Raw genomic sequence first — 142220 nt, forward strand, 5'->3', positions numbered from 1 at the left:
ACAAAGTATCGCCCAACAAAGCAATGAATTAAAAAGTCAACCACAACCAACACCACAAGCAAAGTCAATGGTTTCAACGTACAATATAGTTTTTCCTTCAACCTTTTTGCCAGGAATATCAACTGGGGTACGGTAAACAAGTTCACACTGAACACCACAAAAACATAAGGGATCATTCTGACTTCAGGAAAGGTGGCACTGAGCCAGCCCCGTGCCTCATAAACGGGAATGCGCCGGAAAGTGTTGGCACTCAGATTCCTGAGGGGTGTCCATCTCCGACAACCACACGTATCATTGTTGTGTACACACAAAATGGGCCCTGAAAGAACATCCCGCACAAAGTATGCGACCTATCAAAATAAACTTGATGTGAACTCTGACACATGCGTACATACATTTAGGAGGCAGGGGAATTAAGCAACGCAGTTAGTGAGGCGGTGAAATAAAGCCAGATTGTATAAGCGTTTAGTTTCACCCAATACAGGTTTGTAATATTGTACAAGGTGACTTTTATTTTTACCACAGTTATTTTCTATTAAGATAGTTATACTTTTATCCAAGTACTACTTCAGTTGGCATTTTGGTTTACAAACCGACTCTCGGAATGAATTAAGTTCCATTGACTAAATTATTCCTTCATTCGTCCCCGAATTGGGTTCCCAGTGATTAATTTAATTAATCGAAAACCTGTTCGGCAAAGACAGAATATCAGTAACAAAGGCTCTTTTTTGTTTATTTTATTTTATTTTTTTGTCTGGTTGCATGACTTGTTTTTGTGATGTGGGACTTGATGTGTCACGTGACTTTGGTATGATTTGACACATTCAACATTACAAGACAGCCAACCCGACATATAAAAGGAATCATCGTCGTCGTCTTTCTCAGCATCAAGCCTCGCGACTGCTAAAGTAACTTTGTGCAACTTTACATCCTACTTTTCAACCTCAATAGCTTCACGTTTATTGCATTTTCGTTGAACATGGTGAGATGTAAATGTAATGCTAATACTTATTGTCATTTATCATTGGGCAGATGACGCTTGCTCTCAGCTCGTTGTTCCTCCTTTGTGGGATCAGTGGACTGTTGACTGGAGTCGTAAGTCAAAATCTTACACGCTAACTTCCATCCATCCATCCATCCATTGTCTGAGCCGCTTCTCCTCACGAGGGTCGCGGGCGTGCTGGAGCCTATCCCAGCTATCATCGGGGAGGAGCCAGGGGACACCCTGAACTGGTTGCAGCCAATCACAGGGCACACACAAACAAACAACCATTCGCACTCACATTCATACCTACGGGTAATTTAGAGTTGACAATTAACCTACCATGCATGTTTTTGCGATGTGGGAGGAAACCGGAGTGCCCGGAGAAAACCCACGCAGGCACGGGGAGAACATGCAAACTCCACACAGGCGGGGCCGGGGATTGAACTGTGAGGCTGACGCTCTAACCAGTCGCCCACCGTGCCGCAACACAGAACACCACACACATAAAGATTCTGTTCCACCGCTGGTCTCAAAATGCGTGATCACACGTGATCTCACAAAACCAAAGACGAAACTCTTCCAGATATGCACAGGTTGCTGCAGCCGAGAGCTTTGTAAAATGGCGTTGTCCTAAAAAAAACAACTTGATTTGGAAAATACTTCTTTCTGTCTGAGAAACCAACTTTTGCATTTTTTACCCCTTTTGCTGAGTCAGTGCGCTTCTTGATGGGATATATTTTGTTCCACGTCACAATTCAATTTGTCCTGATTCGGGAGAAGTCGGCGTTTCCCACACTCATGAAAGGTTTGGTTGTAAATATTGAACACGTTCATTATTTAAGATTGCTGGCCTCGACCTGTTTCAAACTCTAAAATCAGGACGAATCCGCTCTTAACACACACCAGACTGAAAGACAATCGTATAGGATAATCTTATCAAACATCAGACTGTCTGGCGTTTTACGTGCTTGGTCAGGAAGGTGGCAGAATCGGTACAAAAACAGGCTGATTGTCTTTATGTGCTTGCTTAAAGTAACATTTGAATTAAAATAAATAAATAAATAAATGCAGTGCAACATAAACCAACAATAAATATGGCCGTTCAAAAAGGTATACATTCAACAAACTACTGGTAACATACACGGAAACGACAATGACAATTAACGTAGTAATAAGAATGTTCATTGTGGCAAAAGAAATCAACATTGCATTGTGTGAATCCTGGAGTTTGTTTACGCTAGCTATAGCAGCTAGTTTTGGAGCGATCATGCAAATACTTTCACAGCTTGTCGGTTGTGCGCTGACTGGGCTTTCTGTTCATTACCGTCTGGTTTAGTGTGTGCGGTCTCAAGAATCAGTCTTGTGTTACTTTTTTATCCACTTTATTTACCGTACAATACCATCTATTCAAGACGAGGCTACATTCTTCTTTGTGTCTTTTTCTTCTTTGCCTCTTATTGATGTCATATTTTTCATGTGATGGTTCCTCGTGTTCCGACTGTGATACCACAGTTGGATAAAATGGCTTTAATTAATGCCTTATGTTTTTGATACAAGAAGTTTAAACTGAAATCTTCCTAATTGCCATAAACAACTCTTATGACTGAAAACTTCTTGGGAGGTCCCCTCACTTGTACGCCGCTTCGAGAGATGTTTAGAATTTACACAGCCACTCCCACTGCACACCAGTTGTCCGGCTCTCTACCCCTCCTGTCCTGTCCTGTCCTGTCCTACATTGTCCTGTTCTTCCTTCACAGGGCGTAGCACTACTTTCCCGGATAAAACTCGACTCTAATGTGGCAGCTTCGTATTCATATAATGTATTGCCGTGTTTGTTTTTCTTACAGCAAGTGTCCTGTCTTTTCTTGTTTATTTTTCTCTCTGTCTTCTCCCTCTTTCTTTCTGTCACTCCATTCTCCAACCTGGTTCTGTCCGACTGACATTTTCAATAAATATCCATCCAAGAACCACAGTGGCAATATAAAAAACTCCACTGTTGCATAGAAAAATTATTCTGACATAAAAGGGATACGGATCCTCTATTCTGCATGACCAAGCAGCCGAATAGGACAGGTTTAAAACTGAAAGATGAAAAGATTGACTTTCTTTCCCCACAAGCAATAACATGAACATGAACATCTCAGAACCTGTTTTCATAGACTCGTTAAAAAATATATATATAAAATAAAAAAATAAAAAATAAAAAAAAGGGAGCGTGATCCATCCATCCATTTGTTGAGCCACTTCTCCTCACTAGGGTCGGAGGTGTGCTGGAGCCTATCCCAGCTGTCATCGGGCAGGAGGCGGGGTACACCCTGAACTGGTTGCCAGCCAATCGCAGGGCACATAGAAACAAACAACCATTCGCACTCTCAGTCATGCCTACGGGCAATTTAGAGTCTCCAATTCATGCATGTTTTTGGGATGTGGGAGGAAACCGGAGTGCCCGGAGAAAACCCACGCAGGCACTGGGAGAACATGCAAACTCAACACAGGCGGGGCCGGGGATTGAACCCGGGACCACAGAACTGTGAGGCTGACGCTCTAACCAGTCGCCCACCGTGCCGCCGGAGTGAAATCCAGAACTATAAATTACGTCTGCATTTAGATGACAAAGTTTCACAGGATCCTATGATGACATTTGACTCCATACAAGGTAAAATGAAAAAAACAAACCTCCCCATATAAATAAACAGCCCTACATTTACACTGACGATTTTCAGTTTTGTTTTTTGTTTTTTCATGGATCTGAAGCAGAAAACCTGCACAGCCACTTTCCTTGTCTGTCTTTATTTGACACTAATAATGCAAAATACAGATGGGACAGACTTCAGCATGCCCACCACCCTAGTGAGGAGAAGCGCAATGGGAAATGGATGGATGGATAATCATAATAATGATAATAATAATAATATGAATGACATTTATCTAATGCTTTTCATGAAACCCAAAGATTGGGATTCCCCATTCATTCATTTGCATTTGTTTTAAACACACACACACACACGCACTTGCAGGTGGAGTGAAAGCAGCATCATGTGACTTGTTTCACTTTGCGTTTGTGTGTAGGTGTTCATTGACCACAGCACACATTTGTCATAAAGGCTGCCATGGAGGAATGTTCTTCGGAGTGTGTGTCCAACCAAACATGACTTTCGCATTGACTGATTTATCAAGCATGGATTTCAACAGTACGCTTACTGCTTATCAGGTAAGACCTTTTGGCCACCATTTTGTAGGCAAATAGAAATGAAGAGCCAGACATGGAAAAAATTATCAAATGTCTATTTTTTTGTTTTCCAGATTGATATTCTCTCTACTGTGTATTTGCTCTCATTAACACCCAGGTAATAAATGTCATCATCCTTTTCCAATCACATGTACTTTATAGTATAGAACAAATCTCATCACAAATAAGATGTTAAAGTCAAATGTGATGCCACCAATGAAGGGTACCAGTGATGGTGGATTCGTGTATCGATAACCATCGAACCAGGAACAGTATTGGGTCTGGCTGGTCAGTACAATATTACAATATGACGAATACATGTAATGACATATTAATTAGGCTGGATCGACACCGCATGGATCACGTGACACATGGATACGGGATATGTGTAATGGTAGCGTAAGTAGAAATAAAACACAATTGATTATTTTGATTACTTTTCTTTATTTCAAATAAATGCATCAACAGGACTTTCCTCTGAAACAAAAAGTTCATTAAAAGAATAGATCATTATTTTGGAATTACCCACATAGAGAATTTGTTCTTTACACAAATAATAAACTAACAACAAAACATGATGAAATGTAACTAGATAATAAAAAATGTGTTATTAAATGTGTACAGCATGTGAACCATACCATGTTGACCACATGACAAATGTGCACAATTTAGACTATATTGCTTGATATGTCAACACAGATAAGTGAATGTTCCATTAAAAAAGCCCAAAATTATAAAAATGACACTGTTCAAAAGTCAATGTTCTTTTATGGTTTCAAAAGTGTAACTACGCGGCGCTACTGACTGGCGGTAGTCACGAAAATAGAGCCTAACCTGTTCAAAATATCAGACAAACTAATAAATTGCACCACAAGGTGGAAAAGTATGTAATGTTTGAGACTATGGTAGAGTGACACATGACCAGAGGGAGCCAATCACAGGTGTTGGCTTTAGAAGGAGGAAGTGACATGAAAAAAAGTCCCATTTTGTGATTTTCAATGTGTTTATTTCTTCGCCTCTATCGACAAATTCATTGTTCTATACAAATAACTTTCATTGCCTTGTCTCGCCTTAAAACATTTAATGATGGCAACTAGTTAATTCACTTTACCTTCATTCCTACGGGGAATTTTTTGTGGGGTGGAATGAGAACATCTTGGACATCCAGCGTCCCGCAACGGATTGTTCAACTTTGGTGCTCCCACTGTATGATTATGACCAATCAAAAATGTCAATCAAATCCCTGTAATTACTCAACTCAACTTTATTTATATGATGCCCAAGTGAGGCTGCAACAAAGTGCTGTACATAACAAAGATCCAGTATAAAACCCAAAACAATAAATAACCAATGATTGAAATTTGCACCACTTGCCAGACTGCCACCGTTAAATGTATGATTTTGCTTTTACGACACCAATTTTTTCTTCAGCGCAATTGAAGCATGTGGAAAAGCAACACGTGTAGGGAAACGATATCTCCCACCTGCTATTTCTTTACATTTTTTTTATGTCATCTCTCTTGACTCAGCTTTTTTACGAGGAGCGGGTGCTAAAGTACTGTCGACTTAACATGCAAATTTCATACATACACACGGTTATGAAAACGTGCTCTCTCTCTCTTATGTCTGCAGCGTGATTGGCAGCTGTTCTGTGCTGGTGGTTTCCATGGTGAGATGGAGACATCTCAAAGAACAGGTCTGATTGTGTGATAGCGAGATAGGTGATAGATAGATGGATAGATGGACAGATAGAAAGCATGGTGTTTGTGTGTGCAGGTGCACCTCCTGGTCCAGCTGTCCCTAGCAGACCTTGCGGCTGCTCTGATCCTGATGTTCACCAGTGCCATGAACAAAGTCCCCGACAACAACAACAACGTGACAGTCTGCCAATACTGCCTGCCTCTGTCATTGGTGAGCAACAATATCCTTTTACCTTAAAAAATCGCTGTGATTTGTTTTTTATGGCAATGAGGCATAAATGTTTGTCAACGATTATGTGATGAAAGTCGAGTCGATGACTTCACTGATATTTGTTCGCCGCAGTACAGGCATCCGTCATGAATTCAGTTATTTAAATTATGGCCTATTTATTTCAGCGACACAATTCATTCAGATCAACTTTTCAGCGGTAAAAGGGAATGTTGCAGGGATCGTGGATGCTTTCATTGTTATAGATAAGCAAAAGTGAGACTGGAATGCGTGAGTCCATTCAGCCTGTTTCTAAATGTAAATATGGAAAATATTCAGACTATCAGGTTGGATTATTTGGCCAACGCAAAAGGAACACGCGCCAGTTCACTTGACTAAGGATCACATCCTGTTCGTGTAGGAGGTGTATTTGACACGCAACAAAACATATGTAGAGCTGCTATTTAGAGTAGTGAAAACATTTATTTCTCTTTAAAGCAGAAGTGGGAATAGCTGTTTTCTGTTGCTCCCAGGTTTCCCCGAAAGCTGTGAAATATCATTTCGTATTAATGGCACTAGAGTAAATGACAGTGGTATACATTTTTTAAAATTGATTTACATGTCTTAAAAACACACCGTTAACTTGCAACATTCACACATACAAATACAAAAGAAAGTTTTTTTGTGGAAGTTTCCACCGTTCTCAACATTTCTGGCCTTTTTGTAACATCTGAATCCATTCGTGTATTGTAATTGTTATCATTAGTGTTACAAAACAATCTTTCATTTATTACATGCACATGAAGTAGAGTCTAAATGTCATCATGATGTAAAACACGTGTTGTAAATCTGAGGAATGTGAGTGTACCAAAGGGTCACTTGTAAAAAAATAAAAAATAAAATTACATCATTGTCACGAGAACTGTACTTGAACTTCATGTATTACATAATATCATAGACAGTCAGTGAACAATCATTACCCAAAGAGGCACTGTCGGAATATGACATTGAAATAAAATTACATCACACTTTGCACCCGCTATTTGCCCAAACCTCAGAACTTTGCGGCAGACGTGCTAACCACAATTCCACCACGCTGCCGATTTGCCATATCAATTACAGTTGCACCACCTCGTGATTTTAACCTGTTGTTTTATGCTATCGGGAAAACTAAATATGTAACACACAAATATCTAATACATTAGCCTCACTGTGGAAAATTTGAATGCAAATTAATACGGTGGAACCTCGATTTAGTAGATTAATAGTGGAGGGTCGTCTGTTATAGCCAATTGTCCGTTATATTGAAGCACTTTTTTTGTGGCCATATGCACTCATATTACTATACAGTACTTTTTTTTTTCCCCTGCCATCATGGCCACCACGTCAATGCATGGCCTGGAAAAGTGCCATATTCAACATGGCCGCCTAACGAACAATACATTGCCTTTGATGGAATGTCGCCACATTCATTATTGCCGCTATGTAGGCACGGGATGAACGTTTGTTTGTTGGATTTAGTCATATTGTTATGTCTGTGACACGGAAATACATATCCAGTCTCTGCTAATGTTAAGTCATGGTCCGGTAAATCGAGGTTCTACTGTACATTATATATTATACTGATGACATCATATACCTCCGCATCTCCATGTAATTGCTACTTTAAATGAACATTATGTGCATAACAAACATCTGAGGCAAAACATGTAAGACATGGATAAAGACATTTATGTTTCTTATTATTTTATTTTAAAAATACAACTTTACAGCTGACAATGAAAAAGGGACAAAAGGATGAGGTTATTTAGTCAGACTCCCATTCGCCTAGATTGGCCTGATGAATGTTTGTTTTCACTAGGAAGCAAACTAAATGCTAGTTACTTTAACATTACCTTCGGACTATATGCATTTATGTGTTTATTTCGCTGATAGAGAACGAGATATCGTGGGCCAGACGTGAACTTTTTTGCTTTGTTTTGTGTTTTCCTTGTCTTTTTGGCCTGCAGACATTTTATCTGATCTCATTCCTGCTGGTGGCAGTGTACGCATGGAAGTCCAAAAACCCCATCAAAGGATGGAGAGCGATGCCAGCTGAGGAGGAGGGAAGGCAGGTGAGACATTAACATGTAAACTGTTGGCCACATTTGAAATAAGATGCATAAATAATCCACATTTGTCTCACAGAATCCCCGCAGAAGTCAACTATTATCTTTACCAGTCTACGTATACGTGTGGTGAGTGTCTCTTTTGAATCTTTCTGGACTTGAGCGTAAACGATGCGGCTAACGTAATTGAAATCTTGATCAGGTTGATCCCTGCTGCTGTGTACTTAGCGTATGTGCTCACGCCTTTCATCAAATCCACTCCGCTGATTCCTGACCCCCGAAGTGTCACCATCCAGGACCAAGCTAAATATTGCACCAGGTCAGCACTTTCAACGTTAAAACTCATTCACTGCCAGCCCTCCCAGTTAACATGGATGTTTGACTTCTAAAGCCGTCAATGGCAGTGAATGTGTTTTAAATGGAAAAGACGTGACAATGTTTACTGACCACTTTTGTTGACTTTTTTTTTTTTGTCATCCTCAGTTGTGTTTTGTTTTTACACATCTGGATTGATTCCTGCTCGGATGCGGTGAGTTTCAAAACATTGTTTTGTGTCTTTGTTGTCATTTACTTAAATCGACATTTTGATGAAACGCAAAACTCAACTTCACAAGGTCTGAACCAGACTAGATGTTTCACTTGGCAACATGAAATTTGGTAGGCATGTCTATCATGAGTAGGCACACACACACAAAGTCTAAGAAGCCAAGGCCAAAAATACACAGGAAGTCTGCCATTTTGGTTTCAAGCAGCCATTTTTAGCCCAATTTGGCTATTTCCGGAAGCCCAAGGAACTTGCCCAAGAGATTTTGCCTGATTGCCACCAAATTTGCACCATGTATACAAGACAGATGGGTGACCGTAAACTGTAAAGGATTTTAGTTTTTGTTGTTGTGTGTGGGGAAAAAGCACTGCAACAACATTTGATGTCCCAAAATAAAACATAAAACTAACAATACATTGCCCCCTGGAAATCTTGAGAATCCAACACGTGAAGCCAGTTTCACTTGGGAACATGAATTTTGGTACACATGTCTTTCATGAGGCAGCACGGTGGCCGACTGGTTAGAGCATCAGCCTCACAGTTCTGAGGACCCGGGTTCAATCCCCGGCCTCGCCTGTGTGGAGTTTGCATGTTCTCCCCGTGTCTGCGTGGGTTTTCTCCGGGCACTCCGGTTTCCTCCTACATCCCAAAAACATGCATTAATTGGAGACTCTAAATTGCCCGTAGGCATGACTGTGAGTGCGAATGGTTGTTTGTATCTATGTGCCCCGCGATTGGCTGGCAACCAGTTCAGGGCGCACCCCGCCTCCAGCCCGATGACAGCTGGGATAGGCTCCAGCACGCCCGCGACCCTAGTGAGAAAAAGCGGCTCAGAAAATTAATGAATGAATGAATGTCTTTCATGAGTTGTCTTACCAAAAAGTCTCAAGAAGCTATGCCTGAAAAAATACAGGAAGTCTTCCATTTTGGTAATAAGCGGCCATTTTAGAGTCATTTTGGCCATTTCCAAGCGTCCTTCAAAATAAATTCGTCCAAGAGATTTTGTCTTTCCGTGACCAAATTTGAACCACGTATTTTACACAGATGGATAATGCTAAATTGAAAAACTTGCCCGAAAGGCAGAAGTATTGACGCAATAACTACATTCCTGACGTTACAATTGTTTTAAAATTGAATTTCATAATTGATCCCATTTCTTTCAAATAAATCATCAACCTCTTTGTTTTTCTTCCCAGGAGATAATCCATGACACTTTTTTGCGAGTCTTTCTGTTCCTGGTGGTGATTCCTGTGATGTTGTCTTGCTCCGTAAGTCGCCACCAGCAGCAGAAGTCCATGCAGACTTTTTAATTACATTTTTTTTGACGCTGTAGAAGTGTTAACATTGGTTCTGTTTTTATGAACAAAAGGTTATTTACCATAAGGTGGGTAGGTGGTATGAAGAGCACCAACAGGAAACTCTTTTCCCAGTGGAAGGAGATGGACGCTCCAGCAGAAGATTGAAAAGCGTCTTCTCCACAGCCAGAAACATGGTCATGGTCATTTTGTTCTGTTGGGCACCAGGTATACACACGCACACACACACACACACACACACAGACACACACAGAGACACACACACACACACATTATAAATTTGATTTTGGGGCCCTCTGTTTTTGCCGTTCATTCACATCACACACCTGCTACAAAGACCCTAATAAACGTGTACAGCTCTGCCAGTGTTGTGTAGACTAGAAGCCAAACATCAGCCTGAAATGTCTTTACCCACGTATGGTTTTTAACCACAAACGGTAGTTCATTCAGCTACAAGAGCAGACTTGGGTTGATTAAATTTCAGTTTTTATTTATTTATTATAAGACAACATTCCAAGTAGTACATCAAAAAGGGTCTGATTTACAGTATGAAAGGTTTGCGCTTGCATAAACGGGCACAGATTTGATTGATTTGATTTATGTCTTTAAATAACTCGCACAAAATGCAGGTGTGAACCGGTACACACAGCGGCGTAAGCATAGAGCAGAAAAAGAAAGAAAAAAAAACGAGAGATAGCGGGGAGAACCTTTCTTTTCATGTAAACATTTTTAAAATGTCAAAAACAAAAATTTGAAAAGCAATTTTGGAGCTTCAGAATGAACTAATGGGCTGACTTGGAGCCAGTCACAAGAAGGATTCATGCCACGTCACCTATGACAAAATTATTTCATTTCACCACACTGCTCTCACTCGGGACCGGTTCAATCTGACAAAATAAGACTTTGATACGTTTGCTGGCTTCGCCAAATATATCGGAGGGATAGGTTTATTTCCTGTAACTGAGTCATATGTTTGTTTCCATCACTTCAAACTTCATTTTGTGGTGCTCTCCCCAATTTTCCATGGCGAAAGCCATCAAATTTCCTAAAGCACAAAACCTTTTTTCAAATACAGCAGTCTTCACCAGTTTTGCAACAATTGCGGCACAATCTGTTAGAGTGAGTCAATACGCAATTTAACGGGATCTTAGTAAACGGGCCTTCAGTGGGATCACTGAATGTCATCTGGGTCTACTATAAGTAACAAAACCAACCAGTATATGATGCATTTACTATAAAAGTGATACCTGGTTTATTATTTTGGGTGAAAAAAAAACCTGCAACAGCAATGTGCAAAGATTATTTGTAGTGCAAGAACAAGAATAAAGTGTAACAATACATAAAATCACGAAGAAAAAAAAATCTTAAAATCAATGTATAAGAATAACTTCAAACCTACAAAAGATAGTGTTAAATAAATGGATGGATGGATAAATGTCAAAAAAATATGTCAATAATGTAAATGAACAGTGGTACCAGAAACAAGGTGACAAAAACAGTGTGAAAAAAACCCAAATATATAATTGAACAAAAAAAAAAAAAAAAAAAAAAAAGAAAGAAAGAAAAAATCCAAATAAACTACCTGGATCCAACCATGGAACTTTTTTGGAATGTTCCTCCATGCTGTGAATTGACTGTGAATTAATTGAGGGTGCTTAGCTTGGCGAGCTCAGTGAGTTAGGACCACATCACATTCTCAACTGACCTACAATGAACATGATGCTAATCAACACGTCTCCAAATGTTTCCAGCCCTGCTTGTCATTTTGCTGTCAACCTTGATGGTGTGGCCTGGCGTTGAACAGCGCAGCCTGTTCGCCGCCTACATTATTCAGGTGAGTTTCATACTTGTACGACGTGTAGTGTAATTAAAGAGACGAACTCGTTCGAGGTGTTCTTTGGTTTATTTCAGGCCGCCAGCGTGTCCTTACAGGGCTTCCTCAACAGTTTGGTGTACGCGTGGGGCCGCCCAAACTTTACGCAGGCCCTCCTGGGGGAGAGCACGCCCCTGGTGGCGTACAGACACATGGCCTTCTTTGACGAGTCACTAAAGAGTGACATCGGGCATGAAAGCAAGACATTTTTCCAATAAGAAGGAACTGAGGCTGGAAGGAAGCGAAGACCAGACGGAGGATGTGCAAAGACTGGTGCAGTGTTGTCTTGCTGAAACTGATGGGTTGCTGTTCAGTGTGATCAAACCTTTACAGATTAAAACGGATTAAACTTGTATTTTAAGGCACCGCTGTACTTAATGACCCACTTAGAAGCATAAAAGTTAAGGCTGACACGTTGTAGTGTTGCACTTCTAGTGGGTTGACTTACTTTAGATTAAAAGTCCATGGATAAAGATCTTTGCTGGACCATCTCGTAGCGGCCTCTCCTGTTGGCGGCCCCGTGTACGTATAAGTCGTAGCCGGCGCCATCCCGCGCCTCTCGGTCGTCTTCCTGGTCCTCCACGACTCGGTGGTGTCGCTCTGCCGGGCTGTACTGCGCGTGAAGGCCGGCGGCTGCTTTGACGCTAGGCCAGCTTTTCTTGCGAAAGCTGCCGGCGGAGTCGCGCAGAGGAGGCAGAGCTCTCTGGACGTCGCCACGGATCGGGGTCAGCTCCGAAGACCTGCGGCCCGCCCCGGGAGCCCCTCTGATTGAGGTGAGCGAGGCCTGAGAGCCGCAGTGGTGCTCGTGAACACAGCGAGAGCCCGAAGAAGATGACCTCCTCAGGGCCTGCAGGGACTGAAGCTCCTCGGAAAGATCACCCAGGTCACCTGACTGCTTCTACAACACAAACACAACTCACAAGTCAACTTTTTTTCAAAGTGGCTTTGAAGTACAAGACGTTTTTTAAGAAAAAAATTGACGTTGTGCTACTTCTGGTGTGTGTGCCTTGGCCACCAGGGGACAAGATAATACGGACCTTCATTATAAATTAAAAAAAAGACTTTCAAAACTTAGTGACTCAGTAAGATGAAGTTATATTAGTCGTTTTTCGCATAGGATAAAGAATATATGCCAATGAGTGTTGTTATTGTTAACCTGTGTACATGTTTTGCTGCATCCTTTGTGTTCAAATATCCGTTGCTTGAACGGTTATAACACCGTGACACCGTTGCTATTGAAAAGCAACGGTGTCACGGTTTTGCATAGTGTGTTAGCATTAAGATAGCGGAGTTTTTTAATTTATGTGGTTTGGTGTGGGTAAGCGGTAAAGAAAATGGATGGATGGATGGGTTTAATACACACTGTGTAATTGTCTTTGGTTTATGTGGTTTATGTTTGACTTTTAACTGAGAGTGGCAAAAAACAACTTGAAGCAAGCGTTTGATCTTTTTTTGAAGAAGAAGAATTGTTCACTATTTGCCAAACTTCTGCTTGTTGTGAAGTTTCCTGCCAACATTTAGCACGAATAACTACAATTTTTGCTTGCAACTCAAGACAAAAATGTAGCTTGAAAACCACGGAAGTCAGGTTACTCGTAAGTTTTTTTGTTGTTTTTGTTACGCCTTATTATAAGAACGGAAAAAGTAAAAATAGAAAAAATGAGCAGTGACCGTCCACATATCTGCAGTTCAGAAATCGTGAACTTGCGGATATTTTTGGGGAACCTCTGTTATTCGCTCACATAAAAATATTGGTTTGGTGCCATCTGGTGGCATGTTGTTGCCTGGCAACTGCTGAACTGAGAGGAGGAGCTTCATTTAATCAGGGCCATAGTCTTGTCTAGTTGACAAAAAGTGCTTTGCTGGCATCTTGTGGCATCTATAGGCAATTCAAAAAAATTTTGAGTGGCTGTCAATTATTCATGGCTTTTCACTATTCATGTCAATACACTATAGTTTAGCACACTGACCTTTTCTCTGAGAGTCAAGAGTTCATAATGCGGCGGCTCAAATGCTGTGTGGAAGTCGCCACGCTGGAACAAGTTATTCTTGCGTACCAACAGCTAAAAAGCAAAACGCGCACAGTCGTTATTTGAACATGAAGACACTTTTCGAAAGAAAAGCCAGATGACGAAGACAAGGCCATGTGATCACCTTCTTGCGTGGCTGCTTGATCTGCACCAAGATGGAGACGATGAGGAGCAGCATGACCACGCCGGTGGACACACAGATAACCGTGCTGTGAGTCCTCGTCGTGTGCTGGAAGATTCCTTTCTGCTTCTTTTCTGCTCGACAAAAACATGTGATGCAGGACATAAAATGAAGAACACACTGGAAAAAAAAACAATCTGTCGTTTTTTTTTTTTTTTAAATAAAAACAAAATGCAGTTAGTCTGTCGAAAAAAATACAATCAATACAAAAACAACCAGTGTCAAAAGTACACAAAAAAAGACTGTAATTGGTTAAAGAAATTCTCAACAGAAATTAAGAGAGAACCCCAAATAATAATAATAATGTCATTTGTACCGAAACAATAACAGAAAACAACCTACAATTATTGATTATTATTATTATAAAAAAATGAAGCCACTGTCCAGCCATCCATTTTCTGTACTGCTCTATCCTCACAAGGGTCACGGGCGTCCTGGAGCCTATCCCAGCTATCTTCGGGCGAGGGGAGGGGTACACCCCGAACTGGTCGCCAGCCAATTGCAGGGAAGCCATTGTAAATATTTAAAAAAATAATGAGATTTTTCTTTGGGGGCGAATTATGATTTGTACAAAAAAAGCACTGTAATTAGTACAAAATTAAATTCGTTTTAAAAATGGTCAGAATACAGTGTAATTAGTATTGTAAAATGCATGTATTTGCTAGCAAAAAACACTAATTACTTAAAACAAAAAGTGTAAAAACAGTACTATAAGTAGTAAAAAAACAAAAGACTGAACAAACATAGGTAAACACTGAAAGAAAACAGTGTAATAACTAAAAAACATAACTAATACTATATACTAATTCGTAAAGAAAAACATGAAAAACACTAATTAGAAAAAAAAACACTATCGCGAGGAAAAAACAGAAAAAAAATGTATCAAAACAAAACAAAAAAAAAATACTGTGTAATTGAAAAAACTAAAAAGACAAAACACTATAATTATCACAAAAAAAACCTGCAAAAATAAGTAAAGAAATAATAAGTAAAAAGAAAAACACTGTACTGTAACTACTCAAAAAACGAAGCCGAAAACTGGAAAAACTGAGTATAAACTAAAACAGAAAAAGCAACAACTAAACAGAAAAAAAATTAATTTGTATTTAAAAAAAGCAAATTAATCTAAAAAAAAAAGAAAGAAAAGAAATACACTATAATGAGTAAAAATAACTAAAAGTTTGGGTGTACTTGTCTCGAAGATTATAAAAAATATTACCTTTGCAGTTGCTTTCGTCCCAGGGAAAAACACAGTTTTGTATACCGTTGCACACCAGAGAATTGTTGATGCACATGTTACTGTGACAGAAGAACGCGCTGCCGACACAGGGAGCTGCAACACACGCGCGCACACACACATACACGCACACACAAAAACATACCTAGGTAAAGTACAATGTTAAGAAGAAAGCGTCAGCAAAAAAAAATGAAAAAAGTACAAAATACTTTTTAATTAGTACAAAAACCACTGTATTATTACAAAAGCCCTGTACTGTAATTAGTAAAAAAAAAAATACTGTGTAATTGAAAAAACTAAAAAGACAAAAACTATTCAATTAGTGTAAAGCCAACAATGTAATTACCAGTAATAAAAAAAAAATATATTGTAATTATGAAAACCTAAAAAGATTAAAAACACAAGAATTTTGAAAAACAAAAACAATGTAACTAACTACTTTAAAAAAATAAAAATGATAATGAGTCAAAAGTATTGTGTCAGCTCACGGTCAGCAAAAGAAGTGAACAACATCCTAAAGCGGCTGAGGCGACTGCTCTCATCTGCCCACATCCTGACCACGCCCACGCCCGTGTCCAGCATGATGTCGTTGGCCACTGTGCTGCAAAACTTGGCCTGCAACCAACATGACAACACATACATTTGCTCTCCAAAGACTGCTTCATCATCCTTGTTTGCCAACAGGTCTCAGAATGCGATTGACTAGCTCTGACCTGAACTGCAAACAGTCAGGGCTTGACATTAACATCCGCCAACTATCCAAATTCAGCAGTGGCGTGTAACATTGCATCTCCCTCTAGCCACTCCGGCGGGTTGAGTTTTATGCGAACTGTGCCGTGCAGACAAACTAGAAGCAGTGTAGCTAAGATGAAGATTTGCTTTACTTGAAAGAGTAGCGGCAGAATTTAGCAACTAGATTGCACAGGTGAGCAACAACTAGTTTGGCCAACTCCTCTGTCAGGAAAGTTGCTTCTGGCTGTCCTGTTAAACGCTAAAGTCGCTAAATTCAAGCCATTTACTCTCTTTTCTCAATCACTCCACCTTGGTCAAGTGACATTGAAGGTTTTGTTTTCTGGTGATGCAATCAGGGACTACATGTCACGGTGAAAAAGGTCTGTACACTGATTTATACAGTCTGTGAATGACCTTGAGGTCCTCGATGGCGTTGCTTCCATCATAAACAGCCACAAAGTTCTTCTTGCACTCGTTGGAGTTCTCCAGCTGGTACTCCAGGAATCTCAGGTAAATCTACAAGACACAATGGCAACATGGAAAAACTCAGGTTTGTAAGTCATAATGGTCCAGTTTAACAATCTTACAGACCGCTAAAGCAGGTGACGTGTGGTTGCCACGGTAACACCAAAGATACTATTGTCCTCGTTAAAAAATCTCTATTGCATCAACTTGATTTTGGCTGGATTTACATTGCAATGATGGACACACCTCTAAAGCAGCACATTCTCACACACCTCTAAAGCAGCACATTCTCATCTTTTTTTAATGATCTGTTTTTTTTCTGTGGTTACGATTTATCATTTGTCGTGACACCCCACACCAGAAAAGCACCTTATTATATCACACTAAATTCCCACTATGAGTGTGCCCGTAAAACCTTGTTGTTCGTCGGGGCGCGTATGGTCCAGATGCAGTCCACGGCCTGGTCGGGCTTGACCTTGTACTCCTCGTCCACTTGGCTGGATCGGATCAGGCCATCGGCCCCGGACAGCTCAAACTGACAATCTGGAGGAGGAGGAGGTAGTGCTGAGTCTCAGCAATCCATTTGAATTGAAAGACAAGTCATTGAGGAGCTACCTGGGATGGGGTTTAGGAGTCCTCCCACATGCAGATGGAACTCCGGGTCTTTGGATGGAAACAAGTGAGAGTATATTTGAGTTTCTCGCAATCATATTCAATTCTCAGCTTGACATTGGGATCTGTGGTGAGAGGTATGCACTGGAGAGGCAAAAGAGAGTACAGTGAAGGCCGGTGGATTAGTCAGGTTCAATGGAGTAGAGGTTGAGAAGGTGCGGGAGTTCAAGTAGCTGGGATCAACTGTCCAAAGCAATGGGGAGTGTGGAAGAAAGGTAAAGAGAGTAGAGGCGTGGAATGAACAGAAGCCCAGTAAGGAGAAGGAGCCAGATGGGCTGGCAGGGAAAGACAAGCCCCTGTATGGCGTGTACCGCCGACAAATTGAAGAAGTAGCTGACATGTATTACATACTGTAATTTCAAAAGATGTTCTGAATGATCTACAGAGTTTGAATTTCCAATGGAAATGAGGGAGAAAGTTGTTGTTGTTGTGTTTTTTTGGGGGGGGGGGGGGTGGCTCATTCACTTCAATGGGGTTTTTGCATGCAAAATGTGGATTTCTAGGAAATGTGTGACTTTTTGGAACGCTGAATGATTTGAATTAGGTGAGGAAAGTTGAAGGAGGAGAAAGTGAGGAGGATAATTGTTGTTTTTTTTAGTTGAGACTCTTGAGCAATCATATAATGAATAATAATATCAGATGACATAATGTGGGAAGAAAAGCAATCACCTGCCGTGAAGCTGTAGCGGACCTGGAAACCGATCCCCTCCAGTTCTTCGTCGCTGTAGAAGCGTATCCACATGAAGCGTCCACTGGACAGGACCAGCCCGGGGCAGGTGGCGCCACAGAAGCGGTTTATGAGCGGCGAGAAACTGAAGGGGCCATCGCGCACCTCGATGTGGTCAAAGCGACACTCGAAGGACGCCTCGATGTAGAACGACTCGTCAAACAGCAGCTCGATCCTTTGCCGGGGGAGCGCTGGGGGCAGAGTAAGTCACATGGGTCATTATGGGATGGAACCTTTACTTTAAAATTAACCCCATTTAATTCCATTAAAGATGGAACCTTTACTTTTAAATTATCTTCAGTGACTTGGGATGTAAAAGTCTACACACCCCTGTTCAAAGGCCAGGTTTTCGTCATAGAAAATTGAGACCAAGGTGAATAGTTGCTAAACCTTTTCCACCATTAATGTGACCTGTAATGTGGACAGCTCGATTGAAAAAAAAACATCTTTTCGAGAGGGGAGGTAAAAATGAACAACTGAAATGATGTGGTTGCACAAATGTACACACCCTATTATAACTAGGACTATGGCTGTGTTCAGAGTGAAACAATCACATTCAAACTCAAGTTAAATGGGAGTTAGCACACACCTGCCAGCATTTACAGTCTCTGATTAACCCTACGTAAAGTTCAAATGTTCTAGTAGACTTTTCTTGACATTTTTGTAGTCACATCTTGCAGCACAACCCATGCTCCGCAGAGAGCTTCTACAGCGTCAGAGGGATCTTCTGTAATTGTCCAAAAGTATCAGTCGGGAGAATGGCACTGAAGTGTCGTGCAGATTACAGGTCACATTGATGATGGGAAACGTTTTCAAGCGATTTATCGTGGTCTAAATTTTAGAGAGGTAGGTAGGCAGATACCACAACCACAAACTGCAATGATGAGAATTATGGTGTATTTTTACCTTCGAGCACATACAGGCACTCCTTGTTGGGTGGGTAGATGTTGGGGTAGTTTGGCGAGCTAAAGCTGCCACCGTCCGCGTGCCGTATCCACTTCCCACAGTGGCGAGAACGCGTCGGCCTCTGAGACGGTTTGAGCCCTTTGGATGCGGCGGCATCATCTGCACAACAACGCAAAGCGCGAGACACAAGTGAGGGTCTTATGTGAGGTGTCTGGCTCCACTCTTTAGCAGAGCTGGCTAGCGTACTCACACGCTTTACTTAGGTTCAAGTACAGATGCTTAAACATAACGTTAAAAAAAGAGACTGGATAAAGCAGACATACTGATTAAACTTAAACGTAAGTAAAATAGTACAGACTTAAATATACTTGAGGTCCCTGTCAAGTCAAAATAAATGTGTTCTAAATTTGACACACGGATCAGTGTTGTTAGTAACTCAACAAAATCGTAAAAAATCATACCGTTGTCCCCACTCGAAATGCTATCCGCTGAATGAACTGAAACCGCGCCCACTCAACTGTCAACACAGTGTCATAGTTTTTGCCGGCGACGGGCGAGTCGATAGTCCTTTGTAAATTGGCCGATTGGAAGACGAAATGCAAGACGAAATGCCAAAAGCGTGATTAGTCGACGGAAAAATACACCTTACCTGTATGTGGTTTTTTTTTCATCGGACCATGTTATCAAATTGGTTATTGGATATAACTGACAGTGGAAATTCATTTCTACTTTTGTACTTCAGTATATTTCAGTCTGTATTGTTTTAGTTTTTCTTATGTACAGGAGTTTAATCCATACTTTGTTTTTGTTTTTGTACACAAATATCTGTACTTTTACCAAAGTGTTGTGTGTGACTACTTTTACCACTTACGTGAGTTGGGCCAGGATCAACATTTGCACATGTTGGGTCTTGAGATAAAACCCTACTCTAGAAGCAATCAATCCTTGACAAGGTTCACTTTGCTGACATTTTCATTACTCCGCATGTTGTCAAGGGGGCTACAGCAAGTGACGATACACATAAAAAGATAAAAGATGGGACGTGTATGATAATATGCATCTCTTTTCAACACTGCAACCAGATTTCAATCTTACCTGCAGTCTTCTGAGCACGAGGAAATCCCTCCTCAATGAAAAGGAGAAGTATCCAGACTGTAAAGGAAGGCCACAGACAGCGCGTGAGGACAAGCAGGGAATAAAGGAAAGTCAGCCAGTGCTTAGAGGGATTTGTGTGTCTCCAGTTGTTGTCTTTGGCGCTGAATGTATGTGACAGGCCGGGATCCATAGGGAGGAATAAACTCTTGCACCATCTGCTTGCTCAAGTCTCATTCCCAGTTTTCTTCTTTTTTTTTTCTCCTTATTATCCAGCCTTCCGTTTTCTATAGTGCCTCTCCTCATTCGGGTCACGGGTATGCTGGAGTCTACCCAGCTGACTAGGCACTGGTCACCAGTCAATTACAGGGGCACATATAGACAAAAAAGCATTCACACTCATATTCACACCGATTCCCAATTTAGAGGCCGTGGTAGGAAACAAACTCTTCTTCGAACCCAGAACCTTAGAACTGTGAGGCAAACGAAACAGTACTGCGCTGAATTATTATTTTTATCCTGTATAAACAGTATCTCTCACGTTGCAATGTTTAGAGCCTCATGTGCAAAGACAGCGAAAACATAAAAAGTGCCAAGCAATCACACGTTGTGCCACATTGGCGTCCATTACGTAAAAAATCTGACCCAAATACAGCGTGGAGCCCGAGGCCGATGAAATGCGCTGCAACTTTCTGCCACGGTGCCGTCTGTTGTTGCTGACCCTGTGCAGCAAACGGCACATCACGACTCTTTCAAGAACATTCCGATGATATATGCGTGCAGCCTTAAAATGTTACCCGGTAAGAACACCAGGGACCACCGTTTTTCCATTTCAGTGACTTGGGGTGTGTACGAGGGTCAATGCCTGGTATGCGGGTGTGAGTCACAGACTGTAATTTGTTGTCCAGTTCAGTCGTGTTCGGCCACATTGCTTGGTGTGCCGCGGGGTTTATCCTAACCAAATGAGATGGGCGATATGTCCTTAGAATAAATTTACAAAACTTTTTATCTTCCCTCATAGAAAATACGGACAAGTTTGCAAAATGTTTTGCCTTTTGCATTCTCCCCTTCTGGGATCTGCTGTATTTCTTCCGCGGCCCAATGGTTAAGAACATTGCCTGCCACTGTGGGGGACATAGGTTCAAGACCCTGACTGGACCATCTGCCCACATCTCACAGCTGTACTGTCCATTAACAAGTGTCTGTGTTCACTGTGATGAGTAAAATGCAGAGAACAAATTTTGTGATCATGACAAAAAAGGTGATTCTTCTTCTTAATACCTAGCAAACTTTGAGTCCATCCTTGATTTTGAGTTCCTCTTCTTTTTCTTTTGTTAAATTGTTTAATCTTACAGTGGTCTCTTGAGTTCATCCACAGCTTGATATTGTTCAACCCCACTAACATTAACGCTTTCTTTACTTTTTTTAAAATTAGTGACAAAAAAAAACAGCTCCCAAAAGGAACATTTCCACCCGTACACTCATGTTAATGTAATTATGTTGATTTTTTTTTTTTTAAAGGCAAATACTGTAGTAACTTATCATATTTGTGTTGAGCTTAAGGCTAACAACAACTTCATGCTGAGAAAATCAAGGGAGCTAGATATTTAACGAAAAACTGCTTTACTGTAATTGAAAAAAAAAAGTAAAATGAAACAATATCTTACTCACCTACATTCATCCTCTCTGCTGGGAGTTTAGGTGGCTTCTATGTCGAAACTCCAGCGACAATCGACATTTTTACGTCAACGTCGTTGATACATGAACGATGAAGACAACTTTTCCTCCTAACGATCCCCGTCGTCGGCAGACGTGCTCCCTCTGGGGCGAACTGAAGCTCGCACATCAGGGAAGACACCAAGAGGAAGAGGAGGAAAAGGAGGAGGAGGAGGAGGAGGATGCCACAAGAGGGGTTTAAGACTGAGTTAGAGCGAGTTGGAGCATGAGGGAGGGAGCGATCACTGCGCATGTGCAACAAGAGCAATACTTTACATTTACAGCACATTACACTGTACCCCATTTATTAGACCGGTAGTTCTCAACTGTTGTCACCCTGGGGCCTGCATTTTCTTATGTTATTGCCACGTCGTCACCTACTTTTACGGTAGTGAAGGACAATAAAGAACATGAATTGTTAAAAAAACAAAGCCTTTGAAAACATCTGACTATCACCTTTTTAAACATAACACATGCTTATAGCTACAAAGTTCCTTTCAGAGAACCCCATTAAGAAAATGAACATGATAACGTAGAAAAATGAAAAAAAAAGTATAACTTTCTGTCAGAATTGCACAAAACACGGCCACAAAACTTGACCCGCTGATCTCTTCTTTTTGAGGAAAGTCAAAATAAAAAGTCAAGTCCAACCTGGGATACATGTTGAATATTTCACAGTCCTCAGTTTTTTTGCGGCAGAATTTGTGTGTAAGTCGGCCGTGCGTAAAAGATCAAATAATCTAATGAAAACGCAAACTAGTTCATTGCGCACCATTTGTAACCTCGAAACATTGTATGTCGGTACCACCGAGGAGCCCCTGTAATTTTTTTACTATCTGTTTACAGACCCACCCATTATCGATCCATGACCACTTTTGGGTCCCGACCCACCAGTTAAGAATCATTGTATTAGACCTTTTGATAATGTTTGTAAACAACAGGCAGAAAGTGATTGACGCCTGCTGACTTCAACTGAAAATGATGACAAAACCTCGTTGTGTTTGGGGTCGGGCTGTCAAAATTATCTGTTATTTTCTGTTGTACAGCTGCTACATGGCTGCTCATCGTCGTCGCTGTCAGGTTCCGACCTCCTGATCGGCTCAAACATGTACGCTTTGACGAGGCCAAGATCAGTTGGGTGCTCCTGTGCGTCGAAATCCTCTTCCTCATATTCCAACACGTTGCTCGCCATTGCGTATAGTGCATCGCGCGCTGTGTTTGTCAATTGCAACGTCACTTCTGGTAGCCCTTGCGCTGTATAGAGTAACCACACCCCGGTGTCTTGAGCTTCGGGTATGTTCGGGGAGGACTCAATATGCGTCATAAAAACCCCAACTATGGTTGACAGCTTGCTGGAAGCTACGTGCATGTATTGCGTAACATATAAACAATGCAAATATGAATTTTAACTGACCCCATAACATCTTTATCATCTGACCTTTAATTGGCCTCGTACTGTGCTTGTTGTGTGTGTGCTCTGTTGAGTGTGCTGTTCCTGCTGTATGCGCCTTGGCCTCTCAGGGGCAGTGTGGTGCACGCATGCAGATAACACACCTGCAAAACAGTAGTCAAATGACCAAAAGAAGAAAGGTGTGACTAAACTGAAATTTCGCAGAGTAGGAAGGCTATATGCCTGTAAGTATTGCTATATTGTCTGTCTGTATGTGTTCCTATGTTTATTCCTGTGTGTGAATATTCGTTATTTAAGGCAAATTTTTATTAGCCCGTCAATGGGGTTTTACATGATGTGTTAACATTAAGATGGGGATTTAAGTATGTGTTGTATTTAAATGTACACAATGTGTGTAATGTTTAGTTTTACAGTAGTACAGTAAGACTACAGCTTTTACAGTATGTGCTTATCTTATTTCAAGATGGCGCCTACCAGTGTGGTCGCCTCGGTAACGCGCTCTTTAGTATTGTCTTTGTTTTTGTGTTTTTCGTCCGTCTTTGGAGACCTTATACGACTCACTTACACAAGGGGAGACCTGCTAACCATCAAGGAGGCTACTCCGGACTTTCTGTCACCAACTTTCGAAAATCCGCTCAGTTTGTTCCCCGAGTTACTCACCGGAGCGGCGTCTGCGGTTTTCGGCGCATGGATGCGGAAGCGGCGCCACAGAGGAAAACGAGCCGGCATTCAGGTGAAACTCCGCAAGAGAGGACACAGATTGGCGTTCCCGTCGATCCACCTCGCGAATGTACGCTCCCTACCCAACAAAATGGACGAGCTTCATCTTCTGTTAAAGACCAGTAAAGACTTCGGTCCTCAGTCCTGTGTTCTTCCATCACAGTCTGGTTTGGTGCTGCTACAAAAAAGGACAAACTCCGACTGCAACGGACAATCAAAACTGCTGAAAGGATTGTCGGTACCCCCCTACCCACCATTGAGGACTTGCACGCTGCCAGAACTAAGACAAGGGCGTGCAAAATCCTCTCGGACCGTCTGCACCCCGGTCACCGGCTCTTCCAGCTCCTTCCCTCAGGTAGGCGCTACCGATCAACGCAAACTAGAACTAGTAGACATTCCAACAGCTTCTTCCCTCTTGCCATCAACTTCTTAAACACCTAACCTATAATTCCATTACAACAAGTTGGAATTTTTTTGACTTGAGTTCGTTGCCACATTTCTGTGGGGCCAATTACGTATTACTCGTGCACTCACTGTAGTTGTCTCGCCATGCTGCACTATTTGCATATTCTGGCCACTCATGCCAGAGTAGCATCTGCTCCATTTGCACACTGATTGAGGAGTATCTGTAACATTTGCACAACCAACATTGTCCCAGATGATCGCACAACTCGTCACTTTAAACCGGATACACTCCTTGAAGTCTCAGCGCCCTTTGCACAATGGTCATTGCACCGGACTATTGCAATATTAGTCGTTCGAACTGCTCTAAGTGCTAGAGGACTCTGCATCTTTTTGCACAATTGTTTTTTGTCAATGTCTTTATGTCCCCAAAGTGTTCTGTAAATTGACTGTCTGTTGTACTAGAGCGGCTCCAACTACCGGAGACAAATTCCTTGTGTGTTTTGGACATACTTGGCAAATAAAGATGATTCTGATTCTGATTCTGATTCTTGTGCTTGAATTTACAGTGCTGCAAATGAAATGTTTTCATAAGGTAAGCATATTTGTCCACTCGTATGTTGATAAGAATATTGAAAAAAATGTCCCTTTTTTGTATATTTAAAACAGATACAAAATGTGCAATTAATTTGTGATTAATCACGTTAACTACAGGAATCATGCGATCAATCGCGATTTCAAAAATGTCATCGATTGACAGCTGAAGTTGGGGTCGCACTGCCGGCTACACCTCAAAACATTCATTGTTTTTCATTACAAAAAATATATGTATTATTATTTATCCAGAGGAACCTTAGTTGTACAGAAAAGATCGCAAGATTTAATGGCCACTTCTTAAGGGACAGACTGAGAACCAAACCTCCATCATCGGGTTGGAAAAGGTCGATTTGACCTCGTTTAGTTGTATCATAAATGTGTTTAAAACCAACTCAATGTGACTTTTGAGAGCTGGGAGAAATTTAAGTTGCAAAGAAAAAAAAAAGTAAGAAACTTGTAGTAGAGCGTTTCTATGAACACCAGCTGTCACGCTGCAGCTGCCACCGTGAGCGATCCACACTTGACACGAGTGCAAGAAGACAAAGTTCAAAACAAGAGTAAGCCAAGAGGCATTAAGGACAAGTACCGTTGCCACGGCAACCCCAGATGGCGTCTTGCCTGCTGGGTGTGATGTAATCAGGTGCCTAGAAAGCAGACGTTGATAGTGAGACAAAATCCTCCTTCCTCCTGCTTTGTTCTCTTCCTGTGCAGCTGCAGGAAGCATGATGCGTTGTTTTGAGCCCCTTGTGTGAGCCAACACAACAGCAGCAAAGCTTTACTTTGAGTCTGAGCACGAGGTAGGTAAGTATACGTCAAGTATGTGGTATATCGCAACCCACAGCTCAGTGGGCCAGAATCCCACCTTCTCTGGTTCTTCTGTAGCCCCTGAAAGCTTTTCTTCATATTTGGAGCACTATGAAAGTTAATAAAAGACAATCAATTTTCTGTGCAGAGCAATATTGTTTGTTTTAATAATATTGTACATAACTGACTGTTTACTGACGTACAAGAGTTGCATCTGTACTTTTACTTTTACCAGAGTCTTTTATCTGTACTTCTGCTTCAGTACAGAGTGTGAGAACATTTGCCAGCTTTGTATATCTCCTTTGAAGAACAACCGAACACCCGACACTGGGAGATGCGTTATGTGCAATCATGTTATTTTTGTTGTTGAAAAGAGCAAAGAAAAGGTCAAAGCGGTCGACAGCCACATTCAGTAGGCCCAATCACACTGAGGTTAATAAGTGTCAAGGACATTTTTGAACTCTTCCTGAGCACAATAATGTAGACTGGCCTTGAATCGCGGCCAGCCAAGCTCGCTCCGTTTCGCTGCAGCGCTAACACGTAACAGCTCGTCCAATCAGCTTCATTCATTCAAAGTCATTAGGATACGACCAACATCAGGATCCACAGGATATCCTTGCAGCTTTGGTCTATTGCGCCCGCCTGAAGAGGTCCTGTCTCACAACCATCATTTATCTGCACTTTGACTTTTTTAATTTATATTATGATTAGAGCCAATGTCTGATTATGTCACAGTGGATCTTTTTATGTACTAAGTCAGTGCTAGAGACATTTTACAAAGGAATTTAAAGGGCACCCTGAATTGGGGAAAAAAAGAATTACATTGAAATTTGACATAATAAAGTTGTAATATTATGATAATAAAGCCATACTATCATGAGAAAAGAGTCAGAATATTATGATAATATGGTCATAATATTAGGAGAGATGAAAATCTTATTATGAGAAGATTTTTTTATTTTAGACAAAAAAGTAGTTTTAGAAGAAATGTTTTAATATAACGAGAACAAAAGCATAATATTGTAAGAATAAGTCAGAATATTATAGGGGAAAAAAACAAGAATAGTGTTGTAATATTAAATATATATATTATTTGTTTATTTGAAAATGTTTTTTCTTGAATTTATTCATGTAAAATTCATAAGTTTTTTTGTAATATTGGGACTTGAGTGTCGTAAACTCATCCCTTTACTTTTGTACTACTGTGAGTTTATTCTTGTAAAAAAAGAAAATTCTCCTAACATTTGATCTGTTTTCCTCTTTTTATTTCTTGTAAAATTACATTTTTAAAAAATCACCTAAAATGTTTTCGTTTTTTTAACTAATTATTTATTTTCTCTGTGGCCCCAAATGTGTATTGCGGTCAAAGACTCCTCCTCTGGATGTTTCCTCCCATTTTAAATTCTTAATAATCCTCATGATCTCTCACATAAGAGCTTATGTCCCAGGCGTCTCTACGTGTAAACACAAATATTTCTACAGGGAACACTGCTAAACTCTATTCTTAATCTCTCTGGCTGCAACAAGCACCCATGAATAAATATTTTTGAGTATAATGTAAAGTATGTGTCTACTTCAATCTAAAAAAAAAAAAATCTAAATCTTATTCAGAGGCTGTTTGTTGGTATTTCATCCAATAGAAAACATTGACACTACTTTGCAATTATCTGTTTCTTGTGGACAAGATAAAATCAATTTAGCTACTACCATTGTTATTGTTACCATAATTGTTTCTCGTGCCTTTTGTGAGTAATTAAAGTGAAGTGGATCACTTGAAAGAGACTCCACTTCCTCTTTTCCTTGGAGGTGAGACTTTCTTTTTGGGATTTTCTTTGTTGCATTTGGCAAGTCATCAACTCTTCATCCACTAGCCGAAACTCCTCGTTTCCTTTAAAGCATGCCCAATTTCCTGAATGTGTCTTCCGAGCGCCATATGGCCAATCACCAGCATTTGCGGACCAGATGGCCAATGGCGGAGACCCTTAATCAAAAGAGGAGTTAAGCCCGAGAAGAGGAGCAGAAAGATTAGTCTGCTTGCCACCAGTTTGGAGGAAGCTGTGAGTGTTTTGATTGCGTGAAAGTGACTTTTTTTATTTGACCTTTTGAGCTGCAGCATGTCCGGTTAGACTCAGGTCACCCAACAATGCTTTTCAATTGCTGTGACCAAGCTTGCAGTGATGATGGCGTTCGAGAGACACAACCTTTTGTATACAAGATATAGACCTTTCCACCATGATGTCAAACATACTTCCAGGTGGCAAAAACTCAGATTGCGACAACAATAAACAAACCCTTAAGCCTGCCGCACACCGAGCGACAAGTCCGATCGCTACTGAAGTGGACCATTGTGAAAAAATGACAGTTGGCAACTCTTCACCACGCCATCCAGCACCGCACAGCTACTGACACACTGCAAAAAAAAAAAAAATGTGACCCTGTATCGGGTTATGATGAAAAAATAGGGTGATTGTCAAGGAAGAAGCAGATTGCCACAAGGACAGGAAAGGAGCCATAATAAAGGGGAGAGTGTATGCATGCAACAGAGACTCTCCATTTCTTTGCACTCTAGCCAGAGGGACATATGGAATTATAAATATAGTCATACTATTCTAAAACATAATATATACATACTGTATATATACTGTGTGTCTTGGAGTCTCGCTTATGTGTAAAACCCGGACACAACCATGTCGTTAGGTCGCAGATGTAACAGCAAATCATAAATTCACAAGACACCCCTTTCACATGCTGCAAATCTAAAAAGCTGTTTAATAAATGTGTTTCAATGCATTTAAATGAAGTGTTGGAGTTTGTATTATTAAAAATGTTGACAACAATATTTTCCCTTTTACTGCAAATGAATACAAGCTCCAATTATTGGCCTCGTTGACTACTAACAAATAGTATCATATCGGTCCCAAAAAACAAAACAAAAAAAAACCATCAATCTATCTTTGAAGTACCCTGGATCCTATTGTTTACAAACATTATGAAAATGTCTATTAAAAAGTCTGCTTTTCTCATAACGTGTCCCCTGCATGTGCTCCACGCATTCTTTATGTATTGGAAAGCTGTAAAGATTCTTCTGACTTGACTTAGATGACATTTCCCCCCCCCCCCTGATCATGTTTGACCCACAAATTTGGGGTAGGGATGGGTGGGGAAAAAAGCAGCAACACGCTTTTTCCTTGTGGAAAAACAGAAATCTTCTTAGATCAGCTTGATCTGTGCATGTGGCAGCAAGCCTGCAGGAGGATCAGCACATCGCAGCACATCAGTTTGGACTTCTTTCAAATTTGAGAACATAGGTAGTTCATAGCGGCAAAGTGGTCGACTGGTTAAAGGTTCTGCCTCACAGTTCTGAGGACCGGGGTTCGATCCCCAGCCCCGCCTGTGTGGAGTTTGCATGTTCTCCCCGTGCGTGGGTTTTCTCCGGGCACTCCGGTTTCCTCCCACATCCCAAAAACATGCATGGTAGGTTAATTGACAACTCTAAATTCCCCATAGGTGTGAATGTGAGTGCAAATGGTTGTTTGTTTGTATGTGCCCTGCGATTGGCTGGCAACCAGTTCAGGGTGTACCCTGCCTCCTGTCCGATGATAGCTGGGATAGGCTCCAGCACTCCTGCGACCCTTGTTAGGATAAGCGGCTCAGAAAATGGATGGATGGAGGTAGTTCATAAAAACTTGTCTTTAGTAAGACGACAATGTGTTGGTGTTAATTATTGGTAAGATTATGTAAAAAATGTGACCCATACACTGGTGTTTGGTGCCAGACAGAGGCAATAAGATGATATGTAGGTCAGTGGGAGAGGGTGGTCTTAACAGATGTCCATATACTGAAGGAACAGTGCAATATTTCAGTTGAAGCATTGAGAGCTTTCAGTGGCGAGAATCTAGTGTATTGCTCCCTTTTCCCTTCTTCACGCTTTAATTTAGTCCAATATGCAAAGCTGCTCTTTGCAATCAGGCCTAAGCACTTGTCACAAGGGGCTTTAGCAGCGTAATTAAACTCAGTTAGAGCTTTAGGGCAAAAAGTCAGAGTCGATTACAAGTTTGGATCTTTGAAGAGAGAAAAAAATTACACGAGTCAATACAGTATCACCATGTGCCTTTGAGATTTTGTTATTTCACCCTCCAAAAATCAGAGATTTCTCATTGAAGTTCATAGTTGTATTTGTATCTAATGTATGCCATTTTGTTAGAAATGCATATTTCATACATGGCAATGGAAACATATATTTTATTTCATTTCATATACTTTAATGTCCCCTTGGGGGAATTAGTTGCAGACTCTGCGAGTCCTGCAGTACACACCACAAACTTATAATCAGAATTCCATCCATCCATTTTCTGAGCCGCTTCTCCTCACAAGGGTCGTGGGCGTGCTGGAGCCTATCCCAGCTGTCATCGGGCAGGAGGCGGGGTTCACCCTGAACTGGTTGCCAGCCAATCGCAGGGCACATAGAAACAAACAACCATTCGCACTCACATTCACATTCACACCTACGGGCAATTTAGAGTCTCCAATTAATGCATGTTTTTGGGATGTGGGAGGAAACCGGAGTGCCCGGAGAAAACCCACGCAGGCACGGGGAGAACATGCAAACTCCACACAGGCGGGGCCGGGGATTGAACCCGAGTCCTCAGAACTGTGAGGCTGACGCTCTAACCAGTCGGCCACCGTGCCGCCATAATCAGAATTTAAGAACAAAATAAAATCATTAGGTATTTCACTCTATGGGTTGTGAATTTATTATAGACTGTATATGAATTAGACTGTTTTGAATTGAAGTACTGAAATTCATCGTTTTTTCATGATATTCAAATTTATTGAGATGCACTTCATGCAGTATTTCTACCAGAATAAATTAGCCAGCAGTCTTTAATGGGCAAATGCAAATCATCAATTGTTAAACTATGGCTTATGGTTCATTCTTTCTATAATTATGAAAAAAGAAATCTGAGAAATGTCCAAGTGGAAGTAAATGCTTCGGCAAATACTCTATGCTCAGAAATCAGCAACAGAAGGACCAGGCGTGTGCATGTGTGTGCCTGCATGCGTGTCCGATGCAGACTCTCAGTTTTAATTCCAAAGCGCAGTGATTGCAACCAAAGATTTAATCCAACCACCAACTGTACTGTAGTGTACTTATATTATGGCGATAACACTTTTTCCGAGTGTCATCGGAAGAGCGCCTCGCAGCGAGGCCTGCACCCGCAGTGAAGAAGGAAATGCTTAACCTGTTTTGCTGAATGCAGAAGTAGGTTGTGCATACACCCGATGATTTGGTTTTAAATTGGTTGGTGTCACACATCTATAAAAACATAACAATGTGTAAATATTAAAATAAATATTTTTTTACCCCAAAATGTTTTAACATCTGCAAATTTGCATACTGTTCCCCATTTCCTCGCCACGATTGCTTCAAATAAGTATGCTACAACAAATAATAATAATAAAAAATATATATATATAATATATCAACCAACATACAATGACTTAGTACTATTTCTTCAGAAAACAAGTCAGTGTGACTTCAACTACTCGTTAAGGCGGTAATGACTACCACACTATGGCGGCCATTCTCGTGGCCAAATAACGGAAATGACGTAGAACGAGGCTTCAGTCGTCCACTTCCTTTGTGGTGACGTGCTTTTGCTTTCTCGGCTTCCTTACTTTCAGACATTTTAAGACAACGCAAACGAAGCCCTAACCCAAAAAAAGAACAAATGCTGCCGTATAAACGACAAAAGTGGACGACAACAACAATAACATGTCGGAGCGACGCCGCGCTTTGCCGTCGTGGATGTCCAAAATGTGCGACGAGGGGAAGGAAAAGCAGCCTCTGAAGACCACCAGAAAGAAGAAACTAGCGCGGTAGCTCAAGTCAGCGAGTCAAATTATAGCATGCATAAAGGTCCTGACAGTTATTGATTGTTAATATTGGTTTTCCAGGGCTGTTTTCTATTGCATGAACGCGAACGAGCTGCTCGAAGCAGCTGCTGCGTATCTCGGCTACCAGCATGGGACTCCCCTGTTCGGCCAGCAGGTGACGCCGTTTCCTCCTTTGTTCGACATTACATTAGTACCGGTGGGTAAACCTTGGTGTTCAAGGGTCACATTTAATTAAAAGAAAAAAAGGAAAATGGGCCAACTCGTTGGTTGATGAGGTTAAAAAAAAGTTAATGTTTATGTAAGAGTTTAATAATAAAATAATCCAATGACATTGTAGTTGTAATTTTTGTTACTAATTTAATTGTAAATAATCAACTGATTATTTAATCATGTAAATTTAAAACTTAGATGTAAGACAATTGTTTATTTTAAGAATATATTTCATTTAATGAAATTAATAATCAGTTTGCCAGTGTTCTTCAGGAGATGAATAAAAAAATAAATAGATTACAGTAATACATTCTAATTAACAAATGTTAGGGACAAAAATGCCCAAATTAATGCCACAAATAATAATGGCAAAATAACATGCTCAATTTTATTGTATTATTTACATTATTGTATTCATAATTATTGAATAAACAAACCAAAGTAAATGTAAAATTGTTTATTATATAAATTTTTTGTTTTACTATTTAGAATAACTAAATTGCCAATTTCGTTCTACACTTTGCAACCACAGAAAAAAAGATTAATAAAGATTTAATGAGATCAACAAATAAATTTGAGGAACAAAAACATTGTTAAAGTAATGCAACAAATATTACAAGACTAGTGATAATGTAAGTTCTCAGCGGATCAAAGAACAGAGCGGTCCATATGTGACCCCGTGCCGTACTTTTCCCATTGCTGCATTATAGAGCTGTAACAAAAGTTATTCAAAATACAGAACAAAATAGTTGTTTATATTACTGTGTTAAAGCCTTATACATGCACTCACCACAATATTGGATACACCTGTGCGTTCTCACTAAGTTAAAACATTATAGTTATTATGTTTCTAGTTTTCTTTGCAGGACAGGCGAACTAGTGGTTGGCAAATCTTGGCAAAGGCAGAATTGGAATCAATTACAAATGCGTACTTTCTCACTTCCCTGGCCCTCCACGACAGGCTCAATCCAAGATGAAGGATGCCGCTCGAAAAAGTGTCTCCTCTGTAAAGAGGACGGGGAAGCAGGTGGCTTTAGAGAAAGAAGCGGTGCGTGAAGAGACCTACGTCTCAGAAACCGACTTGGATGTTGCCGAGATGGAGACTGTGCCTTACACCGGAAGCGACCAGAAGGAGGAAGACGAGGGTAGGCAGCAGACGACGAAAACAGAGAAGCAGCATTTGACTGAAAACCAAAGCGGTGACGACGCCATGCGCCTTGTACGAGAAATCTTTTTCACCTGATAATACGCCACATACGTCATAGTCACACTGTTGTTGTATTGCGGGGATATGCGACACCTACCCCCAATAGGTGAAAATCCATAATAAAGAGGGATATTTTTTCTCTTATATAGTTTTACCCTCAAACACTTTTAACACGTTTAAACCAGGGATGCATGGTCATTATTTTTTTTTCAAGCCGATACCGATAACTTGGATTGGATCTTGGATTTTCCTTTTCATTCTTTGATTTTTTTTTCTTAATCAAAGCTATTTTTAATGTGATCAGATTTATCCATACGACATAATTCTACAAATCGACTCGATAATTATATGTCTGATAATTATCGTGCATCCCCAATTTAAACTTATTAAAACACCCGTATCCCAATCGCTCCCGTGAAACTTCATATTTGTCAAGCGGAATCCAACCGTTTAGTGCCACGGACCGACGTATATAGTTGTCAAGTGTGTTGTTCAACGGGTAGTCGGGGAAAACGGTCTTTTTGCTCAGCTTGTCTGAAATTCAGGTTTGTAAACCACTATAATGACTAACAGATCCCTGTAGAGCTGCTGCCTTGCAGCGTTTTGGATGTGAGTTCAGCACAGCTTTTGAGTCGAAGAAAATCTCATCACATCGATTGTGAGGGGGAGAAATGCCAACACATTGGACGTCGGACAGGTTTAGGCACCTCACACTCCCAACAGAGTTGCATTGGTGGACCTCAATAAATGAAAATACTATTAGATGCATCTGTATATGTATAGTATGAACAGACGGTGTCACATTAGAAAATGTCGTGATTGTGAGAAAAGATGATGCAGTTCATGGAGTGAATGACCAACTCTGCGTAAAAACACTGCTGGCGTTTAAAATTGAGTCAATGTTGCTCACAGAACAGTTCTTAGTTGTATATCTGAAGAAATAAATGGATTATTTTGCCATCAAAACCCCTTTCTCAGTCTTGTTTATTGTTGTTGTTTCATAGTTTGAGGTGTCACAAAAGCAAACTATGATGGCACCAAAGGCACTGTTCTGCTTTACGTTTCGTTTCACAAAAAGCTTGTTTAGATAATGATAAATTAGTGTCTTTGATCATGTAACTTACATGCAAACCTTTCGTGATGACGTAAGGGTTTGTTAGCGGTATTTTGTGTTTTTGATACCCGGAAGTGCGTGTGACGTCATGGTGAAACTGTCTATAAAAGTGTTTCGCTTCTTTGCGTTCCAATCACCTTTCAGTAAGATGCAGTGTGGGCGGTATTCTACAATGGCGTTCTCAGTGAGCACAATTTAGCCAACTAATGGGGTGTCGGCAGTGACGAGCAGCCCTGAACGCAGCACTCAACCCAAAACACATCTGTAAAACTCAAGTCAGTTATAGCCAATCAGCAGCCAGCTGATCACTGTGTTTACTTCCTAGGTGCACTTTAATGGCAGTTGGATGACCGCTTTATTCGACATTCAAACAAATATTTACAAGAAAGCTCAGAAACGTGAGTAAATAGAAGCTTTCGACGGGACGTCAACGGGTTCACGGGAGCGCGCGCGTTGGCAACGGCAGAGGAGGCAGGCGCGATCCCGAGGGAAGCGCGGGGACGCGCGCCCGCCACGGGAAAGAAGGCGAGCGTCCGTGCTTTCCTCCATCGTCGGCCAGCCAGCGTCCATCAAGGTGCGTCACACGTCTGTGAACTTTCGATGCCATGGTGGTTTCAATTTGTGGACTCACTTTTTGTCAAGTCTGAAGAGGGGGGCGGGCTAGTGTCTTGGACTTTCTTTCGTTTGTCTGTGAACTCACTTTTACACATCTCGACTGCCTTTTTGCTTTTGGTTACTATTTATCTATAACTGATTTTGTTTGATGTAGTAGGCCTATAATGTCCTAAAGACGCACCGATCTGAAGGTGAGGTTGTTGATCGTTGGGTAGTTTGAGGTATGAGGGAGACAGTCGAGAGAAGACTTTTGGTGAAGGTGAAGTAGACATGTTATTTGTTGGAAAGCAAAAGTGGGATGATGGGTACGATAATTTGTGTATCTAGCGATAATCAGGCTAAATTGGAGCATTTTTTCCCCTCTCTTCCGATCAAAGTCAGCCATTGCCTGATTGTCAGATGTCTCCAAAGACAGGTACACACATACCGACAATCTGTCCTACTTGATTTACCTCCCTGTTGATGAAAGCCAAAATCCCGATTGTCTGATGTCTGTAAAAGATTATCCTGAGGGATTATTTTGTGGTGCGGGGTGTGTTAAATGTTATTGTTCTTCCCGGATATGCTGGGAAAACAGTCAGGGCCGACTGACAATCGTATTATTAAACCTGTTCCAAATCTACCATAGCAAATATTTTGGCCGAGTACACGCATGCCCACAGTTGGGCCTAATTTGTCCTCTTTTCTGATCAACGTTGGCAAAGGCCCGACTATCAGATGTCTAAAAAAAAATAAATATCCGATGGAATTATTCTGCGGTGGCGGCACGGTGAACGACTGGTTAGAGCGTCAGCCTCACAGTTCTGAGGACCCGGGTTCAATCCCTGGCTCCGCCTGTGTGGCGTTTGCATGTTCTCCCTGTGCCTGCGTGGGTTTTCTCCGGGCACTCCGGTTTCCTCCCACATCCCAAAGGCATGCATTAATTGGAGACTCTAAATTGCCCGTAGGTGTGACTGCGAGTGCGAATGGTTGTTTGTTTGTATGTGCCCTGCGATTGGCTGGCAACCAGTTCAGGGCGTACCCCGCCTCCTGCCCGATGACAGCTGGGATAGGCTCCAGCACGCCCGCGACCCGAGTGACGAGAAGCGGCTCAGAAAATGGATGGATGGATTATCCTGCGGTGTGGGGTGTCTTAAGTATGATTGAAAAGGTTGGTGCTGAAAATTGTAAATATTAAACCGGTTAAATATTACAACATAAAAAATATATTTACCAGAATGTTTTTTTTTTTAGGTTACACAGAGTTTTGGAATGCTAAAGGCTTTTGGTTTTTAGGCTAGCATTACACATTCTTCGCACAAATTATTCTTGGAGTCGACTACAATTCTCCAAACAAGGCTATGGATGGGGAATCTTGCTTCTTGCTGTTGCACTTAAAGCACCCGCCGATTCACGTTCATCCATGTCACTGCTGTCCCTATCTGAGTTCCACCTTATAGGCCCTAAGATCACAATGAAAAAAGATCTGCACTCCAGTTAACGTCATCTCACTCTATTTGTATTATTTAACGCTGTTCTGTCATCCGCAGAGGTAAAAAAAAAAAAAAAAAAGTAATGCGCCTATTTTGACTAAGTACAGAGTAGAACTTATTCATATATATATATATATATATATATATATATATATATATGTGTGTGTGTTTTTTTAATTGTAGGGAGCGAAAGTAAAAAGTCGTCCAAAAAATAATTACTCAAGTACAGATACCTGAACATTCTACTTAAGTACAGTGACGGTGGTAGTCATACTTTGCTACTTTCCACCACTGTAAGTTTTATTGTTCTTCATGTTCAATTTGGTTTTGGCTAAAACCTGAGCTCTTGAATTGTTTCCTTTTGGAGGCCTGTAAAAAATGCATTACAGTTAGTAAGCTCTGTATAACGGCAGAGGACCAATCACTTAAATACTACAAACACTCCTGTTTTCACTCTTACTGCCTGCTGTACTTTTTAGTCTCACTACAAAATTTTACAACTCCACTCAATTGTAGCAGATGGAGGAATGTAACCAAAGCATGATCCTGCCACCACACTACTTTGCTTCACTGTCGGGATGGTGTTCCTTTGGTGATGAGCAGTGTAATGTTTGCCCCAAACATACCTTTTTTTGTATTATGGGCAAAGGTTCAGCCTTTGTTTACATCGGACCATAACACATTTGTATATCCACGGGAGGTGACTTTGTGAATAGCGTACCATGAATGATCTCTGTATTTCTATATTTCCCCAAAAGAGTCAACATTGATCGCATTGGGTCATCGGGATGCATTTAACGTGAAGACGACATATGTCATTGCTACAGGTTCACAATGGGAAACAAGATTATTCGGAGGCGCGAGTCTGCAGTCAGCGCTCCTGGCTCACAGCAGGATCCAGCCGAAGACGAAAAGACCACGCCGAAAGCAGGTGCTGATGTGACTGCGGCTCAGCAGACTGTGCCAGCAGACGACTTGGACGTAGCGTTAGGGCAACAAGTGGCTGAGACGCCATGTCTCCCCAATGAAGAGTGCGTGAGCGTTCCTGAACCAATGCCAGAGGCGTGTGTTAAGGTGGATTTTGAGACCCTGCCAGTCTCGGAGAATGCGCAAGTCCAAGATGAGGAGAACGATCCATTTTCGTCTGCATCTCCTTCACTTGACCTGAGCACCCCTCTTTCCTCTCCCCAACCCACAACCACCCCGCCGTACCAAACACCCATCCCGAAGGAAGAGTTTGCAGACGTTCCCGCCGCTGAGGGAACTTCAGATGGCACCGGGGCTGCTGTGAGCTCTACCTTGGATCCAGATCCTGAGTCGGAGGCAGGGGATGCTGGGAATTTGGAGACAGGGACTGATGAGAATTCAGAGGAAAGCCTAAGTAAATGCCTGAAGGAGTTGTCGCTGATGGGAAACGATCCAGACCTCATGGACCACACCCCCATCAACATTGGTGTGTCCGCTGAGCTGGTCTGTGGATCAGAAGATCCCTAGTCCCTCTATGACAGGGGTGTCAAACTCTTTGTCTCAGGCTGCATTGTAGTTATGATTTCCCTCAGAGGGCCGTTAGAACAGTGAAACCATATAAATGTTTAATCATCACCAAAACATTATTACCATTACACAACAAATTGAGGGATAACTAGTTTTGAAAGTAGAAGACAAGGATAATAGTTTGTTCAAGTATTGTGTAAGTTACTGTAGACAAAGGTTTTGGTAACAGAAAAAAGCAATATCTCAACATTATTGTGTATTATTATGACAATTTGGAATTTGGGAACAGATTTTAGCAAAAATCACGGAAGTTGATGAGCATGATTTGCTTTCCCGGGCCACATAAAATGATGTGGCGGGCCGCATCTGGCCGCCGGGCCTTGAGTTTGACACCATGCTCTACGAGAATCCTCAAGGAAACACTGACACTGATGTCCTTGGTTTTTGGAACAATAAAAGAACAGCTTCATTCCTGTGTTTCTTTATAAACATTTATGCAGCAAACAGGTGTTCACAGTAAAAGGATTTATCATGGGGGTTTCGGGTGAACCGCATACCGCATTTCCACAAATAGTGGCTCAAAGCTTTACTTACTCAACTACAGATGGGAGGATGCTATTTGGGGCAGGACTTTGTACAAACATGTTTTTGGAATAATATGAAACAATATTACCAGTACAGTAATCTCCCGAAAGTGGAGACTTATGGAAAACGAGTTCCCCATAATGATGTTACGTTTAGTGGAGACGGCATCCTGAGGCACAATTATTGTTCCAGTAGACTTAGCTACATTTTATTGTTGTTGTTGTGACTTTCGGCTTGTCCTGTCAGGGGTTGCCAAAGCGAGTCATCCACATGAGTTGTTAGGCGCAGCATTTATGCCGGATGCCCTTCCTGACTCAACCCACGTTTTATTTATTGGGTACAGTGGGTATTGAGGTACTGACCAGGACACGTAGAAACAAACAAGTATTCACACTCACATTCACGCTTAGAGTCTTCAATTAACCTACCGTGGAGAGAACATGCAAACGCCACACAGGCCAGGGTGGGTTTTGAACCCGGGTCCTCAGAACTGTGAGGCAGATGTGCTAACCTGTCGTGCACCGTGCCGTGGGGGTAACCTATCCATTATAAGAACTTTTTTTGATATATGAAAGATATGTAGCATGATCTAGAGGTGGGACCAAGTCATTGCAAGTCACAAGTCAGTTGCCCTCAAGTCCGAAGGCAAGTTAGGCAAGTCCCGTGTCTAGTCCTAAATTGAGACTGGCAAATCCCAAGTCAAGTCGCAAGTCTTTCACTTTGAGTTTCAAAGTCTAGGACTTTCGACTTGGATTGTGACTTGAAGTCGAGGCAGGCAAGTCCTGAGTCAAAGTCGCAAGTCTTGTTTCAAAGTGTAGGATTTACGAGACTTTTGAGTTTCAAAGTGTCGGACTTGCGACTTGACTCAGGACTTGCTTGTCTTAACTTCGGACTTGAGGGGAAAGAGGAGACTGAATTGCAAATCAAAGACTTGGTCCCACCAACTTAGTTAATTGCAATGACTGCTCATTTTTATTTTCAAGAGGCGTTCAGTCGTCTTGCCGGTATTTCAGAAGGACGGCCACTATTTGAGGACATGCAGTACTGGGACAAAATAGAGTTTTCATTTCTGCAAAGATCAATTCATCAACTCTTCAATTATTTTTCAAAAAGGTCACCAAAATGAACCAAAAATCATGCCCTTTATATTTACTTGCATGTCAATCAAGTGTATTTTCCATAGGGACAAGTTGTTAATTATTCCTTTCTGACTGCAATATACACATCATTGTGTTGTTGTGGAAGAAACTGCCTGATAAAAGCAAGTTATTCGACAAAACTATGTTGTTTAGATTGTGTTCCGTTCCTACAGTGATGTAACCACCACTACTAACTCAGTTGTAAAGTCCCAATTACAGTAAATGTTTGTATGAAAAAAACAATCAAATGAAAAAAAAAGTACATCAGTTGCTGAGTGTGCCTTCACCCGTAATATGCTGTCGGTGATAAGTCATATGGTCGACTCGTTATAAGACAAAACCGTATAGATGTGAATTGGTTGCATGTGCACGGCCAAGCGTGAAGAGCGCACATGTGCAATTGAAAAGTCCTGCTCAGATCATGTTAGAGGCATTGCCTTCTCACAGTCTAGGGGGGGCACATTCTTTCCAGAGGAAGAAGTTTGGTTTTTGTGTGGCGGGGGCCTGGGTCAAACGTCCTCAAGTGTGATTCTCGATCCATGAGAAAATCTGCAGCATCTCTCACCATCCGGCCCATCTTGACAAATTAAGTCATTGCCGTGGTATGAGAGGCCACCACTGTCTCGCGCTGAAGCTTTAGGAATGCTCCTCGGCTTCGTGTTTATGGCTTGCATAATTTTTTTGTTCCATGTTGCCTTCCAAGAAATAGCGTTACACTCCAAACGTTTGAACACACCTCCAGGGACAACCGACGCCAACGTCACCCAGTCTCCACCGAATAGAAAGACACGTTTTTTTAGAACGCTCATTCCGTCAAGTATAACTAACTCTGAAGTCAGCGCTGTGTGGAGAGACTGGTCAAGGACACACAAGCCTGCATGATTAATGCTTGTGTGTTGTTGTGATTCCTGTCATAGCAAAGCTGCATAAACACAACCACTGGACACATAACCCCCTATGTCTTGTTTATTTCCTGTCTGGACTGGACTGTGGCCAAAACTGAGCAACTCACAAAAGGAAATTAAATATCACCATACAAGGGGTTCTCAGTTTTACAACGGAGCAGGGACAGACTAACCATTAGGCAAGCACAGGCAATCGCCTAGGACCCAGTGATTTCCAGGGACTCCCAAACATCTCAATAAAGCGGATTAATAAAGTTTTCTTTGTTTTTTCAGAAATTATTGTCATTCACATGCTTTAAAACAGCAACATTTTGAGTGCTCTCCTCTCCCTTCATACATTGGATGCAATGTGACACATGTGCAGACTTGATTCAGGAAGAGGGTAACAAAACAAACTTGTGTTGAGAAAAATGAAGTTAATATAGATAGATAAATATATCCATTTAAATCAAATTTATGAGGGATGGACTTCAATTCTTAAAACTGCATATGTTGGTACTGAGGTATAAATTTGGTGTACAGAATTTGAGACAGCAAAATCTTTGTGGGACACAGATGCGTGACTGGTTTTGCCTTAGCCCCCTAAATGTAGCGTGCTGGAGCCTATCCCAGCTATCATCGGGCAGGAGGCGGGGTACACCCTGAACTGGTTGCCAGCCAATCGCAGGGCACATACAAACAAACAACCATTTGCACTCACAGTCACACCTACGGGCAATTTAGAGTCTCCAATTCATGCATGTTTTTGGGATGTGGGAGGAAACCGGAGTGCCCGGAGAAAACCCACGCAGGCACGGGGAGAACATGCAAACTCCACACAGGTGGGGTCGGATTCACTTAAAATGTACCACAGTTGTTTCTCACAAAAAGTTTAAAGTCTCTTGGAATGAGACAAACAGTTACTGTCAGCAGTCACGTACCATCAATCCATTTCCGACCACTTATCCTGTTCAGGGTCACGGCTGAGTTGTGACTTTGGCAGGGTACACCCTGGACTAGTCACTGTTATCAATCTCACAGCATATATGAACAAATAACTGTTCACACCAATGGCCAATTTAGAATCTTCAATTACCCTAACATGCCTGTTTTCAGAATGTGGGAGGAAGCCACAATACGTGCTGCAAACCACAATAAATAAACTTAAATAAATACCTTGCTGACAGTGTCAATCAATACTCGGCATTAGATGCAACCAGATACTGCAGTTGTATACAAGTTGATACACGTTCAGAGACAAGGCTTAAACATGTCTTTTAATTCAGAAATGACAACAAACACGAGTGCAGCCGAACTAGTTTACACAACAACTCATGACAGTAACAGCAGAACATTTAAAGATAAACTGCAGTGCACAACAGAAGGCTGTGTAGCCAAACAGTTAATGTGGAGGCTGATAAAAGGGTAGGGATTTTTAGTCCAGGATCTAACAGTCGGTATCCCATGGCTTTTCTTTTCTGAAGACAGACAAATAGGACAGTCTTAGGCTGGATTTACACTTCATGGTTTCAATGATACAATTCAATTTTTTTGCTCTGAGGGGGCACAATTAGAATATGCATCATGGAAGCGAAGAGAAAAAACAAAACATGGAATGGGATGGCTTCAGATTGGAATCTGGTGTCTTCCAAATATGTAATCTGATATGTACTGGATATCTGCCAATGCATCTGCTCAAACAAAACAAATGAACACTTTAAAAAAAACAACAGCAAAAGCATAGACAAGTGATTCTCACTTGTGGTACAAGGACCACAAATGCTCCTTCTAGTGGTATGCCAAAGAATCACTGCCTAAGTACAGATCAGTTGAATTTCATTTTTTTTGCTACAATTTAAGAACTATTTGCTTTTGAACATTTATTTAGGTGTAATGATTATTGAAGTGCCCTGCGATTGGCTGGCAACCAGTTCAGGGTGTACCCCGCCGCCTGCCTGATGATGGCTAGGATAGGCTCCAGCATGCCCGCGACCCTAGTGAGGAGAAGCGGCTCAGAAAATGGATGGATGGATATTATTGAAGTTATATGTCCAATTGATTTTCAGCAAATCATTTATTTTAAAAAAACACTGCTCATTAAATAAGATCTAAATTTGCCATAATAGCGGTGTGTCCATCGGTAAATAAGCAAGCAGTGGACGTGGAGTAGTGTGGACGTGACCCTCAATTAAATCACTGGGGGGGAGTCAGCCAAGGCCAATTAAACACAATGCAACATTTACTATTTGTATTATTATTGTATTATTGTTTACTGATGCTTGAGATGTTCATGCGCTATTTGGCTATCCATGAATGTAAACACAGCCACATTGGATATGGGTTACTTGTATTGGTCATTACATGGAAATTGGGCACTTGAACCTGTACTGTAAATTCTGTCTTAATGAAACAAATGTATTGACTGTACTGTTCACACAGTTATTCCGATTCAAAATAATGCCTCTTTTGTATTATGTAAACACAAATGGTTACGGTATCTCTGCTGTAACACTGTTGCATCTGCAATGACTAGTGTCCATTATGAAAACTTCCCGTGTGGTGTGTTCAAGGACACTGTGAAATTAGATTTTTGTAGATGTGTTGAGAGTAAAAAATACAGAAGATACTGATGCTGCAGTGTACAGTAACGATGTGTTATAGCATATATTGCCAACTCACGCTTAAGTGGTGGGTGGACGGTGGGGTTTGGTTGTGATACAGGCTTGAGTTTCACAATCCTTTCCTCGTGTTTGTGGAAAAAGGGGAAGCTTTTTTTTTTTTATAGAGCTAAACAATCCTGAAGAAGTGGGCAAATTCAAACTTGTTTGATGGAAACTAATATTTGCTTTTAGTGCTTCATCCCTGTAACTTTTCAGGCCACAGTCATTTCTCTCTCGCTTGTTTCTTGATTTGAAAGTTAGTGGCTGGTTTGCATGTGTCTTTCATTGAGCTACTAAGTAAGTGTCCTGTAAAATAAAATAAAAAGAATACAAGTCACATTTAATCTCAGCATGACAGCACAGAAAAATAAATCACATTTATCAAGCATCATGTGGAGCTATTTCCTGTTGGCTCCAATCTGCAAAAATTGGTAAAGCGAGGGGAGATGAAGGGCAAATATGGACACACAGCATGTACAGTAGACTATGTGTACAAAGTAAACGCACAGTAGTATAATGTAAGGAAAGGCTGCAGTCGTATCAAATTTTGTGAGTGCAGCTCCCGACCAGCACGGGCCTGCACTGTTACAGCACTGGCTGGAATTCAAACATTCCTGCTACTTGGTTTTTAGTTTGTCTGCCCCCAGCAAACACACACACAGGCATCAAGCCATGTATCCACTGGGAATAGACACTGTCCACCATGAGGTATTCTCAGGGAAGTTGATCTTAAATCAGAGAGGACGTACAGTGGAGTTGAATGCTCCCGAAGTCGCAAATACAGAATTGGACCAAGAATTTTTGAAAAAATATGCCTGTAAAGTTGCACAGAGCAAAGACTGGGCTGCCATGGGATAGATTACCAAACTGCACAACACCTCAATTCAATAAGCATCATTTTGCCTGCTCTCTGAATTTTTCTTTTTTAGCAACACAGCTGGAGTTTTTTGTTGTTATTGTTGTTTTGTGTGCTAATACAAAAAGTGGTGCTCTTCTTTTTATAATTTCCCTGTACAGTTAATAAAGGTTTTATAATGGGTGCACTTAAACCCTAGAATTTATTTATTTAGACATTTACTGAGGGAAAAGAGGTTAGATGTATATGTTGTTTAGCCAGAACATTCATTATGCTTATGTAAATAACTGCATGCAATGTACAGATAGATGTATGATAGATTATTTTGATGCAAGCTAAGTTTCGTTCAGTAACATTGAATATATGTTTGTGTGTCAGTGGAATATGACTCCAGTGTGAATCGAAGAATGAATGAAAATATATATATATAGATATATATATATGAAAAAAAAAATATATATATATATATATCCATCCATCCATCCTCTGAGCCGCTTCTCCTCACAAGGGTCGCAGGCGTGCTGGAGCCTATCCCAGCTGTCATCGGGCAGGAGGCGGGGTACACCCTGAACTGGTTGCCAGCCAATCGCAGGGCACATACAAACAAACAACCATTCGCACTCACAATTATGCCTACGGGCAATTTAGAGTCTCCAATTCATGCATGTTTTTGGGATGTGGGAGGAAACCGGAGTGCCCAGAGAAAACCCACGCAGGCACGGGGAGAACATGCAACCTCCACACAGGCGGGGCCGGGGATTGAACCCGGGTCCTCAGAACTATATATATATATATATATATATATATATATATATATATATATATATATAAATTTATATAAATAAATTTATATATATATATACATTTATATATATATATAAATTTATTTATATAAATTTATATATATATATATATATATATATATATATATATATATATATACACACACACACACACACACACACACACACACACACACACACACACACACACACACAGAGAGAGGTGACATTCCGGTCGGCTTTCGGGCTGTGCCCGGCCAGGCCCCATGGGTGCAGACCCGGCCACCAGGCACTCTCCTTCGAGCCCCACCTCCAGGCCTGGCTCCAGAGGGGGGCCCCGGTGACCCGCGTCCGGGCAAGGGAAACCTGAGTCCATAATTTGTCTTCTTCATAAGGGGTCTTTGAATGTCACCTCTCTGGCAGGGAAGGAGCCCGAGCTGGTGTGTGAGGTCAAGAAGTTCCGACTAGATATAGTCGGACTCGCCTCCACGCACAGCTTGGGCTCTGGTACCAGTCCTCTCGAGAGGGGTTGGACTCTCTTCCACTCTGGAGTTGCCCACAGTGAGAGGCGCCGAGCAGGTGTGGGTATACTTATTGCTTCCCGGCTCGGCGCCTGTACGTTGGGGTTCACCCCAGTGGACGAGAGGGTAGCCTCCCTCCGCCTTCGGGTGGGGGAATGGGTCCTGACTGTTGTTTGTGCCTAGGCACCAAACAGCAGTTCAGACTACCCACCCTTTTTGGAGTCCTTGGAGGAAGTGCTGGAGAGGCCATGGAGAAAGACTTCTGGATGGCTTCGAGGAAATTCTGGTCCACCATCCAGTGTCTCAGGTCGGGGAAGCAGTGCACCATCAACACTGTATAGTGGGGATGGGGTGCTGCTGACCTCGACTCGGGACGTTCTGAGCCGGTGGGGAGAATGCTTCGAAGACCTCCTCAATTACACCGACACGCCTTCCCGTGAGGGAGCGGAGTCTGGGTTCTCCGAGGCGGGCTCTCCTATCTCTGGGGTTGAGGTCACTGAGGTGGTTAAAAAGCTTCTCGTTGGCAGGGCCCCGGGGGTGGATGAGATTCGCCCGGAGTTCCTCAAGGCTCTGGATGTTGTAGGGCTTTCCTGGTTAACACGCCTCTGCAACATTGCGTGGACATCGGGGACAGAGCCTCTGGATTGCCAGACTTGGGGTGGTGGTCCCTCTTTTTAAGAAGGGTGACCGGAGGGTGTCTTCCAACTACAGGGACAACTGTACAGGAGCAGTGTGGTTTTCGTCCTGGCCGTGGAACAGTGGACCAGCTCTACACTCTTAGCAGGGTCCTCGAGGGTGCATGGGAGTTCGCCCAACCAGTCTACATCTGTTTTGTGGACTTGGAGAAGGCCTTCGACCGTGTCCCTCGGGGTGTCCTGTGGGGGGGGGGGGGGGGGGTGCTTCGGGAGTATGGGGTACCGAACCCCTTGATACGGGCTATTCGGTCCCTGTACGACCGGAGTCAGAGTTTGGTCCGCATATCCGGCAGTAAGTCGGACTCGTTTCCGGTGAGGTTTGGACTCCGCCAAGGCTGCCCTTTGTCACCGTTTCTGTTCATAACTTTTATGGACAGAATTTCTAGGCGGAGCCAAGGCGTAGAGGGGGTCCGGTTTGGTGGCCTCAGTATTGCATCTCTGCTTTTTGCAGATGATGTGGTTCTGTTGGCTTCATCAAGCCGTGACCTCCAACTCTCACTGGGGCAGTTTGCAGCCGAGTATGAAGCGGCTGGGATGAGAATCAGCACCTCCAAATCAGAGACCATGGTTCTCAGTCGGAAAAGGGTGGCGTGCCCTCTCCAGGTCGGGGATGAGATCCTGCCCCAAGTGGAGGAGTTCAAGTATCTTGGGGTCTTGTTCACGAGTGAGGGAAGAATGGAACGGGAGATCGACAGGCGGATCGGTGCAGCGTCTGCAGTGATGCGGACTTTGTATCGATCCGTTGTGGTAAAGAAGGAGCTAAGCCAGAAGGCGAAGCTCTCGATTTACCGGTCGATCTACGTTCCTACCCTTACCTATGGTCACGAACTGTGGGTCGTGACTGAAAGAACAAGATACAAGCGGCCGAAATGAGTTTCCTCCGCATGGTCTCCGGGCTCTTCCTTAGAGATAGGGTGAGAAGCTCGGTCATCAGGGAGGATCTCAGAGTAGAGCCGCTGCTCCTCCACATCGAGAGGAGCCAGATGAGGTGGCTGGGGCATCTGATTCGGATGCCTCCCGGACGCCACCCCAGTGAGGTGTTCCGGGCACGTACCACCAGGAGGAGACCCCGGGGACGACCCAGGACACGCTGGAGAGACTACATCCTTCGGCTGGCCTGGGAACGCCTCAGGATCCCCCCGGAAGCGCTGGATGAAGTAGCTGGGGAGAGGGAAGTCTGGGCATCCCTGCTAAAGCTACTGCCCCAGCGACCCGACCTCGGATAAGCGGTAGAAAATGGATGGATGGATATACACACACATACGTACTTACGCACACACAGACAGAGTATATACGTACTTTGGTGCTTTAGCTCCTCTTTGCACTGGGATCAAGTTCGTTTCTGGAAATGAAGATCACACACTATTAGTGACAGTGGTATTTCAAACACTACACAATCCGATGAATTGTTCATATGCAGCGGGTCAAAGTCAACACGTGACAAAAAGCTACAAAATATAAACAAGCACACGTGCTGTGTCATTCTCACCACTGCGCCTCTTTGCAATCCTTTCAGGCTTTGCTGTTTTACAGATGGGAGTCAGGTTGACATCTGCATGGAGGAAGAACGTACATTCGACATATGTGAGGAATAATACACGACAAAATTGAAGCATGCATTGCAGCATGGTGGACTGTCTCACAGTCCTAAGGTTCAGGATTTGGATCTCGGTTCTGGCCTACCAGCGTGGAGTTTGCGTGTTCTACTCATATGCTTTTGTGTTTTCTCACACTGTCCAAAACATGCATGTCAGGTTTATTAAGAGACTAAATTGAATCGAAGTGTGAATGTTTGTTTGTCTACATCTGCCCTGCGACTGGCTGCCGACCAGTCCATGATGTACCCCACCTCCCACTCAAAGCCGGATCCAGCTCACCCACCACCTTGAGGAGGACAAACACTGTATAGAAAATGGATGGAAGTGTAGAAAATGGAGGCATATGAATAAAGTGTGAGATATTCAGCTTTGACAGAGGACTGTGTCTACTGCTACTGTTGTTTTCAGTGAGTAATAATTTGATGCAATTTGGAAACAGCGGTAGGACAGGGGTGTCCAAAATTACGACTCATTGTCCATTTTTAGCAGCCTGCAATAGATACTAAAAGTAACATGTGACAGGGCCTGCAACGCTATAAAAAGAAGAAATGTGAAATGTGTGGGATATGAAAAAGCCCCCCCACACACAACGACTGCTTTGGTTCTATATCGAGCTTTTCAAGAAATCGCTGGCCTAATAGCATGATTGCCTGATTCATTTTAACTTACTGTCACAATATCATAAATACATACTAATTACCGTAATTTCTCATGTACAATGCGCACCCATGTATAATACGCACCCCCAAAGTTGACCTAAAATCCTGGAAAACCCTTCTACCTATGTATAATGCATTTTTATAATGCATGATTTTGGTTCTACCCATATGATCAAAACATGAAGCATCTGTATTTTTTCAAAGAACTATTCTGAAGTTAAGCACTTTATTTGAACACATAATACTTTCTTTTTATTTACTTGCTCTTATTTTGAAATTCACAGCCCTACTTTTATTTCGTAAATGAGAAAACACACAGTTGTGCTCATATGTTTGTTTACCCAGGCAGAATTTGTAAGATGTGTACATATATGCAGTCATATGTACCCCTGTCATATTGGAATGAAAATGTAGACTACACTTTTTTCATAACCTCGAGGTGGCATACTAGAATGAAGTGTAAAACGTTTTCATAACCTCTAGGGCGCATTGGCATATTGGAATGAAAATACAGCTTTTTCATAACCTCTAGATGGCGGCATACATTTATAAAATGTGAAAGTTTTTTATTTTCTCCTCTGCATAATGCGCACTATTGACTTTTGACAATTTTGGGTGTAAAAAAGGTGCATTATACACGAGAAATTATGGTATATGGATGATAAAAATTGTGTGTTGTCTTTTTTCTATGTGTGTTTAGATTCTCAGTCATCCAGGCCATGGTAATCTGCAAAGATTGAATCGAAGCAACTGGACTCTTGTTGTTTGTTGAGTTTGTTGTGTTTTGGTTTTCCGAAAATGTTCAAAAATAACTTGGGATAGTAGGTTAGGGTTTGTATGCTATTAGGATACCGATTTACAACTAAAATAGTCACATTTCCCTTGATAAAGTTGAATAAAGATGATTCCTTTTTAGAAGCAAAAAAGTGGTTTGAGACACTTTCTGCTCTTTCAAAGTCTAATTTGTGTACATATCACATTAATGATCCTCATGTAAACACTGCTTTTAAAAAAAAGTCAGTTTACTACACATTGTCTTACATGTTTCCATTTTTCTGTATGCGGTCCTTGGAGGAAAAGGTTTGGAAACCTGAGTAATAGAAGAAGGATTTACTTTTTAAATTCAAACACGGAAAACTCCAGCTTGCGAGGGTTTCGTGTGGCGCTCTCGCCAACACTCTCTCAGGTTTTGGGAGGGTAGGTCTCTCTCTCTTCTCTCCCTCTGACGGCGAGCGACGGTGGGGGGCCGTGAAGCGCGCCGTAGCCTCGAGAAGGACCTTGTGCATGTCGCACTTCTGACGGCAGGAGAACAGGACAGATCCAAAAGTGCGACTAGTCACTTTCTCAAAAGGCATCACGCAACCTGAGGGAGTGAAACAAACAAATAACACCACAAATACTGTAAGTGAACTCAGTTCCCATACATTGAGGCTTTGATGACACACACTGTTATCTTACCTGCACATCTTTCATTGTAGCGGGATTGTTGTTGTTCTTGTCTTTTCTCCCCAAACATGTCACTTTCCTGCAACTCTGGACATCACAACATAACATTTATAAACACAATAAACAATACATCTACTTGAGATACATATGTATTTACTTCATTGCTTACTTTCTCCATCACTGCATTTAATAGTTCTCAGTACATTGTGGTCTTGCTCTGAAGATTTCAGTTGGGGACTTTGACAAAAGAAATTTACAAAAAAATAAAAAAATTAAAACAATGATAAATGCTTTAGTGTTTGAAATTAGACACTTCACAACTCGGAAAAAAATAATCATTATTGTTTTTTAATTGATCTACTTAAAATGTGCAAGTATTCCAAATGAAATGTAAATTACAGAGGGTTCTCGTTTTACAGTCGTCCCAACCTACAACGTTTAGTAGTTTAAACCACTATGCGCGATGTCGTAAGAATATGTCATCACCCAGCATAAGAAGGCACACTAAGTTAGCGCCGTACTTAGTTTTTTATTTGATTGTTTTCTATTTAAGCAGCACAGTGGCCTAGTGATTAGCACATCCACCAGGTTGGGGGTTCAAATCTGGGCTCCAACTTTGCTGTGTTTGAGTGGGATTTCTACAGGTACTCTGCCTTCCTCTCATATTCCAAAACATACAAGTTAGCTTGATTGAAGACTCTAAATTGTCCATAGATGATAATGTGAGTCTGAATGGTTGTTTTTCTAAGTGCCCTGCAATTGGCTGGTGGGTGCACCCTGCCTCTTGCCCAAATTCAGTTGGGATAACACGGATGGATAGATTGATGTTTGTGTTTATGGCACGTTTTTTCCATACAAATAATTACTGTAATAATGACCTTCAGTGGCAGTTGACCAATAGAGAGTGCTAGGGCTCCTCCCCACCACTCACCAGGAAGACCAAAATTCAATGGTAAAATTTTAAAAATTCAAAATATATATCTACTTTTATAGGGTCAGGAAATGCAGCCCAATGGGGGGCCACAAGTCAGTGCAAACTGTAGGCCGGTCCCAAGCCCGGATAAATGCAGAGGGTTGCGTCAGGAACCGTCCAGAGGAGAAATAGAGAGTATATTGGTAGAAGGATGATGAGAATGGAGCTGCCAGGCAAGAGAGCTAGAGGAAGACCAAAGAGAAGGTTGATGGATGTCGTGAGGGAAGACATGATGGCAGTTGGTGTTCGAGAGGAGGATGCAGGAGATAGGCTTACATGGAAAAGGATGACGCGCTGTGGGGACCCTTAATGGGACAAGCCAAAAGGAAAAGAAGATAGGGTCAGGATAAATATAAAGTTAATGATCTGTGTTGTTTGATTTGTGACATGCTTCCGGTATTGAGCGCAACTATCTTTAGCCATGGACTGATCATTAAAAGTTGTACATGTGCAGTAGCTCCTATACAATACAAGAGAGGAGCATGTTGGGGCGCAGCTACCCAACAGCCAGAGCTGAATTGACTCCCAAGTATGCAGCACTTCCAGGTTCGGTGTTCAGTGGCATGTGAACTTCCGGTCGGCGCAGACTGCTGGAATGATTGAAACTTACTGTAAATTACTTACCAAGTATTGTCTACTCTGCAGCGAAACACCTCAGAGTAAGCTGGGATTGGCTCCAGCTCGTCCCTGACCCGAATGACGGTAAGCGGTGCCCAGTGACTGTTTTTATGTCTCAAAAGTATTCTGTCAAATGGCTGTCTGTTGTCGTACTAGAGCGGCTCCAACTACCGGAGACAAATTCCTTGTGTGTTTTTGACATTCTTGGCAAATAAAAGTGATTCTGATAATGGATGGATGTTTTATATTTATGGCCAAGAAGTATTTTTCATTTAAAAATAAAATTAGTGTAATAATGACTTTACTACTGAATTAATAATTGAGTATGGCAAGTTTCCAAATTACCAAATTCTGAACTCCACAGTAAACCTAGGACCCCTTTTAAATTGTAAAGATAGCTTCCAACCTGTCTCCTGTATATGCATCTCTGCCTCCCTTTAGTTGCTGTACTTGGGACTGCATAAGGGATCCAGTACCGTCACACGCGGAACATGACACAATCCTTCTGCTGCTTTCAGGATTTTCTTTCTCAGCACTTTCACATGATCTCACATTCTTGGCGTGACTCCCTTCTGCTTCTTCTTTCTCCTTCATGTTGAATACATTTGAGGAATGCAGCAATTTAAAGACACTGCGAGTCCTGGGGTTGACTGGTGACAGGCGACCTCTTTGCAGCAGCAGTGATGATGAAGGAGGAGAAGATACGCCCAACTCTTCAGCGGCTTGTGTGTCAAGCTTCTCATCTTCCTCTTGCTTTAGATCAGAGATTCCCAAGGATGCAACTTCATAGACAGACAGATTCAACCAATCACCAACCAAATTCAATAATTATATATTGACCATTAAGATCTCGTTTGACAAAGCTGAGTTCAGGCTATGGACTTACTAGCCTGTTTGCAGGTCTGCAAAATGAACGTTGCAAACTTCCTGACCTCCTCGTTCGCGTCTTCAGCAAGCAGCGTGATGATTAGCGGCAGGCCGCCGTACTGCACCAGCTGACACTGGTGTTCCTCTGCAGAGAAGCAAAGAAAATGGGCTGCTGGACTGCAGTGCTGTACTCTTAAAGTTACACAACAGCAATCAGATAAAAAAAAACAACAGTACGTTCTCCTTTGTATTTTTGGGTGAGAATTGTGGCCCACGGTTATCTTGGCCTTTCATAAAAAGCTCAAAAGTGCATTGGTGACTGTGGCTCTCCTTTTCCACATGGAACATGGAATACACACGGAAGGATTACAGTGTGTATACTGTAAAAACTAGGGCTGTGCAACAAATCAGAACGAAAAAATGAACGAACGCCGAATCTGAATTTTCAGATTCGAATCACAACGAATCCAAGAATAACATACTACTTACTGTATTCTGTCAACAGTTTGCAGTGCTGCCACGCCACAAGTACTGTAATAATATAAAACATTTCAAAATTTTTAGCCTTCGTTTAAGGCTGACGCCATTTGGACTTACTGCACAGTTTCTGTGCATGTATGCATTTGTAGCTACAGTATAGCCCTCCACTCAGATTCACACGAAAGGAGGGGTCCATTAGCCTGTTGCGAGACTGTATCTAGGTCCTCAGTTGATGTGCAGTTCTATGCTTATGCCACAGTGAGGCCCAAGGTCACTTGCTATAGGACCCATGCCTGTGTCATCTTTGTTCCTTTTATGTGTGCTTCCTTTCTGAGTGTCAGTTGTTCTTTGAAGCTTTATTCTTTAATAGCTGTTGTCCCCGTGAAGCTGATGTGAGCAACAGCTCCTATTAAATATGCCATGCTTAGCTAAATAGATTCTTAATCTCCATCAACCATTTATCCAAATGCAATGTTAAGCTGCAACAATTTAACAGCCAAGACCCGAGGAGCTGCAGTACAAAAAAACTTTAATATGTCACAAAATCAAACTGTGCAATGTCATCGTTAGTGCTCGGACTCGCCCACTAGAACACCATTCGCTATTCGTATTCACCCTAACAAGTGACAAGCAAATCAAAATCGAATTGTTACTCCTTTGTACTCTTCCGGAATTATAGTCCAGCAAATGAAAAACCCAATTTGATTATTTGAAAACGATGTATTGAACTGGTAAGACTGTCAGTCAAAACGTGCCACAATTGAGCCGCTGCGTCTCTATACATAAGTTATTATTTTTAGTTTAAAATGGCTTACTTTAACCAGGATCCCTCGCCGCACCTTGGCCACAGGTGGATTCCTAGGTCTGGTTTGCTTTCGTCTGTGCCATAAATTCTCATGGACCGGACCAAGTTGTCTGGTCGGGGCAGCCGTGGCCCAATGGTTAAGATCATCATCTGCCACTGTGGGGGACCTAGGTTCAACACCCCGACTGGACCATCCACCAACATCCCCCGGACTCACGGCTGTGGTGTCCTTGAGCAAGACACTGATACCCCAAAAATGCTCCCCGGGCGTTCAGCTGCCCCCTGCTCCAGTGTGTTCCACTAACATGTGTATGAGTACGTGTTCACTGTGATGGGTTAAATGCCGAGAACAAATTTTGTGTGCATGCATGTTCATGACAATAAAAGATGATTCTTCTTCTTCACCTTTCCAACTAGCCTGATGGCTACTTACCCCGCTGGCTACCTAGGTGCTCTAGTAAACAAACGTTTGGGAGCTCTCAGTGAAGCTACAATACATGCATGCGCAGGAGGAATGCGCACGAAGTCAAAATAGCGTCGGGTGTAAACAATGGAAGTGGCAGCATGGCAGCTCTTGTCAGAATAAAGTAAGAAGTAAGTTATTCTTTGATTCACTTTGATTCAAATGCAAAAATTCAGATTCAGTATTCATTTTTTCAATCGAGTCAATCCGAATCATCAGTGATTCGTTCGTTGCTTTAGTCATCGTCAAAGCTCTTTTTTCAAGTGTCCAAGCCTGATAAAATAGTACGAACACGGCGCCGTGCTGGCAGGTGTTCGGCGTGTTGACAGCCACGTGTGCCCATCAAAGTCCATGGTTACATGATGTTAACAATCATATAAAGACTTCATAAAACCCTACGTCAAAGGTGAACGATACAATCAACCCAACAAACAGCTCACAAAACATGAAAATAGGTAGAAATTAATCCTTTACATCAGGTGCCTGCTCTCAGGAGGCATTACACCAATTGATTTAAAAAAAATAATTTTTAAATAAAAACCTACACAAATGTATCTAACGTCATTATTTTCATTTATTATTGTCTAAAAAAAAATAAAATAAAAACTTTCACGACAATTGCGCCCGTGGCTTGCTTGTGAGCCAACCAAGTACATCAACTAGTATGGTGAAATTAGATGGGCTTCTTATGTTGAGGTCACAGGCTCAAGCATGGTTTCGGCCAAAATATGGGTGGGCCAACATCTGTTAAAAACCATCATAAAAGAAGCATAAAATAAATACCAAAGCTTTTTCGGTGAGGAGGAGGGGGGGGGTCTTTCGATAGACATAATTTCTATGTCTAGACTTTCTAAGTCCAGAATAAGTGCCAATGTTCAGAGCAGTCCCTTCAACGTAGGCAGTGATGTTTTTTTCACCTACCACTCGAGGGAGGCCGTGTAACTGTAACATACTTTGAAAATTACTGCTACAGTAATGCTACAACTCTTGCTTGTCCGCGACCCCTTAATTTCTTACCAGAAGCTTCAGTGCAATAACCCAGCAGGATGAGCGTCGCCAGTCTGTCCTCGTAGTTGAGTTGCGGGCTAGCCAGCACGGAGATGAGATGGCCCACTATAGTGTAGCGGGCCAAACCTGAAGCCAAGTTTGCTGCATGGAAACAAGAGGCAAATGAGACCGTTTTACAGTGAAATGTTATGTGATTAACCCTCACCGGTGTTCGCGATACAAGCTGACATGGTCTTGATTATTATTACTAAAAGCTGGCAAGACAACAGGTTTGTGTCAGAGTCAGATGCCAGACGGATCAGCATGACAACAAAGGTCTCTAACGCCCCGGTGGCAGCAAAGCTCTCCTGAACACATGCTGCAAACACAAAGTACACATTGGATTTTATACAGGGCTTCAATTTTACTGCAGATTGTTATGACTCACTTGACTTACCATTGTTGGCAACTGTCATCGCAATGAAGGAGCAAAGGTATCGAAACACTTCGAAGCAAGGCAAAGAAACATGCTGAAGCCACATTTGTATTTTGGGAAAGGATGACACGCAGATACGCTGAGTCTCCTCTGTGTTTTTTGGGGGAAGATGAAAGTCAGGAGAACTCTTCAGTCAAGCATCATGGCAATAATTATTAACTACCGTAATTTCTCGTGTATAATATGCTCCTGAGTATACAAACCCCCAAAATCACAAATTCTGTTCTACCTATTTATGATACGATTTGCTGGTATCCATGCTCAAAACATGACGTATTATCCCTATTTTTAATAAATTTTTCAAAGAAACGTTCTGTTTTGTGTGCATGTGCTGACGTTTATGTCGCTTCCTCACCATGCAGTTCTACTCGAGTTCTCATATTAGCAAAGAACAAAGATGGTGATTGATTCAAATCAGTAATGAAACAGTAGGTATAACATTTATAGTACTGCTGAAAATAGTAGTCTTACTGGGAAGGAGTTAGTCTTTGGATTTCCTCCATAATTTCACATTAGCTTTCCTTATGTCGACCTGCTTCATGGTTCTCTTCAGATGGCAACAGTGATCACATTCTTCTTAAAAGTAGCAGAGTAACTTGCCTTTTTCCTCAATATTTTTTAAACTTGGGAGCGTGCAACACTAGCCTACTATAATAAATGTATATAGGCCTACTGTGTTCCTGAAATGTGTATTTCTCTCCACTGCTCTTTGTTTCTTTAAAAAATAGAAATATGTGATGCATAGCAGATGTCTAGCTTCAGCTAATTTGCAGTCTTAGTCCCTGGTCAGGCTTCAGAATACAATTAAATAATGTGCATGTGTTCACACATTTAAAACTGTGCCCACATTTGTAACATTCGACATCAAATATCATATTGGAATGAAAGCACTTTGGTGGAGGGTTGACATAATTCTCCTACGGAACCAAGGGCCGATTCATGTATTCCACACGTTAGTTTTGGTATGCTGGACTTCCGGTTGACTTCAATGTCTTCTTCAGAACAACGTGTTCTTTTAACCGACGTTTTTTATCTTGGAAGATGTGCTCTGTGAAGTGTCAGTACAAGAAATAAATCTGCTGTTTAGTAAACTAAGATGCTAAATCTGATGCCGTCAAACGGACACAGCAGCAACAGATATATGGTGGCGCCCGTGAAGATGTCATGAACTCGGGTGAGCAGCGGAGATGTACCGTTATTAAATATACGTTTGTAACAAGAAAGTACACCTTTTTCACAATCCTTAGATACTGGTATACGTCTATACAATGTGCCAACATTTTTTCATTTTCACTATAGCCTACCTATGTATGAGGTGTGGCAACAGCTTTTGAATGTTTTTAGGAAAAAAAAAAATTGTATTATGCATGAGAAATTACAGTAAACATTTAAATGTAATTACCATTCTGAGGGTTGTTGACACACCCACAGAGAGCATTTGACACTGATATCCACAGACAAATGTGAGCAGAGTCTGCGGTAGATTCAGGGAACATGTTTCTAAAATGGTAAAAGTCGACATTTGCTTGATTTCTGTGCAAATACAGCAACACTGATTCATTTTGGACCTACCTGAAGAGGTTCAGCAGAATGTCTATGCAGCCAGTGGTTTGGGCTAAAGTCTGCCCTGCCTCTGGAAAAGAACAATTACTGATGGTTTATGCTCTTGAATGAGTCGACATTCATTTACAATGGTGCTTCACGATACAAGTTTTAATCTGTTCCGTAACCACGCTCATAACTGAAAACACTCTTATCTCAAATCCTTTCCCCATTGAAATGAATGGAAATGCCATAAATCTATTCGAAACCCAAGTATCTCAAGTTTGCACCCACAAGTTAAAGCAAAAAGTCGTCCGAATGAGAGCTCATACTTCAAAGAACGCGTAAGTCGGTTCATTCGCATCACAAGGCAACACTGTATTTCCATGTCTAAAGTGTGTGAGTAGCATCTTCTTACTGTTGTTGGTTACCAACACAGACAGCAAATAGACAGAGAGACTCTTCTGTTTAAGCGAGGCATCTTCTTCCAACAAATAGCTACCGAGGTCCAGAAACATCTCCTTTCGGCACAGGGCATTCTTGCAGTATACTTCAAGAAGAAAAACAGAGAGAGAGCACTTTTACTGTTCATGGATTTAACTTTTTTTTTTTTAAACACATTTTTCTGTTATTTAATCTTGGTGGATACCGTGAGTGGTTGAATACAACACTGGCCCTGTCTCATTAAAATGATGCCACTGTGAATGACTTGGCCTTTGGATACGTACCACTGGCATCTGCTAGTGTTCCAAGTGTAAAGAGTGCAGTGTGCCTCACAGCTGGATTAACAACATTGGATTTGAAGAGGTTGTATACAAACATCATGCCTCCCATTTCTCTCAGCAGGTCCACATTGTGCTCTGAAATCATGATCAAAATGTCTTTATAGAGCATATTTAAAAACAACACGCCGGACAAACGTGCTGTACTATTAATTCAAAACACACAGCATATAAAACTAAGTAAAATTATAGAAGATAAAAACAAGAAAAAAAACACATATAATACCAATAATACACTGAATACCATTGCAGGAGGAGAATATGTATATTGTTTATCAAGTTCAACCATGACATGGGAACAACCAGGAGAGATTTTATCTCCAGACTTTAAAAAACAAGACAGAGCATATGTTTGTAAATGATCACATGATGTTTAATTCTTACCTTTCTTCTCACATATGGAGGTGATAGCGATGAGGGCTTGCTTTTGCAGATCCGGACAGTTCATTTGGAACTTCACACACTCCAACAGCAAACAGAGATCTGTCTTGATGGCTTACATTACAACCACCAGACAATAGCCAGACATAGATCAATACACGCTACGTCTTAAAATGTTAGCACAGCCTAACCCTTTTGTTAATATAGACCAATGATTCCCAACCGTAGTGTGTTGTGAGAGATCATCGGGTTTGGCGTGGGAAATTAGCCCATCTCACTCATTGTTCAGAAAATTACCATTTACTGCATCTACTGTTCATCTATGCCAATGACTTTGTGACAGGCAAACCAATTAAATGTTAGATAGCGGAGGGGACAATTAACCAGTAGCTCGACCTGTTGCCATTCATACAAACAGAAGTCTTGTGTGCAGCTAAACAGACCCAGCTTTCTCAGTTACTACATTTAGGAGTAAATTGACACAAGATCATCTTTTTACTGTTTTTAGTATACTGTATATAGTTTTTTTGTGACATTTTTGTTTGGTGGTGCACCCCGAGATTGTAAAATATGTGTCTTGATTCAGTACAGTTTAAACATTGATAATTGTTCAAATATCAAATTTAAATATTACATGTGACTCACTGTTGCGGTTGCTGGTGTAAATCACTGCATTATCCATGTTCTCTGGCGCTGTTTCAGTAGTTTCAACTTCCATGTGATACATTGCTATAATTGTTGCCAGGAGTTAATTACGATAAAGTCGAAAACGCTTAACGTAAGCGTAATAAACATTAACGTCGCTTAATGTCCGAAAACGTGATAAATTCTCACTAAAATGTATGTGGACATCTCGACTCATGTCCCCTACGACCACTGAAAGTATCAAAAATGATAACCCCAGTATTATGGATTTTGTGCACGTTAAGACTCAGTTTTAAATTTTTATGGGTTTAAGTGCACATGTGTAGTTATCCACATAAATTTTGGTGACAATTGATCGCAGTTTTGGACATTAAGTGACGTTAAGCACTTTAGACTGTCCCTTAATTACAGCTATGGGAAGTTACTTAACACTTATTTAATACAGACTAAACTGCCAATTTTATGACCCACAAATGCCTATTTTCATAAAGACATGAGGTAAAAGAATATATTTATTTTAATAACATCACCAATGCTGACATTTAGCTAGTTTAATGTCTAGTCTAAGATCCTGGTATCTCGTGTCGAAAGCTAAACATTATTTGAGCGTGTAAGAAATAAACAGGTAATTGTGTGAGCCTTCGATAGTTATTTCCAAATGTGGACTTGAAGTCGACTAAAAACGTTTACCTTAATTGTGTAAATGTTTTTGCTCAAGATCAATTAACCTTAAACGAATAAATTGGGACTCCACTTGCGTCACCGGTGTACAGGAAAAAAAGAAACATGGCGTCGCCGAAGCCCGCCAATGCATTTGAGCAAATTCATTTTTATTAATTTGAATTTATTTGGATACACTGTGATTTAGTCCAATATTCCCGTTATCGATTCTGATGTTTTAGTGCAAAACACTAAGATATATAAAATATTGTATTATTTGTTCATTATTACAAAATTCAACCATTCGCCGGAACATACGTCATAAATGGTGTCGCCCTTAACGTCACAGACGTGCCTATTTTTGTCCTCGCCATTCACACGCTAAAGTCATATTAGCCGTCTTGTGTGTGTGATTTAAAACGTGTCAACTATTAGTTTACTTACGCCGTAGTTTGTGTTTCAAATAATGACGCTCTAGTTTGAGTTTCGAATAAAAGGAAAGTCGCGATTACGCGGAACTAGCCGGCTATTACGCTAACGTTAGCTCGTGTTAGCAAAATAAACATGGGTTCGCCTTTCGTCGACTTTTGAAAAGCCCTCGTTCTGGTTGAGCGTCACTAACTTTATCATCTTGTTCTTTGTACAGAAGCACACTACTATTACTTATTTCAAATAGCTTAAAAGTTATAAGAAATGTTGAGGCGTTCGTACGCCAGCATCATTGAACGAGCATCAAGAAGAGGAGGCAGCAACTTCCCCAAAGCACCACAGGTTCCTGTTTCGTCTTTTTGACTCATTCAATGTATACTCTTTAGTTTTAACGAGCACTGTTTTCTTTCTTCTTCTTAGAATCGCCCCCTCGCATTGTTGCCCAAGGCAGCGCACTCGCATCGTCACTCATCATCGTGCTGGGATCTGTCGTCCAGAAGAAGCGAGCATAAGTTGTGCACGGGGGTCACGTTGAGAACTCGACGTGGGCGGCACCTGTCAACACATCAGGATTTTGACTTTCAGCTCAGCCGAGTGCAGATCGACAGCATTCTGCGAGCAAATGAGCAGGTAATGACAATGTGGCACACTTGGAGTGAACTCTATTTGGACAGTGATTTAACTAGCGGCACGGTGACCGACTGGTTAGAGCGTCAGCCTCACAGTTCTGAGGACACGGGTTCAATCCCCGGCCCCGCCTGTGTGGAGTTTGCAAGTTCTCCCCGTGCCTGCGTTTGGTTTTTTCCGGGCACTCCGGTTTCCTCCCACATCCCAAAAACATGCATTAATTGGAGACTCTAAATTGCCCCTAGGTATGAATGTGAGTGTGAATGGTTGTTTGTTTCTATGTGCCCTGCGATTGGCTGGCAACCAGTTCAGGGTGTACCCCGCCTCCTGCCCGATGACAGCTGGGATAGGCTCCAGCACGCCCGCGACCCTAGTGAGGAGAAGCGGCTCAGAAAATGGATGGATGGATGGATGGATGGATGGATGGATGGATGATTTAACTACTCCATTAGCGGTGGTTAAAGCTATATGGCGTGTTCCGACTTACAAATTTGCTGTAACTGCTAGTGTTTGGTGGATTGATAATGATATTTTGATAGTCCGATGCCAGCCTTCCATCCTGGACTCCATTTTGATCACACTGTGGAGGGGTATGAATTTAACAACATGTCACAAGTGAAGATCTGGACTAGATTTAGACTTTAAATTTTTTTTTTTAAATTATGTCATTCAAGAAACACACATTAAACAAAATGGTGTAAACTTAGCTCACAATATCAAATACATTAAATAGAATACTAGGAACATAAGGAACAAAACAAGTATAAATAAATAAAATAATGAACTGACCTAGTGATTACATTGCATCGACTAGTTTCTGAAGTCTCTATAATTTTCTAACCTAATAACTGGTAGAAGAAGTGATAATACTTATGTGTTTATGAACAACCTACAGTAACAGTTTAAAATGACAGATAAATTGTCAATCTTCTAGTATTTTGATATCGGTGATACGAGCCTCTATTTTATTTGATAACATATGAGTAAGGAAATTTGTGGTGTCACCCATCACTAGTGAATAGAATATTTTTGTGAGTCCCTCTCAAAGCCGAAAGTCTACACTTCAATCCTCTATTGACTTTATCAAATTCAAATCCATTGTGGTGGCATAAAAAGGGCATAAAAACATTGTCATAGTCCAAATACTTCAGGACCTGACTGTACTGATGCATTTTATTGCCCTCATCATCCTGGAAAAAGTACTCTTAAATTGCAGGATTTTTACTGTTACAGAGTGTGAGCGTGCCAGCGTTTGATGGACGGGGGCGTAGCCTTGTGCGAAAGTTTGAGAGCAACCACTTAGCCGCCAACACCCCCAATGAAGACCGCCGTAGCGCAGCCTCCTGTTTGCAGGTATCCAAGCTTTCCGTGTGAATTCCCTCTGTGACCTCCTGTTGTCTTCTCAAGCCGTAGACATACAGACGCAAGCTTCAGGTCGCTTTATCGAAATTGGACCTGTTTTGACATTTGAAAGCGTCAAGTCGATTTATTAATCTAAATTGGCCATTTCTTTTTACATTTGAAAGCAATAACAATACCCTAAATGTCATTATTTTATCCTAAAATTTGATGACGCTTCCTAAAGTGACCCAAATTACAAACAAAAGTAAATATTTTAAAACGTCATTCTTTTTTACAGGTGCTACAAAGTTTTTGTACACTGTGGCCGTTGCAGGTCATACTTGCCCCATGTCTACTAAAATGGATTTTTAGATAAACCATTTGTTTTTTGTGACATTGGTAACAGTGTTCAACAGGTAGCTAAAGACAGTCCTGAGAACTGTCTTTGTTTCCACCACATTTGCAGAAACAGCCTCCTGTTGGTATTTGAAGGCTCATGGGGGAATCTCGAAAAAGGGTAATCATCCATTTATTAATGTCAGACATGCTAGTACTACATTGTGAAAAGATCTGGAGTTCATTTGTTATGACGTCGCCATTTATTATCAGCCTCTTGGCCTGGGTCAAAATTGAGCTGGAACATACAACTGTATGTGTGCACTGAAAATGAACAGTGTCTCAGGGTTAATTGGCTATTAACTCTGTGTCTCGGCTTAACTCATTGTTGAACATAAACATAAGGAGTTTACATTGCAGGAATTGAACAGGTTTAACATTTACGATTGTTGCTGCGACCGTGTAGTTCAGGGAGAAAAAAAAAAGTCCGACTTAACACACGCCACAGGATTTTCACGCAGGATAATCTTTTTGAGACATCAGAGACTTGTACAATTGCTGACTTTAATCTAAAGGGAAGACATTTTGGTCAAATGTATCCTGATTGTCGGTATGCGTGTACATCGCTTGAGTTGAAATGTGAATGCCTCTCGCCAGGCTAAAGGCACGTTCTTCGGCGTGTTTGATGGCCACGGTGGATGGGCGTGCGCGCAGGCCGTCAGCGAGCGCCTGCTGTACTACATCACCGTCGCTATGATGCCTAAGCGAAACCTGGAGGAGCTGGAGAATTGTGTGGAGCACGGCAGGCCGGCCCCACCCGTCTTGCAGTGGTATAAGCACCGCACCGACTTTAATTACAGCGACTCTGCTTCACTCTACGCCCACCACCTCAGAGTTTTCTGGCAGGAGCTGCTGGATAGCCAGGAACACTGGGAGGGCATGTGGTATGTGCTAAACGTCTCCCTGCTTTACAAACACAAATAGATGACAAAAATGGAATTGATTTATAGAGAGATAGCGATACAGTAGATGGAGTAGGTACATAGCTATAGATATGTAACTAGATGGACAGACAGACATGACCTTGTGTATATACTGTACATATACATCGGTATTATCTTTTATCACCCAGCCCTTCGGATGCCATGCATTATGCCTTCAAGCGACTGGATGCCGACATCTCCTTAGAGGCTCAAGTTCCTCTGTCCAATGACCTGATGAAGACCACAGCCATCCAGGTATCATCGCAAACATTTTCTTTGCTGTGTTTTTGTTGCTTGCGGGGGGCAAAGTAAGGCCCGTGGGTCACATACAGCATGCACTGCCCAAAGTGCATTTACATCAGGGTTTGTTTATCGAGGTCAGTCAGGTCCCATCAACAATACTGTATGGTTCAATCCAAAATGAACCTTTTAAATTGATACAGCAAATGACAGCATACGACATATACTAAAATGAATACAGTGGACCCCTATATATTTGCCCTTCGGCACCCCAGGATTCACCTTTTTGCGTTTTTTGTTTTTTTTTCAAATTTTGTTCTTTCACACTTCGCGATCGATCAACGGTAATAACATTACATAGAACACGAATAACACAGCAAGTAATGGCTATTGCAAACAAGGACCATCCAATATAGTTGTGTGTCACTACTCACTTTGTCATTGACGCACACAGCCGACCGAAATTAATAATCAGACACACTTCACTATTCGCTACCGGACTGAGTCTCTTACACAGGCTAATGTTTGATTTACATACTGTCCGTGTGATTCTGTTTCCAGGTTGCCTTCGCTGGGTCAACAGCCTGCGTGGCTCACATCGGCCCGGAGGGCATCCACGTGGCAAACGCCGGTGACTCCAGAGCGGTGTTGGGTGTACAGGAAGCCGATGGCTCTTGGACCGCAGTGCCCCTCTCTCAGGACCACAACTGCTGCAACCGGGCTGAGCTAAGGCGCGTCAGGGCCCAGCACCCACCCTCAGAAAGGCGGACTGTGGTCACAGATGACAGACTTTTAGGGGTGAGAGAGGTAGTGCTTTCCTAGCACTCCAATAAGTCAAATTAGGGGTGGGTAATAATTGGATTTTTTTCGATTCATTATTTTACTTATCAGGACAATTTCTTTTTTAAATTTATTTTGTCAGCTGCTTCTGGAGTCAAAGCACGTCCCCGCTGACATGCACTGCTTAAACTAACAACAGAGAGGAGCTACATACAGTTCAAAGTAAATGCAATCCAACAGAAAAATGCAGACTGCTATCTTTTTAAACAGCGCGATATTCATTTTCTTAATTTTCATTTGGAATATAATCTGCAGTTTTCCCAATGCATGGAAAAAAAAATACAGTATTAGGATTTTGAGCATAAATTACATTTTCAAACACTGATATTATGAACACAACTGCAGTTTCCAAAAGTAGTCAGTTGCCAAATGATCATGATTTGGTCTAGTGACACTCGACCACTAGCGTCTCGCGACAATAGTGTTCTCCTTGCTCTATGGCGGTTCATCGTGTATTTTGCCCTTCGGCACCCCAGGATATTTTTGCAATCTTTTTTTATCGTTTTTTACAGTATACTTACTTACTGTAATGCCCTCACGGTTGGTGAATGACAGCCAGTCAGCAATGGTTTAGCCATTTATTGAACCCAAGCAGACCACTCGCGCTCATGCAGACACTCAAACGCAGACTCACCGACATCCCATGGCACCCCTCTTAAAGGCACATACATGCATGTACTGACAAGATAATCGGTACAGTATTTTCCATACATTTTGTGCTTGTATTTTTGTGTTCAAATACATTTTCAATGTGTTATAATGTTTTAATACATTTAAGTGTGTTTAAAGCACAAGACAGTGCCCATTTCTACATTGCAAAAGCAGTAATTTATCAACTTGTTGAAAACGTTTGACCTGAGGGATGTGCTTCCCTTTTTTTTTTTTTTTTTTTCCCCCAAAAGGTTGGTATCAGGAGAAATAAACCAAATTCCATAAGGTGAAAATAAACAAAAGCAAAGCTTGTTTTGAGTAATGTAATTGTCCTTTGCTTTTTCTATAAGTGAAGGGGGGAAAAGCTATTGAAATCTGCTTTTTATGAGGAAAGAAAATCTGAGATTCTATTTTTTGTCTATCTCCCATCCCTGAGTAAAACATTTTTTTAAATGGTTTAATTTGCATCCTCAGGTTTTGATGCCCTCTCGAGCATTTGGTGACGTGAGGTTCAAGTGGAGTCACGAGTTGCAGCGGAGCATTTTGGCTAGCCTGGAGTCAAGCGTGGACCCGGACTCGCTCAACCTGTATCACTACACCCTGCCCAACTACCTGACGCCGCCCTACCTGGACGCGGCTCCGGAGGTGACGTACCACAAAGTGAGGCCGCAGGACCGCTTCCTGATCCTCGGCACTGATGGCCTGTGGGATGAGCTGAGGAGCCAGGAGGCCGTACGGCTCGTCGGCGAGCACCTGAGCGGCATTCACCTGCAGGTATCCATTCTCAAGAAGAGAGAACAAACTTTACGGTCATTGTATAATAATACAACAAAAACTTAGTAGGATCTCTAAGATAGTAGCTAAAAATCACATTAAAAGGTTAGTTAGTTAGTTAGCTAGCTAAATCAATAAAGTGTAGTTTATTTAGAGCCGTGCGGAAGAAGCTACTCACTGTTGGTGCGGGTTCTCATGAGTTTTCATGACATTGTCTACCAGAGACTGAGATTAGAAGTCAGAGGAATTTGAAGCTTGTGACCCATTCCACTTTTTCCCCATTGAGGTACAGACTTGATTGTGGTGTGATTGTCGACTGCCGAAAGTCAATTCTTTAGTCTTACTGGTGTTGAGGTTGTGGTGTTTATCACTGCACCAGTCTGGACTGCCTTGGACCTCCTCCCTGTATGGTGCCTCGTTATTGTTAGTGATTAGCCCCGCAATGGTTTTATCATTCTCAAACTTGATGAGGTGTTGTAACTGAGTGGCGGCGCAGTTGTGGGTGTACAATGTTTACAAACCTGGACATAGAACACAGCCTTGTGGAACACCTTTGTTGAGGATGACTGTGGAGGATGTGGAGGTGCTCATCCTGACATGCTGGGGTCTGTTAGTCAGTTAGATAGCCATACACCAGGGTACAGCTGTGCAAAGTAACAATATACAGTGGTGCCTTGCGTTATGAGTTACATTTTTTCCTTGGCCACGGTCATAACTGTAAACGCACATATCTCAAATAATCCTTCCCCTTGAAATGAATGGAAATGCTTTTCTGTTCCAGCCGCTGAAAAAGAAACATTTATCCATCCATCCATTTTCTGAGCCGCTTATCCTCACAAGGGTCGCGGGAGTGCTGGAGCCAATCCCAGCTATCATCGGGCAGGAGGCGGGGTACACCCTGAACTGGTTGCCAGCCAATCGCATGGCACACATAAACAAACAACCGTACACACTCACATTCACACCTAGGGGCAATTTAGAGTCTTCAATTAACCTCGCATGCATGTTTTTGGGATGTGGGAGGAAACCGGAGTGCCCGGAGAAAATCACGCAGGCTCGGTGGAGAACATGCAAACTCCACACAGGCAGGCCTGGGGATTGAACCCCGGGAAAAAAGAAACAACCAAATATTTTGTTTATTTATGAGCTAAGTAGCAATCTATAATATTATACATTAAAAAAAACATACTAATAGCATAATAGCATAAATTCTCGTTCAATTCAATGCACGCTGTGCTGCTCATTCTGGTGTGTGCCTTGGCCACCTTTGGGGCAGTATAAATGCCAATTCATACTTTATACTTACTTCCCTGCCCATATGCAGCAGATGTATATATCATATTCCAGCAGCATGTGTCCTGCCTAGAAATCAAGGTGACTAAAACATGAATTGTTCGGGTTTTATAAGTGAGCTCCATTTTTTTTTTTCCATGCAACATTGAAGCTCCCTTATAAAACTTTATTTTCTCTATCAGCAGCTTGTTTAATCAGCAAAATGGTCAGTCCTGAGATAATTCTGCGTCTCTGCTTTCAAGCATGATAGTCAATGACACCTCCTTTGTTTCAACAACAGAACACAAAACTCCCTAAAGCTCTCATGGTTTCATTCTGCAGTCTCCCGTCTCTCAGTCGGAGCGTCAGCTGAAGCTGGGCCAACTGCACCAGCTCCTGCTCAAGCGTCAGGCTCGTGCCATGCCAGCCTCGGACGACAACGCCGCCACGCACCTCATTCGGCACGCCCTGGGCACCGGTGAGTACGGCGAGCTGTGCCACGAGAGGCTGGCGTCCATGCTGGCCCTGCCACAGGACCTGGCTCGCATGTACCGCGATGACATCACGGCCATCGTGGTGTATCTGAACACGTGATTGATTGACTCACTGTGAATGGCTTGATGTGTTAAACCCAAAACAACACTTGTCACATGATCTCTCATATTTGTTCCACGAAATTGTATTAATTTATGCCCAGAAGTCTGTTCTCTTGATTTCATTGCATTTCTTCCAGTATGTGTCCGTTGATGATTTTTTTTATTTTTTTTATTTTTTTAAATCATATTTCACCTTCTGATTCATTCCAAAATTGGCGGAAAATTTAGGTAGCAACATTTCTAAAATATGACCGCTTATTTAATAAAAGTTTTGTTTTTCGGAAAAACGAGTAATAAAATGTCATAGAATTAAAAAAAAATATAATTCCTGCGCAATAATCAATGGTACATAAAATAAAAAAATATTGCTGAATAAGTCTTTACAATTAAAGTTGCATTTTATTTGACTAATTTATTTTTTTTAGTATTTCTCTAATTGCGGTGACAGGGTTACAAATCCATGCTAATGTCAAAGGGGTTTTGCTCAAGAGTACATGCTAGCTGGTATGCAAAGTGGTCAAGAACAAACTTAGCTTAAAGAAGAAAAACTGTAATTTTCCGATTGTTTCGAAAACAGGGTTGCATTGGTTTGAGTGACACGATTCATTGTGTCTGAATATATTGAAAAACAAATTAAAATGTGAAGAGATCAGAGCAATTAGCTTGATGATGTCATTTCTGCAGTCATGTACCTCACTTTTTTCTCTTCATCTACTGTAGATTGCTGATGAAGTTGTAACAGGGTTGTGTGTCTACTGTAAATTGCTGATGAAGTCGTAACAGTGTTGTGTGTTTGTTGAGAGACACAATTTAAGACCTTATTACATTACAATTTAAATGTGTGTGATACAACTAAATATTTTAACAAACTTAAGAACGATATATCAACAAAATCATACCAAAAATGCTGAGGTAGCAAATGCGCGGCCCACCACTGGTATTTAGAGTTTACAAGCTTTTGTTTGTAAATTTGCAGAGCCCTGAAGTATCAGATTGTATCATATCAGGTCAAACACATAATGTGAAGAAGTCGTTAGATTACATTTTAGAAACGCACATTCAATTATTTTGTTCAGAATAACGCACACATTGTTCGTTTTTAATCACCATTGCCTGTATTTTTGGGGGGTGACAAACAACTAGTTTTCAACGCAGGCCAAATCATAGTTATGGATGCCCTTGGGGACTTGGTTATAACACTGAAACCACATAAATCTACTTTGGTTTGGGCTGTAACTGGGCCTTGTACCTTTTTATTTTGAGCTCATGGAGCAAAACTTAAAACAAACTGCTTATGTTTTGTGTAAACAGGGACAGATTTAAAATGAAGCATGAACAGTGTCACTCTTCTCTCCTTCGAAAAGTGCAGCATTAAAAGTTTACCTTTTTAGAAGATGAAGGGTGACAAGTGCAACAGTTTAAACAGCCTGAAGGATTGTGCTTCATAAATAATAAGGGCTTTGACGCCATTTGGATAGGCTGTTTAGATGCCACTGGAGGTTGCGTTTGTACAGTGCTAGGTTGAAAAATTATATACAAATCATTAGGCTAACCTTGACATCTGCTTTCCAGAAGATGAGCTGCACTTTGTTTGTTTACGGACCAGGTGTGCGACAGTTGCACTTTCTGTCCCTTACCTCGTGGGCACATCAGATTACATGATTGATTATATTTGATGAGAATCTTTTTTATGGTGGAGTACTTTGACATCTGTTCTGTAGACAATCGATGTGTTACTGTTGAATTCAATGCTGTTGAATGTTAACATACTCTCTTTGTCACTATGATTTTTCACTAAATAAAGGGAAGAATAAAAGATGTATATACGATAATCTATCAATGAGTTGCGTGCTGATTTGTTGAATGTTGTGTCGAGTGTAAAAGTGTGCAAGTTTCCAAAATAATTGTTGCTGAGTCAATCCACTCTCATGTTTTGTCAACATATTAGAGCTATTTTTTAGGCGCCATGCAAACTGAGTTCAGTTCACAGCATATAAAAAAGATGACCTGGATGAATTAGAATATTCACAGGCATTAAAAGAAGACTAGCATTATTTTCCACAATTTAAACCAGCTTCCAGGTCTGATATTGTTCAGTCCAAATACACAGAAGATAAAGAATTACAGCTCACCCACTGGTTCAAATCACATCATTTTATGGGGGCGGGTCTGTCTCATGCAAATGCCGAGTACAGCTTTCGTAACCAAGACGACCGGGGACAGAGCAAGGGCAAGCGAGCCTACCAGTTGCCAATTTGACTGCTATATTTACCCACTTTTCCAAACCCTTTAGCAACTATTTTTGATTGAGAAAAGGGACTAGCAACAAATCTAGCCTTTTTTTTTTTTGTGTGGTCTTATTGGAGAGTTACAGAATGTCTTCGAGCTCATCGCATTTCTACATTTGCAACTTCCTCGGTCCTCGCTCCTCGCTTTACACGCTAGCACCTCCCACCAGAAATTCCAGTGGGGACGAGGAGATTGACAGAGGAGCGAGGCGGGAGGAGGTAGAAATGTTTGGGGGAAATGAGACAGTCGCTCCTCGATCTCATCATTTCATGGGGACATCTACTAATGAAGATGTCATTTTCAATCAAGATTGTATTAAAAAAAAAGTCTGCGTGACTGAATTATTATCATCACCGCAAATGTCCACTTTATGCTTTGTTTCAAGTGGGATTAAAGTCAAACATAAAATAAACAGTTACTCTTCACAATTTTGCATCCCGAGGCCACCAATACCCCCTTGCCTGTATTCTTCTGATTAGATGATTAGATTACATTTTATAACCAATTAATACAGAAATGTAAGAAATTCCAACGGTTTACATATTTTTTTTCCTCCCACAATGTGTCCCCTTTACAGTAAATGCACATCTAACCCTCACCTGCATGCTCAGCTGTTTGAGGTCACCTCTAGTCTTTGTTTTGCCCCAAACGTCGGCTGATTCCAATCAGGCAACGGCAGCAATAGTCGTGGCAGTCAGGAGACACTTCCCTACAACCAAGAGCACAATTGTGGTTTCTTCACGAGACCTGGAGATAATAACAGAACCAGAAGACGATGGAGATGCTTTTTTTCCTTTGCCAGGTTAGGCTTTCTTAAATTTTGTATAGTTCTTCAGCTCACATATTTGTCCTTGAGAGTATTCCTTTGGTCTGTAAAGTATAACAGACATAAAGATACATGAGACTTTAAGACTAAGGCATTGTTGATCGTTTGTCAGTTTTTGTTGGCAGCAGGTCTACATCCTTGCTCCAGGAGCACAACCACGTATTCTGGCATGAAACCACCTGCAAGTAAACATGTCCAGGTAAACCAAAGAGTAATTTTGCATTTTTCAGTTGATACGTTTCCAAGAGCGCTTTAGGGGAGTCATGTTGGGCATCCCATAAAATGCATACATTTTCACAATGATACACACTTGAAAATATTCCCAAGATTTCGGGCATGCTGAGGCCCCTCAAAAAGGGATTATTATGTTTGAATAACAGTCAAACGTTTGATCCAGCTCTTGTATTGAATCTCATATGATTGTGCAGGTGTACTCAATGTTACGGCCAGATAATGATATTTAAGATGATTTCTTACCACATGACCGGCAGAGTTTCAGACGGATGAAACGGGAATGGGTCATCCCTGACATCAACGTCCCAGAGAATGACAGAGGTCCATTCCCCAAGTTCATGATTAAGGTAGAACATGATGAAGTTATTTGGGAAAGAAGAGCTTGGAAGTCAAACTAAATCTTCTCCACTAGATTAAATCGAGCAACGAGGAAAAGGTGGCCATCACCTACCGGGTGGAAGGCCCCGGGGCCAACCGGGCCCCCGAGGGCGTCTTCACCGTGGATCGGCGCTCTGGCGTTCTGTACGTGACTCAGCCACTTGACAGGGAGAAAATAAGCAGATACGTTGTGAGTGGAAACTTCTCTGGACAAACCCTCTTCAATGTCTAACTTGCTGTGTGTGTTGATTGTGGGCAGCACAGCGGTCTGAGTGGTTTGCACGTTTGCTTCGCAGACTGAGGTTCGGCATTGAATCTCAGCTCTGGCCTTGCAGTTTGCTTGTTCTGGCTTCCTCGCACATCTCCAAATCCTTCATATTGGGCACAGTGAAGACTCTAAATTGTCCACAGTTGTGAGTGTGAGTGTGAATGAATATCTTCCTATCTACCTAACTTCCGACCCAACTTCCAAAATAACAACTAAGCTAAAAAGAATCTATCTGCCTACTTACCTACCTACCTACCAACCAACCTACCTACCTACTAATTAACCTTCCCACCTACAAAATCTGACATTACCTGCCCACCCACCAACCTATAGACCTAAAAAAACGACCCTACCAACCTCCCTACCAACCTACCGACCTACCTACTTTCAAAAACAAACCCAACCGACCTACCCATTTACCAACAGACTGATTCTGATATTACCTGCCTACCTACAGTACATTACCTCTCTACCTACAATCCAACCTACCTACTTCCAGAAGAATGACTCTACCAACCAACTACTAAATGTCTGCCTCGCTACCTTCCAAAACTGACCCAAGCAACATACCCATCTACATACCTACCTAGCTACCTACCAAAGTCAGCTTCACCTTTTCAGCATATGAGCCAACTTTAGGATTGAATTTGTACATACAGTACGTGTCCTGCAGTTGGCTGGCGACTGGTCCATGGTGTACACTGCCTCTCGCCCAAAAGTCAGCTGTTCTTGCCTTCAGCTCACCCGTGACCCGAATGAGAACAAGTTATAGAAAATGGATGGCTTTGTTGATGGTCACGTGCTGCCGATTTCAGCTAATGGCTCACGCTACGGTCGATGGCTCCAAGGTCGAAGAACCAATGGAGCTGGTCATCAATGTGCTGGATCAGAACGACAACACCCCGGAATGCACTGGCACGCCTTTTTATGGAAACGTCAGCGAAAGCGCACAAGTTGGTGAGAAAGACTCTGTAAAATCAGCAAAATATGGAAAAAATTACCTAACCTATTCCACAGGTGAGTCATTCATGAGGATAACAGCAGTGGACAAGGATGCTCCCAATACGGACAATACAGACATTCGGTATCGACTTAACAGTCAGATGCCTCCCAGTCCCAAAGACAAAATGTTTAGCATCAATCCAGTCAGCGGATTGATCAGCACGATGGCAGAGGGGCTCGACAGAGAGGTAAAATAACCACAGTGTTGTTTCCCTTTCCAAGAGTGACCAATTGGTTAGGTACGGCTAACGATGTACTCTAACGACAACCGATACAAGAGCCGTATCAAAATTCTGCCTTAACAATGATCACAAAGCTCAGTTTTCATTGGAACTGCCAAACATAATTCACTATTACATTTGTATCTATTTAATCCAAATGTTAAATCTATTGTAATGTATCATTTTAAGTCAAATGTTTAAGTCAAATGTACATTATAGAAAATTGACTGGGGATGTGTCCATGCCCCACATATACAGAGTATAGTGTGAAGGTCCTGGAGCATTTGCTCTTGGCAAAGGTAATATACAGCACTGATATATTACTCTGATGTGCTGTAGAGTAAATTTGGTTTTGTTTTTAAATTTCAAAACAGGCTTTTCCCATAGGAAATAACAAATCTATTCCAGGGTCAAACTGCCGCTGTCATAAATTCCATTCTGTCGTACACATAAAGAGTTACGTAAAGTTACGTACTGCATATTCATAATAATAATAATAATAACACAGTAGACGACAAAGATTAAAAGGTAGGTTTTTCAGGTTAGTTTTGGAAGGTATCTAGGTTGGTTGTGGAGTGGAGGTTAAAACTTAACTAAAGTAAAACTACTCATCTTTTAAAGAGGCGTTTACAGGCAACCGCTGAATGTTTTGATGCAGCTCTTGTATAGGGTCTCAATAAAGAAAGTGTCCGCTGTGTACATACGGTATACTGTATGCATTGTAGACCCAGCCAAAGTACAAGCTGATCATGGAGGCTGCAGACATGGCAGGGGAGGGTCTCCGCACCACATGTACCGCCATCATCAGCATCACTGACACCAATGATCACGCCCCACAATTCATCTTCACGTCAGTGAGTCCAAGTATCCACTAACTAAGTCTTACGACCATTAGTTACTGTTTTTGTTTTTTAAATGTCCCTGCAAGATGTCTGCCTCGACACCTGAAAATGATGTTGGCCGGGAGGTGCTAAGGCTAACGGCGACTGACGAGGACGAGTTGGGAACACCCAACGGCAACACCAAATACGTAATTGTCAAAGGCAACCACGGAGGCCACTTCAGCATCGAAACAGGACCCTCGAAAATGGAGGGAATACTCACTACAGCCAAGGTAATAATGCAATGCTGCAGACTATTGTTGCTGCTGTTCACATTCACTTTGTGTCCATTCAAGGACAGTTTGGCAAGCACATCAGCGTATATATATTGTTGTTTTGCTACGTATACAGGTAATGTTGCTGCCAGAATTTCCCCATTGCCAGGCTAATCAAAAAACTTTTTCTGTTCTACTCTTTCCTTCCCTTTCAAGGCTGTGGACTTTGAGCGTGAGCCTGTGGTCACACTGCTGCTGGTGGTGACAAACGACGCTCCGTTTACTGCGCCTGTGTCCACCTCCACATCCACAGTCACAGTAACGGTCTTAGACCAGAATGAGCCACCTATTTTCACACCATCGCTCATCTACCGGATCATCTCGGAGGGCCCGCCAGAGGGGGGTCCAGTGGCAGACCTCAGAGCCGAGGACCCAGACACCGCAAAGCACCAGCGTGTCAGGTGATGTTAAGCTACCTACCTACTTACCTGCCTAGCTACCTACCTACCAACTGAAACCAGCCATACCAACTGAAACCGACCCTAGCAACCAAAACAGGCCCAACCAACAGAGCAACTTGCCTACCAACATATATCTACCTACCAACCAAATCTGACCCTACTTATCTACCAAAACTAATCCCACCCACCTAACCTCCAAAAACAACCCTACCAACATACCTACCTGCCTACCAACAAACAAACAAACCTACCTACAGTAGTACCTACAGTATCTACCCAAATTGACCCAACCAGCCTTACCCACCAACCTACCTATTTAACTACCAAACAAAAGAGACCCTACCCACCTTCCAAAAACAACCCTAACAACCTACCTACAGCGGGAGGAAAAAGTATGTGAACCCCTTTCGAATTTCTTACATTTCTGTATACTAATTGGTCATCAAATGTCGTCTGATCGTCATCCAAATCACAAGAATAAAAAAAGAGTTGCTTAAACTAGTACCACACAAACAATTATATGTTTCCATATTTTTATAGAGCATACCATGTAAACATGGACAATGCACGTGTTTTTCTAAATCAGGGCCTCGACAACTTGCTATCATCAAGATATCAAATTTATCAAGATATTTTGCAGATGATCTTGAGGCCATCTGTCCAACAGTTGAAACTCAAAAGAGGAGGGGTGTTGCAACAAGACAATGATCCAAAACACAGAAGCAAATCAACAGCAGAATGGCCGTAGAAGAAGAAAATAGTATGTGTTCTGGAGTGACCCAGTCAAAGTACTGTCCTCAACCCAATTGAAAGGGCCACCAGACATCCAAGGAATTTTGATGAACTCCAACATTTTTGTGAAGAGGAATGATCCAAAATTAATCCTGCTCATTGTGCATGTCTGATCTGCAACTACAGGAAACGTTTGATTGAGATTATTACTATCAAAGGATGGTCTACCAGTTACTAAATCCAAGGGTTCACTTACTTTTCTCTCTCTGTCCTGTGAATCTTTACGTTGTTTTCTATAAAAATACGAAAACATATTATTGTTTGTGTGGTATTAGTTTCCCTCCTTGAGCCATTACCTTATCGTGGTGGAGGGGTTTGTGTGTCCCAATGATCCTAGGAGCTAAGTTGTCTGGGGCTTTATGCCCCTGGCAGGGTCACCCATGGCAAACAGGTCCTCGGTGAGGGACCAGACAAAGCATGGCTCCAAAAATCCCTATGACGAGAACAATTAATGGATTCAGGTTTCCCTTGCTCAGACGCGGGACACCGGGACCCCCCTCTGTAGCCAGGCCTGGAGGTGTGGCTCGAAGGCGAGAGCCTGGTGGCCGGGCCTGCACCCATGGGGCCCGGCCGGGCACAGCCCTAAAGGGTAACGTGGGTCCCCCTTCCCATGGGCTCACCACCTGTGGGAGGGGCCATAAGGGTCGGGTGCAGTGCTAGCTGGGCGGTGGCCGAAGGCGGGGACCGTGGCGATCCGATCCCCGGCTACAGAAGCTGGCTCTAGGGACACGGAATGTCACCTCTCTGGCAGGGAAGGAGCCCGAGCTGGTGTGTGAGGTCGAGAAGTTCCGACTAGATATAGTCGGACTCGCCTCCACGCACAGCTTGGGCTCTGGTACCAGTCCTCTCGAGAGGGGTTGGACTCTCTTCCACTCTGGAGTTGCCCACGGTGAGAGGTGCCGAGCAGGTGTGGGTATACTTATTGCTCCCCGGCTCGGCACCTGTACGTTGGGGTTCACCCCAGTGGACGAGAGGGTAGCCTCCCTCCGCCTTCGGGTGGGGGGACGGGTCCTGTCTGTTGTTTGTGCCTATGCACCAAACAGCAGTTCAGAGTACCCACCCTTTTTGGAGTCCTTGGAGGAGGTGCTGGAGAGTGCTCCCACTGGGGACTCCATCGTTCTGCTGGGGGACTTCAATGCTCACGTGGGCAATGACAGTGAGACCTGGAAGGGCGTGATTTGGATGAACGGCCCCCCGATCAGAACCCGAGCGGTGTTCTGTTATTGGACTTCTGTGCTCATCACGGCTTGTCCATAACGAACATCATGTTCAAGCATAAGGGTGTCCACATGTGCACTTGGCACCAGGACACCCTAGGTCGATGATCGACTTTGTGGTCGTGTCATCGGACTTGCGGCCGCATGTCTTGGATACTCGGGTAAAGAGAGGGGCGGAGCTGTCAACTGATCACCACCTGGTGGTGAGTTGGCTCCGATGGTGAGGGAAGATGCCGGTCCGACGTAGCAGGCCCAAACATATTGTGAGGGTCTGCTGGGAACATCTGGCGGAATCCCCTGTCAGAAGGAGTTTCAACTCCCACCTCCGACAGAACTTTGCTCATGTTCCGAGGGAGGCGGGGGACATCGAGTCCGAGTGGACCATGTTCCGTACCTCCATTGCTGAGGCGGCCGACCGGAGCTGTGGCCGTAAGGTGGTTGGAACCTTTCATGGCAGCAATCCCCGAACCCGTTGGTGGACAGCAACGGTGAGGGATGCCGTCAAGCTGAAGAAGGAGTCCTATCGGGCCTTTTTGGCCTGTGGGACTCCTGAGGCAGCTGATGGGTACCGGCTGGCCAAGCGGAATGCAGCTCTGCTGGTCACTGAAGCAAAAACCCGGGCTTGGGAGGAGTTTGGTGAGGCCACAGAGAAAGACTTCCGGACGGCTTCAAGGAAATTCTGGTCCACCATCCGGCGTCTCAGGAGGGAGAAGCAGTGCACCACCAACACTGTGTATAGTGGGGATGGGGTTCTGCTGACCTCGACTCGGGACGTTGTGAGCCGGTGGGGAGAATACTTCGAAGACCTCCTCAATTCCACCGACACGCCTTCCCATGAGGGAGCAGAGTCTGGGTTCTCTGAGGCGGGCTCTCCTATTTCTGGGGTTGAGGTCACCAAGGTAGTTAAAAAGCTACTCGGTGGCAAGGCCCCTGGGATGGATGAGATTCGCCCAGAGTTCCTAAAAGCTCTGGATGTTGTGGGGCAGTCCTGGTTGACACGCCTCTGCAACATTGCACGGACATCAGGGACAGTGCCTCTGGATTGGCAGACTGGGGTGGTAGTCCCCCTTTCGACAGGCGGATCGGTGCAGCGTCTGCAGTGATGCGTACTTTGTATCGATCAGTTGTGGTGAAGAAGGAGCTAAGCCGAAAGGCGAAGCTCTCGATTTACCGGTCGATCTACGTTCCTATCCTCACCTATGCTCACGAGCTGTGGGTCGTGACCGACAGAACAAGATCCAGGATACAAGCGGCCGAAATGAGTTTCCTCCACAGGGTGTCCGGGCTCTCCCTTAGAGATAGGGTGAGAAGCTCAGTCATCCTAGAGGATCTCAGAGTAGAGCCGCTGCTCCTTCACATCGAGAGGAGCCAGATGAGGTGGCTGGGGCATCTGATTCGGCTTGCTCCTGGACGCCTCCCTGGTGAGGTGTTCCGGGCACGTCCCACCGGGAGGAGACCACGGGGATGACCCAGGACACGCTGGAGAGACTACATCCTTCGGCTGGCCTGGGAACGCCTCGGGATCCCCTCGGAAGAGCTGGATGAAGTGGCTGGGGAGAGGGAAGTCTGGGCGTCCCTGCTGAAGCTACTGTCCCCGCGACCCGACCTCGGATAAGTGGTAGAAAATGGATGGATGGATGGATGGATGGGTATTAGTTTAAGCAAACTGTTTCCTCTCACTGTACTTCCCAAAACAATACTACCAACCTACTTACCTACCAAGCAAAACAATCCCTACCAACCTAAATGTACATGTGTATGTGTGTTAATGAAGCCGTTGTTGTCCTCGCTGTTAGATACGCACTCCACAATGATTCTGCCAGGTGGTTGGATATTGATAAGGATACAGGATCAATCACAGTGAAAGGCAACATGGACAGAGAGTCTCCGCATGTCAAAGACAACAAGTACACTGTGCTGGTTTTGGCCTATGACAATGGTAATCGTCTTGCTTCCCTGAGAGACTACCAACCAACATTCACCTTCTTTGACCGACCCTACCAACCAATATACCTACCTTCCAAAATTAACCCTGCCTACCGACTGACCGACCAACCCAAACCCATCCTACCAACCAACCAAACTTCCTACTGACCTACCGAAAACAACCCTACCAACTGACCGACTGACCAAAACCCATGCTAGCAATCGACGCCAGCTCATCAGTGACCCTAACGAGGACAAGTATTATAAAAATTTTTTTTTATGAATGTCTAATGTTGGTGCAAGAAGCCTTCTGATTTTGAACAGTAATACTATCCATGTATACAGACACAGTGCCAGCTACCGGGACAGGCACTCTGCTCGTGAATTTATTGGATGTGAATGACCACCGTCCGGTGATCAAACAGAGGAAAGTCAGGCTATGTAACAGGGAGCCCTCCCCCACCCTGCTAGACCTGGAGGACCGGGATGGACCGGGTCATGCCGGACCCTTCACCGTGGAGCTTCATGGGGACCACCGCATTAACTGGACTGTTGGCATCAACTCCACAAGTACCACTTTTCGCAGTACCTCTAAAACTCAAACATTATTAATAGTGAAGCAGCTCATCATTGTGCTCTCCCAGGCCATGTGGCCAAGTTGTCTCCCAGACGGGTGTTGTCTCCTGGAGACTACCAGGTGGTGATGCGCGTCTATGATGCTGACATGCTCTACCAGGACAGTTCTGTCCATGTGGAGGTTTGTCCGTGTCAAGGAGATGTCATCAACTGCTTTGTGCCACAAGAATCTCCTCAAGGACTACATCACCTCCGCTCCTTGGCCACATCTGCTCTGGGAACAATTCTTGGCCTTTTGAGTATGTAAACATCCTTTTCTTTTGTTCTTCTTATCAAAACTGGTCACTACCACAAACCTCAAACAATAGACTAACCCAGACTCAATGTTTGTTTTTAATCTGCTGCTAAAAAGATATTTTTAAAAAAATGTGCATGTGCCACTTTATCCTATGTAAACAAAAAAAGCTAAAAAAAATAAAGTTGGTTTACATAAGAGGAATAATAATAATAATAATACATTTTATTTGACACGCCTTTCAGAGAACCCAAGCACACTTAACAATAAATAGAATCAAGCAGAGAGAAAAGGAATAACAATGTAAGTCTTGAATTGGTGAATTTTGAGTCTGGTTTTGAAAAAAGTGAACACCAGTTCCAGTTCCAGTGGTCCAGTTCCAGAGTTGTGGATAATGCCAATGTTTATTTATTTATTGTTTTTAATCGCTATTATTTTTATATATTATTTTTTTACTTGTTAGTATTGTATTTTCTGGTCATTATTTTAAGTTATATTTAAATGAGAGTTTTAGTAGTTGAATAAATACTATGTTTTGAAATCAATGAATTATCATTTATTAATCATGATTTCAATATCCATCCATTTTCTGTACCGCTTCTCCTCACTAGGGTCGCGGGCTGCTGGAGCCTATCCCAGCTATCTTCAGGCGAGAGGCGGGGTACACCCTGAACCAGTCGCCAGCCAATCGCAGGGCACATACAACCCCAATTCCAATGAAGTTAGGACATTGTGTTAAACATAAATTAAAACAGAATACAATGATTTGCAAATCATGTTCAACCTATATTGAATTGAATACACTACAAAGACAAGATATTTAATGTTCAAACTGATAAACTTAATTGTTTTTAGCAAATAATCATTAACTTAGAATTTTATTTTATACACATTCCAAAAAAGCTGGGACATGTGCCAAAAAAGACTGAGGAAGTTGAGGAATGCTCATCAAACACCTGTTTGGAACATCCCACAGGTGAACAGGCTAATTGGGAACAGGTGGGTGCCATGATTGGGTAGAAAAGGATCTTCCCTGATTTGCTCAGTCATTCACAAACAAAGATGCGGCGAGGTTCACCTCTTTGTGAACAAATGTGTGAGAAAATAGTCGAACAGTTTAAGGACAATGTTCCTCAACATACAATTGCAAGGAATTTAGGGATTTCATCATCTACGGTCCATAATATCATCAAAAGGTTCGAAGAATCTGGAGAAATCACTGCATGTAAGCGGCAAGGCCGAAAACCAACATTGAATGCCCGTGACCTTCAATCCCTCAGGCGGCACTGCATCAAAAACCGACATCAATGTGTAAAGGATATCACCACATGGGCTCAGGAACACTTCAAAAAAACAATGTCAGTAAATACAGTTCTGCGCTACATCCGTAAGTGCAACTTGAAACTCTACTATGCAAAGCAAAACCCATTTATCAACAACACCCAGAAACGCTGCCGGCTTCTCTGGGCCCGAGCTCATTTAAGATGGACTGATGCAAAGTGGAAAAGTGTTCTGTGGTCCGACGAGTCCACATTTCAAATAGTTTTTTGGAAATTGTGGACGTCATGTCCTGCTGGCAATGGAGGAAAAGAACCATCCGGACTGTTATGGACGCAAAGTTCAAAAGCCAGCATCTGTGATGGTATGGGGCTGTGTTATTGCCAATGGCATGGGGAACTTACACATCTGTGAAGGCACCATTAATGCTGAAAGGTACATACAGATTTTGGAGAAACATGCTGCCATCCAAGCAACGTATTTTTCATGGACGCCCCTGCTTATTTCAGCAAGACAATACAAAACCACATTCTGCACGTGTTACAACAGCGTGGCTTCGTAGTAAAAGAGTGCGGGTATTAGACTGGCCTTCCTGCAGTCCAGACCTGCCGCCGATTTCAATATCGATCAAAATAATTGTAATAATAATTTTTTCCATAAAGGCTGCGAGGCTAATAGCCGTGTTCACGCATGTAGGCTAGTGTTCACCGACAGGCTAAAAGTCGTCGCTTGCACAGAGAAAAGAGAAAATGTTGCAATTCCACTGCCCAAAGGCAAAAGGCGAATAAAAGGCAAAAGCAAAAAAAGGACAGCAGCAGTGGCAGCAAGTCGCGCCAGAGTCTCCTCAACTGGAAGTTTCCACTATGTACTTTTATTATACCAATAATTTTACTGTATTTCTTATTTTTGTCTTTAAACAAAATGCTGTGTCCTGCTTTACTCTTTACTGCTGTAATGTCTGAATTTAACCTCTTAGTTTATCTTATTAGTTGAAGTTTATTTTCCATTTATGTCACAATACAAAAGTTCCCACGCCCCAGAATGAAAAGTAATACAGTCCCATTACCTTATGTCATCCTGCAGCCTGTAAGCTAACAAATGGTCAAACTAACAAAAACGAAAATTTTAAAACACTTTTTCTCTCTCTGTATTTCATAATCACAAGTTAAAATATTGTATTTGAGAACTTCATGTCTAATAATACAAATGTGAAATTTGCTATATTCATAAGGAGTAGGTCTACCGAGTATTTTCAGGAATGTTGTTATTGTTACTAAGATTTTCTGTTAGGTAGCCTAAGGTAAAGGTGATTATGTTTCAAATAACAAAAGTTAGTTTTTCTCAATCGCTAAGAGACATTTCTTGAAACAATCCATCGTCTTCTCGAGACTGTAAACACAAAATCCAATTTTCAAAACCGCAGACTCGGTGCTCAAAACCAAATGTTGTCAAATCGCATACCGAGTCAATCCAAAAAAAAAAAAAAAAAACACCACTCACAGTCATTATACACTACATAGAAAAAAGGAAAACACAATGATCTGATCATAAAGCTGTAGGAATAGCCTTTATTGTTCAAATGGGAATGCATTTTGTAAAACAAAAACAAGTTTCACTTTTGCTACCTGGGCTTAACAAGTGCATCAGAATGCAAAATGTGTTTTAGTGGGTGAAAATATGTTCACAAGTTGTCTCTAACTAGGTAAAAAGTGCTGAGGGTTCAACCAAAAGAGCGACAAATTCAATAAGTGGGTTCAGGGCACTGAACATTATGTTCAGAAAATTGGGTTTTGTGTTTTAGCAATTGAAAAATAGTTTAAATGTGTGGTTGTGTGGTCACACATTCAAACTTTACACTCGAGCTTTAAGTCGATTAAATTTACCGAAGAAGACTAAAACTAATAAAAAGCGCTGTCAAAATCAACACTAGGAACAGAACGGGCCGGCTGACAAGCACAACAAGCCTGTAATTAGCAGACAGAAGACAATTCAAGCCCGCGACCCTCGTGAGGAGAAGCGGCTCAGAAAATGGATGGACGGAAGACAATTCAACTGGATCGGCTCCATATTAGCCATTCATCCATCCATTTTCTATACCGCATACTAACCAAACAAGCATAATTGTCTTTACTATCTTTGTGTCTCCAACCCTATGGAGGATTTAAGATGATGCATTTGTCATCATTTATGAGTTAAGAGTGTCATTCAACTTTGCTCATGTTGCTTTTTTGTCATTGGGAACAGTCCTGCTGCTGTTACTGCTGCTTTTGGTGAGGAGGAGGAGAGGCAGGTGTGACAAAGATGTCCACGCTGCTCTGCTTGAGGACGTGCCGAGAGACAACGTCTTCTACTATGACGACGAGGGAGGCGGCGAAGACGATCAGGTGCAGACACGTTATTCGGTACACCAATGACACCTGACCAATTAATCGCTTTTTGGGGGAGCCTCAGCATGCCTGGAAACTCATCAGTCTTTGCAAGCGAGTGTAACCTGGTAAAGATATACATATTTTAATGGTGACCAAACGCAACACCACGAAACTCACTCAGTAGCGCCACCTGGAAAGTTTTAAATCATTATCCCTTGACATTAGTTTCAACGATCCATTCAAAATTAAGTGGACATATCAAACATGACAGGACATACACAAAAGGGTCTGAAGGGTCCATGTCCAAAATTTAACAGGATGCTGGTAAGACTCGGTCAGTATGATGTGAAGCAACCATTTTGGGAAAATTTCATGAAGAACTCTTATGAATGTGGCAGAGCACAAGGTCAAAGTTTGATGATCTCTGAGGATTGCAAAGTTCATCACAGGTCTCAGGTGTAATCCACGATGTGCAGAACGCCATGTGACCAAACCAGTAGAACAGGTTAGCAGACTTTCTGCGTATTCTGCAATAACTACCATAAGTACAGGTTGCTGACATGTTGGTTTGAACCCAAACTTAAATTAAAATTTAGTTTTTTTTGTGGCTGGTGTCGTCGGACAAAAGTTAAATACATTTATGTCATTTATTTATTCAAATATGAGCTGATATACTGCATATGGACACGAAGAAAGCCTAAACTTCGGTTATTGTCATCTTGGTAGATCTTGAAGACATCTTTTGTAGTTGTCCCAGTCTCCTGCTATACTGCGTCGCCATTTACCCAAGCCGGAAGGAAGTGCTTCAACCTGTTTTGCTGAATGCAGAAGTTGGTTGTGCCTATTACCCTATTATTATTGTTTTTTTTCTTCAGGAGTACGACTTGGGACAACTGCACAGAGGACTGGACCAGCGCCCTGCGGTCATCTGCACAGATGTTCTCCCGAGTGTTCACAGTGTCCACCTAAACCGTCGAGCCAATGACGACGTCAACAAATTCATTGACGAAGTGAATGAAAAGGATACATACATGGTGTTTATTTATGCATCCTAACCTTAATTCCTGTTTCCAGAAGGTGTGCGCTGCAGACACCGACCCCACGGCGCCCCCTTATGACTCGCTCCTGGTGTTCAACTACGAGGGGCTCGGCTCACAGGCGACTTCGCTCAGCTCCATCCAGTCCAACGACTCGGACGAGGAGCAGGATTTAGTTGAGTTGCACCTGTGGGGACCATGCTTTCGCAGGCTGGCTGACATGTACGCAGGCAGGGAGGACGATGATGACTTGCAAACAGTGCCGGGAAAAACAGAGTGGGTCTGAGAGCATGTGAAAGTGTTGTTATTCTTTATTAAAATGAAAATTCAATCGTGTCATTAACGTAACAATAATCTTATTAGGAAGTCTAAAGGATTGTACTTTTGCAGGGTTTATGCAATGAGAAGAATTGTCGTTAGCACTTTTGGCATGGAAAGTCACTTTTTAAAAGAGCATACTACATACATCCCTTAAAGCGCAATTCAGTTACTTTCTTTTTAGTAATGTTTTTTTTTTTATTGTTTAAAGACATTCTTATTTTTATTTTTTTATCAACTCATGCTTTTATATTTTTATTTTCTCTTGTGGAAACGGTGAAAATAAAGTTTGTTAATTTTCTATGCATTTATTATTATACTCAATAATGACTTGAATTACTAAAATAAAACATCTTAACTAATTGGAAGTCTAAATGAATGTTTCTGAAGGATTAATATATGACGAAAAGAATTATGGAAGAAAAATGGGAACTAACTTTTTTGTGAATGTACTAGCAGTGGTGTTCCTCAAGTTACAATCCTCAGCACCCTGCTTTTTTAATGCATTGACATTATATTCCATTTTAAATGACATATTAACATTCTTAACTGCTTTCCAAGTATAAAGACAGGTTAACCACTGCATAATAAAACTAAAATAAAGTAATACTACTCACCCTTTGGAGAAATGTTTTGCAGCGGAAACAGGAAGGTGTTTACAGGGTGAAACTGTCACCTTGTGACAAAAGCTACAGAAAAAGAAAATGCTTGCCCACTGAGCTTAAGTCTTGTGAAATAAGATCAAATCTGAGCATGGTTTGTCTCTGTGATGCAAGCATACAGGGAAGTTATGTAACTACTGGGTAATAAAAAATGAATAAGTAAAAAAAGCAAAAATCAGGTAAGATTGAGATTTTGCCTTAAAAAAGAAATAGAATATAAAGTGAAAGTAAATGACAGTGGAATAATTTCCTCTATGGTGGACATTAACCTTCTTTATTGCTTTATGCTCAAAAGTGAACTTTGAACTTGGATCTGCCTCAACATCTTGAGTTGAAAGACTTTGTGTGTTGTCATGAGTGAACACGGACGAACCAAGGGACTTCACACGTGTCGTTGAAGGTACGCAGTATGAAAATATATAGATGTTTTTATAATATTTGCAAACAATAGGCACTAGGGTACTTCGGGGGAACACAAGTGTATATGACCTGACCTGAACTGAAAACGATGACAAAAATATGTTGTGACACTGGTTGGCCAGATATTTCCCAAAACGTGGAGGTAGTCTATTAACTACAGATTTGGCCTTGATGTTCTTGAACTGCATAACAGATGAGAGAGAACATGTTCCAGGAGGGTTTGTACCAAGTGTACTTTAAAGAGCACCCACAGACAACGAGGCCCGCCGCACAGGGGGACCTGCACCACGCCAGGATTCATCGCTGGTTCTCTTCAGTGGTAAACACCAGGCTGCTGGTCAGCGGGGTGAGTCGCTCTTCTGGTGTGGGTTACGGCGGTCCCCAACCTTAATTGCGCCACGGACTGGTGTCACGTAAAGCAATAATTTGACCGAGTGGCATAGAAACAAATAAAAATGAATACAGTGGTGCATCGAGATACAAGGTTAATTCGTTCCGTGAACACACCCGTAATGCAAAATACGTATCTCAAATCATCTTTCTCCATTGAAATGAATGGAAATGCCATTAATCCGCTCCAGCCTCCCCCCCAAAAAAGAAAGATTTGTGTGGTTGTGTTTTTAATAAGGAAACATACCACTCTATAATATTATACTTTATAAAAACAAGTGAGTAACAACACAAGGAATTAGAATATAAAGAATTAAACAGTTTGTTCTTTTTTTTTAAACTACCGTATCACGTGACCAAAACGAGGGGTTCAACTTGTTTACAGAGGCACGGGCAGATGCACCTAATTTCCAAAATGCAACTTCTTTCAGACTCTCATCCATCCATCCATTTTCTGAGCCGCTTATCCTCACAAGGGTCGCGGGAGTGCTGGAGCGTATTCCAGCTATCTTCGGGCAGCAGGCGGGGTACACCCTGAACTGGTTTCCAGCCAACCATCAATTCATATTTTCTGTCCAGTCTGTCTGTTTGGCCCGCGACCAAATGCCCAATGGACCGGTAGGAACCACCGTTGTACACGATGATGAAGTTTGATGGTGTGTTTGCGCTCAGGTGGTGCAGTTCCTCAGCGGCGCGGTCTGCGTGCTGACCACTGTGTGCCACGCATGCGTGAGCTACAACTGCTCCGTCGCCATGACGACGCCGGTGTGGTCCAGCCTACTTGTGAGTCGGCATAACATTGCGCTAACTGCGTGGCCCCAGTGGACGTAATGGTTTTGTCATTGTTGTTACAGTTTATGGCGGCTGGATGTGTGGCGGTAGAAGTTCAGAGGAAGGCCAATAAACTCAAGGCAAGTGTTTCATTTAATACAGTCCTACCTGTATGACATTATATGCAGTGTTACATTGAATTTAATTTTTTAAGTGAGCAAGCTCTTAACTTGCTTGAAATAAGGAATCCCTTCCAAACGTGATATTTTGCGACGTTTTTAATTAAGAAAAATAGTACTGTATTGTATAAACGCAATGACACTAAACTTAAAGTAATAATATCATTTTATAAAGTGAAATGAATTACTGTACATACTGTCGGATTTGTGTGTTGGATGTGTGCCTTTAAGGGCGTGGCCTAATGTGTGATGTCAGGAGCTGGTGTCGGTGTTTGTGTTTTTACAGACCAAATTGATTATTTCAAACTTTCCAACTTCTTTTTACGATATTTATTGTTATATTTGTTTATTTATTATTGTGTTTTCATCTATCTATAAAATAATCAAGAAAGGATGATGTATAATGCAAGGGACATGCCGAATTTGTATTCCTAGACAGAGGAAATGGTTGTATTTAACTCCCCCAAATTTAATTGGGAGTTAAATGGAACTATTCCCCCTGTCTATATTAAACTTGATATACTAACATATCAGTTTATAGACAGTAAACTTTGATGAAACGATGTGGGGCTGCAACGAACGATTATTTTAAAAATCCATTCATCTGTCGATTAATTTTTTTCCGATGAATCGGAATGAAAAACAACTTTTACATTTCCATCCCTTTATTCAGAAACAGGACTATTTCAAATAGACAGTGCCGAAAATTCTGTTACTAGTTTGGGCCACGACGTCAGAAAAAAGGCAAAAATGTTGACTATTGTTTTCCAAAGTAAAAGCAGATGTTTGCAAATGGCAAATCTTTTGATGAAAGAGAATCGGGCTGCTGTCAGGGAGGACTACAGAAATCAGAGAATATTTACTGTTGAGAGGCTGGAATTCTGAGGATTTGGACAATTTTAATTTGAACAAGGTCTCGAAATGATTAAGCGAATATCCAAAAAGTTATCGATTCATTTGATAATACGTTAGCTGTTGATTAATCGGCGGCACGGTGGATGACTGGTTAGAGCGTCAGCCTCACAGTTCTGAGGAGCGGGGTTCAATCCCCGACCCCGCCTGCGTGGAGTTTGCGTCTTTTCTCCGGGCACTCCGGTTTCCTCCCACATCCCAAAAACATGCATGGTAGGTTAATTGAAGACTCTAAATTGCCCGTAGGTGTGAATGTGAGTGCGAATGGCTGTTTGTTTGTATGTGCCCTGCGATTGGCTGGCAACCCGTTCAGGGTGTACCCCGCCTCCTGCCCGATGACAGCTGGGATTGGCTCGGGCACGACCGCGACCCGAGTGAGGAGAAGCGGCTCAGAAAATGGATGGATGGATGTTGATTAATCGATTAACCGTTGGACCTCTAAAACGATGTGCTCGTGTCGTGTGTGTTGTGCATGAACTCTTTGCAGATCATCATTCTTATGGTTGTTCACCTCCTCAGCCTGCTAATTGGTTTCTCCCTGCTGTTAGCCTACTGCCTCTCATCTCAGCGGCCTCTCGCACTCAACACGACAAAACAGGCGAGTCAATTGAAATAATGTCTTACACTCGTTTTCTAAAAGTCAGTATACGTGTGAGTCACCGCTGCTTGCGCCTTCACAGCTTGTCGGCCCGTACGTGGCGAAGAGCAGCGCCGTGGCCTTCACTTTCCTGTGTCTGCTGCTCTCTCTCTTTATCGTCTTATTGTCGTGGCGAGGCCTCCGGCGCTACGGTAGTGGTACGGTCCACGTTCGTGGGTACGACCGTGTCGCGCAGGTGAGAAATTTGCTTACGTCACTTCCGGTCCAAGCCAAACACTTGACTCACTCTTGTCTATATAACAGGAGCCAGGTGACGACGACATTGGGCCTTTAATGGAGCACGTGGACTCAGTGTGAATCTTGATCTATCTATCTATCTATCTATCTATCTATCTATCTATCTATCTATCTATCTATCTATCTATCTATCTATCGTGAAACTGCGAATATTTAACAGCCATTGTAGTTACATTTTTTTTCCCCCATTTTGTTTTAAACCACAAATCTTGAATAAGTGGGGATAAACTGCCACTAAGCATTTTCAGGGTGGGTTCCTCGCCAAAAAAAAAAAAAAATTAAAGGAAAACAATTGAAAAACAAATGATGCCAAACTGCGAGTATGTGGGGGTTCACTGTACACTCTGTTTTTTCCTCCCAGGCAGACATATTGCGTGTAACAGAACCAAGTTTTTATGCCTACAATATCATCTTGGTGGTGTTTACGGCGTTGCCTGGGGCTTCACTGTTTTTGTTTTGTTTTTGTGTTTGTTTTGTTTTATATGATATACAATCATGATGTTTGGAGCACTTTGTGAACATGTCTTTTTAATAGTGTTATATCAATAAAGTTGTTATTATTATTATTATTATTACATTGTTTCATCTGTCTTCTTTTACCCAGCTGTGTGGGAGAATGCTAGGGGACACCAAAATACTACATTCACTGCCATTGATGGCTTTAGAAGTCAAATATCGATGTTAGCTGAGAGGGCTGGCAGTGAATGAGTTTTAAGATCGTCCAGACAAACCAGTCTGATCTGATCACTCATCAATTGTTTGATGCACTGAATGGCGACAGGCACGGCAAAATTGTGTAACTTGTGCAATTACTCAACAATGAGGAACTGGAGAGACAAGATGTCATGTAACAATGTTAAGACGTACTGGTGAGAAGATTAGTTACCTTGCTAAGGGGAAGCGAACAGATGGAAAATAGGATTGGGCTGACACTTAACCTTGATGCACTCCACTACTTCAAAAAGAAGATAAGATAATAGTCAGTGCTGGCAACTTGTCAACGATGTTTTAAGTCGTTGAGGGGCCCTTTGAAGAGGGATCTGGTATTGTCTGATAAGTATTTTCTTGTTTGTTCGTAAGTCATAAGTACAGGGGGTCCTCGGTTTCCGATGGTCCTGACATACCCGACTTCGAGGTTACAAACAATAGCAATATACTATACGGGTTTTGTGCAGCGGCATAACAATATGCACGTGAACATTGCACAAGAGTGCACACTCAGTTTCTTACAGTTCATGTTTTTCATTTGTTCAAATATAATATTCAAATATTTACTGAAATCATGACTACGTACATATTTAGTTTTTGTTTTTTCCACCGCCATAAAAATTTCGAATCTTTATTTATTAGTATCTGAGTAGGGTTGTCAAGGGACTCACTTTGTTCCCATAATTTGCATGGCTAAGACAAAACAGTGATGAAAGTTGTTCTACTCCATTGTTAGGTTACATTCTTAACTTCAAGTTATTTCCTTGTTGCGGGGCGTCGTCTGTCTGCACATTCAACATTCCAACATTGTCGACCTAATGTACGTAAATAAAGTTGGTTGTCGTCGTCCTCAGCATTAAGCACTTCACGACTGCAAAGGTAATGTCACAACTTTCCACTCTACTTTTGAAACTCAATTCTATGTGACTTTTTCAACGTTAACTGCATTTTTGTTTCACCTGGTCAGATATAAATGGAATACTTAAAATTCATTGTTAGAAATGTAAAAAAAAAAAAATAATTTTTCATTCCATAGATGGCATTTGCCCTTCGCTTGTTGTTCCTCCTTTGTGGGATTAGTGGACTCGTGACTGGAGCTGTAAGTCAAAATCTCACATACAAACAAAAATAAAAAAATAAAAATTCACTTTGGTGCTTGATGTACTTGTGTATTTATTTGTGTCAATGCTCTACAGTCCGATTTTAACAATGTGCTTTTTTCTCCCCCACAGTGGTCTATTTCTATGGTTCATTGGAAAGGTACTCTTTAAAATTAACAATTTCTTAAGTTTTGTCAGCATCGACACCAGGTTTGATTGACATCTCCCCCCCCCCCCCCCCCCTACAATTGTGTTGCAGTCAATAACTGTCCTTATGGCTGGACTGAGTTGAACTGTAACTGTTACATCTACCAACGTGAAGTAAGGACCTTCTCAGATGCAGAGGTATGGAAGACAATAGTTGGGATGTCGTTCTATGACAATCAGTGATCCATTTGTCTGTTGATTGACCACTTTAATATCTTTCCAACTGTGTGACAGATCTGAAAGAGTGTTGTCAACTTTTTATTCTTCTCCATCAGTCCGTCTGCAACATTCTTGGTGGTAATTTGGTCTCCCTCCACGATGCGCTGGAAAACGCATTTGTTCTTGAACTGGCTCGAGCGGGTGATAATAATGACGTATTCTGGATTGGATACAGTGATCAAGTTCAGGTGAAACATTGTGACCAGTCCAAATGTTATGATTGAATCCCGTCACTTGTGTTCAGTAGAAGTATTTTTTGCCACATAGAATGTTTTGTGTCCGCCAGCCTCAATTTCTTCAAGGAAGACGGTGAAGTGTTGAGAGTCGTCAGCGTAGCAGGGTTTAGACTTCCTGAGGGGACAACAGATTGGAACATATCATTTAACCCTACCTAGATCTTGACATTTGTCGAAAAACTATAGTTCAACTTAAGTCCACTTTTCTTTCAGGATAAATTGTACATTTTTTCACACTCCAATCAGCTGACCTCGCCCTCCACACTCCTACCTTGAAATCCAGTTTGACGCCAGGCATCATTTTGACGATGATTCAAATACAAACACAATCGAGATGTGACCAACAAACAGCAGATGCAAATCCAAGCAGTCGTTATCTTTAGGTGTGACTCATTCAAATGTGATTTTGTCTTCCAGGCTGATACCTTCATTTGGACTGATGGGTCACTCTTGGATTTCACAAACTATGATCCTAATGCTAATCCTGCAGAGCCTAATCCCGCTACTGGTAATTGTATCGAGCTTAATGAGGCTGGTAAGTAAAATCAGTGATTCAAGTTTGCTAAGAACACAATGCTGTTATACTTAATGGTACTTTATACCTTTTAAAGACGGATTTTGGCGAACAGCGGCCTGCACAATCGAGAAACCATATGTTTGCATCAGAGAAGTGTACTGTAACATCTGATAATCGATCCTCTTACCATCCCTATCTTCTGTCACAGTGGAGTTGATGATGACTCAGTGAGAAGATATTTGCATTCCTAGATTTACTTTCATCTCTTCTTTTCTCCTTGCAAATGCTTAATTATTATTGACAACAAATTTGGAATGTCAAAAAGCATCTCTCTGGTAAATGAAGGAATCTGTCTGCATCAAAATATGTCCTTGTCTTTTTTTTTCTTAGACACTCCATTTTAAACTTGCAAAACCAGTCCGTTTGTTGTTTGCTCTAAACTTATGAAAATGAAATATCATTGTACTGAGGATGTAACAATAATGCATGATCATCAATCATCAGTGCACAAACAAAAGAGGAATACAAATGGAAAAACAAACCACTTTGTGCCATGGACATGTATTTTGCTCTTCATAATGCAGTCATCATGTCAACCAACAATAAGTATTTTTTATTTGAATTTTATTTGGGTCACTTGAACGACTATTCCAATTGCATCAGCCATACTGCAAAAAAGAGACATTTTGAAATTAAGGTGAGTAATTTCATTGATTGTCAACTCTGTGACAGTCCCAGTTTAGTGGTACATGAGCTACAAATATTGTCAAATTAAAGTTTTAAAGGATACCTCCTATTTTATGATGACATTGAGTGACAATATAAGATTTTCAGCAGAATTGTATACCTTTCATTCCAAAATGTCACCTCACGACAGTCACCGCATGACATATCATTTATATTTCAACCGTTCTTAAAATGTCTGCTTGAAGGATTCAGCGCTGTTGGCAGTTATTATGATGAAAAAAAAATGATATATTTTCTCATTTAAATTTTTCCGCTTACAGTACAGAGGCCTACCAAGTTCCCACAAGGGAACACATTAGGTAAGCGACAGGAAGCGTAGCTGCCACATGCTTTAGCCACTAGTTTACTCTGTAAACAATTACACTGCAGCTCAGGCTCTGGCTAGTGGATGTCATGATGACCAATATGTATTTGGCGGTACATTGAACTCATTTGAAATGATATTTGAAAATATTATACGCTATACATGTATCGTCAGAAGCTATTTTGAAACAAAACATGCCTCCACCCCAACACCGCCCCAGAGAAAACCTGTAGCAACAGGGTAATTGCTCACAGATTATAACGTTTTAAATATTTCAAATACATAACATTGACAGCAGAGGTTTTCCATAGGGACCGGGAGTGGCAGGCATAGCGGCGCTCGTTCTGAAGTGCGGTGGCGCAATGGCGAGAAGAGAGAAGGTGGAGACATTCAAAACAGACTGGACGGCGTCTACATGGGCCCAGCAAACACTTTCTCTGGGTTCCAATCTTAGATGCGCTAAACTGACCGCTTACAAGTTGACAAGAGTGCAGATGAACTTTGCAAGCAGCGGCAAACGCGACGCGCGAACGAAGTGGCCGTCATCGGCAACAGCTCTCACCACCAGTGTGAGAAGACGAGCCGAAATAAAAACGCTTTCTTTTCATGACCCAGAATAGTTGACAGCTTGGTTTACTTTAGATAAAAACGGCATTGACTTTGCCTAACATTACCCTCAAAGGCTAGATAGCGGTTAGCATAGTGGGGAGTCAGCTGCCATTCCAGAAATCAAAGAATCCAACATTTCATATATTATGTTATATTTAAACATGTTTAAAGGGCCTTTCAGAGCACCTCATGAAGAAACTGAGAATAAAAATGATAAGTACATGTGTCCACCCCCCCCAAAAATTTTGTTCTGTCATTATTTGCAGTGTTTATTAGTGGGCCAGCCCTCCCGCCAATATCAAATATCTGCGATATCATTGATGCCCACCCCAAAATGTTTGCAACTGTCGAGAGATGCCCCAAATTGGTGGCAAAGCAACATCTTCAGAAATGGCTATCCCCGAGCACAAAAAGGGTGAATAGGTGAGTATTTCAGCAAATAATTCAGAATACCCCCCCCCCCCCCCCAAAATAAAATAAAATAATAATAATAATCTGCAAATAGTGGAATTAAGAATAGGCAGTATACTATTCACTGTATAGTAAAACTAAATACAACCACAAAATTTCACTTCAAACTCTGTACTTATCTCATCTTTTTAGGAGAAATCCTTACCTAATATGTTCTGGGTGGGAACACGTTATGGACCAAATAAAAATACATGAACCGGGACACCCCAAGTAATAAAATCAATCAATCAAGCGGATCTATCCAGATGTAATACGCAAATGCGACCAGCCGATGGAGTCATTGCAACAGATTAGATTAAAAAAAAAAAACTTTACAAAAAAACAACAATGCACTTCAACTTTTAGATGTTTAAAATGTTTAGTTTTACTTTATTCTGACTGTACATATTTTTGCAACCATTTCGTAAAACAAAACAAAGAAATACTGTACTACCTTAATTAAGTGAAAAAAGGAGTAGGCCTAGTATTTTCCTAATTTTGACATTTAAAAAAATCAGTTTGTGAGATTTAAAAAGTATATGTAGTATGTACGTATATACTTCCTAATAAGTAAATATATATATATTTTTTAATTATTTTCCTAATATTTATAAAAATTACATAATTATATATTATCAGTAACATATCAATATATTTTTATTAATATTATTAATACTTTGTTTCCATTTTGAGAGATATGTTTAATTAATATATAGTACTTCCAATTAATAGAAAAGAACATGTTAATAATAATATTACTCATTGCAGTGCCTTAAGAATAAATTATACTGATAAAAAATACTATTATTGTTATATTACTATTCTTAGATTTTGTTTATTAATTACATATGTAAATTTAATTATTGCATGTAAATACTCTGAAGTCAATTTTAATGTAATGTGTTTTTGTCAACATTTAAAATTGTTTGTTTGTTGTGTGTTATTTCAGACTGTAAGAAAAGAAAGAAAAAAATATTTTCCAATGGAGGACATCATCTTTCTGAAACTTTGTGGAGGGCTCTTTAAAACAGAATGTTTAACTCAGACTCTCACAAGAGCATTAAAAACTGCACACATAAATTTAAAACAAAAACAAAACAAAAAAGAAACTTTCTCACGCCATGTGTGTTTTAATACTTTCCAGCTGTTGGCGGCTTCGTGAGAGAAAAATGGGAACATGAAGACAAAATGGGGAGTGGACACATTGGCAGAGTTGGGACTCACGGCCTAATGTCGAGTACAGAACAGAGCCATAATACTAATACTACGGAGAAACACAAACAACAAGTAAACAATAACGATGAAGGTCATTTTTCAGTGTATGTCCATGAGTGGGGCATTTCAGTTTGATAACATTTACGTTTCTCGGTTAATGTTCCTTAAAACACATTCACTGCCATTGACGGCTGTAGAAGTCAAATATCCATGTTAACTGGGAAGGCTGGCAGTTAATGAGTTTTAAGGCTGCCGAACCCGACTGAACTATCGCTCAAGTCTGCGTGGTTTGCCAGCTAGCTGTTTTCACGAGTGGCCGATTAGTGGGCCTCCGGTTTTGCCTCGATTCAAAATTTTAATCGCCGGCGTAGCGTCACAGTTTACGGCCAATCAAAAGGTGCATAATAGTCACGCTGAAAATGCAGTTCCGGGTTTTAAGCCAGCGATGGGCTGATGCGCCACCCTCTAACCATATGAATAGAGTGCAAAAAGCATCAACTATTTTGTTTTACATCACCATCACCATGTGACTGACTCAAGTGCAGCTGCCCTTGAAGCTCGCGACACGCAGCAGCTGCTGCTGACTCACGCGTCGGTCATTGGGAGGGAACCTGCAGAAAGCGTTCCTCCATTGTGTGCGGGGCGGAAATGATTCCGGTCAGGTTGTTATGACAACACGTGAACATGTTCACAGGAAGGGATGCAATTAAAGGCATGAATCGCTCCATGACCGGAAAGCCAGCACTGCGCTGACAGCGCAAACGCGGACGGACTTTACTGACCTGCGCATGCTTTCTCCTTTCTCTAAGGCTCAGTCGACCTGCGCGCTGTCCATAAATGGGCCTGCCCGTTGGCAGGTAAAATACGTCATCATTTCCACTACATCATTTTAGAGCGCCACCAAGTGATCCAGCGCAGGAATGTATAGGATAGCCACTAAATATAAAAAAAATGAATATTCAAAAATATAGCAAGATGTATCAGAAGCTGACAGGTTTAATCAGCATTCTGTCATCTACTCATGGGCTTGGTGATTTTATTATTACTTTTAAACATAGTTGTGGGTGATAGCTTTAATTTACAATATAATTGTTTTTTTTTTTTTTTTACTGAAAAAGTTGTAATTATTCAAGAAATTCATATTTTTGAGAAAGTTTTAATTTACTATATAGTTTATTGGGGGGAATATCACGGGGGAAATGTATTTTTAGAAAAATAATAAAAGCTTAAAATAAATTATTTAAAAAATGTTTTATGTGTCAAAATAAGTTTTTTTTTAGAAATGTTTCAACATGAGAAGAAAATAATGTTTTAATATTACAGATTTTTCATCAAAATAGTATTACAAGAATACATTTGTATTTGCAACAGGAAAAACAACACTTTATTAAAGCAAATTACTATGGTAAGAAAGTTGCATTAATAAAAAAAAAAGACAGGAGTCTTGCAAATTTCATCAATAATTTATTTGCGTTCATCTCCTGATCCAGCGACAGCGTCTCTGAAAAAAAATCCTCACCACTTTTTCCAACGACACACTTTGAAAAATGTAAAGTTACTATACAATTTTTTTATAGAAAAGAATAAATTAACTGTGGAATTCAGTTATCATCATTATTATTATTATTTGTATAATTAATTCCACATTTGTTTTCCTACAGCACATTAAATGTATTTGTGTTAACAGTTACATGCTCTATTTGTCAGCTGCGTGTTAAAATCAACTCGGATTGTAACTGACCGACTCTTATGGGGGAACGATAGATAGCGTGTTAACTTGTGTGTCCACTTGTGTAGCACCGGGATAAGAAGAAAATACAACAGCAACAGTGATGGGAAAATTGTTGAAAACCAGCAAGTATTAAAAATACTAATAAATCAATGTCAAGCCTCTTTAAGAGCATTAAACAAAAACCAACAAACAAAAAGTGAGTTGAAACTGTCTTTGCATGGATGGCCACTAGAGGGAGAAGGCTGCACTTGACCACACTGGGCGCCAACACGAGGGTCTTGACTTCGTTAAGGGCGACACGATATTGCGGGTGTGGGTGACTTTTATCTTCACCGGCATGCGCGAGGGGTGGCAGGATTGTGACGTTTGCTCGCGTTCGGAATGAATGGTTGGGCGTGAAAGGAAGGATTAGAAGCAGCCATCAAGACGAAAAGGTGTGATGTGGTCACTTTTTTCTGCAATGATATATTATGTATGTGGTGCTTTTCTAACCCTGTCCTGTTGCATGTTGGGAAGTATGGGATGAATCACTCTCTTCAGCGGGTACACACATACCGATAATCGGACCACCTTGAAGCATTTTTCCTCCTTTGTGATCAAAGTCGAGCACAATACACACATTCCGATAATCGGACCAAATTGTAGTATTTTCCCTCCCTTACGATCAGCAAAATCCCGATTATCGGATGTCTACTAAAGATTATACTGATGCATTATCCTGTGTTGTGAGGCGTCAAACGGGATACAGGCAAACTGATAATCGGGTATTAATTGAGCATTGCCTAACTTTCTGATCAAAGTCAGCAAAGGCCCAATTGTAAAATGTCTCTGAAAGATTATTCTGAGCGATAATCCTGTCTTGGTGTGTTAAGAGGGGTACGTGATACTGACAATCAGGCCAGATTTGAGCATTTTTCATCCCTTTCGAATCAACCTCAGAAGAGGCCCAAATCTGAAATGTCTCTGAACCATTATCCTGTGATGGAGGGTGTGTAAAGTGGGATACACATGCTAACAATCAGGCAAATTGTTTTGCATTTCCCCCCCCCTCAATTTCAATTGAAGTCAGCAAAGGCCCGATTATCAGATGTATCTTAAAGATTTTCCTCACCAATTATCCCGTGGTGTGAGCTGTTTTAATCAGGGTTCCCACATACTGATAATCGGACCATATTTGAGCATTTCCCCTCCTTTGTGATCAAAGTCTTCGATGACAACGATTATCCGGACTGATTATCCTGTGGTGTTAGATGTCTAAAGCGGGATACACACATATCGATAATTGGGTGGAACTTGTGAATGCCCCCGCACTTCCGATCAAAGTCAACAAAGGTTTGATTCTTGGATGTCTCTGAATGATTATTATCCTGTGTTGATGTGCTAAGTGGCGTACACGCATACTAAAGATCGAGCCATATTTGAACATTTTGCCTCCCTTTCAATCAATTTCAGCAAAGGCCCGACGCGAACAGGTATGTGTGTACCTCGCTTTATGGCTTCTCTTTAGTGCTGATGACGTGTTTGTGAGCGGAGGTGACGTTGTGCTTTCTGAAGTTTGGCTAATCCGGCTGGTTGCTGTTCTCCAAGGCTTCCGGCACCCACTTTACGGTTGGCACCCCAAAAAATAAACAAAAAATATAGTAGCACCCATTAATACAAGTGGTCTGACCCTCGGTGTGTGTACAGGCACTATATGGACACAAGTTTTGGGACAGTCATCTGATTGGGTATGCGGCCATTTTTAGTGAGTTAGTACGTTTTTGCATATCCCGCTGAATTGCCGCAAAGGTGACACTTCCAACAGGATAAAATTATCAGAATAATGTTATAATTTTTCCCGACAAAAAAGTGGTAACATTATGGCATCACGTTTGTATTTTTCAGTTTAAGTTTTAATCTTATTTGATTAAAATCACGATATAACAAGATTAAAGTTGTATTTTTTCCAAGCGATTCATTTATTCTGAATAATGTTTTTCAAGAGAAGTCTTAATTTTATTAAAGTTGTGATTCTGAGAAAGAAAAATTGCACTATTACAACTTTGCAGGTGTGTTTTTTCAAAATGAAATACTTCATTCTCATATGATTAATACTTTAGATTTTTCAATTATACAATATGAATTATATTTATTCTGAGAATAAAGCTATATTTTCTTTAGGAAAAAAAAACAGATTTAGTTCAGTTAATCTAATTATCTTTGAAAAACTAATCATTATACTGCATTACCAAATCAACGCTGTATTTTTCTGAGAAAATCTTTTTCCCTGACAAGAATAAAGTTGCATTTTTTCAACAAAAAAATCTCATTACCAGACTAAAGTTGTATTTTCCTTTTTGAGAAAAAGTGCTAATAGTACCAGATAAAATATTTTTTTTACCGAAGTTAAAATTTCATGAGAATTAAATACAAGAAAATGGTAGTAATAATATGAGCGAAAAGACAGAAAATATGTTTAAATTTGAAGCCTGCTGCACACTGATCGATGCGGCCGATGCCGACTGAAATGTGGCGCTGTGTGCGGGGTTTGGCAACTGTTTCAGGAGTGGTCAATCGGTCGGCCACCGGTTTTGCGCCGTTTCAAAATTTTAATCGCCGGTGAACATTGTCGCAACGTGGTACATTACAGCCAGTCAAAATGTACGTAAGCTTTCACTCGATAAGTTTTCTACATAAAGCGAGCGAGACTCAGAACACCACCCCCACGCCATACAAATACAGTATATTAAGTATGGAATATTGTCTTTTACAACAATACTACATTATAATTTATATAATTTATAATGCACCTGTGGATGAAATGTATGTTTAATAAATGTGATAAAGTACAATACTGTATACTGTATGTGCAGCATGAAAAGCCTATACAGGCTCGTCCATGTATCCAGTCGCTCAATGCGCGTGATAAACTGTCATTTTTTTGCAATGGTCCGGTTCAATCGGGTTCGACCGCATCGCGCAGAGTGTGGCAGGCCTTAGACGAATAAAGTCATAATAAAGCCAGACGCCATTGACTAATACTACTACTTCCTGTATGCGTAATGGCCACATGTCCCAATACTTCTGTCCACGTCATGTGAGAAACAGCATTACTGCAGCTGTGTTGCTCTACCAACATCCCACACTGAAGAGAATCCAGGCGGGACTACAACGGACTGACTCGGATTACAAAAGGGGTGGAACGCTCCCGGTAAATTTTGAAAAGTTACCGATAAATATCCATGGGCAATTTTGGAACTGCTCCAAATTAGAAACTTTCCCTGGGAATTAACTGGGAACTGTGGGTAATTCTGACGAAAAGGTATCAAATGCAAGTATAAATCAACAAACATTTTTGTTTTGTTGCAAGGAGACCGCGTCCCTCCCCCAAAAACTAAATCAACTCATAATGGTTGTTTTAGTCACCGTTAGGCTAAAATATCTTTTCACCAAATATGTTTATGTTCGCTATTGAGAGCCAACCTTCAATTTTGTAAATTCCCACAGAAGGTTTCCAACGTTGAAAATTCTCACAATTTTGCAGCCTTCAGAGTGCCGGACGGGAAATGACGCTGAGGTCTCTCCGGTGAGCTCTGAATAGATGCCAAGATCCCCAAAGTTGCAAATCCTCTTCCAAGAACAAATCCAACAACGTTTCTTATTGCTGTAGTCCGGATCGTGTTCTATCCTCGTAGACCTGCGACCAGTAGATCCAGCCTGGGGGTTCAAACCGAGAGGAGGAATTTTTGTCATAAATGTTCGACAGATTTTATTTGATTTTTTTAAGGAAAAGTCGTCTTCTCCATGTTAGATAATAAATATGCCGGAGGAAATAAAGGATGAATGAGAATACTGAAACCCAACACACTTGTATGGGTTTTTAAGACTGGTGGCTCAAAACCAGCAGGAATCCTCTGGGTTTGGGGGACAACTCTGAAACACACGACGAGACTGCGCTCTCATTCACATCCACTCGGCCCCGTCGCTCGCGTCACGAGTAGGGAGCGAGGCGGGATGGGGGGGAGGCAGGGGAGGGCCGCGTACAGCTGTTGTTGAGTGGTGATGCAGTGAAAGGGGGGCTGGGGGGAGGGGGTGCTTTGCAAGAAGGTCTCAGACCAGGGTTCCAGGTTTGGCCTTGTCGCGTCTGTACCACTGCACGTCGGCCAGCTCGGAACAGGAAGGGCCGCCCAGGAAGCAGCTGTCACTGAACGACCTGCGAAAAGGAGGAAACGGGCATCAGAAATCAACAAGTTGAAGCCAAATGTGAAGAGTTTTTAAGGCCACTTCAATTAAGTTAAGAAACGCTGGCGTTACATGAAAACAAGGGTGCTTACATTTTTATTTAGCAAAACGTCATGGCTAGTTGTCTGAGCTGTCTAAATGTGTCCAAAGGTTTATAGCCTTGATTACAGCAGACGCATCTTTGTTAGTCAGCCACAATAAAGCGTGAGTGATTTTAGAGCAGATTAGAGAACAAGCAGAGGTTGTAGCCAGAAAGAGAGCAGGACCACCCCAAAGAATGCACAGCTCATGGCGGTGGTCTCTCCAGGACTAGGGACAGTACCTCTAGACACCAGAGCTGGGCTGGAGAGGAGACTGACAGACGTCCTCGGTGGGACAGCTGCCTCCTGTGCCTCTAAAGCAGGAGAGCGCACACACATACACACACACAAGGGAAGGTGTGTTAGTGCAGAACAGAGAGAGCCACGCTGAGGAGGGAACGTTAGGCTGCAGAGTGGACAAACGGTGAAGCTCAATAGCAGAGATGCTAGATGAAGGAGCGGTAGAGTGAGAGCATGCCGAGCGGGCGCCGGAGGAGGGTGGGTCTTACCCGCTCTGCCAGTTGAGGGTGTGCTGTGGACTGCAGGGGGGCGTGGGCGTGGCCGCCCGCTCGCTGGAGGGCGTCATACTCCTCTGGCTGTGCGGGGACGCAACTACGGCGGGGAAAACCAAGCTCGGTTAAGGATGCTGATGGAACACGCGAGCATGTGCGATGAGCACACAGTAGGGCAAAGTAGTTCACATTCTGTTCTTAATCTGGCACACTGAGCATTTACATTATCAAGACTACAATTTCCTACAATAATGTTGCTGTTTTTTCCCCCTAAAAAGTTATTTTTAAATGTATCATTATTATTATTCTGTACTATTTAGGGCGGCACGGTTGTGCATTCAAATCCGGGCTCCACCTTCCTGTGTGGAGTTTGCACACAGACTGGTTATCCAACAGCCAGCCAACTCCATATTCTCATTCGCTGACGAAGCAGGGCTGGGTAAAAATATCAGTGAATCAATGCATTGCAATATCCCCCCAAATTCAATATTGATTCAGCAAATCCTCTGAATCAGTTCACCTCCCGGCCAGTGCGTGTGAGTTGCGTTGCACGGGCGGAGTCCACGTTCGACCAAATAACAACAAAATGGTAACCAAAGCGAACAGCAGCATGGTGAAGCCAGCACCTTCAACTTTTAAATTTGACATTTAGGGTCAATTTGGATTCCTCTGTAATTTGGGATGCAGGAAATAGACAAAAGTAAGGTCTTTTTTAAAGCTGTGACAGGCAAAATGTTCAATTTTCATCATAATTTCCAAGAGGCAACAAATATTAAGTTTGCATGCACTTTTCCTTTTCAATGTTTATATCGAACTGTCATTTTTTTGTTTTACTTTAGTGCTTCATATGCACAATAATATTGTTATTCTGTGTTGCCAACAAGGCATTGCCTGGCCCACTGGGAGCAAATTAGAGTTCAGTGTCTTGCCCAATGACACTTTGATAGCAGATAGTCGGAAACGGGATTTGAACGATCAACCATTCGGTCACAGCGGCCAAATTGCGAGGCCAGGCCCCACCTTTTAAAGCCATACACTCTCGAAGTCGCAGATACTACAGTACAATGTGAGTCTGGTGGCGCGCACCTCATGCACGTTATTGTGTTAAATAATGCAAAATCAATTTTTATACAATTACTCGATGAATCAATGGGATAGTTCGTAGAAAATCTAATTCTAAAAATATTCAACAGTTGCAGCCCTAGTCGACTGTATTAATGCTCGCTTGGGTTTTTATGCTTGCTCTATACCAGTGGTTCCCAACCACCGGTCTGCGGACTGGTACCGTGCCGTGAGGCATTTGTTACCGGGCCGCAGAGAAAGAATTTATATAATTTATATAATTTCTGTTGTATTGCAATTCACGTGTCAATGTGTTTTATCTTGAAAATTGACTGGATCTTCTCCGCCGCGCGTCTCAATTGACACGTCAAGACTGCACAGAACGCTTCCGTTTCCGGTCCCAGCCGGCTCGAACGCTTCTGCTTCCGGTCCAAGCGGGCTGGCTAACGGCGGCAGAGCTCAAAGAATGCAATCATTTCATAAACTAATTCAGCTCATTAGCTCAGATAACGAAAAAGATTTGTTCTTTTGAACGAAACGTTCGCGAACCATACAACACTATATCAGGAGTTCTACTTAAAATACGGGTTTATCGCAACTGTTAACTCTAATGCACCAAGTCCGCTCTGATACAGATACAGTCGTAAGTTTATGCTCAACACAGGCAGAACTACTTTTACGGAGTTAAAAGTCGACTCTCATTGAGGAGCTACGGAACTGCAGTCTGGTCTGGCTGCCTCCAACAACTCCGATCCCCATTACTGCATCGTGCCCACAGTGGACGCGCCACGAACGGCTAAGGAAGAAGCAGAAGCGAGGCAAGCGTGTGTGTGGGTGTATGTGTGACACACACACACACACACACACACACACACACACCACAGCCGGTCCGTGAGAAAAATGCCGACTCCTAACTGTTCCGCGGTGCAAAGAATGTTGGGGAGCACTGCTCTATACCATGCCTCACGAAGGTCACGGGTCAGATGGCGCCAATCCCAGCCAAATATGGGCGAGAGGTACACCCTGGACAGGTCGCCAGCCAATCATAGGGCACATATAGACAAACAAGCATATACAGTCTTCAATTAACAGAAGAAGAACGTTTTCTAAATGTGGAGCGTACCCAGAGAAAACCCACACAAGCACGGAGAGAGCATTCAAAGTCCACAAAGCAAGACAAGAGCCCAGATTCAAACACCCGATTTTATAACTGAGCAGCGGATGTGCTAACCACTCTCCCACCGTGCCACCATAATGTTACTTTTATTCTCATTTTGAAACACCAGGACGTGACAGCACGAGTAAAAGATTAGTACCTGGTGAGCCCTTGGCGAGCGTTCCCACCCGACTGCCCCGTCCGTGTCCCAGCATGCCGTGCTGTGACCCCGTTTCGGATGAGGTGGAACCCGAGTGGGAGTGACTTCTCTCCTTCAGGCTCCCGGACGACCTCTGGTACCAGCACCGCAGCTCTTCCGACACAGCTGCCCTCCCTCCTCCTCCGCCGCTCCCCTCGCGCCCCAGCGACGGAGTCCGTACAATCTGCGAGCGCGACGGCGTCAGTCGGCCGCTGCCCTCGCCGCCTTCCTCCCCTCCCCAGGCCTCCTTGTACAGCCCCCCGGCCGTGTAGGAGCTGGACGTCTTGAACTGGGCCTTTACGCTGTAGTGGCCCTCCTGGTCGCTCTCCAGGCTGCGCACCACCACCGGGTTGGGGCTGCCCTCCACGTACAGCGGGTACTCTTTGATGCGGTACTGGGAGGACGGCTGGCTCTGGCTGTGGAGGTAGACGCCGTGGTGCGCTCCGCCGATGACGCCGCCACCACCCGAACCCCCGACCGAGCCGTTCTTGGCTGCCAGGTTCGGCATGGAGCCAGAGTTGGATGAGCCCAGGTGACCGGCGGACCTGGAGGGAACACGTCGATCAATCACAGAGAAGGGAATAGCTACAAAATGAAGACATTTCCCTACATATGGAAAATAGTTTACTACTAGTGCACTGTCAATAAATGTGCAAACTGCTTTGCCGCATTTATCCGATACCGTTACACTGCAAAAACTAAAAAAGAATATTTGCCTTATTTCTAGTCAAAACTAATAAAAATAACTCATGAAAAAAGTAACATTTTACAATTTTCACTTGTTACAAGCTAATTTTTACTACTATTATGTCAGTTGTCCTACTAGTTCCATGTACTCAAATTCTCTTTGTCCTCACTTGTAAGACAATAAAGGGCACCAAAAGGATATCGAACTAATGCTCAAAGGGCTTCATAGCATGCCGCATTTTTTCATATCGTACTAGTTTCCATTCATAATTCAGCATGCTAGTATGACATTGAAATTAGGTGCTCAAACGGCATTTAAATAAATACTGAAACGGCTTGCCCTCCCAGCAGTTTTACCTGTGCCTCTGCCGCTGCCTCTGCCTGGCCTTGGAGGGCGAGTCCTCCCCGAGGGTGGAGTAGTTGGGGTTGCTACCAGGCGCCAAGGGCCCAGCTGCCGGGTAGAAGTGCTCCGAGCTGCTATGGCTGGTGCAAGAGGAGCAGTCGTCCAGCGGGTCGGAGCCATTGGAGCTCCGCGTGGGACCCAGGAAAAAGTCCGGGCTGCCCAGCGTGTGCGGGTGCGCGTCCGGGTCCGACATCAGGAGCTTGCCCTGGGACTCCAGGCTGGAGCTGCGGTTCCTAAAGTGCTGAGCGAGACTGTGCAGACGTGTGGGACTGATGTCCACTGACCTGTGGGACACGCAAACGACACAGTTTAATCAGGGTTCCCACACATGAGGTGAAGTTTTGAAGGACGGACCTAGTGGAATGTACGTAGTGTGGCGCCCGGGTCCTCAGGTCCGGTGTGGACGGCATGCTGGACTGAGAGTTCCACTGAGGGAGGCTCCTGATGGGGCTACTCTGCAGAGAGTTGCTTCCTCCTGCTTCTGTGCTGCCAGAGCTCAGGAATCTTCTGTGACTGCAGTGAAAAGCATCATTTGGATGAATTAGAGTAGACTATTTGCAGGGGATAGGGCCGAACCGGGAATCGCCAAGATTTGCGTATAATTGACACCCATTATATAACCGCACTGAAAAACAAATTCATTAATAAGTGGGTATAAACCACCAATAAGCATTTTCACGATTGGTTCCCTCCAAAAAAAAAAAAAAAAAAATAAGTAAAAATGAAAAAGAAAAAATAATTTATCCCAGCAATGTACAACATTGTACAAGCATAACAATTAAACGTTCTTATACTAGATGGCAGAAGGTACATATTCAAACACACTTTTTAAACACATTGCAAATGCATTTGAACACAAAAAACATTGCAGGTATAAAATATATAGAAAATACTGTACTTTTTGTAGTGAGTGTCTGTCTACATGCATGCCCCTTTAAGAGGTGGGGCCTGGTGGGAGGAACATGTGACGTCGGTGAGCCTGTGTGCGAGTGTCTGGGTGTGAGCTGTGGCCGACAGCAGCTTCTCCTTATTTGTGCTCAGTGCTCGCTGAGTTTTACTGTTATCCCGGTGTTCAGTAAAGGGCTCAAAATTGCATCTGCAACTGTGGCTCTCCTTTCCCACATGCGAGGGCATTACAGTGAGTATGCGTACTGTGAAATCCAAATGATCGCTTAAAAAAACCTTGAGATATCGTAGGGGTACAAACAAGAAAAATGCAAGCATAAAATGTTCTGTCGTCCTTGTTCTTCTGTGGGGTTTATTGGCGTTTGGCAAACCAGTTTAATGGTGCATTAGTGCCACCAACTGCAAGGAAACCAATGTGAATTGATGGTGGCCGGAAGTTTGCTGCCGCCATGTATTGGCGGAGGTCTGAAACGCACGCGTGTCTTGAGTTTTTTTTAGAGACATCGGGCTAGCAAATACAGACTCCTACCTGGAATGAGATGAGCGCTTCTTGACTTTTTCGTATGGCTCGTCAAGCGACGACTCGCTCCACATTTTGGGCTTGATGGGCGATTTATCGTAGTCTCCGCGGCCGAAGTGCAAGTGCCGCAGCCCATCCAGGGACTGCGGCGGCGGGGGACGACTGTGAGACGGCGGGCGCGGGGGGAGGCCCTTGTGGGGCGACGTGATCGGAGAGAAGTTGGGGGTGCCGGTCACTTGGGGGTCGTCGTCATCCAGCACCAGAGCGTCGGATAGCGAACTGTCTTCGGAGCCAATGTTGGCTTCTACGAGACAGAAAGACAAAAACTGTTAAATTGGGTCCTCGTTTTACTAAGGGATTTGTCTGTAATGCAGAAAATGCCGCTAATATACGCTCATGCAGTAGTAAAGCTTGTTGACAGATTGTTCAAATTTTTTCATCAGTGATTAAAATTTAAATATATATTTTAGGCAAATTTTTGTTAGAATTAGATAAACTTTTGTCAGTTTTTTTCAATCATATTTTCGTTCGAGGTTTATCATATTTTGTCAGGTTTTTGTCAAATTTTTCAAGGTTTGGCATATTTTTGTCATTAAAAAAATGTTTTGTTCATTTTTTTTTGGTAAACATTTTTTGGTAAACTCTTATGTTCACATTTTTTCACCAGATTTCTTTGTCTAACTTTGTCATATTTTTGTCAGTTCTTTTTCTGTATTCTTATTTTCATCAGTCCTTTCTTCTTTTCTGGATATTTGTAATTTATTGGCAGTATTTATTTTGTACCTCGTAGGCGTTCCATTTTTAAGGCGGCAATGTAACTCAAAGTTGTACGTAGTGGCAGTGCGCCATTGTCAGTCACTAACGCAAATGCCAAGTCATAGATACAGAAAATATTTATATGAAAAAGACTACTAGTCCATAAATATAAAGTGTAAATCAAACCTGTCATGGCACCTATTCCTTCGGAGGCCACTATATGAGAAAATACTATCAGTGGGACCACAAATCCAGAGGGTGCCGGTACCTTCGATTATAAGCGACGCCCTCTGTGTGGGCTTCTTTCCGGAGCGCACCCGATATTCATTGATGGAGTTTTCGATCTCCTGTAGCTTCTTGAGTGCGTTGAGATAAGACGTCTTCCTCTGCTTCTTCAGTTTCTTGCTGCTCACGTGCGGGTCGCTGGCCAGGCGCCGGGCGGCCTCGGTAATCTGCGACTGGATGGCGAACTCCCGCTCCAGACGCTCCAGCTCCTCTTCCTGGGACCAGCACATGCACAGATATGAACCAATCGGCGTGGGCGACACCAGAAGAGCTAAGTTAAGTTACGTACTCGTGATCCAGAAACAACAACAGGCTTAGTTTGCAGACGCTGTAATTCTCCCATACTGCACGCATACACAGGTTGCCAGAGAAAGCACAGTGCAGAAATAATTTATCTCGGTCGCAGCGGATTTTCTCACCGCTGAATCCTCTTTATAGAAACACTCGACACTCCAATAATAACAAGCTGCTGTCCATAACAAGGCTGTGTTTCTCCAAACTTCTTCTGGGATTTGTCAAGCAGGAATCACCAGGTGAAACATCTCAATCATGCTTTGAGTTATATTTAGTATCAACTGAACTGTACTGGGCGGCACGGTGGACGACTGGTTAGAGCGTCTGCCTCACAATTTGGAAGACCGGGGTTGAATCCCTGGCCCCGCCTGTGACTCAAAGTTGCACACATGCGGGGCCGGGATTGAACCCCGGCAAAAGTACATTTTAATAAATTTAAATATTGTGGAAAACTTCATTTATTTAAAGAGTTTATGTCAAAAAGAGAAACTCATGTATGATGTAAATTCACTAGAAAAAGTGAAAAATGTCATTATTTCATTAAGAAAATATGACTAGACTTAGCTAAAAGCTAACGAAAACCCCAGATTTAAATCTCAAGAAATTATATTTACACATGAGACAATCCAAATGATTTGTAACATTGAAATTAAGTAGAAATTGGCTTTCTGAAAAGTATTTCATGAATTTATACAATATGAGTATCACTTTTTGAATTGAACTACTGAAATAAAAAAACACTTTTCTACGATATTCAAATTTATTGAGATCCACCTGTATATGCACTATATTTGTTGTAAAAAGACAATGAATGCCTGTGTGTTCTTATCATTGTGACAGCGCTGTGACGCATTCACTTGGGTCAACATTGTAGTCGACTACCTCAGTCCTGAGGAATCTCTATTACTTACGCACACTGCTGTAGCAGGTTGGTATGTGTGAATGAGCAGCCAATGTTGACCAGGCAGGTCTGTGATTAAAAAAAAAAAAAGTTCCTGGAACATGTTCAATGCCAACAACTGCCATTCAAAAAAATAAAAAAATATACCCACGCACATACTGTACACTGGCAGCCTTTTCACCACAAGCTCTTCCTGTGAGGTGAACTATTTTTAGAAGTACCGCAGCTCTGGAATATATGCTTTATTTTTATATGTATAAGGCAGATAAAGACATTAACAGGTCCTTCATGTTTTAGCTTGTAGCTAACATGCCTCTTTAAAAGCTTCCACATTGTTTAATGGAAGATAGATTTTTTATTTATAAATAAAATCAGTTGGGTCTTTGGCATGCCTACCCACCAATCAAGGTGTTTGGCGATGTGTCCGCTGCATGAGCCGCATACACGGATCCACACAATAATTGAGAAGTGTAATTTGGGGTCTTGATGATGAAGTGCTGCCTCCACAAGTGAAAATAAAATCAAGTCAGGATTTTGACAATTCTAAGGTAAAGAATGTGTATAAACAATTAATCTATCAAAATAGTTTTCGATTCATTTGATAATTAATTAGATGAAGTTTAATCGATTAATTGTTTCACCTGTAAATGCAATATAATTTTTTATCTGATTGGTCAATGGGATAATTGGTAGAATAAAAGAGTGGAAAGCGCGCTATAATTCTTGATCCTTGGGGTATTTTGCCAATGGCATGTCACAGTCTTGGGGTGTGTTTGAAATTGTGAAAAACCTTCATAGTATGAAAATATTTTACCTCGCCCTTCGGAAGAATCTTCTGCTCATCCAGTTTGAAGGCAGTGCCGATCTTTCGCCTGACTGTGGGAGTTTCCTCTCCCGGATCGAGAGGGTATTCCTTGGGAAGTTTCCCTGTCAGCTCCTGCAAATGTAAAGTAAAATGAGCCTACAAATGAAGATTTAGTAGAGAAGAGATATAGTAGAGAAGTCTTGGCATACAGCCTCTCTGATGCAGATGTTCTTGAGCTCCTCAAGCCTCTGCCTCAGCGTCTCCTCCAGAGCTTCCTGACGAGCCCTCAGCGCAGCCAGCATGTCCTTCTTGGCTGTTTGGGAGCTGTCTGATTCCTGAGAACCTGCAAAACAATCCGAGCAAGTGTCAGGAGTGTGTTGGTATGCTGCTGTTTGCAGTTGTGGGGTCTTGGCTGCTCAGGAGAAAGAAGGAGAGATTGTCCATGCACCTGCACAAGCCTGGCAGGATGTTTACAGGGAAGTGAGTGGAACATTTTGATAAGGAAGCTGTTTGTTTCAAGGAAAAGGGGGGCAGTGCGGAGGATAAAGTCGGTGACGCACAATCTCAGGGGGGCCCGAGATGGTGCCAGTCTTGTTTGTAACACACCTTTAAGTTTAAGACAAACTGCTCATGCACACTGTCGCCCTCTCCTTAGGAAAAGAAAGAAACAATGTAAGACTCACCAGCAGAGAAAGCTGTGGCAGAAAGAAAAACACATGGCTTTAATTCACTCATGGTTGGATTGTTGGCAATTCTCACACTGGCTTCTAAAGACACAATGTGAAGCAATGATGGTCCTTAGGATGGTAGACTGGCTGATTATAAAGAGAACTGTGTCTGTTGTTGGCATGGAGACCTTGGATCGCCTACTTTGGTCTGTAGTATCATTAAAACAGGACCACTGTTGTGTAGCGTTGAGGCTCATGTTACCGTTCAGAGTCATTCAGAGCATGTTGCAATGCAGACAGGTTCTGGTGTGTTCATTGGAGTGAATTATTTACTTCTAATCATGTCTGATCATAGCTAGCTAACTAGATAAACTAAAACAAAGAGCAGCAATGAAGAGTGATTACAAATCATTTACATATAATCTAATTAATATATTAAGAATATAAGAGTTTGAATTATAAAACACCCAATATGTACAGTGTGTATGCATATGTATTCATAATGGTTCTAAATTTGAGAAGAATTAAAGGCTACTGCGATTCCTTTACATATTAAACTGCAAAAACCCTAAATCAGTCGGAACGACTTAACAAAAACAATGGAGGAGAATGAGGGTCTTCTTCTGCATTTACTTCTAAGCATGTTGTTATTGGCCAGAGTAAGGAAGTGAATTTTACTCGAGAAGAGATTGAAGGCAGAAAAATGGAGACTGTGTGGAGTATTATACCGCAGCGTACAGCCTCAGCTAAGCTAATGCCAAGTCATCGTGTTCTTGATCGATGGCGAGAAGAACCTTGTCGAGCCAAGGAGATACCAGGAAGTGTTAACACTGAATATAATTACACAGTTAATGTGCTTGAAAACAGGGACACTTATTACAACCTGCAGTTTATGGCAGTTCAGTTTTATTTTTTCAAAAAATGAAGTTTGCATAAATTATACATATATTTATCTTGGTTGTGTGGGGGGGGGGCGCAAACATTTCTTATGAACCAAAGGGGGGCCAGCAGAGAACGTTTGGGAACCACTGTGCTATGGCAAGATGGCCTTGAATAAACAGTGGCTTTGTGGACATGATGACAGGACAACGTGTAAACAGATTAGGCGATCTGTACAAAAAATGGGTTGAAGACCAAATTTCTCGTGCTAATTGTCCTGTCACACTCACAACTTGTTCAGCACACGTGTGCATTGTTTGAAAATGCCAATGAAAAGCTGATGTTTGACCTGCTGAACTTTACATTCCCACAAACACTAAATTTAGAGGCCGGGGGACTCTGGACGACAATGGTGCACCACACGGAGGGCGAGGGGGAAGTCCACACATTAAGAAAGGCTCGGGATGTGATTTGTACATACGGTACGTAGCTGGGGTGGGCAAAGTATCGTCACTGACGTGTAGTGGTACATTTGCCTGACTTCGGGTGCAGGCAGCGTGGGTTCAGTTCCAACTCAGGGACAGTGTGAATGTGAGAGTGATTGGCTCTCCGTCTCCATATGTGCCCTGCGACTGACTGGCGACCATTTCAGGATGTAGTGCGCCTTTTGCCTGACGTCAGTTGGGAGGGCTGGAGCATATTTGCCCCATTGCTCGGTGTCAAACTTATTTTTGTCGCGGGCCAAATTGTAATTATTGTTTCCTTGAGGCGGCCGTTATGACTATGAAACAATATAAATGTGTAGTCACCTCATCATATTATTACATATACAAAAGAAATTCATGGATGACGACTTAAACTCAAGGCAAACAGTTAGTGCAACTGTTGTTCTATATATATATATATATATATATATATATATATATATATATATATATATATATATATATATATATACACACACATATATATATATATATATATATATATATATATATATATATATATATATATATATATATATATAAAAAAAAAGGTTTGGTCGGAAATAAATGCTTGCCAGATGAAAAATGTACTGAAGGTGAGCACAATTTGCAATTTCGTTCCAGATCTTACCAAAACACATGAAGTGGAAAATCTTGGGGCAGGCCGGATTTTGCCCCCGGGCCATAAATTTGACACCTGCAATTTAATCCCTTTTTTCCTTTTAAATTGGTTTATCAACTGTATTTATTCATTTTTTAAAATATATTTGTATTAATTTTTCTGATTAAATAATGGATACTGAGTCATTATAAAAAATGGTAAAAATGTAATTTTCTTTAAACAAATGCATTAAATATATATATATATATATATATAAATTTTAAACAAAGTAAAATAGCATTTATTGATTGTATGTATTTTTTATTCATGTATGTGATCAAATAATTTAGTAATGATTCATTGTAAAAAAATTAATATTTATTAAATGAACCTATTTTACATTCTACAGTTGCTTTGTTTCTTTGATTAAATAATGGGTTAATCAATTCTATCCATCCATTTTCTGTACCGCTCTAAATAAATAAATTTAAAATAATACACATTTGCATTTTTTTTTAAACCACTTCTACAAATAACTTCACCCATCAGTCCGGTTTAAACACCAAATGTGGCCCCTTGAAAACAAACGTTTGCATGGGTGTGTGTGTGCATGTGTGTGTGTGCGTGTGTGTGTTTGAAAGGGACAACATGAGGCACAAAATCGATGGCGTCCCTCTGGAGGCAGCTGTTTCGGTCCAGCCAGCTGTCAACCAACGCCCTGCTCCAATGCCACCACACAAGAATGCATTTGCCTATCAATCTTTCACTTTTACATACACACGTGCACGCACACACACACACAGTATGTATGTATGTGTGTACTGACCTGAAGAGAGAAGACTGCCACTGCTCCCACTGATAATCTTGCCTTTGCTGCCCATGTTGGCCAGTTTGGACATTTTCAGCGTTCCCGTTTCGGTGAGGTCGATGGCAATCTCACTCAGACTGCGTGCTGCATGGATCTTCGACTGGACACACACACACACACACACACACACACACAAAAGGACATCACAGGGAGCTCGCAGCGTCTCAACCATCACATATAATCGTGTCTGCGGCGTAATAGTGAGTAGGCGGGGAGGAGATGACTGACCTTGCTCTGCTTGCGGTCCAGATAGAATTGGTGCTGGCTTATGGCCATGGCCCAGATGGACTTGATGAGGGCCGGACAGGCGTACCAGGTGTGCACTGCGATGCCACTGTGCCCAAATGTCCTGCGTGTCACCGATGCCCTACAGTAGAAGCGGACACAAGGCCTCTTTATACACACTGATACACACTGGGACAACGGCCTATAGTGAACCTCCATTCATAGCAGGGAATACGTATGTTCCACATGAACCTGCAAGAGGTGAAAATCTTCGATATAGAGAGATTGTAAAAAACACATCAAAACAAACTAAAATCAAAACACATTCTGAAGCACGTTGTAAATTTATTGAAAAACACAAACTAAATATATGTACAAAATGTATGGAAAATACTGTATGTATTGTGATATGTATGGGTTAGATATGTGCCTTTAAGAGGCGGGGCCTGGCAGGTCTGCATGTAATGTAAGTAAGTTTGCGTGTGAATGTGTGGGTTAAAGCTGTGGTCGACAGCAGCACCTGCCTGAGTGTGCTCTTGTCTTTTACGGTTGTCCTGGCGTTCAATTAATGGCTGAAAAGTGCATCGGTGACAGTGGCTCTCCTTTCCCACTTGTGAGGGCATTACAGGAGGTAATACTATAAAAACCCATGAAAAATTATCCCTAAAAAAACAAATACATGTTTTGCAATAAATTACAGCGATTCTCAAGTGTGATACGTGGGCACACTCTAGATGTACGTGAAATACTCGCTGCCTCAGTACAGTTCAGTTTTAAGCTCAATAAATTCACATTTAATGTTTTGGAACTTTTTGATTTTAAACATTTATTCAGGTACAATTTTATTTTATATATACATTTTAATTGATTCATTAAATTACCATGTTTTTATTACCCTATATTATAATGTTAAAGTTCAGACCGTTAATGTTACAGTGCCTTTTTTAGGTGGCACTTGGTGTAAAAACGTTTTGAGAAGCACTGGACAAGTAGACACGTTCCACAAACAGATCTCCGACGTCGGTGCACTGTGATATAGCTGGCAAACAATGTCTGACTATCAGAGCGCAATAAAAGACGACTGGGGTGCTTGCGAGGACAGGAGGCACGTATTAGCCACACACGACGCTTGCCTGTTTGCTCATCCTTATTCAAACACACACTCACGGCCGACTCACCCTAATGACAGCTCCTCTCAAAGAAAAAAATGCTGCTTGCCATTTCACCCTGTCCCCGACTGCTTTTCCACCCCCCCCCCCCCCGCACATATGGAGCCTTGTTAAATAAATACAGACCGGGTCACTTGGGCAAAAAAGCGGCCCGCTCACGCAGATGTTAAGTCGTTCGTGGGGTCCCTTGTCAAGGCTTTTTGACGTGTGTGTTTGTGTGCTCTATGATAATTTTTTTCTTTGTGACCCACCTTGAGGATAATATTTTGGGAAAATAATTAGAACATGACAGAAATGATATACGGCTTGAAATTATTTAAGTTAACATTCACAAAAAGTGTTTACTTGAAGTCCATAACTGTACTGTTAGTTCATCCTATAGTTCCATACCTATGTCTCTACTGGGTCAAAGGGCTTTAAAAAGCATCATAGTTCTATAGTGCTTATAGGCGAGAGTAACACTTCACCAAAAGTGAGTTACAGTATATGATTGTATTTAGTTATTCACTGACATGAACATTTATATTCGTCAACTGGAATCCAACCATTTACTGCCATCGACAAATGTATGTCATGTACGTTTTTAAGGAATGTCAAGATTGTAAACCACTGTAATGATGAACAAGCTCATTTTCTCAGATTTTTTTTTATCAGAAACAGGTGTTTTTGGTGAAACCAAACCATGTTCTACTGCTGATGATTAAAGAATGGAAAATAGTTGAAACAAATGTTTTGTTTCTGGTTAAAGAAGAGAGTCTGCTCTTTCATTTGGTAGGTTCGGTGCTTGTCGCAGAACATATTCTGCAGGTCTCAAAAGTGCTTGAAAACGGCTGGCAATATGGGGAACTGCTTTGAAAACGGGTGGCAGTGAATGAGTTAAACATTATTTACAGTATGTATAACATTGTTGACATTGTTGACATCGACACATGTGCAACACTTAAATGTTCTTTTACGCCAAAGTGCCCCTTATCCAACGGAATTAAGTTGCAAGTTTCCGTGTAGATTCACGCAGTCACTTTTTTCCGACCCCAAACCAAGGCTGAAAACTCTACAGTGTGTGTGTGCAGTAAGGAACAATAAAGGTGCTCCTTACTGAGAGAAACATGACTCACGTCCAAATCAATAAAAAGGAGTAGAATTTAACAGCAACAACATTCAATCAGTTAGTTGTGATACACAAAAATAATAAACTAATCAATACAGGTTAAAGAAGAGACAAGCCAACAACAACGACGACGACGACAACTTTGACTGTACATGCATATAATCAAATAGCCTTCGCATTCCAACGCTCAGTCTGCTGTATAGATTTACCTCCTGGGGTCATGAACTTCCACGGAGAACTTCTTCTCTCGGAAGTAGAGGTTCTCCAGCTGACGCCATTGGAACACCTGAGGTTTGAGGAGACAAAACACGGCCCGACAATTAGTCCACGCAGCTTTGAAGGGAATCCTTTTCGCCGTAAGCTCCACCAGGAGGAGAAAAAACAAAACGCTAACAGAGGCCGATTACCCCACGCTATACAAGAAGCCGAAAGATGTATTCCTCAGCATGTGTGCTATGTTACATCCTCCGCGACGTGCTTGGAGTCCGTGTGAGAGTGAAAGTGTGTAAAGTTTCCTCCTCTCCTGTAACTTCACTGCAAGGGAGGGAAGGAGGTGGGGGGGAGGCTTTTAGGGGCTCCTGACCCCTCCTCCATCCCAAAGGGACTGTGCTTCCTGCCCTGCGGTTGGGAAGGAGAGTGTGTGTGAGTAAAACGGGTCCAGGGGAGGAGTGATGAAGCTTTCTGTGCCCCCCCCCCCCCCCCCCCCCCCCCCCCCCCTGCTCTTGGCTCCTTCCTCTCTACAATTGAAGTGCCCTTGCTTTGTTTGATCGGAGCTCAGCGCACGCATAAACATACATTGTCTGAGTATGGTTCTCATTAGGGGCAGAGAGAAAGAAAGAGAGAGAGAGCGAGAGAGAGAGAGAGAGAGAGAGAGCGACAGGCGGGCTGAGTTGCCCCAATGTGAGCATAATGAACACAACAAAATATTTTGGAGGAAAGTGACGCTAAAAAAAATAAAAATGAATAAATAAGTCAACAAACTAAAAGATCCGGCGCTGCCAGGGCCTGGCAGGAAAAAAGAGGAGGCCAAGTCACAGTCCAGGAATTTTAACAGCCTGGGAAAACAATGGACAGACGGACGGACTGTAACGAAATGGAGAGAACACTGAGACAAGAATGATATAAATATAGCCTAGTGCATGTATACTGTATATGTGAATGGATGCCTTGGATAGGGATAGAAAATGTCACCATTAAACCATCATAACATTTAAAAATGATTAAGAGGAATCTGTATTACAATTTTATCGTCGCTATGGGGCAGAATCCTTCACTTCCAAAACCACTACTTTTCAGAAAGTTAAAAAAATTCCATCTTGCTTGAGTTACCAGACACACATCGTTAAAGTTGGTATTATATTTTGGATCGCTATCATATACTGTAGTGCACCAATATCAACACAACGCCTTCCCATAATGTGGGGTTGCTAATTTAAATTGCTGATTTAATTACAGTATGGACTCAGATGTGGCCACAGCCAGTCGTGCCCACCAGTCTGCACTTGCGCCAAATGGCAGGCAAGAGAAAATTAATACTTGAGGATGTTAATACTTAAAAACACAAAAAATTTTAACAACTGTGGTTACATCATCTTTCCAAACTCTATTTCAAAGCTCTGAGAGTCATGAGTGATGCAATAATTTAAAAAAACAACATGCTGACTAGACTATCTAATAGGTGGCAGTTAATGTGCATGCAATCTTAATTTTGTGGCTGATGGGCTTTCTTCTATTACAAGAATTAGACCTACTGATTTTTTAATAAAACAGACCAACTCATGTATGTATGTGTATGTATCTAACATGCAACTTTTTGGAATAAGGGAGGAAGCTGGGCGGCACGGTGATCGACTGGTTAGAGCGTCTGCCTCACAGTTCTGAGGTCTGGGGTTCAATCCCCGGTCCCGCCTGTGTGGAGTTTGCATGTTCTCCCCGTGCCTGCGTGGGTTTTCTCCGGGCACTCCGGTTTCCTCCCACATCCTAAAAACATGCATGAATTGGAGACTCTAAATTGCCCGTAGGTGTGAATGTGAGTGTGAATGGTTGTTTGTATGTGCCCTGCGATTGGATGGCAACCAGTTCAGGGTGTACCCCGCCTCCTGGCCGATGATAGTTGGGATAGGCTCCAGCACGCCCGCGACCCTAGTGAGGAGAAGCGGCTCAGAAAATGGATGGATGGATGGGAGGAAGCTGGAGTAAACTCACGCAAACACAGTGAGAACCTGCAAGCTCCACGCAGGAAGGCAAAGACCAGATTCGAACGCCAAACATCAAAATTGTGAAGCGGATGTGATAACCACTCGTTCATCGTGCTGTATACTCCTACTTTCAGCAAAACCGACACCTGCGATCATTTTGCTGACAATAATAGTGACGCGAAAAACTGTGAAATGTTCACACTGTTTCATCTCAAGTCTGAGAGAAGTGTGCTCTCTTATCAGACTTCTTGCTCAATCTAGTGTGAAGTGCTAATGTAGCATGGTGCTAAATATAGCAGGTGGGGGCAGATAGCGAGAAACTGTGTGTGTGCGTGTGTGTGTTGGCTAGAATGATGGCGATAAGAGACATTCATAATTGTGTTCAGGCACGACATGTTTGCACTTTCATGCTGGCATTTACCTTTAAAAACTTTTTTTAAAAAAAGTCTGCCAAAGCCAAAGAGAGCAGAGGCTGGGAGTCTTGCACATATATGCTATAAATCCTAGACACTAAAATACACACATCACTGCACAAACATTCACATGCAGAATTCCGAGCTGGTAGATATTCTTTAACAATCGGTTGCACCCTGAGTATGTCAAATAATAAAGGTCAGATCTGATAGCGAGTGAAGGCCTTTCTTTGGTGTAGTGGCGAAAGAATAGTTTTTAAATAGCCTTGGCTGAGTTATTATTCTTTTCTACAGCTGGACTGCAATGTTACGTCCATGCGGGTGGGGTTCTGATGTATCCAGCCGTCGTCAAGACAAAGCCCATACACTCTTTCCTGTTGTTTGCATGGGACTGTGCCATTTTGGAGGGATGACATATCTGGAAAAACTAATGGGAACCGTCTGGAGGCGTCTCTGCACTCCAACGAGTGGGTGGGTACGCTCGAAAATGAAATCATGATACGCCCGAAGCCAGTCACTCTGCAGACCTGTCTGTTTAATGATGCAGTAGAACCTAATGCTGTTGAGCTTCAGGTGCATGTGTGTGTAGGGATGTGTGTGTGTGTGTGTGTGTGTGTGTATATGTGTGTGTGTGCGTGCGTGTGTGTGTGTATGTGTGTGTGTGTGCGTGCGTGTGTGTGTGTGTGTGCGTGCGTGTGTGTGTGTGTCTGTCTGTGTGTGTTTGGTCTGTGGTGAGCTGAAGTACTTTCACATTCCCAAATAACAACATGCTCTGGACAATAAGATGTAATGAAAGTCGCTAGCATCCTATAACACAGTACAGTCACTTAGCGGTTTACGAATGATCATTTCAAACAGTAATTATTTTAACTGTGGGGGAAAAAAAGAGTAAAGTCACTCCAAATATAGCTCACAATTAAGTGTTCTGTGTTTGCCTAACTGAATTAGCTTTTCAGTGGTAGGGAAGCGATGACAGCGTGAGTCAATGATTACCAGAGTGTCTACGCTTGACTGACAATCTGTTCCTCCTTTCTTTTCGTGAGGCGTATTTCAATGGGGGAAGTTGATTTTAGATACGAACCACCACTGTGTGTGTCACTTAAAACATTGCCTGTACTGTTAATAAACTGACAGACGGACCCTAGAACTGATTAGTTCTACTTGGATTCATTACTATGGAAAGGTAGCACACTGTGTCGACTGTACATGTTTTCTATTGGTCAGTGACAATGTGTTTGATGGGGGTTTTAAGAGGAAAATGGAGAAAGTGGTGGCGGGTTGGTCAATTCTGACACATAACAGACCAGCGCCTCAGGCTGGCTGTTGCTATAGTGACGGTAATGCTTGACAAGTTGGCAGTGTAGGAATGTTCTATAATGGTTTCTGCACAATCTTTCTTGTCGTTTCCTTTTGACATTTACAAAGAATAGGATACAAACTGCATTCCTTCATTTTGTCCAAAAATAATACGCGGCATGGTGAAAGCTGAAAAACGATTGAACGTCGTTACTCTGTTCATTATATTAAACCTAAAATAACTCTAACCACTAGTTTAGTCTCCTAAACTATAACCTAATCCTCATTTAACTTGCCGACTGCTGTTACACAAACATGCAGATGAAGCATTAGCGACAAACAGGAAAGCTACAGCAGACGGGATGTATTCGTCAGGATGGCGAGTTCAAAGCTCAGTCTAGTTCCTGTGAGTGTGTGCAAATAAATTTGTGTGTGTGTGGTTTATGTGGTTCCAAGTGCATCCGTGGTCGTTCAGCGTCATGCAGGGATGGTGTTAAACCCATTAACACCCTGTGAGAGGAGGCAAAATGTCAGCGAGCAAGGCCTTAAACACAATGGGGGGCACCAGAGGTGCGCAAAGACAGGCTTTTACACACAAAACTACATGACTGCATTGACTGGGTGCAGAGAGTGAGCGAGCGAGATAAAGAGAGAGAGCGCCAATGATGCAAAACATCTCCAGACACAAGTATCTGTGAAGCACTGTCACTGTTCTTCCCAAACACAATGAGCTGACTCACTGACAAGGAAAGAAATTAGTTGAGACCATTTAGTCATGCAGGAAGACTGCAAGACGACTTTAAAAATGGCTTAAACGGGATTTATTTGTTAGAAGATAAAAACAGTTTACTCAAAATATATGCCTGGTACACTACATTGTTCTATTTTATGTATAACTGCTAGCAGTCTATTTATGCTAAAATAAAAGTTGTTTTGATGCTTTAAAAAGAGTGCAAACACGATACTAATTTCCACTAGCCCGTCTATGGCATTTCTCATTGTATGTAAGGATAAAGCTAGCATGCTTACAGTATGTTAGGCTGATGATTATGTCAGTGATGCTGTGTAAAGTCCATAATTTAACATTTATCACCAATAAACAGCTTGAAACAAGAACACTTTGTCTCATTTGGAGACCTAAACTGCAGACTGAAGAGGGAAGAACATGCAAATACGAGAAGAAGAAGGAGAGAAAACAAATTCTGCCAACTATACTGTAGGAAATAAGCAGAAAGAAAGTAACACAGAAGCAAAAATACTGCTGTGCCACAACAAAAATAATGTCACGTTTTCGGCATGAGCGTGTCGGTACCGACATGCAGATTTGATCTAAAAACGGAAACAGTTAACATTTTAACATGGAGTTCATCTAAAAATTAATAATCTGTAAAATACAATTTTGGCGAGTTAAAGAAAAGCTAAGAATAGACGAGAATGTGATCTGTCTGGGATCAGGTAAATGTGCAAAACAGTGATAACTTGACATACCGTATTTTCACGACCATAAGGCGCACTTAAATGTCTTACATTTTCTCCAAAATGGACGGGGCGCCTTATAATGCGGCGCGTCTTATGTGTGACTTTGATGAACACTCCGCTTGACTGACTGGGAGCATTTCCTGCCGACACACTGCTTTATATAGAGGAAAGCCGGACGTGACTGAGTACAGCATGCGGACGGACGTAAAGGGGAAAGGCTGCGCGTGAATGAGGACGCTAAAGGCACGCCGCCAGTAGGTACATAGCGCGGGTATGTGGAATGTCCAAAACAACATCGGTTTGGCTAAGGACCCCCGAAAATGGCACCTACGAAGAGACATGCTTACGAAGCACAGTTTAAACTGCAAGCTGTCAGTTACGCGTAGGAACATGGGAATCGAGCAGCCACGAGAGAATTCAAGATCAACAAATCCATGGTTCGCAAGTGGAGGAAGCAGGAAAACGAGCTTCGCCAAGTCAAGAAGACGAAGCTGAGTTTCCACGGAAAAAAGGGGAGGTGGAAGACCAACTCGAGCAACGGATTAATGATCAAAGAACAGCCGGGAGAAGCGTCTCTACAGTCACCATTCGACTGAGGGCAATAACGCTTGCAGAATAAATGAAAATCGAACATTTTCAAGGAGGTCTGTCTTGGTGCTTTCGTTTTATGAAACGGCGCCATTTATCCATCCGGGCAAGGACTACCGTGGCGCAGCAACGTCTGGCGGATTACAAGGAAAAGCTGGCCATCTTCCACTCCGACTGCAGTAAAAAGATTGCCGGCCCAACCACATCACCAACATGGATGAGGTGCTGCTCACTTGAACCACACTGTAGAGAAGAGGGGGACCACCACGGTAGCGATACGCACAACGGGGCACGAGAAGTCGGCGTTTACTGTTGTGCATGGTTGCCATGGTAATGGACAGAAACTGCCACCTATGGAGATTTTTAAGAGGAAGACGCTGCCTAAAGAAAAGTTTACAGCTGAAGTCATCTTTAAGGCCAATCAAAAGGGCTGGATGGATGAGGCGAAAATGAGAGAGTGGCTGAGTCAGGTGTACGTAAAGAGAGCGGATGTTTTTTTCCACGCGTCACCGTCCCTGTTGATCTGTGACTCCATGCGTGCCCATCTCACATCCGCTGTGAAAAACCAAGTGCAACTAAGACTGGGAGGCAACACCGGGCGAGTTACGCCACCATATGTGAAGGGATTGTGGATGCCATGCTAAGGTATTTGCTTTGACTGTTCTCCGAGCTTTCGCGAAAGTCGATGTCATTGCTGAACAGCCCCCCGGCAACGAGACTGACTCCCGACAATGACGAGAGGGAACCCGGGGTGTTTGATGGAGAACTTGCCCAGGCTGTTCATTTCAGATTCAGAAGATGAGGACTTTGATGGATTTGTGGATGAGGATTGAGAAAAAAAATAACGTGAGTACATTGTTAAATACTTCAATAAAGTACAACTGAACTCAGTTTTGCTCCTGCTGCCTTTTTAAAAACATTGTTTTAGCGTGCATGCATGCTAGCGTATGTTTTACCATACCTGCGCCCAATAATACGGTAGGCCTTATGTATGTGTTAAACACAGAAATAGACCCCGTAACTGAGACTGCGCCTTCTACTGCGGTGCGCCTATGGTCGGGAAAATACGGTAAATTTCAATTGTAACTCAATTTACTCAGATATTGAAGTGAGCTGGAATCCCATTAATGATCTAGCGCCCAAAAACCACCACAATTTTTGTTTTTAATACAGAAAAAAGCACTGTATTTTTTCCAAGTGTAATTTTCTACATACTGCATTACTGTACATGTGTTGGATGTGTCCCTTTAAGGGGCGTGTTCTAGTGCGTCACAACAGAAGCTGGATTGTGAGTGTTTGATGGGGGTTGCTCATTGTGAGTGTTCTCATTTTGTATTTGTGCGTCTGACGGTTTGTCCCGTTCAATAAAAGGTCGAAAGTGCATCGTCGACTGTGCACTCTCCTTGCCCACATGCATGCACAATACCATATTTTCTAAAACATTTTTTCCACTTCACTTAGTGTTGAGTTGAATCAAACCGCGAGTGAAAACTCTGAATCACAACTAATCAAAGAACAACATACTACTTACTTTATTCTGACGAGAGCTGCAACTGTTACCATGCCACATTTACTTAAAAAAAAGCGAAATATTCCATGATTGTGGTGTTTACGGCTGCTGTGATTTTGACTTAGTGGGCATCGCTTCTGCTCATGAATCAGAATCAGAATCATCTTTATTTGCCAAGTATGTCCAAAAAACACACAACGAATTTGTCTCCGGTAGTTGGAGCCGCTCTCGTACGACAACAGACAGTCAATTGACAAAGAACCCCTTTGAGACATAAAGACATTGACAAAAAAACAGTCACTGAGCAATAAAGCAAATGCACTGTAGCTTCACTGAGATCTTTGATGAAAAAACAAAAAACAAAAAAAATCAAGCTCTCTGCTGAAGGAGGCTTCCATCAGCCTAGCCTCATGGAAGTGCCACAAACAAAGCCGGAAAGGAGCCATCGCCGAGGTGAAGCTTATTCCAAGGCATGAAGGCACTAGGCAGTGAGTATTTACGCCGCCGAAAGGCAAAATTTTAAACTTAAAGAAAAAAAAATTCCAGAGGGAGACGTGGCAGTTAAAACATGTCAGTCGAAACCTGCTAGCTGATTTTTCCTTTGGTGGACTATTATTTTGGAATAGAACAAGGAGTAACGATTGGGTTCTGATTCGCGAGTCAATACTGTCAATACGTATAGCGATGGGGATTTGGAGGGCGAGTCCGAGCCCTAGTATTTGGTGATTGACAAATAGGGGATAGCATGGATGTTTTTGAGGGTCATCTCACCTTTCTGGGCTTGACTTTGTCCTGATGGTCATACTGAAATATGCCTTTATAGCTCAGTCCCAGCCACCACGGGATCCCCTGCTTATCCTGTGACAAATACGACAATTAAGACATCACCTGAGTGTGTGTGTGGAAGGTTGGACAGAGAAATAAGAAACAAAATCCCAGATCGCCTCGAGCACCATTATGTCTCCAAGCGGCCTGCTTAAAAGTCCAGAATGAAAAACAACACCTGGTGAAAAGAAGGGGGTGGGGAAAAAAAGAAGGCTGGGTAGTAAAACTGTACCTTTACGGCGTAGTAATGTACTCCATATGTGGGCAGGGACTCCACAATGCTCATGTAGCTGTGAGGACGAGGAGATGGACAACACATGTGAGACTTGAAGCCAAACAGGCTAATCGCGCTACACCGCTAACACTCACTTTACGATAGCTTGCCCTCTGGATTGGCCGTTAAACTTCTTGTAGTGCTCAATGACTCGTTCCTCACTGTGGGTGAAGAGGAAAAGCTTACAAAAAATAAAAAGTCGAGAGAAGAAGAAGGTGAGGAGATTTGACTCTCACCAGTAGGCCAGGGATGGGTGCTCCTTTAGGGCCTGGGTGGGCAGAGCAGGGAGCTTTTTCAGGTCAGATCTGGTTGCATCGTTACTAGAAGGTAAGAAAGACCACAAGGCACGGTCAAGATATCTTTCTCGTTTCATAAAGCTTTGAAGTAACACAAATTAACTGTAGCGAGAAGACTGTATTATGTTACACTGGAAGAAGGACATTAAATCAAGTCAGAAAATAAAGAGTGACAGGGGAAGCTATGTGCGGCAGACACAGAGGAAAGAGTCAAGTAACAGGAAGACAGAGAGCAATAAAGAAGTGTATTAAAGAGATATTAAAAAAGATGGGGCAGGGTGAAGACACAAACAGCAGAAGAGGCTGGGAGCCAAACAGACTTGGCTTTGGACGGAGTTTTCGCCGTTGGCAGGAGGTCATGAAAGCCTCGCGGTAATCACGAAGTCTGTCTGCCAAGAGAGGATTGGGGAAAGCCCTGGGAACATGACCGTCTAGGAGCTGAGGGCCAGAGAGAGTCCCCAGTGACAGTCTGCCCGGCTGTTTTTCGACATGTGAACGCAATCTTTATACTTCATATGTTACCTTTTACGCCTGGGATCATCCAGCTTTTCCTAAGCCCTTTTGTAAAAACTTTCAAGATAAACTTTCATGCTTTTACAACTGCGGTAAATTACATATTTACGATTAGGGAAAGGAAACCACTAGACTTTACATCGATTTGACCGGCCTGATCAGTATCGGCCAAGATATTTAACATTTTATGCTGATCGGCGTTAATGTCATAATTTGCCGATTCGATCAAAGATATCATTGATCGGCTCCGCAAAAGACCTTTACTTAGCGTCGCAATCGTGCACAGTATATTTGAATCCAAAAGCTAGTTTATTTTTAGCCTTGTCGCATGTCTTTTGACGTAATACTGTAAATATCTGACGGCCAATCAAGTTATTTAAAAAAAATAAAATAAACGTTGGCGGTTCGGGACAGACAACACATCTGAGACGTAATGCCCGGATCAGACTACAAGACAAATTTGCTCTTTCACGATTGCGCTCTTTCACGATTGCACTATGTCAAACTACTGCAATAAAATATTGTATTCCGATACTACTGCATCTCGTTTTTTACGATCATTGGGCTTTATCTTGTCAACTCAAATGCGACCAGATACACTCGTTACCGTGGCGGCGACGACAACAAGAGCGGACCGCGGCGCCTGTATTATAAGAACAAAATGGGGAAAAACGTGTGTTGGTGGTCACCGGTGCTCAGGAGAGGACGTTCGTTTAAGGCTTGCTTGAGGTATGTTCCCGTACTTTTAATAAGATACAGCTCGCAAGCAGGCAACAAAACGTTATGTAGCCTAGCAAGCTAGTGCTAGCACTAACGGTTATGCGTAAACATGCTGCCGTTCTGTCGAATCATCCTCTAAAGTTTCGGTGTGGGTGAAGTAATATAATTACAGTAAGTTAGCACCCATTATTTCTGTCATGTAATGTTGGTTTGAACTGACTGATTAGAATACATGACCTGGCTAGAGCAGTGATTTCCAACCTTTATGGAGCCAAGGAACATATTTTACAATTGAAAAATCTCACGGCACACAGACAAACAAAAATGTCACAAAAAGTACTTCTGCCATCTAATAGAAGACCATTCATTTGATCTGTCTGTCACTATGCCTCACTTGGCATAAATAGATGAACAAAGATACATTTATTGCAAATATAATTTTTTGAGCAATTAAGTACACAAGTATATACAGTAAATTAACAGGTCATTTAAATAGACACATTGCTCCAGCTTGTGATCGGATCGGTGATCGGTTATCGTTTTTTTAAACTCGCTGATTGGTGATTGGCCCCAAAAACCCTGAACGTGTAAAGCCTAGAAACCAGTTAGGTTTTACGTGATTTCTCCATTCAAGAACTAAACCGTTTGGCAAAATTGCTACTGTATTTGTTGTGACATCAGTAGTCTGTGGAGTAAATTTTATTCATATAGCGCCAATTCAAAACAGACGTTATTTTAAGGCACTGAACAGGTCAGGCACAAAAATCAACACAACCTGACAACAATTGAGTTAATATATTCTCAAAGTAGTTTCAATATGCGGTACGGAAGGCGACTGGTTAGAGTGTCTGCCTCACAGTTCTGAGGACTTGGGTTCAATTCCCGGCCCCGTCTGTGTGGAGTTTGCATGTTCTCCCCGTGCCAGCGTGGGTTTTCTCTGGGCACTCCGGTTTCCTCCCACATCGCAAAAACATGCATGGTAGGTTAATTGAAGACTCTAAATTGCCCGTAGGTGTGAATGTGAGTGCGAATGGTTGTTTGTTTATATGTGCCCTGCGATTGGCTGATCCAGATTTGGAAAAGACCGGATGTTAAGCTATCCAATAACATGTTTTTTTTTCTCTTTTCAACTGCCGTGATGACACATATCCCAAATGTGTAATAATAATCCCAATTATCTCTCCTGAACCATGCAGCCTAATTGGAGACTGAATGCCATTATGTTGAGTTTCTGACTGAGTAAGGTGACTGAAACTGACGTGTTCATTAAGAAAAAGCCTTTAACAAATGGACGGACAAGTTGTTTTTTTTTGTCTACAGGGTATGCATCTGTATTCAGGCTCCATTTTAGGGTATATAACATGGTAAAGTTCAATCCTATCTTTCTAATCTTGGACAGTGCTTCAAGGGATTGCACTTTTGTACTAGGAGTGAGTTGACTGTATAGGTGTAGCTTAGAAGAATCAGGGCAGAGTTACTGGGAAATGTTGCATATGGTTTTAGGTGGGTGGACAGTTTATAGGGTGAACAGTATGTGGGTGTAAGTGGATGGGGGGGTGGGCCGGAATGTCACCGGGGTTTGTAACATTCCGACTCAACCATGCAGGATGCTTGACTTGAGGAAATGAGGTCAGATGTGGAGGCTGCTGCAGTGTGTCACTGTTGTTGAGGCAAAGTGATGAAGGATGACACACGTTTGAGGGTGACATCACACACAAGGACATGTGAAGAACCACATGTGTGTGTGTGTGTGTGGGGGGGGGGTTATCTTAATGCCTCATGGGCATGACTAACATTGTTCACATGCACTATGCAGGCAAAAGTACTGTGATACATTTTCCTTTCGGGAGACATTTCCATTTTACATTCCAATCGTGGAAGACTTTCGACAATCTTTTGGAGTGCGTCTGTGGAACATTTGTGAGGTCATAGACTCATAGTCTAGTTTGTTTGACAGGGATGAGGTCAAGGCTGTCAAGTTCTTCCGAACCAAAGTCATCCAACAAAAACTACTGATTGAGGGCGGTGTCTCAAAACTTTTGTCTGTACTGTCTATCTTTACATTTGTTGTTGAACTTCATGGATCTCCATTCAAGGAATATTTGCGGGAAATTGCCTTGCCAAGGACTGTAACCTCATCCCCCTTCTTTCATTGCATATATATATATACAGTACGGCATATGATTATGTATAATTTTCTCTCTCTTCAGTACAAGTAGGTTGGATTTACACTTCATGGTTAAAGCGCCAATTCCAGTTTTTTTGCTCTCAAGTGTCATAATTGGAATCTGCGTCTTCGAAGTGTAAATAGAAAAAAAGGCCTGGAATCTGATAGCTTCACGTCAGAGTCAGCTTTGGTGAGGTATACACACCCATGTCTGCCCAAACAACACAAATTAACACATTAAAAAAGACACGCTAAAAAAATTTCAATGGTACAACAAAAGCATATTCAATAAAATATGGTCTACATATGCTACATTAGAGGTGTGTTGATCATTAAACAAGCTAAGTAATTGCAGATAACGGCCATTGGAGTAATACCGAAGTTACCTCCATTTAAATTAATGGGGGGAATCAGCCTCGGGCAACTTGATGGTAAGGCAGTCATATCGGATGTGCGTCACTTGAAGTCTACATGGAAATAAGGTAAAAAAAACAAACAAACAAAAAAAAGTCTAATACGAGCAGTACATTTGGCACTTGCACCTGCAGTGTAAATCCAGCCATAGGCGCAAGTGAGCCATTTTTGGGGGAATGTTTGAAAATCATTATCTTTGTCTTATGTTGTAATGTGTTATGTGTAAAATATATATATATATATATATATATATATATATATATATATATATATATATATATATATATATATATATATATATATATACATACACACACACACACACACAGACACACACACACACACAAATAGGCAAAGATCATCCAATAGTTGGCCGATTTTTTCCGATTTTAAAGTGCTAAAAACGACTGTCTGAATCGGTTGGCCGATTCGTCGGTTGGGCCCTAATGCTAATGGCCATGCTGATTCAATAATGATAATGATGATCAGTGATTGTGAATGTTTCCGCTGAATCAAACATGTTTAATGAAATAAAAGAGTACCAGTGAATCAGTGAGAAAATAGCAACAAGAACAGTTAGAGGTCTTACCTGGTGAAATCACCTTTAGCCTCCTGCAGAATGAAAAGAGGAAATGTGATTGTGTGAAGATTTAGCGTGCACTGCAAAACACTGGATTGTTATTGGTCGCAATCACAGAGAAACATGACGCTACTGTCTTTGAAGGCTTTGAGAGAAGGCGATAGTGGTGCCCCGACTTACAAGTTTTTCGGTTTGAGTTACTCGGTGCGAGCTGTGGCCATCGGCGGCTCGTGAACGAAGGGCTTATTATGCGTTTGCTTTCTTACCGGTCGTTCAATAAAGCGATCGAAAGTGCATCGACAGCTATATCTATTTTTGACCGCTTGCAAGGGCATTACAACACGTAAATAGTACTGGTGGGCTATATTACAAGCCCAATTCCAATGAAGTTGGGATGTTGTGTTAAATACAAATAAAAGCAGAATACAATGATTTGCAAATCATGTTCAACCTATATTTAACTGAATACACTACAAATATGAGACATTTCATGTTCAAACTGATAAACTTTTTTGTTTTTAGCAAATAATCATTAACTTAGAATTTTATGCCAGCAACACGTTCCAAAAAAGCTTGGACAGGGTCATGTTTACCACTGTGTTACATCACCTTTTCTTTTAACAACATTCAATAAATGTTTGGGAACTGAGGACACTAACTGTTGATGCTTTGTCGGTGGAATTCTTTCCCATTCTTGCTTGATGTACAGCTTCAGCTGTTCAACAGTCCGGGGTCTCCGTTATCCTATATTACGCTTCATAATGTGCCACACATTTTCAATGGGAGACAGGTCTGGACTGCAGGCAGGCCCGTCTAGTACCCGCACTCTTTTACTACGAAGCCACACTGTTGTAACACGTGCAGAATGTGGTTTGGCATTGTCTTGCAGGGGCGTTCATGAAAAAGACGTTGCTTGAATGGAAGCATTTGTTTCTCCAAAACCTGTATGTACCTTTCAGCATTAATGGTGCCTTCACAGATGTGTAAGTTACCCATGCCATTGGCACGAACACAGCCCCATACCATCACAGATGCTGGCTTTTGAACTTTGCGTCCATAATAGTCCGAATGGTTCTTTTCCTCTTTGGCCCGGAGGACACGACGTCCACAATTTCCAAAAACAATTTGAAATATGGACTCGTCGGACCACAGAACACTTTTCCACTTTGCATCAGTCTATCTTAGATGAGCTTGTTTCAAGTTGCACTTACAGATGTAGCGCTTAATTGTATTTACTGACATTGGTTTTCTGAAGTGTTCCTGAGCCCATGTGGTGATATCCTTTACACATTGATGTCGGTTTTTGATGCAGTGCCGCCTGAGAGATCGAAGGTCACGGGCATTCAATGTTGGTTTTCGCCCCTGGCCGCTTGCATGCAGTGATTTCTCCAGATTCTCTGAACCTTTTGATGATATTATGGACCGTAGATGATGAAATCCCTAAATTCCTGGCAATTGTACATTGAGGAACATTGTCCTTAAACTGTTTGACTATTTTCTCACGCACTTGTTCACAAAGAGGTGAACCTCGCCCCATCTTTGCTTGTGAATGGCTGAGCAATTCAGGGAAGCTCATTTTATACCCAATCATGGCACCCAGCTGTTCACAATTAGCCTGTTCACCTGTGCCATGTTCCAAACAGGTGTTTGATGAGCATTTCTCAACTTTTTTTACCACCTGTCCCAGCTTTTTTGGAACGTGTTGCAGCCATAAAATTCTAAGTTAATGATTATTTGCTAAAACCAATAAAGTTCATCGGTTTGAACATTAAATATCTTGTCTTTGTAGTGTATTCAATTAAATATAGGTTGAACATTATTTGCAAATCATTGTATTCTGTTTTTATTTATATTTAACACAACGTCCCGACTTCATTGGAATTGGGGTTGTAAATGAGCTAACAGCAATACGTTAGCTTCCTTGTTGGCCATTGACATGCTGTTATGGTACACATTGTACCTCATGTTTGTGTAAAATTATTCCAAAATTTGGAGCTTCTATATCTTTTACCGGAGTTACTCCAAGTTATTCGAACAATTGTTGTAGCCTTAAGGTCAAGGTGCCACTGCACCTGATACACACGTTAACACACACACAGAGGCAAACATACTGTAGTTATAAATGGAGTGACTATGTGAACCAAAAGCGTCACCCAGCTGCTGGGTTACATTAGAAGTGGCTGAGGGCATCTAGGAATGTCGATGGCAAGACAGTGGAGGCTTTTTAGGATTTCAAGTTGGAAGCCGCATTACACCATCTCTGTCAGACTGACAAGCACATAACATAATGATGATCCTCGTCAATTAGCATCAAACACTTGTGGCCACATTGTGAAGAGGGGACTCTTGGATCGAGTGCATCATTTGAGAAAAAGGGGATGGAGGGGGAAGCATTTTATCTTACTTGGAGAATATAGGAAGCCAGTTCAAAGACGACATCGCTGTCCACTTCAATGAGCTCCTACGAGAGAAAAGAGACACATGAAGGACATGTTAGAAATGAGACACTGTGCCAAAACGGGTTGCGGAACCGCTGAAATGTCTCTGATGTTCATGTCTTGCCCAAAGATCGGCTGGTAATTCTTTTCATCTGCCGACAAACTGCTTCCATCTCTCATTTCATGACCTCTTCATGTGGATGGGGCTCAGAGATTACGGGGAGGGGGTTTTGGAAGTTACCAGAGTTATGCTTTTTAAAGTATTCATAACATATTTTTAAACTGCATTTTTGTTTTTTTACATGGTTACTTAATACTTACACCTTCTGTGACATGAAAATGTGAAAACGTTGGAAAGCAAGGAGACCTTTTTTGCCCGGCTCTGTTTATATTATCCAGTGTATATAATGGGGGAAGGGTGGCCGCGGATGTGAATAGTGGGTCAAGTATGCCAGGAATGCTCTCTTTACAATCCACCTCTTAATTGGCTTGGTGAGATCAGACGGTCGCGATGAAACACGAGACAGACTCTGTGAGTACCACACACCGCGTTTCCCCCACTTCAAACACAAATGTGTCATTTTGTACTGCACACCTATCACTGTTTTCTTTCTGTGAATCACACATCTGTATGTATCTGCTTTTTATTACTATTACAGTAGAGTTCCAAGAGTGTACATTGATGTACCGTCACTTGTTCTCTTCATTGATTGACAGTGAGAACAAAAACGTATTGAATCCATTCATGATCTCCAAAACATAATGCTGATTTTTGGAAGGCTGCAATAATTTTGGACAATGGTTTCCCCCTTCTGGACACTATCAATAATGGCTCGACTGGCGAAACAGATCAAAACTGTACATTACAAAGTGTGATGCCAAAAGTGGTACGCGAAAGAATCACTGTCCAAGTTCAAAACATTTGCATTACATTTTTTAGAACTGTTTGATGGATTGAAAAAAAACATTTAGGTACAGTTTTATTTCACATATGTGCAATAAATTTTAACTGAATAATTATTCAGTTAAGTAATTATTCCCCTATATTTAAGCTCTGTGTTACTGTCCAAACAGTGCATAATGTTACAGTGGTTTATAAAATTATTAAATACACTTTTTACGATTAAAATCTGTGTCTCGTTTTTGATGACCACATCGGCCTCCTCTGGTTCTGTATTTTAATCTCAGTCATGGGGGTGGTACTTGGAGAGCTCAAGTTTTTTTTTTAGGTGGTACTTAGTGTAAAAAGTTGAAGTACAACTGACATAATGGAAGCAGCCAGATTCATTCAGTTGAAAAGCATGACATTTGGTATGAGTATACACTAAGTCACTAATTGAGGGAAAACAAAGTTCCAATATTTGCAACATTTGGTATGAATATACACTAAGTCACTAATTGAGAAAAAAATAATTCCAATATTTGCAGCATTTTCTTAAGATGGCATTCAGTGCGCCCAAAGCTAACATTCTTGAAAAAAAAAAACACCAAATTATCTGCTTTATAATAAGACAGCATCGACCTTTGCCTACATTAGGTTAGTGTGCGTGTTAAAAAAGAATGATTGGATTTGTTATGTTTATAGTTCTCCAGGTCAGATGTAGTTAAAATGGGTTAATATATGTATCAAATTATATTTTTTCCCCCCCAGGATTTCCATGAATAAATGCCTAAAAACAGTAACAGTAAGTCATATGGAGAAAAAATAGAGCACAATAGATAACTTAGAACTCAACATACTTAACTTTAACATGGGAGCTAAGCATATTTTGCATAATATCAGTCATTTTCTATAGTGGATTCCTGAAAGGCAGGAGCTGTTACAGTCCAATTAAAGTCAGTAATGGGAGAATGCCAAAGACACACCAACTTTATCTCAATATTAACTGCACTTTGGCAAATTATACAACAATATGTTGACACTTTTTCACAGTAAACGCCATCCAGCCATCTTAGAAGATGGCCACCATATTGTAATTAGAAGAAAAAAAAAAAAAATTTGTCTTTAACTCAACTCCACTATGGGTATTTCTGCTAAATTTCGTGCTTGCATTATCAAATGAACAACTGTTTGGCTTATATGCTCCACTAACAACATTGAGCAGATGGATGTGAACGGTTCAATAGTTCAAATCATTTGTAATTTTCTGGGCAAAATCATATGGTGGCTAACAGCCAATGCGCTTTGTTCACATCACATTCTCCGTGGTCCTATTTTCATTTGAGGTAAAGTCAGCAGAATGTAAGGAAGTGACATGGACATAAACTTTTGCATTCTTACATTTTTTCTTTAGCAGTCATCTAGGAAACCACATAGGAATAAATAATGTACAGTAATCTTGTTATCAATGGTATGAATTATGGCAACAGAAAGCTGGCTTACCTTGTAGATGATGGACTTGGCATTGAGGAAAAAAAGCTCAATGGTAGCATTGTCCTTCAAGTATGATATACTCTCTATGTAGAATCTGAACATGGAGAAAAACAAAAGTGTCAAGATGCTTGTTTTGTATTTCAAGGAGAAAACAGCATGCAAATGATTGTACTGTGCATTTGCACTCATTGGCCTCTTTATTAGGCACACCTATGCAGTTCGAATGAGAATTTGTATTATAAAGAGATGAAAATGCAGTCAAGCTATTTTTTGAGTTTACATTATGTTTATTATTGTAATGTGGAGGAGCACTGCATTATACAGAGAACTGTTTCTAATATTCATCTAATTAAGATCATGCTAATCTAAGCATTGTTATGTCTGTAAAGGCAGATGTGTTGCTTACAGCTCTTGTATTGCATCTCATCAAACTGCAGGTGTACCTAATGTTGTGGCTGGCGAGTGCGATGACAAAAATGTCCAGACGGTGGCACTACAGCCATCTGTGTTGTGGGCTCGTGTGTCCCACGTCCTCTGTCTCACCATCTTGCCTTGTAAACACACACACACACACACACACTGCACTAAATGTGCATGTGATGCACTTTGTCACCTTCATCTTGTAGTGATTCCACAGCACACGTCACACACATGGGAGTAATAACACACACACACACACACACACACACACACATGGCTAGCAAAGCACAGTAACCCACTGCTGGCAGAGCACTTGTGAGGCAGGGAAGTAACATAATAGCGTCTTCTAAATTTAGCTCATGAATGGAGCATGCATGTAGAGCTTTAGGAAACTACCATGGCGGTATGCTGGGAAGGTACTCATTGCTAAGAGATGCTAAACCCGGAGTACCCGGAGAAAACCCACACAGGCACGGGGAGAACATGCAAACTCCACACAGGCAGGGCCGGGATTTGAACCCTGGTCCTCAGAACTGTGAGGCAGATGTGCTAACCAGTCGGTCACCGTGCCGCCTAGAATCAATCAATACTATAATAAAATGCAATATAACAAAATGCAATATAACAGCACTCAGGCGGCACGGTGGACGACTGGTTAGAGCGTCAGCCTCACAGTTCTGAGGACACGGGTTCAATCCCTGGCCCCGCCTGTGTGGAGTTTGCATGTTCTCCCCGTGCCTGCGTAGGTTTTCTCCGGGCACTCCGGTTTCCTCCCACATCCCAAAAACATGCATTAATTGGAGACTCTAAATTGCCCGTAGGCATGACTGTGAGTTCGAATGGTTGTTTGTTTGTATGTGCCCTGCAATTGGCTGGCAACCAGTTCAGGGTGTAGCCCGCCTCCTGCCCGATGACAGCTGGGATAGGCTCCAGTTTTGTGTTCCATTAAACAGGCTCACATTTCACTCATTTGTGAGTAAATTGAGATAAGATCATTATTTTGACATTTTTGTTTGGTGGTGTGCCATGAGATTTTTTGCATGTAAAATGTGTTCCTTGGCTCAATACAGGCAGGGAAAAACTGATTTAGGCTATAAGCAGTGATCGTGCAGGTTCTTAAGAGGATCAATGACGTAAGGCCCTTATCGTTTTACCAATCGAGTGTTGGGAAATTGTGAGACCGGCCCAATCAATAACCCCGTATGAACGTTTAATTAAAGCCATCCTCTCGATGAGATGGGCGCACATGGCAGACTGACATTTATTAAGCGTAACTCAAACACCATACGCACAAAAACATCCGTATACTTCGTGCCAGTGAAAAGAATATGATCGGGCTGGTAATGAATTCAGCATTGACACTTGGGTTGATTGTTGTTCTATCAGTCTTGTATCTGCCTGTCCATGCGTGTGTACGTGCGTGTGTGGAAGGTATTGAGGCTGGTGACTGGACTGAACAATGGCAGAGAACGAGCAACTGAAACCTTTAACTGGGGTCTTAGTTCAGCCCCTCTTCCACATCATATCGCCTTCGTATATTAGGGCTATGAAATGATAAATGTCATGAGTTACGGGTGTTGTCTTTGTAATCTGTGAATTTAAATAGCCACATACAGAGGGTCCTCAGTTTTTACGACGGTCTCGACAGATGAGGTTTCGAGTGTACGCCTGGCGCGCAATGAACTAGTTTGCAATGCAAGCGTAAGAAATAGGAATATGCCCGAGTCCAATCTGCTGATACTGAGTCTCGATCCGATACTTGGCCAATGCATGAAGAAGAAGAAAAAGAGCACATTTAAATTGTCTCAATCGTCTTAATTTAAAAAATTTGGAATAAGCTATCCCAAATGATACATTCCGATATGACTATAAGCCAAGTCACTTTTTCACACCACCACACGAACATGAAACGTTACATGATTGTGTAATCTAAAACCAAGATATTTCTGTTCCATTTAGCAAAATATTTGCACCCCAGGTTTATTTTGTCACAATATGACTTCAAAAAGATTATAAATAAATAAATAAATAAACTTTTTTTTTTTTTTACCCAATACCAATCATCTTAAAATTACACGATCGGCCACGATTTCCAATCCCGTAATCGGCTAGGGACAACTCCAGTCAGAAAAGTTAATCGTACAGCATGAGAAGTGACGCTCAGTTGCCGATACGTTACCGTTATGCTTATGGCCTAGAAGTGTTTTTCATACAAATATTTGCTTCACTTATTACGTTTACTACTGCATCACATGCCGCGATACAACTTAATGTGCAAACTCGGGTTACACCACTGTTGCAGGTTTGGAAGTCAGTCTTAAACCGAGTCACCTGTACGTTTTGTACACCTTTTAAAAAAATACAGGACGTAGACAAAACGTAAATAAACAAAATTAATACCCTCAACACAAACTTTACATGTATTATTATTGACAAATAATAGCAAATAAATTGTATTCATTTTAAAAACGTCTCTGCTGTACAGACACTTGTTTTCCTCCAGTTCCTTTGTGAGACGAGAGTACGCTTTTGCCAAACAATCGTCGCATTGTGTCATTATTTTCGTTCACGTTGTGAATGTAAACCTGGGAACGACTTTTTTCAGCCACATTGTTTGGCCCAGTGTACCACGTTGCTACGCGTGTTGCTAGCCAATGGGGAAGTCTCCGGAGGGGAGCTGGGGTGGGGTGGGCTACTGACATTATCTGGATGTGTCGGGAACAAAGAACTCCAGTGGGCCAAAAACAAAGCCTGTGCTTTTCACTCAGGGTTATCTGAGGTTGCAAATTTATGGGTGTGTGTGTACTTTTGTCACATCAGCAGTTCATATTTTTAAACGAGTAGCATTTTGACTTGGAGAGCCCCCATATTTTACTGTTGACAAGTTGCAGCGCTGAAAATTTTTTTAACGAGCACGCCTCAATATAAAAATGGCCAGCAGTCTTCGTTGTGGGGCAGGAAATGCTAAACTTCCTGAACACACAGCAGACACACACACACACACACACACACACAAGGTCAATGAGGCTCGTGATTGGCTGAGAGGCCCCCATGCCGGGAGTTAACTGCTGGGGTCAAAGCAATTTTATTGGGACCCGTAATAGCCGACACCGTTAATGTGCTACTTACCTGTGCATAGGCAAAACAAACAAACATAACAGCACTTTCTCACATACATAATCCTTCATTGGGGGGAACCATGGCGCGCTGATAAAGTGGATGAAAACTCACCTGACACAGAAGTAGAGGACAATGGGCCCTGATTTCTTGGGGAATTCATGTTCTAATACCCTGCGGTCCAGCTGCAGCCAACTAAAATGGCCCCTGAGGAGAGCGAAAACAATATAATTAACCCCCCTATTGAGATATGTTGAGGGAAATAATTACTAATGCTCATGTGTCTGATTGTTTTTCCCTGCTTTGTCCCTCTTTTGTGTCCCACACCTCCCCTCGAACGACATAAACAAAGGAGACAAACACACTCACACAACGGCCGTAGCATTATTTACCTGTATGTAAATCATTCAATCTTTACATGACTTTGCATGCAGCGTCACGAGATGGAACCTGTGTCATTGTTGGTCAGCGAACACACACTGAACTCATTGCTGTGTTTTCTCAAATAGTGGCCTCCGCTTGAAGGCTGGATTTACACTGCATAGTTCAAAAGTGAGGCTACTCACTATTATTTTGCACTATTATGCAAAATAATTGCAGGCGGCAGCCAGTGGAGTAATGTGGCGGTTGTACTCATTTAAATCAATAAGGGGACGTGTCAGTCCAGGCCAACTAAATGCTATGTAATGTTTAATATTTGTATTATTTATGTATTATTGTTTAAATCTGGTGTTAATGCTTCTGGAGTTATTAACATCCAATTTGAGAGTCGGCGCACGTGTGTTGCTTCCTGTGTACCGTCAGTGTAAACATAGCCACATCAGTTATGTGTCACTTGAAATGTACATGGAAATAAACAATCAAATGGAATCAGATAGCTTCTACTTCCTCTTTTTGTTCCTATTCCCAATGGCTTGATAGGACTTGGTATCAAGCAGCGTTTTGGAACCCATGGAACTATGTGTCTTTTTTTTTCTATATTTGAAGCACAGTTTTGAGTGAAAATCTTGCGGCTGGCAGAGGGAGACCTGTGATCTCTGCTTGGACACTGGAACAAAGCTGTCATCAAACTGTAGCAAAGGAAAACCTAAACTTTTCCAGATTCTTCTCATTCTGTAGAGATGTTTGATGGAGAAACTGGCAAGACTGACAAATCATCTCCTCCACCAACCGAGTCCAGAAAAGTAACTTTATTACATCGCATTTGTTGCTGAGTGGAACACTTTGGAAGAGGACTCACGTTTCGTCTGTGTACGCAATTCCAAAGTACTCTTTCTCCTTGAGGTTGAAGTGAGAGGCCACCAGGTCCAAGAGATCTTTCGCCATCAACTTGGGCTGCAGAAAAAGACACATTCAACATCATCAGTAAAGGACATTAGAGCTGTTTCAGACTGTCTTCAGTCTCTGTCGTAACCAGAGTAAATGTAAATATTGTAAATGTTTCACACACAATTGTTAAGTGACAGATATTAACTAAATAATACTGTAACTCATTCTTTTAATGCTACGACAGTGAACCCTTGTATAGTCACGATTTTCTTTTCACATATTTACCTAGTCATGTTTTTTTTCTGTGGAACCTATCCTCAGCTAGTCACTAAAAGAACTAATCTCATCGGAGGTCTGATCGTATTTTTGTGCTTTTTCTGTGAATGCCCTGAGGCAGCACAAGATACTTTTTCGTGTTATGTCCTTGACACTCCTCTAGATGGGGCATAATAATAACATTTTGGTACATAATAGCAATGAAAATGCATTAATTATCATTAGTGTTGCTAGTAATGAAGTTCTGCAACACAGAAACAGCTGTGTTTCCAACTGCACCGGGTATTGAGTCACTGCAGTGATGAAGCATTCTTCGACAGAACGGGGCTTAAGTGCAAAAAGAAGTGAGAGAAAGGGAGATTAACGACAGGAAAAGAGTAGAAAAGGATGGAGCTGGTGGATGCTGCTGACAGTGCGACGACCATGTCTTTCCTTCCCCTCCCGCTCTCTCAGCCTCTGACCCACACCTCTACTGCAGAGTCATGCCTCTGGGCCAGAGCGCTGTACTGCAGAGGAGGTGGAGGGCTGTGGCCGGCGCCAGCTCCCAATCGCCGGCTGTAGTGGATCAAGCTGTGGCGTACCATCCAGTTGTGAGTGATTTATCGTAGCGCCTAAGAGATGACAGCCACCCCCCCCCCTCCACTCATCGCCTCGCTAACGGCGTCCAGGACGTCTTAAATCAGAGTTGCGGCTGAGGACTACTGCCTCATGCTTCTGGGCCGTGACATCTTGAGTAAGAGGACGCCCCGCCCTGAATGAGGTTAACCACGGGTGTGTCGTGTCCCTGCCATACGCACACACAAGGGCAAATGCTCCACATGCAAGCAGCCCACTCAACACACTCACACATTATTAGCTACAGCACTAAAGGGGTGCATCTTCCTAACATCCTTCCCTCGAGGCCTGCTGCTCTCAACACACTTACAACTACAGTGACAGAGGCTACTGGGAGCTATTTAAAGAAATGGCTGTGATGATGTCATCCCCAGCACATACACAAACATACACACGCACACATCTCCGCTGACCTAGATCACATATTAGAACGACCGCCTACGGTGATTTTTCCATTTTCTTCATGCAACACAACAAGGCTCAGGAGAGCAGACATGTACAACATAGAGAAATATTAATGTTAGTATGTGTCTGTGGTTTGCATCTATCAGTTTTGACACACAAAGGGAAAACGAGCTAATAAAAAAGCTAGTTAACCTTATTTTATCACAAAGGAACTATAGGGGGTCCTCGGTCTAGGACAGACTTCCTTTCCTACGATAGCGAATTAACTTGAATTTGTTCAAAAGGCGACGTAGTCCATCGCTAAACTACGCTAACGCTGTAGTAAAGTCATAATTACATTAAAATGTGCATCAACAACACTTCTACGGCATGAATCGAAAACAATCGAATGACAAACAGTATGTACGGTACAAACAGAGAGACTGTTGTAAAACGAGGACCCCTTGTAAGTGGACCCCCTGAATTCCAATGCCTCTATAATTACACAATTCGTAATTCTACCAAGAAATGTACAAATGCTGGGATTGGGTTTATATCATGGGCGGGTCGGGCCTTCCGGCAAAAAAAATCTCGTCCAGCAGAAGTACGTACTTCTGGGTCATACTTCTGGAGTTTTGTCTGCTTTGCTTTCAGATGTTAATAAAAAGGCAATGATTTTGCAGTCTTGTTATTTTGACCAGAATGAGTGGACTCTAGTGTGCTAACGTTAACATCTACATTAGCTAGCTACTCTATTGGGAAGCCGTGGCCCAATGGTTAAGATCATCGCCTGCCACCGTGGGGGACGTAGGTTTAAGACCCCGACTGGACCATCCGCCAACATCCCCCGGACTCACGGCTGTGGTGTCCTTGAGCAAGACACTGATACCCAGAAATGCTCCCCGGGCGCTTCAGCTGCCCCCTGCTCCAGTGTGTTCCACTAACGTGTGTGTATGTGTTCACTGTGATGGGTTAAATGCAGAGAACAAATTTCATGTGCCTGCATGCATGTTCATGACAATAAAAGATGATTCTCTCTCTTCTCTTGCTATACGATATCACTCACCTCGTAAATAATCCAGTAATTTTTGCATAGAGAAAAACGGACCAGAGGAGAGATCAGTCCTTAAAACCCGAAGTCTGTGGCATAAACCCCAAACAGTACGTGGTATCATGCAATATGTCAGGAGGCTGAAGAGGTGGGCTAAGTGGTTGACCTGCTAGCTGCTATCCTATTGGCTGAAAATGTTACTTTTTTGCGCTCATTCTGTAACGCCCTAAGATGCCACAAGATGATGCCTAAATTGGAGAATAGTAGCCGTGTCAAGAAATGTTGTTGAAGTGATATATCTCAATAGACAGACAAGCTTTGTATTTTGGTGATAAGCTAAGTTTGACCTGGGGTGTTAGTGGAAATTATGAAGGGTCTTTGCACTTCCGGTGCAAGCACCTTGCGAGGAGAAGAGGCATAACCCATGCATGGAAATGTTGTGTCTGGTCTGGAACCGTGCTCTCTTTGTAGCATTAGCGGTAATGAGTGTTTTGGGCTCTTCTGAAAGGCATGCCGCGGTCTCTTATTACCACGCAGCCGTCAACAATTTGTGCCGATAATAGCAATTATTGTGCATCCATGCAAACCGCAGTGGAACCAGACGTGAGCAACAAACAAGGACACAATGATAAAGGCCTGTTGTTAGGGAGAGCAGCAGAAGCAATCCTGAGAAGTTTGTCTTGAGACACTCTCTATGTTGTTACGAATATGCTGAACTGTATAATTGCCTTTGGATCTTTCTACCAGTCACACTGCACGTTGTCTTATCTGTGAGGCGTTAGACACCAAACATGTGTAACCGTGTATGGGGAGATGAGACTGACAAGTAATAAAGTACAACCCCAATTCCAATGAAGTTGGGACGTTGTGTTAAACAAATAAAAACAGAATAAAATTCTAAGTTAATGATTATTTGCTAAAAACAATAAAGTTTATCAGTTTGAACATTAAATAAATATCTTGTCTTTTTAGTGTATTCAATTAAATATAGGTTGAACATGATTTGCAAATCATTGTATTCTGTTTTAATTTATGTTTAACGCAACGTCCCAACCTCTCCTTGAGCCGTCACCTTATCGTGGTGGAGGGGTTTGTATGTCCCAATGATCGTAGGAGCTAAGTTGTCTGGGGCTTTATGCCCCTGGCAGGGTCACCCATGGCAAACAGGTCCTAGGTGAGGGACCAGACAAAGCACGGCTCAAAGACCCCGTATGAAGAAGACAAATTATGGACTCAGGTTTCCCTTGCCCGGACGCGGGTCACCGGGGCCCCCATCTGGAGCCAGGCCTGGAGTTGGGGCTCGAAGGAGAGCGCCTGGTGGCCGGGCCCCATGGCCGGGCACAGCCCGAAAGGGTAACGTGGGTCCCCCTTCCCATGGGCTCACCACCTGTGGGAGGGGCCATAGAGGTCGGGTGCAATGCGAGCTGGGCGGTGGCCGAAGGCGGGGACCTTGGCGATCCGATCCCCGGCTACAGAAGCTGACTCTAGGGACGTGGAATGTCACCTCTCTGGCAGGGAAGGAGCCCGAGTTGGTGTGTGAGGTCGAGAAGTTCCAACTAGATATAGTCGGACTCGCCTCCACGCACAGCTTGGGCTCTGGTACCAGTCCCCTCGAGAGGGGTTGGACTCTCTTCCACTCTGGAGTTGCCCACGGTGAGAAGCGCCGAGCAGGTGTGGGTATACTTATTGCTCCCCGGCTCGGCGCCTGTACGTTAGGGTTCACCCCGGTGGACGAGAGGGTAGCCTCCCTCCGCCTTCGGGTGGGGGGACGGGTCCTGACTGTTATTTGTGCCTATGCACCAAACACCAGTTCAGAGTACCCACCCTTTTTGGAGTCCTTGGAGGGGGTGCTGGAGAGCGCTCCCGCTGGGGACTCCATCGTTCTGCTGGGGGACTTCAATGCTCACGTGGGCAATGACAGTGAGACCTGGAAGGGCGTGATTGGGAGGAACGGCCCCCCCCGATCAGATCCCGAGCGGTGTTCTGTTATTGGACTTCTGTGCTCGTCACGGATTGTCCATAACGAACACCATGTTCAAGCATAAGGGTGTCCACACGTGCACTTGGCACCAGGACACC

The 142220-nt window shown here is 42.1% G+C and overlaps 9 protein-coding genes across 30 annotated transcripts in view; 6 read left to right on the plus strand and 3 right to left on the minus strand.

The window, feature by feature from the left end:
• The first annotated feature begins 1032 nt into the window (after positions 1-1032).
• si:dkey-30c15.2 (uncharacterized protein LOC558938 homolog) lies at positions 1033-12316 on the plus strand. Its single transcript, XM_061677704.1, has 13 exons — positions 1033-1095; positions 4055-4196; positions 4289-4332; positions 5847-5910; positions 5991-6125; positions 8132-8236; positions 8310-8359; positions 8433-8549; positions 8714-8759; positions 9971-10042; positions 10144-10297; positions 11842-11924; positions 12002-12316. Exons 2-13 carry the CDS (start codon positions 4104-4106, stop codon positions 12179-12181), a joined length of 1143 nt encoding a protein of 380 aa, XP_061533688.1. The 5' UTR covers positions 1033-1095; positions 4055-4103; the 3' UTR covers positions 12182-12316.
• Positions 6593-21817, minus strand: neto2b (neuropilin (NRP) and tolloid (TLL)-like 2b). 2 transcript variants are annotated; one of them, XM_061677702.1, is made up of 13 exons: positions 21677-21817; positions 20009-20065; positions 18914-19072; positions 17950-18198; positions 17224-17271; positions 17024-17151; positions 16558-16659; positions 15900-16026; positions 15394-15507; positions 14118-14248; positions 13934-14026; positions 12412-12861; positions 6593-10283 (listed from the first exon to the last, which is right to left on the minus strand). In XM_061677702.1, the coding sequence occupies exons 1-12, from the start codon at positions 21684-21686 to the stop codon at positions 12418-12420; spliced, it is 1662 nt and encodes a 553-aa protein (XP_061533686.1). In that variant the 5' UTR covers positions 21687-21817; the 3' UTR covers positions 6593-10283; positions 12412-12417. The 2 variants fall into 2 exon arrangements, with proteins under 2 accessions (XP_061533686.1, XP_061533687.1); XM_061677703.1 differs by lacking the exon at positions 6593-10283 and adding an exon at positions 11650-12288.
• A 9487-nt stretch (positions 21818-31304) lies between these two features.
• On the plus strand, positions 31305-33923 carry si:ch211-127m7.2 (uncharacterized). Of its 2 annotated transcripts, none has more exons than XM_061676901.1 (3): positions 31305-31535; positions 31614-31749; positions 32725-33923. In XM_061676901.1, exons 1-3 carry the CDS (start codon positions 31432-31434, stop codon positions 33004-33006), a joined length of 522 nt encoding a protein of 173 aa, XP_061532885.1. In that variant the 5' UTR covers positions 31305-31431; the 3' UTR covers positions 33007-33923. The 2 variants fall into 2 exon arrangements, with proteins under 2 accessions (XP_061532885.1, XP_061532886.1); XM_061676902.1 differs by having other exon boundaries at positions 31614-31707.
• A 347-nt stretch (positions 33924-34270) lies between these two features.
• On the plus strand, positions 34271-40549 carry LOC133403132 (uncharacterized). 2 transcript variants are annotated; one of them, XM_061677713.1, is made up of 3 exons: positions 34271-34658; positions 35077-35849; positions 36999-40549. In XM_061677713.1, exon 3 carries the CDS (start codon positions 37006-37008, stop codon positions 37663-37665), a length of 660 nt encoding a protein of 219 aa, XP_061533697.1. In that variant the 5' UTR covers positions 34271-34658; positions 35077-35849; positions 36999-37005; the 3' UTR covers positions 37666-40549. The 2 variants fall into 2 exon arrangements, with proteins under 2 accessions (XP_061533697.1, XP_061533696.1); XM_061677712.1 differs by lacking the exon at positions 35077-35849 and having other exon boundaries at positions 34273-34658; positions 36999-40548.
• A 1005-nt stretch (positions 40550-41554) lies between these two features.
• terb1 (telomere repeat binding bouquet formation protein 1) lies at positions 41555-60110 on the minus strand. 3 transcript variants are annotated; one of them, XM_061677715.1, is made up of 18 exons: positions 59220-60110; positions 58530-58613; positions 57888-57998; positions 57450-57581; positions 57140-57271; positions 56752-56812; positions 56582-56679; positions 55141-55269; positions 54910-55062; positions 54714-54845; positions 51968-52093; positions 51488-51863; positions 49660-49727; positions 49503-49577; positions 49159-49407; positions 47277-47339; positions 47087-47129; positions 41555-41751 (listed from the first exon to the last, which is right to left on the minus strand). In XM_061677715.1, exons 2-18 carry the CDS (start codon positions 58609-58611, stop codon positions 41721-41723), a joined length of 2061 nt encoding a protein of 686 aa, XP_061533699.1. In that variant the 5' UTR covers positions 58612-58613; positions 59220-60110; the 3' UTR covers positions 41555-41720. The 3 variants fall into 3 exon arrangements, with proteins under 3 accessions (XP_061533699.1, XP_061533698.1, XP_061533700.1); XM_061677714.1 differs by having other exon boundaries at positions 58530-60110; XM_061677716.1 differs by lacking the exons at positions 41555-41751; positions 47087-47129; positions 47277-47339; positions 49660-49727 and having other exon boundaries at positions 49320-49407; positions 51634-51863; positions 58530-60110.
• pdp2 (putative pyruvate dehydrogenase phosphatase isoenzyme 2) lies at positions 59528-69110 on the plus strand. Its single transcript, XM_061677717.1, has 8 exons — positions 59528-59960; positions 60039-60248; positions 61479-61598; positions 62580-62866; positions 63055-63160; positions 63707-63943; positions 65111-65410; positions 67025-69110. The coding sequence occupies exons 1-8, from the start codon at positions 59883-59885 to the stop codon at positions 67274-67276; spliced, it is 1590 nt and encodes a 529-aa protein (XP_061533701.1). The 5' UTR covers positions 59528-59882; the 3' UTR covers positions 67277-69110.
• Positions 69111-70245: 1135 nt separating this feature from the next.
• Positions 70246-84024, plus strand: LOC133403135 (B-cadherin-like). 3 transcript variants are annotated; one of them, XM_061677718.1, is made up of 15 exons: positions 70246-70369; positions 70506-70592; positions 70885-70974; positions 71040-71195; positions 72089-72230; positions 72291-72463; positions 73222-73350; positions 73425-73610; positions 73809-74053; positions 77859-78001; positions 78334-78558; positions 78612-78863; positions 82382-82521; positions 83382-83516; positions 83581-84024. In XM_061677718.1, exons 1-15 carry the CDS (start codon positions 70343-70345, stop codon positions 83827-83829), a joined length of 2379 nt encoding a protein of 792 aa, XP_061533702.1. In that variant the 5' UTR covers positions 70246-70342; the 3' UTR covers positions 83830-84024. The 3 variants fall into 3 exon arrangements, with proteins under 3 accessions (XP_061533702.1, XP_061533703.1, XP_061533704.1); XM_061677719.1 differs by having other exon boundaries at positions 83584-84024; XM_061677720.1 differs by having other exon boundaries at positions 78633-78863.
• Positions 84025-88995: 4971 nt separating this feature from the next.
• Positions 88996-91441, plus strand: LOC133402665 (galactose-specific lectin nattectin-like). The gene is made up of 7 exons (XM_061676651.1): positions 88996-89677; positions 89835-89897; positions 90031-90058; positions 90158-90243; positions 90381-90512; positions 90978-91095; positions 91172-91441. The coding sequence occupies exons 2-7, from the start codon at positions 89835-89837 to the stop codon at positions 91246-91248; spliced, it is 504 nt and encodes a 167-aa protein (XP_061532635.1). The 5' UTR covers positions 88996-89677; the 3' UTR covers positions 91249-91441.
• Positions 91442-95874: 4433 nt separating this feature from the next.
• Positions 95875-142220, minus strand: part of frmd4a (FERM domain containing 4A) — a 150263-nt gene continuing 103917 nt past the window's right edge. For 10 of the 15 annotated variants that reach the window (XM_061677729.1, XM_061677733.1, XM_061677721.1 and 7 more), the window contains 21 exons: positions 137787-137881; positions 136661-136753; positions 133019-133103; positions 130602-130658; positions 128207-128229; positions 123744-123827; positions 123603-123668; positions 123466-123523; positions 123180-123266; positions 115134-115210; positions 112651-112792; positions 112381-112522; positions 109131-109264; positions 108931-109053; positions 106905-107136; positions 105890-106184; positions 104809-104967; positions 104409-104738; positions 103326-103909; positions 100945-101047; positions 95875-100326 (listed from right to left, as the gene is read on the minus strand). In XM_061677729.1, coding sequence (XP_061533713.1) covers positions 100224-100326; positions 100945-101047; positions 103326-103909; positions 104409-104738; positions 104809-104967; positions 105890-106184; positions 106905-107136; positions 108931-109053; positions 109131-109264; positions 112381-112522; positions 112651-112792; positions 115134-115210; positions 123180-123266; positions 123466-123523; positions 123603-123668; positions 123744-123827; positions 128207-128229; positions 130602-130658; positions 133019-133103; positions 136661-136753; positions 137787-137881 — 3072 coding nt within the window. In that variant the 3' untranslated portion in view covers positions 95875-100223. Of the gene's footprint in view, positions 100327-100677; positions 100750-100944; positions 101048-103325; positions 103910-104408; positions 104739-104808; positions 104968-105889; positions 106185-106904; positions 107137-108930; positions 109054-109130; positions 109265-112380; positions 112523-112650; positions 112793-115133; positions 115211-123179; positions 123267-123465; positions 123524-123602; positions 123669-123743; positions 123828-128206; positions 128230-130601; positions 130659-133018; positions 133104-136660; positions 136754-137786; positions 137882-142220 lie in introns of those variants that run through there. The other 5 variants (XM_061677722.1, XM_061677727.1, XR_009768612.1 and 2 more) reach the window with 4 other exon arrangements.

The sequence above is a fragment of the Phycodurus eques genome, chromosome 5 (assembly GCF_024500275.1).
Source record: "Phycodurus eques isolate BA_2022a chromosome 5, UOR_Pequ_1.1, whole genome shotgun sequence".
NCBI lineage: Eukaryota > Metazoa > Chordata > Actinopteri > Syngnathiformes > Syngnathidae > Phycodurus > Phycodurus eques.

Excerpts from the sequence above, each read along its gene's own strand:
- si:dkey-30c15.2 (XM_061677704.1), top strand. The coding sequence starts at position 4,104 with ATGTTCTTCGGAGTGTGTGTCCAACCAAACATGACTTTCGCATTGACT. Across the intron at positions 6,126-8,131 it reads ACTGCCTGCCTCTGTCATTG|ACATTTTATCTGATCTCATT; the intron begins GTGAGCAACAAT and ends TTTGGCCTGCAG. Across the intron at positions 8,237-8,309 it reads CTGAGGAGGAGGGAAGGCAG|AATCCCCGCAGAAGTCAACT; the intron begins GTGAGACATTAA and ends TTTGTCTCACAG.
- neto2b (XM_061677702.1), bottom strand. Across the intron at positions 14,249-15,393 it reads GGACGAAAGCAACTGCAAAG|AAAAGAAGCAGAAAGGAATC; the intron begins GTAATATTTTTT and ends TTTGTCGAGCAG. Across the intron at positions 12,862-13,933 it reads TCTTGACTCTCAGAGAAAAG|AAGCAGTCAGGTGACCTGGG; the intron begins GTCAGTGTGCTA and ends TTTGTGTTGTAG.
- si:ch211-127m7.2 (XM_061676901.1), top strand. The coding sequence starts at position 31,432 with ATGTCGGAGCGACGCCGCGCTTTGCCGTCGTGGATGTCCAAAATGTGC. Across the intron at positions 31,536-31,613 it reads AGAAAGAAGAAACTAGCGCG|GGCTGTTTTCTATTGCATGA; the intron begins GTAGCTCAAGTC and ends TTGGTTTTCCAG. Across the intron at positions 31,750-32,724 it reads TCGACATTACATTAGTACCG|GCTCAATCCAAGATGAAGGA; the intron begins GTGGGTAAACCT and ends CCTCCACGACAG.
- LOC133403132 (XM_061677713.1), top strand. The coding sequence starts at position 37,006 with ATGGGAAACAAGATTATTCGGAGGCGCGAGTCTGCAGTCAGCGCTCCT.
- terb1 (XM_061677715.1), bottom strand. The coding sequence starts at position 58,611 with ATGTATCACATGGAAGTTGAAACTACTGAAACAGCGCCAGAGAACATG. Across the intron at positions 56,680-56,751 it reads ATTCTGCTGAACCTCTTCAG|AAACATGTTCCCTGAATCTA; the intron begins GTAGGTCCAAAA and ends TTACCATTTTAG. Across the intron at positions 47,340-49,158 it reads TCCGTGTTTGAATTTAAAAA|ATGTCAACCTGACTCCCATC; the intron begins GTAAATCCTTCT and ends TCCTCCATGCAG.
- pdp2 (XM_061677717.1), top strand. The coding sequence starts at position 59,883 with ATGTTGAGGCGTTCGTACGCCAGCATCATTGAACGAGCATCAAGAAGA. Across the intron at positions 61,599-62,579 it reads GCGCAGCCTCCTGTTTGCAG|GCTAAAGGCACGTTCTTCGG; the intron begins GTATCCAAGCTT and ends GCCTCTCGCCAG. Across the intron at positions 63,944-65,110 it reads CAGATGACAGACTTTTAGGG|GTTTTGATGCCCTCTCGAGC; the intron begins GTGAGAGAGGTA and ends TTGCATCCTCAG.
- LOC133403135 (XM_061677718.1), top strand. The coding sequence starts at position 70,343 with ATGGAGATGCTTTTTTTCCTTTGCCAG. Across the intron at positions 72,231-72,290 it reads CAGCGAAAGCGCACAAGTTG|GTGAGTCATTCATGAGGATA; the intron begins GTGAGAAAGACT and ends CCTATTCCACAG. Across the intron at positions 74,054-77,858 it reads GCAAAGCACCAGCGTGTCAG|ATACGCACTCCACAATGATT; the intron begins GTGATGTTAAGC and ends CCTCGCTGTTAG.
- LOC133402665 (XM_061676651.1), top strand. The coding sequence starts at position 89,835 with ATGGCATTTGCCCTTCGCTTGTTGTTCCTCCTTTGTGGGATTAGTGGA. Across the intron at positions 90,059-90,157 it reads TTCTATGGTTCATTGGAAAG|TCAATAACTGTCCTTATGGC; the intron begins GTACTCTTTAAA and ends ATTGTGTTGCAG. Across the intron at positions 91,096-91,171 it reads TATCGAGCTTAATGAGGCTG|ACGGATTTTGGCGAACAGCG; the intron begins GTAAGTAAAATC and ends TACCTTTTAAAG.